At 41.2% G+C, this 144,002-nt stretch overlaps 2 protein-coding genes across 5 annotated transcripts; one reads left to right on the top strand and one right to left on the bottom strand.

Annotated features, from left to right (window-relative positions):
- Window positions 1-873: 873 nt before the first annotated feature.
- Window positions 874-2,864, bottom strand: BBIP1 (BBSome interacting protein 1). Of its 2 annotated transcripts, none has more exons than XM_067537023.1 (2): window positions 2,623-2,864; window positions 874-1,312 (listed from the first exon to the last, which is right to left on the bottom strand). In XM_067537023.1, the coding sequence occupies exons 1-2, from the start codon at window positions 2,672-2,674 to the stop codon at window positions 1,143-1,145; spliced, it is 222 nt and encodes a 73-aa protein (XP_067393124.1). In that variant the 5' UTR covers window positions 2,675-2,864; the 3' UTR covers window positions 874-1,142. The 2 variants fall into 2 exon arrangements, with proteins under 2 accessions (XP_067393124.1, XP_067393123.1); XM_067537022.1 differs by lacking the exon at window positions 2,623-2,864 and adding an exon at window positions 2,302-2,505.
- A 24,896-nt stretch (window positions 2,865-27,760) lies between these two features.
- SHOC2 (SHOC2 leucine rich repeat scaffold protein) lies at window positions 27,761-119,892 on the top strand. 3 transcript variants are annotated; one of them, XM_067537079.1, is made up of 9 exons: window positions 27,761-27,848; window positions 65,465-66,413; window positions 82,270-82,407; window positions 95,253-95,383; window positions 100,804-100,992; window positions 103,136-103,258; window positions 107,215-107,352; window positions 112,476-112,593; window positions 114,686-119,892. In XM_067537079.1, exons 2-9 carry the CDS (start codon window positions 65,711-65,713, stop codon window positions 114,892-114,894), a joined length of 1,749 nt encoding a protein of 582 aa, XP_067393180.1. In that variant the 5' UTR covers window positions 27,761-27,848; window positions 65,465-65,710; the 3' UTR covers window positions 114,895-119,892. The 3 variants fall into 3 exon arrangements, with proteins under 3 accessions (XP_067393180.1, XP_067393182.1, XP_067393181.1); XM_067537080.1 differs by lacking the exon at window positions 27,761-27,848 and adding an exon at window positions 28,710-28,982; XM_067537081.1 differs by lacking the exon at window positions 82,270-82,407.
- Window positions 119,893-144,002: the final 24,110 nt, after the last annotated feature.

The raw sequence follows: 144,002 nt of genomic DNA, 5'->3' as shown, positions 1-144,002 counted from the left end.
ATGGCTCCACTTCCCTTTCTGTTCAAGTGCATCTGAGATGGTTCTGCTCTGTCCATGATGGAGCTACCTGAGAGCAACTTTTCTTTGAAAAGCTCTTAGTTGTTGAGGGATCATAGTAAAACTTAATTTTTGGAAACAGTGTTGTTCAAAGTTGTAGTCCTCAAACTGGGCTTTAAAAACACTAGTTCTTGGATGAGCCCTTATAGTGAGGAGGGTGGCTAGCCCTTCATACAGTAGTTGTACCAGAGCACAGCCCTAAGGTGTAAAGCCCCCCACCCTTGCACCCAACTTGCTCCCATCTATCAAAAAAGCTGTAAGAATGTGAATGTTGAGAGCAGCTCCTGTTCCCGTGTATGTACATTAAGTAGCCATTTGATCAAATGACCCAGCACCTTCGTCCCACCCCATCTTCAGAAAATAGAGTACAAAGCATGATTATATTGCCCTCACCGCTTATTAATCTTTCATCTGCCCCCTATTAACTGACTATTAATATCTTCAACAAGACTTCAAAAGTAAAATGAGAAGCTTTGGTTTTAGGACACAAGTTCTAAAAGGTGCTCTTTACCCCATGAAGGCAAAGCAACATCTGCACAGCCCATTCTCAGAAAGGTGCTGCGGATAGGGCCTGAACTCACTTCAGCAGTTGCAGCATATCAGCTTGTGCTACACAATTACTGTAGAAGACTGCCTCCAAACTCTCAGGCTTGCAACAGAGCAGTAGTCTTACTGCACATGCATGTTTCACTCTATTGCATCAGTTTGTCAACCGAGATTGTAGAAGCAAACGGGGCAGTGAATGAGCTCAAACTCTGCAGTGAGACTTGTCAGAGGGTTAGAAATGTAAATGTAAACCAAAATGTGAGACCCCAGTGACTTTTGCAAATACTTTTTTTTTAAAATGGTGACAGAGCCAAGCTGAAAGCCCTTACATAGAAGGTAATAAGCATACTAACAAAAGACTTATCTTAAGCAAAATGTACAGGCCTTTGTAATATGTACAATATAATAAGACAAACTAAGGAAGTTTAGTATGGACTCCTACCATTCCTGAACTTATTTTTAATAACTGTACAGCAAACCACTAGATTAATATACAAACTATGGTACAACATTTAGGTGGAGGTGAGCCATCATGCATACTACTGTTGGCTTTGTTGCTGCTGCTCCCTTTGTGCAACTTCTTGCTGGCGAATTGTCTCCTGTGCTGCTCGCTGCATTTTTTCTAGTTTTTCTAGGGTAACAGATTTTAAAGGCAACAGTTTTGGCTTACATAAAACCATGGTAGCCACATCCTCCACTGACAACTGCCCTAAAGTGTAAAAGGAGAAAGAGCATGTAAATTTCATATAATTGGCATGAATTTTACAACCCAGTATCAATACTTTTCAAATAAGAACATCAAACATCACTGCAAACCTAGTATGTATATACAAGATAGCATTACAGTTTTCAGCAGGAATATACTATTCTTTTGGGGAAAAGGTTTGCAAAAGCATGAGTCATTAACCTTAACTGATAAAGAACAGGTTTCTTTCTCAGAAGTGGAGTGACAGTCTGACTTTAAACCACAGGAAAAAAAAGTTTTCAGAAACTGAAGTGTTACATAGGTGAGGTTTGGGACTTTTTTTTTTTTTTTTTTTGCACAGTTCTGAATACACATACAGCTTATCATTGCTTCTATGTATCTCCTAAAAATCAAGTTAATGACTAGGATTCTCAGCTTTTCAATGGTAGCCAAGTATATTAGCAGATTGCTTATGTAATATGCCTTGTTTCTTTATATGCCTGCTTTTCAATTGCCACATTTTTACCAGCCCAGGTGCTAGAACTCAGTGCTTTATACCATCTGAAAGCAGCTATGGAACCTTAACTTTCAAATTATATTCTTATAACTATTTAAAGGAGAAGCTGACAAGACCATTTCATGATAGGGATGGAATGAGGTGAAGAGAAGTAAAATAGTAATCATAAAGTGAACTTACTTTCTCCTGTCACTTTTCAGGGCTTATATGGAAAGACCAATAGACATGCTTTCAAATCCCCTGCCCCGTAAGGGGAAGACTGAGCAAAGTAAAAACAGGATTCTTGCTTTTATTGAGAACAGGCCTACTAGACGCACTTTCATTCTCTTGTCTAGATGAGGAAGGGGCAGGAGCAGCTGGCTTGTGGGGTGCTAGTGGGTCTGGTTACTGTGGGGGAGGGTGTAACTACTCCTGACACACGTTTATCGCTGAGTCTACAGCGATGCATGATGCCAAAGAGAAAACCAAAGCCGGGTCCCTGCTTTTAAGATCTTACCAGGCGGGGAGTGCATCCACCGCACCGATGAAGGTATGGCAGCTACAGCGGTAGGCATCCCTCTGCTAACTGCAACGAGCTAGTGCGGGCAACGGGGCTAGCGGCCCCAGCACCAGCCCGCCGGGAAATCGGGGTGCAGACCCCGGAGCCGTCACCCCTGCTGCCAGAGGCACGGAGAGCCCAGAGCGCACCGGCAGCCCAGCTGCGCTGCAGCCGCATCTCCTCGGGCGTGGAGTGGAGGGCGGGGCGGATCGCTGGGATCGCCCCTGCCGGCGGGGGAGGCGGTGCAGGGCCGGCTGGGGACCGGGGTGCGGCACTTACCTTGCTTGGGCAGCACCTCGCGGAAGAGGGGCTTGGCCTCAGGGCCAGGCATGGCGGCGTCGGGCGGCCTCCTGCGCACGGGGCAGACCAAGAGGCCGCGGCCCTGGGAGGTGATGGAGGGGGAAGGCGGGGCCCTGAGACGTTGCCAGCGGAGGATCCGCCCCGCGTTGTTAGGGGCCGGGGCCTGCCCGTAAAGCCCCGTATTCGGCAGCGCGTCGGGAGGCCGGGACGCGTTACGTTACCTTACGTACCGCGTACACAACAGCGTCCTGTCGTCACATCGGGCGTAATTCATGGCACTCCCACCCCATCGCCGTCCTCACATCCCCGCCGCGCGGAGGGGAGGGGCGGGGCGGGGCGTGTGAGCGCAGGCGCACTGCATAGCGACGCCCGCTCTGTGCTGGAGGTCTCAATGCCAGCCCAGTGTCCAAAAATAACTAGAGCTCCCACCATGCATTGCGCTGTTTGGTCCGGGCGGCCCTGTCCTCACGGCATGCTGGGAAGTATGGTGGGGGTAGCCCACTGCATGCTGGGAATTGTAGTCCCGGGAGGAGGGGTAACCCACTGCATGCTGGGAATTGTGGTCTCTAGGGTGGGGTTAGGGTAGGCCACAGCAGCATGCTGGGAACTGTCAACCGTGGTATTTGCATTGGTGGTTCGGTTCTGCCGTGCAGAGGGAAGCCTGAGTCTGCACTGGGCCTGTTGCATGCAGGGGGTCCCTTCCGTGGGATTGCTGGGGGCTGTGAAAGGCAAGCCCAGCATGCCCCCCCTCCATGTGAACACAGCCTCGGTCTGCCCTGGTTTACTTATTGCACAGGAAGCGTTGCCCCCAGGCTCTTGGCATGTGGCCCGGCCTCAACTTGGGAGCGTTGAGCAGCTTGTTGTAGAGGAGCAGCACGCATAGCTGTGGATCTGACCTGCCTTTGGGTTCCGTCTCTACCTGGCTTCCAGCCATTCCAGACTCTGCTGCGAGGGTTTCCTCCCTTGAGAACGGAAAAACCACCCACCCATCCACCTCAGCCGTCCCACCCAGGAGCGCTCCCCTTGCTAGTAAGTCTTGGGTCGGTTGAAGTTACGGCAGGCTGAAGGCCCAGACCACCGAGCGGGATCTAGGTACCTGCCGTGCTCCCAGCCGTGTGATACATATGGCAGTTAAAGGTCGATGCACAGCTGCATGCGTGTGCGTTTTACAGGGAATGTTGGGTCCAAGTGAAAACAAACCCAGCCCATTAAATCTTTTCACCAGGAACCAACAAGGCACCACAAAATCTGCCCAGACAAGTTAAAAACTGGCCTGATGGCAACCTTTCTGCAGGGTTGTGTCCTGTCCCATTCAACGTGGTTGTAGGAAAAACACTAAGGGGGGACTGGAGGGGAATAGACAGCCCTTTGCCTTTAGATCTCTGGTTTAAGACCAGCCGAGGTCGGAGGCTATAAGAAGTTATCACTTGGCAGCTTGATTAATGGCATCTTTGTGAAAGGAGGTTGTGAGTTTCTGCCTGGTTCCTAAGGGGCAGGGCTCTGCAGCACAGAAGCTGACCACCATGCTTATCCCTATTTGTTCCCTTATTGCTAGCCTCAGAAAACTGAATGAGCCAGGGAACTTGAACTTCCCTGACAGCCCATGGTTGGCTTCTCCCTGTCAGCGTTGGTGGTCTTTGGTAGGGCAGTGTGGAGACACCTGTATTACCAGTGTCCAATCCTGAGAGGTGCCGAGCTTCTGTAACTCCCATTGACATCAAGAGGAGGTGAGGGCAGTCAGTACCTTGCAAGATCAGGATTTCTCCAGGGCCATCAAACCAGCATCTTTCACTGACGTCACATTCACGCTAAACTTGTTTGAAAATATCAACAGATATCGCCCATTAGTTGTGGTTTTCCAGGCTTTCAAATTCTGATCAGTTTTAATCTGATGTCCTAGAACCTTATAGCATGAGTGGCGCCACCGTTTAAAATGTAATCAAAGGGCAAGTTGGGGGATTTCTCAATGCTAAAAGCACAAATGCAGCAAAACTAGATTTGTCAGCATTCCTCTCATTGCTCAAATACATGCACGGCCTGTCTGTGTTTTGGAAAATTTCTTTACCATTTAGTATCAATTTTCATTGAAGAGCACTTGGAAGTAATGTGCTAACACAGAAATCAGTAGGTGCAGTTTCAGCTTCCTGGCTCTGCATGTGTATGGTACTCAAGTACTAAATCAATTCCAAGCTGAACTGTAATTTTAGATTTTGCTAATGATATTGTTTGTATGCCCCGTGTACTCTGCTCAGCCTGACCTTTACTTCAATAATTTGTAGAGGGAAAAGCTCACATGTAGAAAGTTAACATTTGTAAACCTGCTAACCACGATCTCATCGAGTATTGGTGACTTCTCTAGATGAAGTAAAATACTGCAGATTCTGGTAACGTTCCTTATGGTGATGTATGTTAGCCACGGGCAAAGGCTTGTGGAAATTATAAAAAATGGCAATGTTCAGTGATCAAGAGAGAATGAGGAAAATAATTTTTTTATATTAAGTTTTCTTTCTAGTTTTGATTTCACTTGGTCATGTTTCCCTCTGCTGACTTGGATGCTGTGCAGTGGGCTCATTAGATGATCCTTGGCCACTGTTTCTAATGCATTTGTGGGGTTACAGTGAAACCTGTAATAAAAATCCAGCTTCCACTAAGCAACACTTTCTCTTCAATGGCTATTTAAGGCATCTGCAACTGCAAGCATCGATCAATGACAATTTTCTTTTTCTTTTAAGCCAACCTATAGTAGGAATCAGATGGTCCCATAGGTAGTCAATTAAGACAGCTTCCACTTTACTAGAAATTTTTGTCTGTTTGTCACATTTGATGCCAGTATTGCAATTTACAGAGAGCAAGATCCAGTCTTTTACTTTTTGCTTTTTGTGGAGCTGACCTAAGGTAATGCTTTCTGTCTTGTTCCAGGACGAAGGAAAAGTGGATCGATCTCTGTTGTGATCCACTTCTTCCAATTTCAAAATCCCCAAGTCATAATCTTGAGACTGATGAGATTATAAAATTGTCACACTCACTTCAGGGCCTGCCTCTTCATCCTTTGAAGTCTATGGGAGTGTTCCCATGATTTTGAGGAAAACAGGATTAGGGCCTTATTTACTTTTGGGGTGATTATTTTAGAAGAGGAAATATAAATTGACAAGTGGCCCAGTTAGCAATGAACTAGAATATCTCTATGGTCAACATTCTTGCTCTACAAAAATATTAAATTGTAAAGTACAGTTCAGGTTTTGCAAGATGCCAATTAGGAATGAAATTTTGCAGTGCTGGAGCTGTGCATATTCCTACGGGAGCAAAAAAGAGCCTTAAAGTGAGAAGATGTTTAATTAAATACATGGCAGCATTAAAGTTGAGTTCTGAGCTAGGTTTTCTCCAGCTGGTTGTCCCTCTCCGATGGCTGTTTGGAGTCCAGGATTATGTAAGTATTGGCATTTACAGCAACTAAACCTCATCTCAGTCATGCAGGGAGTTACTTTCCAAAAATGTTTTTCTTGCCAATGTTTTTCTCAATGATAAGAAACAATGGTTCCCTCGCTTTGTGACTTGAGCATTTTACTGATTGAGATCTGGCATTGTGCTAAATCCATTTTCTCAGCTTGTCAAGTGCCAACTTGGCACTCTTCTAAAAATGCTAACCCTTGGGGTTGTGGTGAGGTACGGGTGGTTAATGGTGATGATTTCCAGAAGTTGCTAGTAGATTTATTTTTAAAACACCTTGTGGCACTTGGAGAAACATTGCATTAAACTGTTAGGAACTGTCTGGAAGGATAGAAAGTGAGCAAGAGGTACAAGTGTGAACTAATATAATGCTAGTTTGCACTTTCTGTCTGAAGATTTCAAAGTGCTTATCGCACATTAGTAGAGTAAGTCTTGAGTTCAGCAAGTATTATTTACCACATTTCATGGATGAGGAACATGAGGCTTGGAGGACCCAATCTTGCTCGTGCTGAAGGCAGTGATTAAATGACAGAAGTTGTGACTGGTCAAATTATACATCAAGGACCTGATTCTTTCGTTCTGCTAAGGAAAAGTGGCTTTATGTTCCCTGCTTCTGGAGCTGGATGAAGGCTGCTTTGACTTATGCTCAGTTGCAGAAGCAGTCAGTCGAGCTGCCAGAAACAGCCAGAGAGCAGAAGTACATTGTCCACATCGCCTATTCCCTGCAAAAGCCCCTTGTGCTGCGAGTGACATAAGCAGAGCTGCTATGTTGTCTCTATTCCACCTTGAGATTACCCGTATGGAAGTGCAACTCCCAGATGCCAGGTTAAATTGGCACAAAGTAGCTGGAACGGAGGCCAGGATCTGGCCCAGGTTTGGGGCAGTCTCAGAAATAGAACTCCAATATCCTGACACCAAATCCTGTGCTCTAACCATATGCTTCTCAAAGGACATGAGATGGACCTTAACATAAAACCTATTATTGTTCCTCTAAGCGTGAGCTACTATCCAAGCATGAGGATAATACACTTTAGATGCCATCCTCATATTTATGTCACAAACAAATTATTCTTGTATTTTGCTCACAACCACAAAACCAGCAACAGCTTTATAAATGATAAGCTTGTTTTCCTTCTCTTCCCAGGGATATTCTCAGAACAACAGACGGCACATAGACATGCATTGCTGGAATCCTGAGAGATTCATAACATTGCAGCCATTTGCTAAACGGCCCACAACACTGCAAATACAAAAAGAATGTTCATTTTAAGTCTCGAATGAAAAACCATGTACCTTCACCAAGTATAAGCGACACGTACCATAGGCGAAGAATGGGTTCAGCAGCAGCAATGTTGCCAGTCTGAAGTGTTCAAAAATCAGGGGACAGGCCCCCAAAATCATGAGGATTTAACAAAGTAATACTTCTTGGGTTCTTTTTATTTCTCTTCCACTTACTGAGCCTTTAGAGTTCATGCTTTCCAGCTTTTCACTGCAACCAGGAGGGCTAGAAACTTGCATCATATTTTAAAATGAGAGGAGATTCTTGCATGATCATATAACCTGGGGCTTTAAGAGAAACAGCCAATATTGCAAGAATTGGCAATGCTCTGGGTGACCATCTGTCCTGGATTTTAAGGGATGTCCCTTGCTTGGTTGATAGTATTCATCCCATATTCAGTAAGGAGCTACTAATAATATCTGGTCAGATTAAAATGTCTGTTTTCCAAATCTTTGTCTTCCGCCTTTATATAACACTTAACTCTGCATGTAAGCACTGATGATAACCATGTGAAGGTGGTATAAATGCATGAATTTGTGCCACATATAGAACATTGTGTGTGTTGTCCCTTACAAGGAAGCTGTGTTTTTACCTGTGTTTTTTCATACATTTATTTGTCCTTTTTTTCTTTGAAACCTTGGCAAGCTCTCTAGGGTACAGAGACTATCCTCACCAAGGAACAGAGCAAGGAGTTTACTAACACAGGTATACAGGGTGAGACAACAAAGTAACTTTGAGGGCAGAAAGTCCAGTTTGGCTTTAGGAAGGAATACAAGGTGCTATAAAAACTGGAAGGTGGTCAGACAGTGAGTGCGGCTGCTGTCTCTGTGAATGAGTTGGTTGGGGAATGGTTTTATTTCTGATTGATTTGATCATTTATATTTGAGATTTTAGGGGGTTGTAACTTGTGTGTGTTGAGGCCAAAAGAAAAGCCCAGAGGAAAACCCCTTGCTTGGTTGAAGGGCTTGTCCTTTGTTGCTGGATGAGCTGATCCACTCCACAGTGAAAGAAACTGTTCCTTCCAGCATCATTTGGTGTGAACTACATTCGTGCTGAACTTCTGAAAACATATTGTACAAGGGACGCAGAAGCAGCTTTCTCACTGGCTGCGCTTTCTAATCTGTCTCAGTCGCTTTTGTACGGTAAATGCTGAGATCTTACTGCCTGCCTTATTGTTATATATAAATTCCATTCTGTGCTATCAAGCCAGATGCTCCAGACGGGAGTTGCTACGTGATTAGTGCATTATCTGTGTGGTTAAAATCACTTAAGCTTTGGCCTGGTGCCTTACAACGCTAGCAAAGTGTGCTATTATTGCCCATAAGGTCACAATATTGTTTAATTATTCCATCTCTACCTTCCCTTGCAAATACTTAGTGTATCTCTTGGAATATTTATTTAATTGGTTGGGAAAAGTCTGAGACTCGTCTTTTACTCACTGTGGAAAAATTAAGTGATGAGTCAGTGGATCCTATACCAAAGGTACAACTTTCATACACATAAATTAGTCATTTACATAACAGAGTAATGTCAATACCTAAAAATGTACTAGAAATTACATTAATGGTTTAACATGCAGGCCATAAAACTCCCAATGCAGTAAAACAGTTGTATTGTCCTTTGAAATATACCACCAGAGAAGTTTAGAAATTATCCTGTCCATTTTCCTGACCATGCAGGATCATTCCTATGGCATATTGCCTAGTGCTCAGTCTATTCTGGTTTTAACATTTCCAAGGAATGGGAGTTCCAACAAGTCTCTCTGAGAGACTATTCTACAGTTCACTTTTGGGATGTTTTCCCAGATACTCAGCCTAAACATCCCTTTTTCAATTTCATCCCATTAGCCCTAGCTATACTTCCATCTACCACCCTAACTAAGCCATCTTCCTCCTTGGCATTTACTTCCTGCTTCTCTGAAGTGAACTCTTACATACTCGCTCAAACATCTACTGATGGTTCTGTTCCTCCACCCTTCTGTTCCCTGCAAGTCGGAGCAATTCATAGGATATCTTCACTATGGAATTGTTTTCAGGCATGAATGATATTTGCTGCCACTTGGGAAGTCCATTTCTGGGTATAGAAGTAAATTCAGTTTAGGTTGATGGTCTGGAGGAGGTATAAGTCAGAGTGAATAGCAGAGGTGAGGTCACTGTGACCAATGTGTTAACACATTATTCCCTTCCCAATTACCTCTCCTCCCAAAAGTCTTATTTTTAGGACAAATTTCTATTGTCATGTTCTCTCTGAAAATAAATTTAAGTGAGGTCTCTTTTGGGCAATAAGTGCAAGTGATTTTCCTGGAAGATTCTCCCATGCTGTATTAAGTGTATGAATGGTCTATGTATCACTGAGAGGCAGGGATTGTATGCAACTCCAGGGGAGGAAGGGTTGCCGCATCTCCAACAGGATGTAAGAAAGTAGGGGGTAATTAAGGTGATTCACTCCATTGTAGACACCTGCAGAGAAGTATACCCTTGCATGTACTGGTTCAAACTGGGTTTTCCAGAGAAAGGGCTTTTGATATAAAAAGGCTGTGTTTAAACTGACTCAGGACCTTCTTTTTGATCCAGCAAATAGACAGGGCCTTCTGTCCAAGGGGTCCCCAACCCGCATGGAAGGGTTGGAAAGACTTTGGCCTACTAGGGCCCCATAAGAATAATGCGTGAGTCCAGGTATGTTTAGTGTGGATTAAAATCTGTTTAGGGTTTTATATATTTTCTGTCTAATAGTTTTACTTAAGAATAAATGTGCTTGGTTAGAGAGAGAGCTGCGTGGTAATTTGTAACTGCTGGTGCTATGCCGTTCATAGCCCTGGAGGGAAAGCAAAGCACAGGCACTAGCTTTAGGCAGACTGGCTGGGGGGGTGGGGGGGTGGTGGTGATGTTTCATGGTGTACTCTACTCACTGCTGGGTGGTGCCGCCTTCTGGCAATTCTGGGGATTAGCTCCAACCAGTTCAGCACCCCCTTTTTTGGGTCTCTCAGTGCTCAACTCTTCTCCCGCTCCTGGAGTTGTGAATCAGCCCTCCAGCCAGCTCACAGTATAATTTCAAGGGGAATCTTTCAAAGTCCTGCTGCACCAGCAGCAACAGGAAGTCCTCATGCCTGCTGCCCTGACTAGGTCACTCCTGCCCCTAGCAATACTACTCTGCAGTGGATGGTAGGAAAACCCAGGTCTTTCCTCCACTCTGGAAGTGTGTTCAAATACATCTACCTTGCTACTCTCTTCCGTGGACTACTTCTTACTATGTTTCCCCAAGATTTTCATTCTCTAGCCTTCCTAGTCAGACCCCTCTCTCTTACACCTGCCAGGTAAACTCTTTCTCAGAGCTTGCTTGCTAGAGACTGCAAGCTTCCTCCCTGTAGCCTCCCCTACACTGCTGGCAGCCTCCTGTTCCCTCACAGGTGAGCTTCCTTCTTATTAGTGCCCTCCACACAACCTAAATCTCCCCCATTTGCAGCTTAATTGGCTGATTGGGCCCGCCTGACCTAATTCAACTCTCTCAGGGCCAGTGTGGGGAGCACACCCTATCACAGGGGGACATCACAATGTAAGGCTGGGAGTTGTGAAGCCTTACATCCCCCAAGTCAGAAGGGAGTGGGACAATGGTCCCTGCGGGGAGATAGGTGATGGCTGGAGACCTGACTGGGCATTCCTGGAGTGGCTCCTGGAGGTGCAGCTACCCTGAAATGGTGACACTGCCAAACATGCTTCGTTCCAAGTCCATCCATATACCACAGTTCAGCTGGTGGACCTTCCAAAAGTGGTGATTTCTAAGCCTGGTTCTTGACACTATTTCCATCTGTGACCTTGAGTAAATAATTTCATCCTCTCCATTCTGACTGCAGAGCTGCTCTGAATTCTCTGTGCCTGCTTGAAGATTGGAGGATCAGTCAAATCAGTACAAAGTCCTGCTTTGTGGGAGTATGAGGCCCACACACCGCTTACTCCTACATACAGCAGGGGACAGGATTTAACCTTTTATGAATCCGGTTTTTGAAGAAAAACATATGCTACTTTTATACCAGTGTGCCTGAGACTAATAAATCTTCAAAGACAAAGAACAACACCAAGCAGAAGCGAATCTGAGCCAGATCAGAAGAATTCAGTAGTTAGTCCTTAATTTTGGGCCTATCAGATACTTTGGATGAGAAAAATGGGCAGTGCAGTAACAGATAACGAATACTCCTTGTGCGTGAACAAAGCAAAATAGAAAATGCTCATGCAGTGTCAGAAAAGTTGGCAGTAATTTGTGACCTGTAATAGACATGTGTTTGATGTTTGAAACACGGTTGACCCGTTGTTTGGTTGTGGCCCATTGCATTGTAGTGTAGAAATGAAAGAGCTTGATCATGGTAAAGCAGGAAGGTTAGAATATTAGGATTGGAAGGGACCTCAGGAGGTCATCCAGCCCAACCCCCTGCTCAAATCAGGACCAACCCCAACTAAATCATCCCAGCCAAGGCTTTGTCAAGGTGCACCTTAAAAACCTCTAAGGATGGAGATTCCACCACCTCCCTAGGTAACCCATTCCAGTGCTTCACCACCCTCCTAGTGAAAAAGCTTTTCCTAATAGCCAACCTAGACCTCCCCCACTGCAACTTGAGACCATTGCTCCTTGTTCTGTCATCTGCCACCACTGAGAACAGCCTAGCTCCATCCTCCCTGGAACCCCCTTCAGGTAGTTGAAGGCTGCTATCAAATCTCCCCTCACTCTTCTCTTCTGCAGACCAAACAAGCTTAGTTCCATCAGCCTCTCCTTATAAGTCATGTGCTCCAGCCCCCTAATCATTTTTGTTGCTCTCTGCTGAACTCTCTCCAATTTGTCCACATCCTTTCTGTAGTGGGGGGGCCCAAAACTGGACACTACTCCAAATGTGGCCTCACCAATGCCAAATAGAGGGGAATAATCACTTCCCTCAATCTGCTGGCAATGTTCCTACTAATGCAGCCCCATATGCCATTAACCTTCTTGGCAATAAGGGCACACGGTTGACTCATATCCAGCATAATGTTGACATAATACAGCTTGACACATGCCAGTAATGCAGTCCATACCGCTTTCTTTCGGTACCCATCATCAATAAACATGACTTGCAGTAGAATTTAACAGTGGAGTTACATAACCTTTGATATATGTGTGAAACTGTGTTTTGTATTGCTGGAAAATGTTGCTCTAGATTCACACATTTTAAGGTTAGAAGGGACCTTATGATCATCTAGTCTAACCAGCATAACACAGGCCATAGCGCCTCTCCTGGTAACTTCACACCAAGCCCATAACTTCTGTTTGAATTATATTATATCTTGCAGAAAGACATACAGTATGGGATGGTCTTTCAGATTATTCAGTGGCTCTTTTCCTTGACAGCAGAAACATGAATGTACTTTAGAAAACTTGCCTCCAAGCTTGGAAGATGATCATCATTATCTCATCTTCTAAAATATCTAGGGAGTCCATACTGCATTTGAAAGAGAGAAAGAGGCACTCTGAACAAACAAGATGCTCTTAAGACAATAGAAATGGGCATGAATGCCTAATTTGTATATTGAAAGTGGACTGATGCCAGCAGTTGAACAGGACACAAGCAGCTGTGCAATTCCTTTCATACCCACCCTAGCACATACACCCACACATTCTGGCTCCCACAATTTCTGATTTTCAACACTTTTGCTCCTGCACTTTTTCTTTTGACATCTCATAGCCATGATCTGGATGCCTGCATTTCCTGCCTTCACTGCACCTTGCAGGCACTTAGAGTCTGGCACTTGGGAACATTTAGCCCAGAAATTTTCCTGCCTCTCTCCCATGCATTCAGATGCTGAGCAGAATTTCCTATGTCTTAAGCATCATTTTCCAATGTCATTCAGATTCAAGATGGCAGCCCGTTCTTTAGATTAATTATTTTCTGTATGTTAATTTTATATATACATTTTATATAAAGTTTTGTTTACAGTGATTTACTGTTCTTTGTAATAAAAGTAGTGATCAGAATACATCTTGTTATGTTGCAATCTCCCTTTCTGGGAATAATGTATTTCTCTTTTGTAAATAATGCACTAACTTTATTGAGCATTTCTTGCATTGGTCTAAACAAATTAGATATATAGGGCATGAATGTGTACAGTGTTTCAAGATACATTTGCTCAGGTCTACTGTTAAACAGCTTGAAGCAAATTCTGAGTTTCTAATCCTACATCAGGCATAATTATCTAGTCTTATTTCAGGCACCTAGAACTCCTAAGTCCTGCAAAAGATCAAAGCAGCAGTTGTGTGCTCCTAAGTTTTTTGTGGCTCCATAATATAGCCTCAGTCCATCTTTGATTTAGAGCAAGAGAAAGTTGCAAATCCAATAGGCTGTTAAACAAGTTAAACTTCTATCATGCAAGATGAGAGTCAGCCAGTTCAAACAGTTTATCTTTCCAAGTCAACATTACAGACAATGTAAATGAGCAAGTGATTACCTCACCTCACAGACTATACACCTTTCGTGGAACACACTTTATTGATATATTACTGAGAAAAATAGAAAGGAATATAAACTCTGACAAGTCAAATGTAAAAGTATAATTAAGCAGGCCAAAAACTAACAGCAAATATTTTTTTTAAGACATGAGAAGCCAGAAGCCTGCTAAAACAATCAGTGGGGCTACTGGACAATTGAGGTGCTAAAAGAGCACTCAAGGAAGACAAGCTGTTAGGAAGAAGTCAAATGAATGATCTTCACTGTAAAGGATGTGAGGGAGATTCCCACATCCGAGCCTTTCCTTTTAGGTGACAAATATGAGGAACTGTCCCAGACTGAGATGTCAGTAGAAGAGGTTTTGGAATAAATTCATAAATTAACCAGTAACAAGTCATCAGGACCAGATGGCATTCACCCAAGAGTTTTGAAGAAACTCAAATATGAAATTGCAGAACTACTAACTGTGGTATATAACCTATTGCTTAAATCAGCCACTGTACCAGATGACTGGAAGCTAGCTCATGTAATGCTCATTTTTTAAAAAAAGAGTCCAGGGGTGATCCTGGCAAATTACAGGCTGGTGGGCTGAACTTCAGTACTAGCAAATTATTTGAAACTATAGTAAAGAATAGAATTATCAGACACATAGATGAACACGATTTGGTGGGGGAAGAGTCAACAGGGCTTTTGTAAAAGGAAATCATGCCTCACCAGTCTATTAGAATTATTTGCGGGTGTCAACACACGTGGAGAAGGGTGATCCAATGGATATAGTACACTTGGACTTTCAGAAAGACTTTGACAGCATCATTCATCAAGAATTCTTCATCAGAATAAACAGTCATGGGATAAGAAGAAAGGTCCTCTCATGGATCAGTAAATGATTAAAAGACAGGAAACGAAGGATAGGAATGAGTGGTTAGTTTTCACAGTGTAGAGAGGTAAATAGTGGGATCCCTCAAAGCTTTTTTCTGGGATCAGTGCTGCTTAACAGAGTCATAAATGATCTGGAAAAAGGGGTAGAGAGTGAGGTGGCAAAGTTTGCAGGCTGTATTAAGTTAATCAAGATTGCTAAGACCAAAGCAGACTGCAAAGAGTTACAAAAGGATCTCATAAAACTGGGTGACTGGGCAACAAAATGTCAGACGAAATTCACTGTTAATAAATGCAACGTAATACACATTAGAAAACAATCCCAGCTATACGTACAAAATGATGAGCTCTAAATTAGTAGGATGATTTTCTGAAAACATCCATTCAATGTGCAGTGGCCGTTGAAAAAGTTAACAGAATGTTAAGAATCGTTAGGAAAAGGCTAACACAGAAAATATCATTGTCACAATATAAATCCATGGTTTGCCCACACCTTGAATACTGTATACAGTTCTGGTCACTCCATGTCAGAAAAGAGCAACAAAAATTAATTAAATGGTAATAAAAATAATAACAAAAGTAATAACAAAACTGATTAGGGGTATGGAACAGCTGCCATATGAGGAGAGATTAAAAAGACTGGGACTGTTCAATTTATAAAAGAGATGACTAAGTGGTGAAATGATAGAAGTCTATAAAATCATGAATGATGTGGAGAAAGTGAAAAAGGAAGTGTTATTTACCCCTTCACATAACACAAGAACCACCCAATGAAATTAATAGGCAGCACTTTTAAAACAAAAGTTTTCTTCACACAATGCACTGTCAATCTGTGGAACCAGCAGATATTATGAAGACCAAAATTATATAACTGGGTTTAAAAAATAATTAGATACGTTCATGAAAGATAGGTCCATCAATGGTTATTAGCCAAGCTGGAGAGGAATGCAAACCGATTCTCTAGATATTCCTCTCTGACTGCCAGAAGATGGGAGTGAACGAAAGGGATGGATCACTTACTAATTGTCCTGGTCTGTTCATTCCCTCTGAAGCATGTGGCCGCAGCCACTGTTGGAAGAGAAGATCCTCGGCTATCATTAGTTTGATCCAGTACAGCCATTCGCATATTCTTGTATCAGTGTTATACAAACTGCTACTTTTCTGTACAGTGAAGATATATAGAATTAAATGGTTGAATTTGCTGTCTTTTTAAAGGGGAGAGGCTGCATTAAAATAAAAACTGGGTTAATTTAAACAGGTGCTGATTGTCTCCAATAAAAGAAGCTTATCAGCACAGAAATGAGGTTTAACTTTTCTGATGTTCATTTTGTCTCTCTATGAAATCCTGATACATCCAAGTTCATTAACGACCTCCCAGAGTATGCCACAGGAGAAGAATGTGGTCTAACAGACCAGGCACAGAACTGAAATTCAGCCATGGACCTATCTGGGGGTGTTACAAAATGAGGCATTCAGGAATGTCTTTGATGAACCATTAAGTGCCATAATATTTTGCAGGAGGAGAGTTATAGTGCTGGAGGTCAATTGTAACATACAATTCACACCTTTTTCCGGTGGCCCCCTCTCAACATGCATATTAGTGAATTAAGCTTTCTAACATGGGATTAATAGTATCGTTCCCTTACAGGTAGGGAAACTGAAGCACATAATGGCCTTTTTACATTGTTTTTTGCTAAACATTTTCCACCATAGCTCCTAGTTCAGGAGCTAACGGTAGCTCTTGGCTAAAGATAGCAATGGGAGCTGCGTTAGTACAGACAGGACTCCAGGCAATTGCTGGTGTTATAAACATCGTAACCCTCCTCAAAGCAGGTCTACACAACACTCTTCATAAAAAGGCAACAAGCTACCAGTACTTTGGGTACTGTGACAGGGCCAGACCGCATGGCTATGAAAGAGTGCTCCTATTTGCGAACTAGGAGGGTGGGCGGGCGTCAGACTGCCCACCGTTCAAGGCCCCTCCCCCAGCCTAAGTGGAGGAGCCACCAGACCTAGAGGGCAACTAATTCCGGGGGACAACAAATGTAAAAACAGGAAGGGGCGTGAGGGTCAAAGGAATAAAAGAAGGGAACCGGAAGGGGACACCAAGCAGAGAACCCCGGACAGCGCCCACCGCTCCCGGAAGGTATCCAGGGAGCCAGCGGACGCCGCCCAGGAGAACTCTGCCCGGAGACGTGAACGGAGAAGGGAACGGAAATAGGCCCCACAGTCGCAGGACGCCTCCCCAGCCAACCTCCCCTCCCTGGTGTTGAAGATGGCGACTTTGGCCAGGGCCAGGAGGAGGTTGACGAGGAGGTCCCGCGACTTTGTGGGGCTATGGACGGAAGGCATGTATATTAGCCCCAGGCTCCATAAAGCCCTCTTCCCTGGGTAACCCAGCTGGGGCTAATTCAAGACAGTTGGGCCAATCAGGCCACCTGGAACCTATCAAAGAAGCTGCCCCAGCAGTTAAAAGCCTCCACTTCAGGCAGGCCAAAGAGGCTGAGAGGGAGTTAACAGCCAGAGGAGAGAAAGCAAAGCAAAGCAACGCAACGCAACAAGGCAAAGAGAAGCCAAGCAAAGCCAAGCAAAGCGGAGAGGAGAGGAGCTGCCCTGCCCTGCCCTGCCCTGCCCTGCTACAGCTACAGCCGCAGGGCTTGGGACTATCACCCGCTGCTGCTACCACACCGAGACGGAGAGGCTCCAGCCGGGGAAGGCTGAACAATCCTTCACGCTGGTACCAGGGAGCAGGCTATAAGCCGGGGGGGCCATGGACAGGTGACCCAGGGAAGGTAGTCGGTCTCCGGGACTAAACAGGGTGAGACCACTCCGCAGAGGGTCGGGGGCCCGGGGCAGAGGGCGGGACCGGGTCCCCCCCTCCTCCTCCACTTCCCTCCCAGCCGCACCACTGGCGTAGCCGGTGAAGCGCAGGATCCACAGGGCGGAACAGGCGCACCCCGCCACAGTACATAAGCACTGACATCAGTGGGTCTGAACCAATGGTGAAAGAAGTGAAAGAAATTTTAGCAAAATAAGACTAGTGCAGACCAGGTTAGGTGACTTGGCCAAGGGCACACAGCGAGCATGTGAGAGAGGCCAGAAGCAGAACTTATATCTCCCAGTTCCAAGCATTAACCACAATACACCTGAACTATGTCACCTAAATCAGGTCTCTCCCTCAATGGGCTCCTGGGACTCCCTCTTGCCATTGAACAAAAGTGTAGGAGCAAAAGTGTTGAAAATCAAAAATTGTGGGAGCCGAACTGGGTGGTTGTACATGCCTGGGGTGGGTGTGAAATGAATTGCACAGCTGCTTGTGTCCTGCGCAACTGCTGGCGTCAGTGGTACTTTCGCAAATGTGCGGTCAATGGGAAATGTTGCAAGCCAGGTGGAATTAGAAGCTTCCCAGTGTAGAGCAGCAATGGCATGTCACAGGAGCCTCCTCAACAGTCCTGGTGAGCTCCTGGCCACACTGGGTCATGTCTGAGGACGCACCTAGCTCCATTCCCCCCCGCACACACCTTAAGTTAACCAGTTCCTCAGTTTGGACTGAAGAGGATGCAGTGGGAGGGGGACCCCCACTATAGACTTAAGAGGGGGAGGCTGACACTGGTGACTCTCAGTTTGCGGTCCACATCAACATCACAGTGGCCAGTTGCAGAGAGCTGTAACTGAGGTAGCTTCAGTGCCAACAGTAAAGTGCTGGCGAGGGAGAACAGAAGATTCTTTTTGGTCTACTGTGCCAGTTTTGTTTTGTTTAATATTTGAGGCCATCCTTGGCTGCCCCAAAACTTTGATTCAATTGAATATGATTAGAGCTTTTTTTTTTATATTTCTAGTTGGATTTATAACAGCGTTCATAGCTAGCACCCGTGTCTCTGAAAGATTTGTGCTTGAGGAAAATAAAGGAAGCTAACTGTTGGCCTGTAAAGCCAATTCTAGGGATCAGGCTCTGAAATGTCAACAGAGCTTCTTTCCCCCACCTCCTGGACCCTGTCCTTTGTGCCTGATACTGGCTCAACTGTGCCACTGCTGAACAAACCTGCTCCAAAGTAAGATTCTGTTTTCTGATGCTTGTGCTGTGTAAAACGCCTCAAAATCTACCTCTGCCGTGATGCCTACAAAGCATCCTCACATTGGGAGTTGCAGGGGAAACATGGAGGTGTCTGCTAAAGTCTGTTAGTGTTATGGTTATCTCATCCTCCCAGTATGCCCCACACCCTGTTTGCCTCTTTTATCCCCCTCTTGCATCCTGGCTGACAGGTAGATTGTGAGCTCTCTGGTTCAGGGGCTGACTTTTTGGGGGTTGCTGATCTCTACAATGCCTGGCATATCGGGACCCTGACTATCAATCAGAGTTCCTATGTGCGACCATAAATATAAATAATAATAAATTACATGACTCCACGGAGGGCAGCTGATGTGGGTCTTTCTTGGTCCAGGCGCTTGCAAATAGATTTTTCTGGCACAAAATATTTTCACCCAGGAGCCACTTCACCCAGCTGCAATCCCCTGAAAATTCCATGGTGGGTGCACTTTCCTGGTCATGCCCTTTCCCTATATGCCCCTTTCACTAGGCACAGCTTTTTGTGCCGACATTCCCCTTTCACCTTCCTTAGCAAATGAGCAACAGAGAGAAACAGGCTGCAATTATAGTCAGTTCTCCCAGAAGTTCAGCTCAGCGTCCCAGACCCGTTAGAAATGTCACCCTGAGAATTGTAAGGTAAGTTTAACTATTTTTGTTTAGAATTTTATTTTGGCTATTGTAATAGTAATTTAAGCACTTTTGTAATAGTAAACATTTTACCTAAAAACAAAACAAAAACAAGACTTAGGCTTTCAAGCGGGTAAGGTCTTCGCCTATGTTTAAATGCTGATCACCACTGCTTGTGTTTCCAATCAAACATCATCAGACTAAACTGACTGAAAGCATCAGTAAAATGGCTGCTACCACTGAGAGACACCAGCGTCTTTCACACAGGTGAGAAGATATTGAAACATTTCTATTAATTGTTTAGGAAATTAATTTACATATTACAAATGAGGCTGGCAGTGATGCCTATTTTTAAGGTTGTCTGACACTTTCCATTATAAGACCCTGTTTTCAGCTGTTTTTAACTTTGTTAAACTTTAACCACTGGGGCTGAAATTTTCCATGCCAGGTGTCTGCCTCAGGCAGAATTTGTTTGGAAAGAATTCAGCCATTTTTTTTAGACTGAGGCTAGAGAAATGTATATTTTTGTCCATATTAAAAAATTCTGGTGATATTTTTTTTTGGAGAAGTTCTTGCACCTCCATGCTGTGAACCAGGGGCTTGAAAGTTAGCATGGGGGTGGCCTTTGGGGACATGCTTTTTGTTGGTCTTGTGAAATCTACCCAAATATGTATAAGTTATAAGTCTTTGAAAAATCTCAGTTTGCACATGCTTAGTGGAGACCTCTTAGTATTTAGCAACTACAGTCTCTGAAGATTCCATCCCAACTGAGCATACTCTGTTTCACTTTTCACACTACCTAGTACTGAGCAGACTCTACATGTATCTTCCCAACAGAGCACTTGAGCGTGGTCAGGACTACAGAGGTGAAGCGAACTTTCCCTGCAACTGCTGCTCTGGGCCAAGTTGGGGCCAGGCCCTGGAACTGAAAGCAAGGATCCTGTCTTTCCTGTGGTTTCAATAACCACCCTTGTTGGCACCCAGGCAGCATGGGGGAGGAAACCATCTGAGTTTTAATGAAGTGGGGACAAGAGCCAGACTGGGGGGAAGAGAAAAGAGGGGATGAGTAGATTGGGACAGGGAGTATGAGACTGGGACTGGAGAGAGAAACTGGAAATAGGAGTTGTGTGGAGACTGAGACTCCTTGGGCCTGGAAACTGGGAGGTGGAGGGAAGGCTGGGACTGGTTGTGCGAGGAGACTGGGATTGAGGAGCCTGTGAGAGAAATGGGGGAAGACACTGCGATTGGCCAAGGAGCTAGGAGTGAGGCTAGACAAGCAGACTAGGATTGGGAACAGCAAGGAGGGAATGGTGGTGGGGAGAGAGAGGAGGTGGATCAGACAAGCTGCAGTGTGGGGTGGAAGCACTGGGACTGGTTGGACAAAAGACAGTGGGACAAAAAGCCAGAGGGAGGGGGTGTGGGAGGAGAGATTGAGATTGGATAAGGAGCCTGGAGAGGGAGATTAGGACTGAGAGCTAGTGGTGTTGGGGAAACGGAGGTAGGGGATACGGTGGGAGGCTGGTGGGGAAAGGAGAGACAGATTGGACAAGGAGCTGGGAGGATAAAACAGTGTTGGCTGGGCGAGGAGACTGAGGAAAAAGGTGGGGAAGTGTGTTGTGGGGGCAGGGGTGAACTGGAGCTGGCTGAGCAAGGAGAGTGGGAATGCAGGAAGACTGGGATAGGATGGGGAACCTAGAGGAGGAGAATAGGGCTGGCCGAATAAAGAGATGAGAATTGGGATGAGAAGCATAAGGAGTGGAGACTAGGACTGGGTAGGCAAGGAGAATGGAACTGAAAGAAGCTTGGGAAGAGAGGAGAGACAGGATTGGTACAGGACCAGATTGGAGGGAATGGGGCAGAAGGGTGCTTGGGTGGAATGTGGAGAAGAATCTGTGCCCACTAGAATATATACCCCTTTGGAGCCTGGAATGAAACCCTAGATTCTGGGTTCTCACCATTCTTTAGCAATTACCGAATATCTGAAACCCACTTGCAAAGTCTGTCTCATGGCTTCTAATGCTGGTCGCCTAGTGGATAACAACTTACTGTTGTATCAGTAATTCTGTTAGCTCAAATGGCAGAGGTTTCTCTGGTGGAAGTAAAATTTTGAACTCTGCTGATGATCCATGTAGGTGTCAATATGATGCCACATGATGGAATTTCTGTTTTTTCCGTTTTTAAAAAGCAAAGAAATTACATTCAGGAAATGTACATTAAAACAACATTAGTAAGGTTGCAAAGTTAAGTGCTCAAAAGTTAGGAAACTCCAGAATTAAGGTTGCCTGTGAAACCTTAATTTACCATTCCTGTGCGTCTCTATTATGGCAGTCTTTAATTACATGATCACATACTAATTTTTTCACAGGATCCCTTTTGTGGATGAATTATGGATAGTAACTAAGGACCCTCTCGCATTTACCCAAGTGTCAGCTCTCAGCTTTCCAATCGTGGGAGATACAGGAACATGCAAAGTATTGTCTGTGGAAGTTTCTTTAGGGAAAAGGATTTGGTTGCACAAGCAGTAGTATAGGAGTTGCAGTATCACATGGTTCAAATATTGGGCCATCAAGCTAACATCTTGCCTTTCACAGTGGCCAAAAACTGATGCTTCAGAGGAAAGTAGATATTGCTCACACAAATATATTACAGTTGGCCAATTGTGCAATGCTCAACATTGGTGAAAAATTTTCTTTCTGATAGTTGCAACGATTAGTTGATAACCCCCTTTTAGCATGCAGTATGATATCATAAAAATAGCCAGACCCATTTTAAATATATAAAATACATTTGTAAAACCTTGCCAATGTGAATTGTGCCCTAGCTGAAGTGTCTTGGTACAAGTCTTGTATTGGTCCCAGTTTAACCTCATGTGATTTATATTTAAGAAACTAAAGCACAGTGGTGCAACCATCAATGTGAAATTTGCACATGGTATCTGGTTCATTCTAGATCACTCCATTCTAGATCAGTCATTGTATCTTTGTTTCTGAGCACAAAGAGCAAAACATGTACTTCAACTCTAAAATGACTCATTTTAGACTAAAGGAAAAGTAGCAAGAAGGTAAAGTCAAGTTTCTATATCACAGACAGAGCATACAGCGTATGCGTGTGTCTTTGTATATACTGCAACAATTTGGAGAACAAAAGGGCTGCTGAACTCTGCACACAAGAAGACTTAGAAATGTAATGGTGTAGTACACAGACAACAAAAAAGTTAGCTTCATAGCTATATACAGCACCTACACAATATGATCACTGTAACAGAGGATGCAGTTAGGGACAGAAAATCTACAATTCAATAAAAGCTGCACAAAGAGCAAATATTTTAAATTGTAAGCTCTTCAGGGCAGGCACTGTCTTCACATTTGGCTAGAATGGGGCTGGGTATGTTGCTGGAACCTCACAAAGAATTAACAATAATAGAAACAATGGTTAATCACTATCAGGAATATTGCCTCCAGGACATTAATTCTTGTATGTTGTAGTTTACCTAGCATATGCCCTGTGACCCAGGCTGCTAAAAATTTAATTCTGCCTGTGTCACCCTCTAGCAGAAAAGCACATAAACAAGTCACTTTGGCTAATTTGTCAAACATTGTATAAAGGAAACTGGCAGGACGCAGCTAGTCAAATGTCAATGGCCTTGCTGGATTGTAGCTGTCCTTATTTGAAGTCCCAACAATGTTGTGAGGACCTGACAGGGTTATAATATTTAAGCTGTCTTATTTGTTTCCTTTTTAATTGCCAGAACATTAACAGTAATTTGGTTTTGGAGTTTTGTTGACAGAGAGTTCGTTTTTCTTGTCCATAATCAAATCAGATTCTTTTAAACAGTGTTTAACGCATAAGTAAATCTTCATTTTAATATGAACCGTTGTAGCCAACTTCTTTATTCTTTCTCTTTCTATTTGTAGAGTCTGTTAGAGAGAAAAACCATTGCTTGAAAATTTAAAAAATACTGTGTTCTTGGGAGGGGGTTTGTTTTGATTTTTTGTGAGGGGTGAGATAGGAAAAGTCATCTGTAGACTTTGTTCTTAAAATTTTATATTTTACTCTATTATAAGAGGAAAGACAAATGCACACCAGCAGGGAGAAAGAAAAGAATGGCAAAAAGTGGGAAAATGTAGCTTCTGTTTCTAATGCTTGCCATTTAGATGCTGGATAGGTAGATTGTCACAGCTCCATTGACTTCAGTTCACATCAGCTGAGTCTCTGCCCCCGGAACACCTAGAGTACAACACTACAGCACCCAACGCAATTAGTCACACCTGGCAAATAAGAATGACTTGTACCTTGCCAAACTAGTCACAAAGTGTTGCAAGGTTAGATTTGTTCTGGCTGGTTAAGCCAGACTTGTTAGACAGAAGGTAAAAATGGGAGAGAGGAAAGATGTTGACGATTAATGTCAGGGAGGAAACTAACACAGAAAGGGAGGAGAGCAGGAGCCTTAGATTCATAACTAAGAAGTCACTCAGGACACAGCTAAGGAGATAGTGATGTCATCTGATTCATTCCTCCTTTTTTCCAAATGGACTGTTTTTCAAGATCAGGAAAAAGAGGGGCAAAGAGCATGATATTATCACTGGCACTCAGGAGATGGTGGTGAGAATAAAGGTGACATTGAGACAGTATTGCTGCTCAAAGTCCCCCGCCATCCTTTCTGCCACGCTGAGTAAGTTGTCAAATTCTCCTCCGAGCAGAAATGTTCAAAAGGGATGGCAACCTCATTCCATTAAATTGCCCCATGAAAACAAATTTCCAGTAGTCCATGTATGAACACTACTTTTATTTGGTTTACTCCTATATCTGTGTAACCTTACCAGGAGCCCTGAAAAATCCTAATTAGCAATTACTTTGTCAAAACAAATTTGTGGCCTGATTCAGGATACACTAACACATGTGCTTAACTTACACACGAGTAGTTCATGGCTTTGTTCCTGCAAAAATTTCTGCATGTACTTAATTTGACACACTTAAGTAGTCCCATTGAATTCAATGGGGCTGTTCATAGGCCTGATCAAAGCTCCCTGAAGTCAATGAAAAGACTCCGATGGGCTTTGGATGCGGTACCTTGGGAGTAAAGGTATGCACATGCATAAGTCTTTGTATGATCAGGACCAGGTCCTTGGTTTACACCATTTCTTTGACTCCATTCTGTGCTTTTTAACAACAGTTTTACATAACATGTTTATAGGTTAAACTGACATCCTGGGATCTTTCCTCTACTTTGGAAAATGTAAGAGTCAGCACAGTTTAACACAGCAATAGGTCTAGAAGTAAAGAATCCAGTTGAACTTGAAAAGGGAATCTGATTGTAACTGCCCAAGTTATAATTTAGCTATTCGCTGAGGCTAAAGCCCTGTTCTTGGCAAAAATGCCATGGGGTGTATAATAATGAGCATCAGGAGCTTGCTTTTACATGTCATCTGAAAGAAGACAGCTCCAACAGCAGAGAGTGCTCAGCACAAGGCTGTAGAATATATGTTCATTATTGACTCGGAAGGTGGTTACCCTGCTGAATAGCCAAAACTATTTCCTGCAGTACCCATATATTCCTTTCAGTGGTAGCCTGCCCCTGCATAGCTTGTAAGATCTTATGTAAACATAATACAAAGTACCTTGCAGTAAGGTTATAATAAACAGTTCCCATTCTGTAGCAAAACATTTAGAATTTTCCAGTCTGTCCCTCCAATATGTTTAAACAATAGTTAAACCTCACCATCAATGGGGAAAATTTGACTTGAGTCTTTTAATATTATTTATGATTTATGTATAATGATTGAACGGTTTGTTTGTTTGTTTGTTTGTTAATTATATTAGTATTTCAGGACTGGTGTAGTAGATAAATTATTACAGCTGGTGAGAAAATGGGGGAAATTTCTCCCTTTTTCATAGTATTGTGATAGGTTGCCAATGGCAGTCATTGATGCAATCATTAGATCCAGAGACTAATTATGGATTCTCCTAAACATGCAGGGAAACCTTAATTAAGTTCTTTTTGTGTTGCAAAACAGTTGATCAAAAGGTAGGTTGACACCCAGATGCATGGCCTTCGGACTTTGTAGCCTCTGTGGTAAGGCTAGAGCAAGGAGTGTGTGTTAAAATCATATGGGTTAAACTATGTGTTGAGCTACCAGTTGTTGCAGAAAGCCTGTGTGTTTAACTGCGTTCAGTTTTGGCTGTGAGTCTGTATGTGTCTGTGGAGCAAGGCAGAGGAAGAAAGCTGCTTTTTTGGGACAGGGCAGTGGTGACTGTGTCCCTGCATGGAGTTTGTTACCACTCCGACTTCAGAAAACAAGACCTGTGTACATCTTGTAAATAAACAAATTGCTGTAAGCAAATACATCCTTCTACATCACTGATTTCGGCTCCAAACAGGAAACTGGTCCGCAAAGACCTGTAAAGCTGATACCACTTGGAGAGGCAACATTAACATTATTTTGACGGCAATTTTCTGAACAGGTCCAGAAATTGTGACATCATAACTAAGAGACTGAAGTCTTAGCAACTGAAGTGGGAGGGGATTTGAGTCAGCCTGTTTAAAATGTTGCTAGTTCAAAAATCAAGAGTCAGGCCCAAAGAAATCATGAGGGGCTTAAAAATCATATTTTACCTGTGGAACTCATTGCCAGGGGATGTTGGGAAGGCCAAAAGTATAACTGGATTAAAAAAAAAGAATTAGATAAATTCATGGAGGATAGGTCCATCAATGGCTATTAACCAAGAAAGCCAGGTATGCAACCCCATGCTCTGCGTATCCCTAAACCCAGAGCTGGGACTGGATGACAGGGGATGGATCACTCGATAATTGCCCTGTTCTGTTCATTCCATTTAAAGCAGCTGGCACAAGCCACTGTCGGAAGACAGCATACTGAGCTAGACAGAGCCTTGGTCTGACCCAGTATGGCCATTCCTATGTCATTAAAAATAACAAATTTTTGGTTCTTTTTAAGTGCTTTCCAGTTTCTGAGCCTTGAGGGTGCACTTGGGTCACATTTTCCATCTTTTCTATGCAACCACTTGCTATTTTTTTTAAAATGAAAGCTGAGAAACTCACTCAGTCTCCTGATTCCAGTAGCTGGGGCTTCCAGATAAACAGCCAGCAACATGAGGCGTGGGATACAGCCATGAGAGTTGGCATTAATGTCTATTTAATGAGGAAGCCCTTGCATGGAGGGATGGGTTTGCATGGGATTAACCCCCAACACCACCGCATGCTCAAGGAAGGACAGAAGACTCTGAATCTGTGTATTGGAGAACTCCTGCTACCCAGGTCATGTGGTCGCATCCCCGGCCTTCTTGGCTAATGGGTGGTATGGGGTAAAAAGTTTGGGGACCACTGACTTCAGTATCTAGAGAGATAACACATATGAGATTGATAACATCATTGATAATATTTGAGCATTTATCAGCACATTTTGCCAGACAGTCTTTGTAGTCTGTGTTGTTTAGTCAGTTGTCACTGAATGTGCAGTTTCTGATGTGAGCTTTTTTTCCAAGGGTGTAGTAGGATCATGCGCACCATCGCCCGGATCTTCCATTATTTAATATACTTTGCACATTTCCTCACTCGTGTGTGACTCAAAACCTCTCTCATACACATGCGTGGTGCGCTGGCACCTGGGTGGGCAGACAGCTGTGTATTTTCAACAGTTTTGATGTGTTATCACTTAAACTGCAGAAGTGGAAACACTGCAGCATCTTTTGCTGGACAGAACCTTTTAACATTTGCCACCCCAGTGTACTGTGATAATAATGCAAATGTTTAGACCCACGTATATAAACACCACCACATGACATTATTTTTCTGGCAACTGGCAAATCCATAAAAAAACCGGCGGGGCCCGTCAAATACTGACCAGGGGGTAACCCTACGCCAAGGTGAAAGACCAAGTACTGTCAGAGCACTAGTAATAAAAGGGGCTGCTTGCAATAGGGAGCTGGGGTGGGTGCCGGGCTGTGGGGCCCTTGGTGGTGTTGGGACGGGAGCAGGGGCCAGTGGGTGTCATGGCATGAGGCTCCTCACTAGGCCAGGCTGGGGCATATGAGAGTCTGTGGTGGGGCTCCTCATGGTGGGGGAAGGGGGAACATGGCTGTTTTGTCCTATTGTTCATTCATTTTAATGCCCTGTCGTGTAGAATTCACCAGTTTCCTTAAAAAAAAACAACCAAACCCCTGTGTCAGTGCCCAAATGTTGCCCATGGCAACAAGGGCACTTCCGCCCTCATCCAAGATGGCGGCGCCGCGCGGCGCTCTACCTACCGCTGTGCCGCTCTCTATGGTGCGGAGGAGGAGGAGGCCTGTGGGCGGGGAGTCCCGTGACGGGTCGGTGCGCGGTGACGACGGCCGGCAGGAGGGGAGGGGGGAAGAGCGGTGGGGCCGGGCCTGTGAGAGCGGCTGAGGAGGATGGCGGCGCCTGCACGGTAAGGGGAGCTGGGTGAGCCGAGGGGCTGGGGGAGGACGGGCGGCAGCGCTCGCGGGGGGGGGGGCGAGAAGCTGGGCTGGGGAGCGGGAGCGGGCTGCGCGGTTGGCACGGCGAGGAGGCTTGGGTGTGAGAGGGGGGCTAGGGGTGAGGAGATGAGCTCGATGGGGCTGAGCTGGGGGTGGAGCGGTTCGGATATGAGGGGCTGGGGAAGGGTCTGAGGAATGGAAGGGATCGGACATGGGGGTGGGAGATGGGGAGTGGGGGTGGAGGAAAGGTGGGGGCTGGGGAGTGGGGGAGATGGGGAGTGGGGGTGGAGGAAAGGTGGGGGCTGGGGAGTGGGGGAGATGGGGAGTGGGGGTGGAGGAAAGGTGGGGGCTGGGGAGTGGGGGAGATGGGGAGTGGGGGTGGAGGAAAGGTGGGGGCTGGGGAGTGGGGGAGATGGGGAGTGGGGGTGGGGGAAAGGTGGGGGCTGGGGAGTGGGGGAGATGGGGAGTGGGGGTGGAGGAAAGGTGGGGGCTGGGGAGTGGGGGAGATGGGGAGTGGGGGTGGAGGAAAGGTGGGGGCTGGGGAGTGGGGGAGATGGGGAGTGGGGGTGGGGGAAAGGTGGGGGCTGGGGAGTGGGGGAGATGGGGAGTGGGGGTGGGGGAAAGGTGGGGGCTGGGGAGTGGGGGAGATGGGGAGTGGGGGTGGAGGAAAGGTGGGGGCTGGGGAGTGGGGGAGATGGGGAGTGGGGGTGGAGGATGGGGGCTGGGGGAGATGGGGGTGGAGGAAAGGTGGGGGCTGGGGGAGATGGGGGAGGTGGAGGAAGCCAATGGCAGTGGCTTAAGTCAAAGGACAGGGTGGAGAGAGACGGGACTGGAGAGGCTGTGGTGGTGGTGAACGTGAAAGGGTTGTTGTGTGTATTCTGTAGCACTAGCCACAGACACACTCACATCACTTGCTGCTGCCAGGGAGAGCCTGTAGGTGGAGGAGTCTCGGCTCCAGGCTGGGCTGAGGTTGGCGTTGCTGACAGCAGGCAGGGGCTGGGCCTAAAAGGCAGCAAGACAGAAGAAGCAGGAACAACAGCCGAGATGGTAGAGAGCAGAAGCAGGAAGCCCCAAACACAAAGGCACTAAGGTCCCTTTATGAGCAGGTAAAATAGGCTTATTGGGGGAGGACAGGCGGGCGTGGAGATGGTGGCTGCTGGTTTTGAAATAAAATGCCATGGTGTCATGCTTTAAAAATATATCTTTTATGTGCTCCCTCCCCACCCCCGCTATAAACAAAGTGAGGGGTGTTGTCAGCTTTATAATTATGAGAAGAAACCCTTTCCAGACACTGGTTATGGACAGGTTCAAGCACTTGCAGGAGACAAATGTAACAGTCATCATTTAAAAATATATTGTGTGTTGCCCCTGTTCCCCAGGGAATAATGTTAATAAATCTTTGCCTGGCATTTGTTTGCTAGCTATAGTAGGGATCAGCTGTACCGCCTCTAGGTTTATGAGCAGGTGGGATGAACTCAGATTACTGCATATTGTGTGCCTGTGTGCAAATTTCTTTAATGTATAGTTACAATTTAATCAGTGGTGTCTTGCCTCTCTGCAGTTGGGATACTACTTTATAATACGATTGCTTCTTCATATTGTAAAATGGTGATATTAAAAAAAAAACAAAAAAAAATCAGGCACAGTATTTACAACCCTGTCTTCCTTCCGACCAAAATATTGTGAAGAGAAATTAAAGATGATTTGTCTGTGTGTGTGTGTGTGTGTGTGTGTGTGTGTGTGTGTAGTAGCAACTAACATACAGAGTAATGATTTCCTGACATTCAGGGTAATCATTACATCTACTATGTGGCTATGCTAGCTACACCTTATCCCCCACTTTTTCATATAGGTGTGAAATTCTTTTCCTGTTTCACTACATGTATTTATTGTGGCAATTCTGTTGGAACCACAGAAGAAGCCGCTCTTTAAAAACACCACAGTATTTTGTAATCAAATATTTTTTGTATGTAAACTGTAGACGTGTTGTGGAGAACATTTAATGACAGCTTTTAATACACATGTGATTGTAGAAAATGTGTTATTGACTATATAAATTACACAAATATATCATTAAATCACTAGAGAGCTATAGTAATCATCATCATTGTATTGGATTGTTGCATATACTTGGCTAGGGTTGTGTTTGTGTGTGAATTACATAGCAGTTCAGCATGACTGAAGTTTAATGGAGAAATTGTATTTTGACTGTACAGGGATCTGTAAGAGTAGATATGGAAATTTTAATACATGACATTTTTTTAAACTTAAAAAGTAGTAAAAGATTATGCTAACTGTCATTTTTAGTTAATGTGTTTGAAATTGATCTGGACTGTGAAAGTCTGCATTTTGTATAATTATGCACGTATGTGCACATTTTAATGGAAGAATATTAATGATTGAGTTTTAATTGTATGTCTTGTAATTGTTGCAGTAGTGACAGTCTCAGCCTTTTGGAACCAAAAATTATTGAACCAAAAATTAACCAACATTTTTTAACAAATGACTTTGGTTATTTATTAATTTTACTATTTACTGGTTTTTAAAAGGAAAAATTTCACACACTTTTCATGGAACTGTTATACATATAAATAAAAATCTTTAGGTATTATTGGATGCATCTATTTATAAAAATCAAGGGCCTAAAGAAGGTGGTGGTCATAGTAAGTAATACAACATGTACAGCCATATTTTAGGCATAGCTTGTATAATGGTCTCAGTATAACCCTCGGCTGATTTCTGAATAGGGTTTCTGCATCCTGAAAGTTTGTTAATACTGTATTGTAGATACATTCCAATTTTTAAAAATACCCTAAGCTTGTCAATTCTTGTTAAAGAAAGATTTGGGCTTGAATATTTTGATTTCCTGTGCGGTTTATCTTGAGCTCAAGGCAAGTAAAATGAATGATTTAGTAGATTGCAGCTGGATCCTTTCAGTTCATGTTAAACATCATATGTATATGTGTTTTGTCAAGGTGCTGGATTTCTGTAGATGTAACAAATGAAATGATCAGGCAGAATCATATACGTACAATCTGATAATAAAGTAAGATGATTTTGAACAAAAAACATGATTGATGTATCTAGGATTCCTCATTTGAAAAGAGAAAGCTTTTCCCATGTTTTGTCAGAATCAGAGGAATACAATATTCACTATTCTATTTTTAATTAAATGTAAAGCAAATCCCTTACATCACATAACAGCAGAGGTAAGATTGCTAAATAGTACTGGTTGTGTGACTAGCTGTTGCTCTTGGTATAGTTCTGCCTTCCCAACATAACATATCTGTAAGGCTAGGGACACGGGGAGGGGCATTCCTTTGTTATCTTGTCAATTAAATCACGCTAATGGCAGTACTCTAATTTAAGAACACTAGACTGTGGAAAGGCTTCCATCTGACCAATGAATAATTTTTGTAGGTTTCTGCACCTGCTGTTAGTTTACAAAAACTGATTTTCTTTTAAGATTTTCGTTGCCTGTACTCCCATTAGGAAATCCTTGGATTTATTGTTACACGATTATGGCTTTCTAGAAATTAGTATTTCTACTGAAACAATGTGTGATGATCCTTATTTCAGTATTGTCATCGTGAAGGAGCTGTTCAGTAGTATGTGTATAATATATACACACACTGTCTAGGGCTGTGTAGTAAAGAATGTTATGTATGTACAGTGTGTGCATACTTTAACTGGATTAAAAATGTAAAACTGTCTTCTGACAGACAGGGATCAAATTTTATATTGGTGTCAGCCTTGTCTAGTAGATATCTAAAGATTGTTGGGGGAAGATGTGCTCAGGGTCCAAGGATAGTAATTTTTGGAGAATTGCATTTTACAATAAGGGAATAAAATTCTTGCTTGGGGAGTATTTGAAAATTTCAGAAGTGGCTAAAATATCAGCTTTTAGAATTTAAATTTGAGTGATAATTAAATACAGAAAATTCTCCCTCGCTACTTACTGGCTTCTCCAAATTTCTGAAGAATGATGAAGAATTGCCCTCTACGCTAATTGTTCTTGGTGTGTGTGTGTGTGTGTGTGTGTGTGTGGGGGGGGGGGGGGGGGGGGGGGGGGGGGGGAATGTTGGGAATTGCCTCTTTCTTCTTCTCCCCCACCTAGTTGCAGCTGGGATGGTTCACTCAACTATCTCCCTCTCCCTTCCCCCATCAGATCCAGATGGCTGTTTCTCTTTTCCCCTCCTCAGTTAAGTAGGTGTTAGTTTTTACAGTGTCTTTCAGAGGAGCTTGACACTCCCTTGCTGTGTCTGGCATAGGTTACCTTAGTAGTGTGGGAGCAGTGTGAACCTTCTGGCTACATTCTTGGGCAAGGAGGGGATCAGGTAAATGTTGATACGTTGCACTAGCCCACTCTAGTCTGTGCAGTACTTAGCAGAAGTTAATTTGGCCCACTGTTGGGAAGTTCTCTTAACACCCTGCCGATCAATGATCAGGATTTATCTGAATTATTTGAAGTGCATCATGTGTAGTTGTTTCCTGTTGATTGGGTGATTGATCATATATGCTTTTTGGATTGAACCAATTATTGTATTTTTCCCTTTCTCTTTTTTATATCTATATATTTTTAATTTTGATTACACATTGGGTTGTGCTTCATCTTGGGGGAGACAACTGCATTTCTTTATGGAGATTTTTTTTGGTGGGGTATGATAGGGACTGATGATATGGAGGATTTAACAGCCTCCCCAGCAAGCTTGTAAAGACTAAAATAATCCGTGTTTACATTACAATTGCCATATCTGACAATACTGCATATTTTCTGTCTGTCTGAAATACAGTTTGGTATGTTACAAAATATACTGAGATACAACTTGTATCATTTGATGATAAAATATTAGTACCTCAAACATTAATTTTTATGCTCATTGTGTCTGCACTACCAAGGTCCTATGTCATTTAGATAACATAGTGTTAAACCTCTGCTTAAATAGGGGCATGTTCTGAATCAAACTCTGTTCAGCATAGTATCTTCAATCCAGCAAAGCAATGCTTTTTTATAAAGAGATGGTTCTGATTACAAAGAGGTGTACAGTTGTTTACCTCTAAGTAATATATGTACTTCTCTTTTAAAAAAAAAAAAAAAAAAAAAAAACACCAGGTGGGGGGGGAGAGGGAGCTCTTTGTAATTCTTTTTAAAAACCTCAGACTTCACATCAAATATTTAATTTCAACCCCCGTAAAGATCAGTACAAAGTAAGAAGAATCTGTGGTAGTCTGTAAGGAAAATATTACAGTATATGATCTCGTAAAGTGATACATGCTGCTCAGAGCTAAAATATGCTAGGATACCCTGAAGTAGTGTAAATTGGTCCCACTGTGGATGCTCAAAGAGCTTTTTAAATGATTTTGGTGTGCCTATATCCTTAGTTCTTTTAGCATTTTATTGGTTTACTGTTACATCACAGTCCTTTGAAATGTAAGAAATAGGAAAAGATTGAACAATTTTAACCTTTCTTTCTGAGTTCTCTTCCCATGTGTGCCAAAGGATAGCTTGTAGTTTGTGTGCTGGTGCTGGTGCTGTTAAAGCGTATCTTTTTTTCTAAATATATATTGTATCTTAAGTTGCTTGAATTATGTACCGCTTTTGTTGTGAATGTTCTTGTGCTGAAGAGTACACTTCATCATATGAAAAACATGTAAATATATTCTGAAAACAGTTTATATTTCGTATTTGACACTTGGCTGCTGGTGACAATTGTCTTGCTCAAAGGGATATTATTTTGACACAGGGTGTATGGGAGCCTACATGTGCATCATGGGAAACATTGTTCAGAGCAAATTGGATGTAGTTTACTCTTACTGATCTCATACCATTCCTTTGTGTGCCTATGGCAGCATCTTAAAGTGGCACATACCTGTATGTGAAATCGTAATGATTCCATAGACATTGTGTGGTTCAATGGACCTGTGTAACTCAATACTCAGAGACTTATCATTGTGTATGGATTCTGGTGGTTCTTTCTTTTGGCATTGTATATAGACCTCAGAAGTTGTGCAACTTATACAATGCAAATAGACTTTTTAGTACGTACACATTTACATTATAATGGCTGCCTATATATTGCAGCACATCTCAGTTCATGTTCTCACCGCCTAGACTGTTGGTGTTTTAAAATACTCTGTATGTGAACAGAGATCTTGTTCATGGCTGGCAGTGTTTTAGAAGGGAGTTCTGAAGCATGTCGTTAAGTGGTGAAGCCTGTTTGTGATGATGTTCAATTTTCATCTTTCCATGTTCCAGTCTACCACCCTTTCTGCCCACATGTTGATTCAAACACTTGGAGATAAAACAACTTTATTTAAGCATAAGTGATTCTTTTCAGAAACTATTTCCAAACTACTTTATATATAAGGTTGCAAAACTGTTATTTACTTGAAACCTGCCCCCGCATTTCTTGTGTACCCAAAACTCTTGTAGATAGGGAATGTTGAGTGTGCACAGAATCCAGAATTGGACTCCCCTGTTGTTTAGGTAGCATGGTAATAAAGTATTGCTATGACTGAATCCAAGCACAATTTGTGAGAACTGAAAAGGGCGAATGCTTTTACAAGTAGCGGTTTTGTCATCACTTGTGTTTGTTATGAGGTTCCTTTTCAAAGCTGTTAAGTGGTGTTAACCAGTGTGCCATTTGCCTGACTGTGTTGGTCAGCAGATGTTCTGGGATGTTTTACTGTCATAAAATGCCAAGGTATTCATTTAGTTGTTGTCGTTGACATTGTCATCATCGTGGCTAATCCCAAAGAGATGTGGCCCCCTTGCAGATCAGGCACCGCCTAGCTTGATCTCTAGAGACGTTCTTATAGTGGTCTGGCTGTATATTCAGTTTGTTCGTCAGTGGCAATCTTACCGCATCACTGAAGTTTTTGGTGCTCTCATGATTGCTGCCCGTGTATGGATCTAGAATTCAGTTAATTTAAAATTCATTTTCCTTAGATACTGCCTTGTCTTGTGATATAGCAACAGTATATATGGGGAGACAGAATGACATAGCTACTAGTTACTTATATTGTTTTGCTTAATCAACTATAATTTTATGGTTCACTCTTTTTACACCGTCTTCATGACCTGATGTAAACAACACCCAAAAATGATAGGCATGTCTGAACTGATGAGCTTTTCTGGTTTCTAACTGTGTAATGTTAGTAAATTGGCATGTTTAAATATGTAAAAGCACCATGAATAATGTGACAAGGTGATAATAGCTAATATATTTCATGAAATAAGGATTGGTCCTGTTGTTGGGGTCTCAACTTGCAAATGACAAATATTGCAAAGCCATAAATTCTCAGTTCCATCTAGTCATGGACCTCTTGATAGTGTCCTGCAAAGTGCTGCCAACAAAGCGCAATAGATATTACTTGAACATTTCATTTTTAACCGTATTCACGGTAGTGAAATCTTGCAATGTGAATACCAGGAGTTTAGCTGAAGTAACTATGGTGACAATCATTTCCATGAAGTGTAAGATTAAAGAGTGAAGGAATAAAAATAATCTAACCAAGAGACTCAGAAACTTTAGCAGGTACTTCAGAATTTTCATGTGCATTTGGATTTTAATTATCTCTAGAGTGTAACAAATGTAACCTTGCTGTGTGTGGTGTCTTGAGAAACATTGCACAACCTGTTCCCAGTTCTGCCACTGGATTTTCAAATCTTTAGATCTAGACCAGCGGTTCTTAAACTGGAGTGGGCCTCTGAAAGAAAGCTCGGGAATGTGTCAAAAGAGCTGTGAACTGTGTGCCTTTTCTTTTTTAAAGAGCTCTAGCATCAGCCCCAGGTTGCTGGGGCTCGTGCAAAAGGGCCCTGCCACCCAGGCTTGGGCTCTCCTCTCACTTCTCCCCACTTCCCCCCCGGCAATCCCTCATCAAGAGGTGGCCCGGGTTCTCCTCCTCCCTGTCCCCTCATTTCCTCACTGGGACGCAGCCTGGGCTCAGGCTCTTCTCTCCCCCTATCACCCAGTCCCTCACCTGGAGGCAGCAGGGCTCCGGCTGTCAGCCGGGCAGGCGGCGTGGGGGGGAAGGAGAGGGGACCAGCAGCATAGAAATAAGGGTAGCAATAGGGCGCTAAGCCTGCTGTGAAAGGTGTTATTGGTGAATATCACTTTTCATATTTCACCCTTACTTCTGTGCTGCTGCTGGTGTGGCGTTGCCTTCAGAGCTGGGCACCCGGCAACCAGCCACTGCTCTCCACTGTGCCTTCAGAGGTGGGTCGCGGTATATGTATTTGGGGGAGGGGAGTGGAGGCACGTAAACGACTACAGATGCAAAGGAGGGGGGCCCAATCAAGTAAGTTTGAGAACCACTAATCTAGACTATCTGAATTCAAAATCTAAAGAAAATCTTAATTGTCACTACTATACATTGACCATCTGTTTGAATGAAAGCTTGAATTCTTAGAAGAACCACCAGCCTCTACAGTCTGTGTGTAGATTAGAAATTTTCTTAAAGTGAATTTTGTGCAGATGAAAAGCTACCTGACTGCAGACATGGAGACTGAAGCCCACTGTTTATCCTCAAACTGTGTTCAGCATGGATCATGGTGTTGCAAACTTCTAACCTCCTCTCTCCCACACGCTCCCAAATTACCCTAATCTTGATTAAAAAGGGATTTCAGTCTCCATGTTCTAGTCAGTCTATGGCTTCTCTGCTGGCACTACCAAAAATGACTACTATAACAGTGATATCTGAACTACTGGTCTTTTTATGTTCTCTAAATTATATTGCTTAGTGTTATAACCCATGAAATTAACAGTGTTTACTAATAACAGTATGGAAGGAATAATTTACATTATTTCCAAATGTAACACAGAATAAGAATGTTTTGATTTATTTTAACTTCCTTGAAAAAAGAGCTTGCACAGGATAGTCTATTTTTTTAACAAGAAAGCAATTCAGTGTCACTGTAATTTAAAGCTTTGTATGACACCTTAAATCTAAGTTAATAGAATATTTCTGAATAATAGCATTAGACAATCTGTACAAAGGCAACTGTAGATATTGTAGTGTGTAGAATGATAGACTAATTCAAACCTTAACCAAGCAAAAGACCTATTTCTTTCTCCTGTGTTATATGCAGTCAGGTAAAATATTGATATCGACTTTTTTTCCCTTTAAAAGGTCCTGTAATCGATAGGAAATCTTGCTTAATTGTCCAAGATAAAGAGAGTACAGTAGTTGCTTGACCTTTGCTGCTCTTATTTATGAATTCTAGTATTTTTGAAGTTGTAACTTTGTGGATTTTTTGCTGCCAGACAATTCCATGGTATTTTTTTCTCATGACTTCAATCAGCTGCAATTGAAAAGTAGAACCATGCATTAAAAATGTTTGGGTTTTTTTAATCCTAAAAGATAAATAGGCAGAGGGGATTCCCCTTTGTATGTCCATAAATGTTAAGTTCTGTTTGGAAGCCTTTAGTTATTGGGAGCTCACTGAATGTAACAGAGAACATGGCTTCACTAGCAAATTATATGGCTCCTGTAAAAGCTATAGGTATCAGATGGTTTAATATGTAAACAAAAGCCCATAGCAGCCTAAAATAGGTCTTCATAAAAATAAACAGTGCAAAAAATGACCTTCTAAACAAGGAAGTAAAGGGCTACCAGAAGAGCTGTGTATTTAATAGTATGTGTTGTATAAAATGCTGATCACAGATGAATATGAGGGATTTACCTTGAAAACCCGCACAGTCTGGTATTGCCTCTGATAGTAGAGTATTTATTTACTTTTGTTGTTTATATCTGTATATTGTTGACAGATTATGTAATCAAAGGGATTAAAAAATAAAACATCTTGTAAAAAATATGCAAAAATAGCATGCTTTGCACAGTTCACTTATTCTGGGAATGGGTGAAACCAAATGACGGACATAAAAAGTGGCTTGAATGATATTAAACCTGTAACATTTTTTCCGAATATATTCTAAAATTTAATAGCTGTCTGTGTATAACATACAAGATTGGCAGAATTTGATTTTTATTTTTTTTATAATTTCAGTGGATAATATTTGGTGGATATTAAGAATTGTTTTTATTTTTAATCTATTTTCAATTTTCACAGTTGCAGGAGACTATGGGGAATCAAACAATTTTTTAATGAGAGTAGATGTTCAGATTCAAAAGTTAAAGCTTTATAATTTAAAACACAAATTGTCAACATCACATATCAAAATATACAAAGTGAATAATATTAAATCTAACTCTAGTTCTCCAGCTGCATTTTTCTTTTTTTGCCTATCTATAAACTTAGATTATCAACAATGGAAACATTTTTCATCAGTTTGTGTGTGTACAATGAAATGGATGTTTACTGACATTTACCGATTAAAAAAAATCAGATCCTTTCAAGTTTAGTAATATATAACGTATATAAAACTTGAAAGGTAACTAACTGAAAGGTTGCTTTCAAGCAAAACAGAATTTTACAGATTTAAAAATTTTATTGAAGATAATGTTACTACTGGCAAACTGTTCCAACTGTATTTAATTTAACAAAACCCTGATAAAATCAAAAATCATCCAAAATTAATCTAAATTTCTGCTCAGTCATAAGAGAAGAGAGATTTGAATTACAATAATGCTTACAAATAATTTGAATTACAATAGTGGAAATTTGTACTGGAGGGAGCAAATTTTATGCTGACTTGCACCGTGTGTAACTTCATTAAAATGTATGGTATTGTACAAGGTGCAAAGTAGGGCAGATTGTACAGCCTGTTGTATTTGTTTTTTACTGATGGTTACGTATTTGCTGGCTGGTGTATTGGGACAATTGATTAGTAGCTTGTTTGATGACATGTAATGTGTTGTGTGGTTGGAAGTGGCAGGTCTGGTACTGGGGGAAGTAAAACTTCAATTAGTGCTGAGTTGCAATTCATGTAACAAGTAGATCAAACTGGATGATTTCATTGCTTTGCCCATAGCTTTATTTTCTTTGTCTTGGGCAAATCATTTAGTCACACTTACGTAAAAAAAGTGTTTGTTGACTAGTCTTCCTCTCACATAAAATGTACAGAATAATGATTCTAAAATGGCTTTATGAAAACCTTTGTTCAAAAATACTTTAGTTATACCCTAACAATCATTGATAAGGTTTGTTACAAATTTGTGTGTTGTTTTGTTCTTCCAAAGCAGGATTTTATTTATTGAACCAATTAGCTGTTGAGTGGAAACCAGAACTTTTCTGAAATGCAGAATTTATGTATATAAACAAATTGTAGTATTGGCAACAGGAAGATCTTCATTCTCAAAGGGCAGTGACAGTTAACATGTAACGAGGCTGTGGGTTCTGATCCTACAATCCTGATGTGTGTGTAATCCCATTGAAATCAGTGGGTCTGTTTTTTAGAGGAAGGATTGAATGACTGGACCATATATTCAGTGGCATGTGTATTCTGAAATGTTATTGAAATTGTTCCAGCCTTTCTGCAACAAACAAATGGGATGCATGCTCCTCCTTTTAACAAGCAGTTAACTTCACTGGTATGACTGAATTTCCATCCCTCTGTGGGTCTCTGACTTTCCTCTCTTTCTGTTCTAGCCCCCACTGTTTTCTCTTCTCTTTTCAGTGAGATCAGTAGCAGCTTTATATACTCATGCCCTCCTGTGGTAGTGAAAAACAAAACATTTTTCTCAAATATCAAATTGTGTAAAGTTGAGAAGGAAAAGGATGAAAGGCTAAGCAAGGAATTAGTTCTGTCTTTCAGTCAGCCCCTCCCAATATATAGCACTGCTCTTGGCTGAGTGTGCTGCTTCAAAAGCAGTTTAAAAAAAGTTTGTGAAAGTTTTGAACTGATGTGATATAATAAACAGTACAATTTGCATTTATAGCTCCTATCATCCAAAGATCTCAAAGTACTTTGAAGAATTGATAGATTTTAGCCTTCCAAAATTTTTGTCAGTTAGGCACTATCTTTCTTGTGTTTCAGATGGAAAAGCTGGATCAGATAGACTACAGGGAAGATTTTAAAAGAAGAAATGGGAGTTAGGTGATCAGCTCCATTTGACTGTATGTCAGTGTCAGGTGAATGTCAAATTCCCATTTCTACCTTTGAAAATCTGCCTCAGTGTGACAGGGACTAAGGTCACAATGACTAAGTAGTGGAGTTGGATTATAACGTAGGACAGCTGACTGCTAATTGTGCATTCTGACCCCTAGCCAAGGTTCCCATTTCCAACAAGTAAATGCATAGCAAAGCAGCAGATATAAAACTGTTCTGTTTCTGAAATCTTTAAGTGGCATTATTTATTAATTCCAGCATGTAACCATAAAAATGTTAGATACATAGGATTCTATAAATCAGCAAATTGCCCTGGAATATCCTGAGGTAGGGAAAAGTCATAGAAGACTTCTGGTGTTCAAACTTTAGGAAAAATGTATTTTGCAGTTTCTTCCCTCTGTTTTGCACCAGTAAGAAAGGGTCTGTCAAGGTTCATAGGCCTCAAATATGGTCCCTGATTTTTTTAAAAAACAAACCTTTTGCTGACATGTATTGAACATTAGAATGATTATTGACCTCTGAAATAATAAAAATAATGAAGGAGGGCAGCAGTGATCTTAAAGTCAAAGTTAATGGTCTGTGTACACAACTTACATACAACACTTTTTTTTTGGTGGCATAGGAGTCATGTAGGTTTGTGTAATGTGTATACTCATGAGTAATGAGTAATTTTTACTAAAAATTCTTTTTCATTCCAGTCTACCTGATTTTTGAGTAAGAGTCTCTCAAGAATTTGCACACAATTGATTCTTTGTGAAGTGGTATATTATGCTTTTGAAGATAGACAATGTTCACTTGTAATCTACACAGCTCAAGAAATGAGTTTAAAAATTATTTCAGGTATTTGTTACATCTGCTCCCAATCCCCCATCAAGTTTTGTAGCTTTACAGTCTCATTTTTTGTCTCCTCTGCAACTCTATGAAAGACACACTGAAACTGAGACTGCACAAAGTGCTGTAAAATATTAGGAGCCCCTACTCCTGAAAAAATAAATACTCCTGTAATCTATTTATATCTTGGATCTTGTAACAATGGTAGAAATAAAGTTTTCAGGCAGATGTGATTCCACCCCCACCCCCCAAACACTGTTTTTTAAACTATGGATGACATTGATTTAAGTTTTTTAATAGAAAATTACTTTTTTTTTTTTTTTTTTTTTTTTTTTTTTTGCCATGACAACCATGACTTTCACCATGTTTAGAAATGATGTTCAAGGGTTAATGAACAAAAGAGGTGGAGTCTTGTATGTGTGATGTGTGGGTCATGAAAGCAAACTGAAATTAAAATAAATCTTTCTCTCCCTATTCATGTTAAAAAACAGTGACAACACAGTGAACAATGTTCACGTTAAGGCATTTAGGTGTAATCTTCAATCTCACAACTACGTATATTCCATGACAGAATTAGCTTTCCTCCCCCCTCTAATATGCCTTTTTAAATGGTATTGTTTTGAGGATTTTTTCCTTTTGATTTTAGGATAATATTTTTAATGTGAGACAGCAAGTTACAAGGGAAGGTGTCAGGTTTGGCACAGTTTTTTGTCTTGGCTATGTTTTAAGATTTTTCTGTAACTTATGCACTGTGTGTGTGTATATATATGATATTACGGGTGTGTGTGTATACAATGATGAAATAATTGTTTTAACAAGTTTACTTTTTACAGGTAGTACGTTAGTTAACTGCTCTTCATTGTATACTGCAGTGTACGCTACACACACGTGTGAAGAAGTTGTTCAGTGACTATAAAATGAACTAATTTTGAACACTCTGAAGGTGACTGTGTTCAGATGTGAGATTTGGTTTGGTCCTCTGTAGAGGTAGGAACCAGCTGCAAAATTCAGAATTGGGGTTGGATTTTGATCTGCCTGCTTCCAAAACTCTGATTATTGTCCAGTGGTTGCTAATTAATGTCTGGGGGATTTGTGTGCATATACACCTTCCCCTCCAGAAATGGACCCTCGGCCCCTTCAATGTTAAAGTACACTTTGCTTTTAACTGCTGTTGATGCAAGACCTACAGCACTTCATTATACCTGTGGCCTAATATGAACTTAATAGTGTAAAATGGCTGAACTTAAAAAATGCTGACATGTAGGAATGAGTTTTATATCAAAGCATGAAAAACATGATTGTTTTCCAGAGAATAGACAATGGTCCAACAGCGTGATTCAGCTGCTTCTTACAAATCAAGCTACTTAATTTACTGAAAAGTCCAGTCTTCGGTATCTGGAAATATTTATGTAATGTACCAATATTCATGTAAATATGCCATTCAGTGATTAAATGTAGTCTTTTTAAATAGCTTAAGTCAAACTAGACTTGCAAAGGACTATATTTTTCTCAGCTTTCTTTTGATATTTGTATTTGTCATTCAGTAGTTCTTGGAGAAATATGTACATTTTACTCAAATTAATCCATTAGCATTTGATACAATATAGAAAAATCATAACTAACAAATTGAGAGTTGTTTGATTGCAAAATTGGGGAGGAAGAAGCTTTCATTGTAACAGATGGTATTTTTCAACCCACATCAGCATCACAGATTTGCTGGTTCTGTATCAATTTTTCTGAGGTCTTAATAGCATTTTTTTTAAAACATAAATTCCAAAGTGTCTGACTCACTGGGATAATTTCTCATCTCTTGAAACACCTAAGATCTGTTGCTTGAAGTCAGACACCTTGTGCTGTGGGCTTGTTAAATTTCCCAAGCTAAGCGAGGTTGACTGGTTCAGTATGTGGAAGGAAGTCTTAAATGGAAAATTAAGATAGTGCTGGAAGTATTGACCTGGGAACTCAAAATACTGGCTACTTCTGGTCATTGAAGATCTTGACAGTATCCTTAATTGGGTATTCATCATTGTGTCTTTAATAGTTAAATTCCAGTTTAGGCCATTAAAATCTGTGTACCAAAAAAATCCCTGTGTCGCTTCAATTGCATACAGTATTCTTCACTTTTTGTTCTACATTTTTCTCTGATAACTGTGCAAGACAGCTACTGTGTTCTTCCACACAGGTTGCGTAAAAGTAGTGAGTAGAGAGTCACATGTCCTCTACCTACCATATCTGCCTCAAAGAGAGGCCATGAAGCTTAATGTTTGTGAAGTCTTCTTGAAATCCTCTCATGGAAGTGTTAGTAATGTCAAGAGTCATTTAAGGAATAGTGAAATGAAGTTTCATTTTAAAAGTTTACATTAGTGCTGCACTAAATACACAGTGATCAAACAGTTTAGTTAATAATAAATCTGTTCCACTGGTGTCTTGTTTATGCTTAGCATTAGCCTCCTCCTCACCCCACCCCAATTGAGTAGACTGTGGCCATCAGCAGATGTATCTGCACCATTGCATATCCGAAGCACATACAGTAGAACCGCAGAGTTACCAACGTAAGAGTTATAAACTGATCGGTCAACCACACGCCTCATTTGGAACCAAAAGTACGCGATCAGGCAGCAGCAGACCCCCGAACCTCCCCCCAAAAAGCAAATAGAGTACAGTAGTATGTTAAATGTAAACTACTAAAAAAATAAAGGGAAAATTAAAAAAAAAATTTGACAAGGTAAGGAAACGGTTTCCATGCTTGTTTCATTTAAATTAAGTTGGTTAAAAGCAGCATTTTGTTTCTGCACAGTGAAGTTTCAAGCTGTATTAACTCAATGTTCAATTGCAAACTTCTGAAAGACCAACCATAACGTTTTGTTCAGAGTTACAAACATTTCAGGGTTACGAATCTTCATTCCTGAGGTGTTCAGAACTTTGAGATTCTACTGCAGCGTTTCTCAATTAAATTTTCCCGTGGAACCCTTTATGCTCCGCGGGGAAATTACACTCGTACTTGATACCCTCCGCCAAAAAATCCGGGACATCTTCCCTTTTTCGGTGGCGCGGAGAACAGCTGCTCTCGGCGGCGCGGTGTCACTTTCTCGCAGAACCCTAACAGTGTCCCGCGGAACCCCGATTGAGAAACACTGTCCTACTGTACAAGGAACACCGAACTTGAAATGGTTGAGTTTACTCCTGGTTCAAGTGAGGAAAGCTCAGTGGGGTGAAAATTGTGGTTTTTCCTTGCTTGCACTTGGAGTTTGTACTAGTGCAGCCCTACTAGTTACTGGCTATTGATTGCTGAATTTCAAGTGTAGACAAAAGTATACGTCTAATTAATCAGTGCTTTCCTCTCCTTTTCAGTGTTCTGTGGCCATCTTTTTCTGCTATGCTAATGTATGGGAGAAAATGAAACTGAAATGCACATTTCCCTCTTATTTTTTTCACACTCTCCTAGCTAAAGTATTACATCATAACAATATCTTTAAGCATCAACTCAGCATTAGGGTCCTCCAAACTGTCAGATTTCTGAAAGTGAGGATAGAATGTAGTCTTTTAAGCTTGATTTTTAGAACTGATAATTTTTCAGTCTCATTTCTGTTTAAGTTGCCTATGGATGTCTTGTGTGTCTCCCACTCACGCTCATTCACTTTTGAAAATGTCAGCAAAGATATGGTAATCTTAGTAAGGTTTGCTTAATTTTATGGTGTTTGTGTTGTTTCATTTAATGCTCAAGTCTTTGCTTCCCAAGAGTTTCAGAAACCTAGGGGTTGTATATATGTACATGTATAACATGGTCCAGTGTCACTGGACTGGGAATCTGTTTCTGGTTTTGCCACTGACCTGCTGGATGACCTTGGGGCAAGTGGCTTCTTTACTTGTGCCTCTTTCCCTTTTGAGTGTTGCCCATGTTCAGAAAATGGGAAACTAATGGCAGAGTTGGGAGTAGAATGTGGGACTGCTGTGCTGCAGTCCTATGCTTTGTTCACTGTGCTTTGTTCACTTTGTTCTCAAATCCACTTTGACTATTCCACAATCTTACAAACTCGGAACAAAAATCATGTCTCTTACAGTCAGTCACACAGCAAAAATCTGCTGAGTATGTTCTCACACCTGCAAAGACTTCTTGTTTTTTGGGGCTTGTTTAAAAATAAGGCACAATAATAAACAGTTATACTGATGATGTAGGATAGGATAGAGAATTCTATATTTTTACATTAGAAAGCCTTTTTAGAAAAGGAAACTGGCAGTATTATAATATAGATTTTCTGATTGGCTCTGTTTTCATAATGGAAGAGTGTGGTCCTTTTTTAATTCCTTATTTTTGTAGCTGTAGTCTTCAGTTTGGGTTCAGGTGTTAGAGTTTTTCCATTTAATAGCAAGGTGTGTCTTAAAAACTTGCACTATTTTTGGAACTAGTCCTTGAACTGGATAACAATAACACTTCTTACTGCATTTAAGCTACCATTAAATGCGTAATGTGTAGCACTGTTGTGATATCAAGAGATTGAGTTTGGCAATCTTTTGCTGGGACAGAATTGCTGAATTTAGAATGTGGGATGTCTTTGTGTATTGCATCAGACACCCGCTTGCAGAGAGCTGTGGCGCAATAAACAACTAACCTTTAAAAGAGTGAAATACATTGCTTAGAGATTCCAAGCTCATTCCTCTCAGCAAGAGATTCCACCATTACATAGAACTCAGGAAGCAAACATGATGTGGAATTTTTCCTAAACTAAAAATAATCATTTTGTATGCTCTTACTCTATAAATTGGACCACTGAAATATTTAAGATGATTTTTTTTGGTTATTTATAGCTTATATTATTCTGGAGCATTTGCAGTCAGGCAAAGTTTTTGTAATCCAGTGGTTTCATGATTTGCGCATTTATATGGTTCTTAATGTTGCACACACATAAACTGTGTAATGTAAGTGGTAAACAATATTCCAATGACAGTAAACCATGTGGAACAGTAATTAAAAAGTCTTGGGTGGGGGTATATCCAGTAAAACATTGGAATTATTTTTTTTTCCTCTGAGGAAAGCCACCTGACTTATATCACTAAAGATAAAATCTTCATAGTTTGCCACTCAATTTCCAGTTGAATTACTACATTCCAGTTAGATCTATAACTCTTAAAAGACATTCTTGTGTTTAAATTTGGCCCCAAATTCAGTTTCTTTTAAAAAACAACTTTAACCAAACCAAAGACAAATAGAAATATTTCCATTACTTAACCCTTACCCCTCCCTTCACTCCCCCCATAACAAAAAGTCCTTTAAGACAATGTCTGCACTACAAACTTTGGTGAACACAAGTTATATCAGCATAAAGCCACCGCAGTTAGTACATTGCTTGTGTGCATGCATACTTGGCTTCTTGCGTCGGCACTGTGCATGCTCACCAGGAGTACTTGTGTTGATGCACAGTGCAGTGCTCTGTAGGTAGGTATCCCAGTGTGCAACCCACCACCATACAGCATGCACTTTTTTTGGAAGTTTTGGCAATGCATGATGGAGCAGAAACAAATCACATGGGTAATTGGGATCAATGGGTCAACTTCGCAGCATGCAATTGTTTCCATCCCATGTCATCTATATCCCATAATTTTTATGCCTTTTTAAAAATCCAGTGAACCCTGCTCGTCCCTCTTCACTGTCCCCTATCTCTGACAAAAGCATGGAGCCTGCAAAGTTTTGAACTCTTGTTATAAGCATTGCAAGACAGGATGCACAGTCCTCTGGTATTTGCAGGGTCATAAGAAGAGCTGAATCAGTGGGGGGCATAATGATTTCATAGAGGACTGATTGCGAGAATCAATTCAAAGTTGGTGGTGGTGTTCATAGAGCAGCTGCAGGTGGTGGAGTGCTGCTTTCTGGGCCCGAGCAACAAGCACTTGCTCATGGGATCACAGCATAATGCAAGCTTGGGATGATGAGCAGTGGCTCCAGAACTTTTGGATGCATAAGGCCATATTCCTGGATCTCTGTGCCAACGTCCCCAAAATAAGAACTGTACTGACCGTGGAGAAGTGAGTGGCGATCGCACTGTGGAAACTTGCAATGCCAGATTGCTACTTATCATTGGGAAATCATTTTTTAGTTGGAAAATCCACTCTGGGGGCTGTTGTCGTGCAAGCATCGGGGATGTTGTTTCACAGGACTGAGACTCTTGGCAATGTGCGGGACATAGTAGAGTTACCTGAACTGCGGTGTAGCAATAGACAGTGCACACATCCCTATTTTGGCACCAGCCCACCTTGCCACATAGTACATCAACAGAAAGAGCTATATTTCTATAGTTATGCATGTATTGGTAAATCACTGGGGACACTTCATTAACATCAATGTTGGTTGGTCAGGGAAGGTGCATATCTTTAAATACACAGGACTTTGCAGAAAGCTACGGACAGGGACTTTCTTTCCCAACTGGCAGGTTACCATTAGCTATATTAAGATGCCAGTAACGATCTTGGGGGACCCAGCCTACCCCTTGCTCCCATGGCTCATAAAGCCACATGCTGGCCACCTCAACAGCACCAAGGAAAGATTCAACTTCCAGCTCAGCAGGTGCACAATGACAGTTGAATGTACTGTCAGTAGATTGAAGGGAAGCTGGCATTGTTTTACTTACAAGACTGGATCTCAGTGAAAAGAAATCCCAGTAGTTATAGCTGCCTGCCATGTCTTGCATAATATCTGGGAAGCAGAGACAGAAAAGTTGCCACTTAGGTGAGGCGGCTGTCTGCTGAGTTTGAACAGCTAGAAACAAGTTGTATAAGAAGAGCTCAATGTGATGCTATATGGCTCGGGGAAGCTTTGAAAGAACCATATAGTGAGCCACAGTAATGCATTGTGGTTCACTGTGCTCTACTTGGCCCTTCTGTTTGGGGGCCTGTTAAGAATTGTGTGGTGGTTGATGTACATCTATTAATATAATATTATCAATGCACCTATTAATTTTGTGGCGCTTGCTGTACATTTATGATTATTCCGGATCTGTGATTATCACTGATCTTATGAGTTGTGTTACGCTATACAGTAACAAGTAATGTGGGTGCTTTCAGAGCTGCTAGGTGCTCTGCAGCATATGTTGTGAACTAATAAAGATACATTTTCTAAATAATAGAACTATATTCAGTAACATTCAGTGCAATGAAAAATCTGTGCAATTTAAAAGCAAATACATTAAAACATTATAAATTAATAGAACAGAACTTAACATGGGAAAAAACATTCATGTCCATTTTGGCTACACATATAGCAACCCTAGCTTTTCACAGGTCAGTGTACATGGAGCTATGATTGTCCTTACTGTCCCCCAGGATGGAGTGGTAGGGGTAAGGATATGGCCCCTGATGCCTTGTGGAGTGTTGAGAGGGGGTATAGGGAGCTGCTATAATAGAATTCTCCATGGACTGCAAATGGGAAGTGAGCCCATGATTGTTGAACCTAAGGGTTTATAAGAGTCTGCAGCATCTGTGTCTGTTGCTGGAGAAGCCCCATTTATGTCTTGATACATTTCCCTCTCCTTTTCCTGCTGGGACCCCTGGGCCTTTCTCCTGTCTGCTCTTCCTTCTCTACGTGGTCTGCAGTATTCACTCTCCAGACCCTTTGCCCACAGTCTGATGCAGAATGGGCTTGCAGGGTCTCATTGATCATGTTCTATGTCCTCTTCTTTCTCCTCCTCATCTGGCTTTGGCATTCCACAGATGTGGAGGAGGAACCCTTCCAGGCTGCAATGGCAGCAGCTGCGAATAAAACAGGTGCCATTGTCAACCTAATCACAAACCGTGAAAGTGAAGATTCAAAACTCTCTTCCCTTGCTATCCTAAAGTTTTAAACAAGACATGTATTAACACTTCTGCTTCAGAGTGCTTGTGCAGAGAGCAACTGTAAGCACCAGCCATGGTGAGTATGACTTGCCAGAAATGAGGAGGGAACTGCTTGTTTGCTTCAAACTGAGTATAGGGCAATGGAACTGAATACTGGTGCCATTTCCCACAGGAAGTGGTGATTTTAGCTGTTTTATTCCTGAGGGTAACAGACACAGAGAGCTCAGCTGCTTCTGGCATCCTGAAGCCACATAGGCCTGTGTACTACTAGCCTGTGTACTGCAATAGTATTTGCTGAAGTTATTGCCAACTGGTGTGCAAAAGTCTCCCACAGTAGAGGAAGTCCTAAGGCTGCCATTCCTAGAGAGCTTTGGGAGAAGATTGCAGAGTACCGCCATGAAAGTTTCATTCAGATCTCTCAGGAGGATTCAAGGGATATGCATAGACAAACTGCTCTTCCTGGCTCCCATTGCCTAACTCTGCAGGACAATGAAAAGCTGATGATGATGCTACCTCTTTTTGTTGTATCACTACTACTTTTAGTCTGAGTAAATTAATGAAAAGTCCAATAGCTGTGCTCTTTTAAGTTAGGGACACCATCAGTACATCCTTGTAATTGGAATTACAATTACACACTTAGCCAAGGTTCCTTCTCCTGCATTGGGCTCTCCCATCCTTGACTCTTGGGACTGACTGGACTTGTGGTTGAGTTTCAAATTGGTCCTGGCTTGTAACATAGCTGGACCCCCTGGTTTTATGTCTCCCATCCTCCATCTTGTCCTCACTGTTTACGCGAAGGGCCTGTGGTTCTGGATCCTCTGAGGTATCGACAGTGGTGGTGGGATCTCTGCCAAGTATGGCATGAGGATTTTTGTAAAAGCAGCAGGTCAGCTCGGCACTGGATTGACTGTTGGCCTCACTGAACTTCTGATATGCCTGATGCAGTTCCTTTGCTTTCATGTGGCACTGCTGCTGGTCCCTGTCATACTCCTCCTCTTACAATCACTGTATAATCTGCTCATAGATGTCATTGTTTTTACAGCTGGTTTGTAGTTGTGCTTGCCAAACCTCTCCTCCCCATGACCCAGGAGATCCAATATCTCCTGTCTACTCCAAGCCAGAGCGCATGTAGCCAGCATGGTCAGCTGGGCAGTTGCACACAACAGTGGAGAGCTGTGAAGTGTGCTTGTCAAGCTGGACAATTAGGAAAAAGCATTTAAAAACCGTTGTGCAGCTTTAAAGGGGAGGAGGGTCTTCCGATCTCCATGACTCCTGGGTAGTGGAGTTCACTATTGTGACTAGAGCAGTCCGTGTTGGGTATTGTGGGATAGTTGCTGGAGGACTGCTAGGGTTGACATAAGTAATATAACGTCTATGCTTGTGCTGCGTTGACCTCTGTACATCAACCATGGCTCAACGCTGCTCGTGGAGGTGGTGTTACTCTGTCCCTGTGATGGGGCACTTACATCGGTGGGAGACAAATTTATGTGTAGACGTGTGCACAACTAGGTTGATGCAAAAGTGACTTATGTGGAACACACTTTGTAGTGTAGAGCAGGCCTAATAAAGCTTTTAAACAAACTTCCCCTGCAGTATTTGCCACTCATGCTAGCAGAATCCTGTAATGTTTGAGCACCTGAAAGAAACTATCTGATTTTTTTTGCCCAAGCTTAGAGACATGTAAGAAGTAGATCAGCATAAAAAGTGAAAAGTAATTGTTTAAAACAGTTGCTTGCTTAGTGGTTTGTAGAGTGCAGGTTTGTGTATTTAGTTAAGACATCTAAAAACTCATTTTAAATACCTTCCTATTACTTTTTTTATGCAGGCAATTAATGTAGTTGCCACAGGTATGTTACATGATTGTGATGGGAGCGGGAAGTGCATTCACAAGACTATCTCTAAGAGGTGGTGACCCCTTTCAAAGAAGAAATTTGGTTCAAAAACTAACTTTTAATTTTATAAATCTAAAATATTAGCAAGATAGGAAAAATTTTTCTAAAACATATGTGAGGCTTAGCCAAATGCAGTCTGGAGTAAATGGCTCCAACTAATGTAATTGTTGTACTCTGGGCTTAATTTTTGATAGGATAAATGGTTGTGTAAATTGGTCATATGCTAGTTTACAATTACATCTGTTGTAACTTGCACAGATTTGATATGCAAAACAAATGTCGATTACATCTATGGCGGTAAAAGGGGGAGTACAGGAAAAGCAGCTAACTAGGGTATATGGTAAAGGCCCTCATCTCTACCACATACATTTCAGTTTACATCATCCCCAACTGTCACAAAGCCAAATTCATCCCTGACATAAGCAGGACCCCAGTTGATTTCAGTGGGAATTGCCCTATTTATGCCAGGGTTGAATTTCGTCCCCACAGAACACCATTCTGTAAGTTTATCTCATTTTCCACATCTTCAAATTTTCCTCTTTCAGTAAGCATAAGATTACAGCATTTAACACTTTTAAATACTAAACAATAACCAAGGATGCTCCTGGCAGATACATTAAGCAGTGCCCATTTGAGAATTATATTAATATTTTTTGGCTAGGAATTTGTATGTGTAATGAAGACAAGGACCAACTTGATAGGAAGTGTTTGTGCTTAATAAATATAATGTCAACACATCCACCTCTAGAATGTTTCTTTCTTTTTTTTGAGGTTTAGTTTTATCTCCTGTGCTTTCTCCTCCTCTTCTGGTCTCAGTTCTTTTTTTGCTTCCCCAGGCATTCTTTTCCTTAGTTATCCCATGCACACCACAGTATTCTTGTAGAATTAGATATTAGCTCCAATTCTAGTGTCTTACTCTGGAAGTGCTACCGGCATTAGACATCTAAGGCCTTGTCTACTATAGAGAAAGTTACCTTGCTAAAAATTAAGAATTATTAGGACTCTATGGCAGGCTTGTAAATCCACACACAAGTGATGTTAATGGTTTGTATGTGTGTTATGTACTGTTTTGGATTGGACTTGCTTTGAATGGGGCCAAATCTTATCTTTGTCTGAACAGTTTAAGGCTTCACTGTTTTACTTCTATTATGGATATCATGTATACAGTTTAGAATCAGAGTAATTAAAGCTAGTGTGGAAGCATTGAACCATTTGTTCTCAAACTGGTGTAGTCTCATTGGTTCATTTCTGTAATGCAGACACTGTCGAATGCAAGTCCCTATATTAGCAATTTTCTGATGAGGCAGCATGCCACGTTGTCCTGAACAGAAAAGTGTGTTGTGTTGGAATGGATTTTGTACCAATGGTGCAATCCCACAGACCAAAATACATCTGCTGTTTGAATGGATAATATCAGTCAATCTTACCTCCATCTCTTTTCCAGTTAACTACTGTTGAAAACATGTGCTGAATAGTAGAAGGGTTGCATTTTTTTTGTCAGCAATTTCTTTGATAATGTTTAAATGTTCACGAATAGATTGTATAAATATGAACAGATGAGATGATTTCTTGCCAAATTACTTAGAACATTTACAAACAAAACACTTGGTTTTTTCTAACGTGAAGGACAAAAAGAGGTAAGAATAAGTGAATTAATTAAAAATCAAAATACAGTAAAATTGTCGTCTTGATTTTTGTATGTCAGCAATACCAATAATATGAATTCCCAAGTAGCTATGAACTGCACTAAGGCTTGAATCATTTGATCCAAACTGTTCAGTATAGTTTTGTTCACTTTTGATTTTTTTTTTCTCGATTAGGTTACAGGATATTTTTGTATCTTAAGGGTGCTCCTGGTAGACTTTTTTTTAATAGTACAAAAATTATTAAAACATTTAAAAAGAGGTTTTTATGATCCAACTGGTTTATGGCAAGAAGAAATCATCTATTTTTCTTTTCTAATAACAGTAAAAATGTCACTGAAGACATTTGTTTTTTTAAAATATGATGCCTCATGCTAGCAGACTTTGAAGAATCTGCTTAGAAAGGATCATATTTTTTCTTCTGAAGGAAGGTATCTTGTTCCTGTGAAGTTACTCAATTTATTGTGACAGCATTTTCCAAAATTGTAAGCGTGCACAACTAATCTTATCAGGATAATAGTTCAGTAAACAGCAGTGCTCATTACTTTGTTAATCTAAGCCTTCTATGGTCATTTTTGATTCAGAGTTCTTTGATTTGTGTTGCTAAAATTCAGATTAAAAGTGCTGCATTGTGTTTAAACTTTTTTTTGTGGTGGTGAACATGAAATCTAGCACAATCATGAGTGCTAAAATAACTCAAGGCAGTACAATTTTCTGTTCTTCTTCGAGTGCTTGCTCATGTCAATTCCATTCTAGATGTGTGCACACCTCCGTGCATGGTTGCTGGAATTTTTTTCCTTCGAGTAGTATCCGTAGGGCTGGCTCTGGTGCCCCCTGCAGCTCCGTGCACATGCTGTGGTATGAGGCGCCGCCAGCCCTGCGTCCCCTCAGTTCCTTCTTTCCGCCACTAACGGTTGCTGGAACTTTGCCTTCTTGCTTGCTACCGCAAGTACTATTGTTTCCCCGTTTCTTATAGTTAGCAATTAGGTTAATTAGGTTAGAATAGTTCTTTGTTAGTTAAGTACTGGTCCGGTTAGGGACTTCTGCACGGGAGCAGGGTATGCCCTGGTTTCCAGGTTTCAAGCCCTACACGGTTTGCAACAAGCCCTTCCTGCTCAGCGACCCCCATGACAGTTGCTTAAAGTGTCCGGAGGAATTGCTCAGGAAGGATAAGTGCAGGATTTGTAAGGACTTCAGGCTGAGAACTCAGAAAGAGAGGGAGATCCGCCTGAAGGCCCTTCTCATGAAAGCTGCCCTGAGACTGGCCTCAGAACTGCCACGTTCCACCTCAGTGCCGAGCAGATCATAAGTGCAGAGTGTCCTGCCAGCACCAGAGACATTGTGACACTGTCCTTCTCCATCGAGAAAGAGGCAGAAGAAGCAGCGCCTGGACAAGGACTGCTCCCCTGTACCGAAGAAAACCAGGGATGCAGGGTCGAGCGAGGGCCCTACATTAGTCCGATTGGCTGTACTGGGATGCGTGGAGCAGGACTTGTCCTTCAGGGCTCCAAACCCTCTGAGGGAGCCACCCCCGACTCCTGGGAGCGGAAGGGGGTCCATCCTGCTCATGGTGCTGTCAACACCGGAGGTATTTCAGGCAGTGAGAGACTTGATGGCTCTCCCCTTGCCACCCAGCCTACCCTGGTGCCAGGAAGGGATAAGGCTCCAATTTCAAAGGGGAAGCCCATGATGGGACCCCCTTATTGGCTGCACCGGTTGCCTGAGCCTCGAGATGTGTCGCTTTGGACCCAGTCTCCGCAGAGAAGGTCCCTGCCATCGAGAGGCAGATCCCAGGGTCACGCTCACTGTCACTGGCACTGGGTTGATTGCCGATGGCCGAGCAGTACCATCCAAGGTCTCCAGGTCGAAGACGGTCTCCAGTGAGGGAACGGGGCTGATCCCGGTCTCTGGTGCGGAAGAGCTCTGTGCGGTACTGAACCCGCTCTCTGGCACCGAGGTCCCCAGCGGCAAAGCAGTGCCATTCCCGGTCCCCAGTACCGAGGGACTCCATCGCGATAGTCAGGTGTCATGAGTCCCCATGGTACCGAGCTGGGCAGTGCCTCTGATCCTCGATGTCCCATTCCCCAACGCCCCATGCCCGTCATCGTGCCATGGACCATCAAGAGTCTAAAGGGTCGAGGCACCGATCACCGTCACCCAGACGCCAGCATCAGTCGCCACAGGGCAGCCGGAGGGAGTCAGTGGGAGCCCTCCTGTGGTCATCAGCAAGCGACTCTTATTCCTCAGAAGAGGACAGGCCCGCCACCCGCCCCAGCCATTGTCGTGACTAAAAACTAGCCGTTAAAACAAATCTTCTAAGCAAACATGTTCTAAATACTTTTCTTCCATATTTGAAGCCTACTTATCCTTAATTCTTCATATTAAAAGTTATCTGTTTGAAAGTAATTTCATATTCATCTCTCAAAATTAAGCTTGCTGTCCCAAAATGTTTTTGTTGTGGGATACTCTTCCGTAGAATGAATAAGCATGGGGGGATAGATGATTATATTCAGTAACTGTTTATCTTAGATTAGAACGGAATACTTCTCTGGGAACAAGCCAGTAAAACAGTGGTGGTTTTTTTTTGCCTCATAGTCTAAAACTGGGGTCCTGGTTCGATTCTGTGATGCTTGCTTTTTATAGTAATGTGAATGAACTCCTACCAAGGGTCAAAATGTTGTACAGTGTTCATTGTTTTTTTAATATTAAAACATTAAGAAAATATAGATTTGGAAAAACTCATTTGTAATTGTGTACTGCAGCTAAAAAAAAAAATCTGTTAGAAGAATGTTGTGGTTGTGAAGTCAAACACTCAAAAGTAAGAAAAGGCTTGAATTAAGGTAGCCCTGGCCACCTTAATTTGGTCCCTCTGTGTCAAAAGGCATATGTACATTCTTTAATTACATGATTATAGTCTACTTTTTTCATCAGAATGCTGCCTCATTCAGGGCAACTTCTAGTGGTTAAGTGGTGGTGACATTTTTTTTCCCACAGAGAGAAGGAAGAAAGCCTTTCTCAGCAGTGTAGCCTTCGTTGACATAGATGTCGTCTTGAAAGGTGTGAGTTTGTACCTTTTGCAGTGGCGAAAGGGGACATAGCGCTTTGAATGATTGTCTTGTATTCACAAAATAGGTACAGTACGGGCAGTGACAGTATGCTGTTTTGTTCTCCATGCTCCTATATGTGCCTCAACCATAACCTGCACAGATGTAACTCATACCTGTTTAGTTCTTGGTCTCTGCTGAGACTGTCACCACCAGTGCATATTTTTATGCAAGCACTGTCATTCCACATGACAATTCGTATTTTTCAGATTTCATAGTTTATGCAAGATTATACTGCCTGGTGGCACTACAGATTACCATGGCAACAGTGATACTGCACACAAAATGTACATGCTGAGGAACCACATGTGCAGAAGCTACCAGTCTACATGTTAACACAAGCTGCTTTCATGAGTCAGCTGCTAAATACACAGAAAAAGAGTTCTGGTATATTTTTGCAGACTGATGAAAGAAGTATTGTAAGACTAGAACATTATATGTTAGTCAAGCAAGATATTATTCCATAAAGGACAGAAGTGAAAATAGGGAAACAAGTATTTAGTAGAAATAATTAGTAGAAAGATGTAAATGTATAGCATATGTTAATACGTAATACATTGGTGCTTTTCTACTAGCATTTTTTGTTTTCATTATAACATTTTCTTCATTTTGGCAGTATTGGACTTCACTTACTAGGTTTTTAATATGCAGTTGATACATAAAGGATCCTGTAGTGGATTGAAGTGTTTTGAAATTTAAAGCATTTCAATATACTTTTTGTCTCTTCTCGCTCACACAGACCCAGTGGCACGCCCCCTGTGGCTGGACGCTCCTCAGCCTGTTGTGTTTAGGTCTCTTGGGGCTTTGTCTCAGGAGTGTGAACAGAGTCCAGGTATTGTTTCCGGCTTGGGGTCTCTAGGCATACACTGGGTCCAGATCCTCTGTATTGCACCCCCTCCTAAGAGCTGGGGCCCCACTGTCCAACTGCCTAGCCCCTGGGACTAGAACTGACCCCTCAGGCTTCCCAATAGCTTAAACACATTCTTTCCCCGGATCTCCAGCCATGTGGGCACTCGGAGTTTACAATTTAGCTCTTCAGGGACACACAAAAATGAATGCTAACAGATACACTTTGCACAGGATTCTAAAACACCACTTACTCTTTACCTAGCAGCATGAGAAATACACATATTGAGACAAAATAATACACACCTATACACATTTTCCCTGCCTCAGTTTCCTCACCGCTCTAGAAAATTTTTGGGTTTGGGGTATCTGGAATCCTTCTCCTGTATCTCAAGATTTCTCTTCAAGGAGCCTTTCTAGGTCAGCCAGCTTTCTCTGAACTTGGCCAGTGCTGCACTTAAACCATACTTTCATGGGGAAGAAGAGGGTATGCCCGTCACTTCCTCTGTCCTTGACCAAAGCTTCCTGTTCTTGTGTTAGTAAGTTCTAAAATTGGTATGTCCCATCAGCAACACTTGATTCCTTTGTTCTGCTTTTGGGAATTTTCCACTCCCCACTTCTTGAGCCCCCTGCAGAGAAACTTGGTTGAACTGGTTTTCCTAGCGAATCTGTTCAGCCAACACATTGTCCTATGGTATACCCACCTGAACAGGCAACCATTAAAGGTCTTAACGACCTACCATGGTATCTAATCTAGGAGAGATGTATTATAGCGTCTGTCAGAAAATGGTGGATTCCACATCTACGCAGAGGTATTCATGTACAACAGTTTCATACTTTAGAACATTAACTAGAGTTAATAAATTGTACATAGACAGGCTCCCCAAATCATCAAACTCATCAGTATTGTTTAATGGAATTGTTCCTCCAGAAGTGGAGAGTCTACTGGCTGGCTATGTGCGAAGAGGCAAGTTTTAGAGCTTTGTTACTTAACAGCAGTAACATACCTCTGTACAGGTTCATAGGTTCCTAAAAACATGTAACTTAAGTGGATGTAGGAGACATAAATAGGATGTGGCGGATATTATGACTAAATAGTCCAATACAGAAGATCCACCTAGGAAGAGAGATACTTTTTGATTTTGAATTTGATTTGCTCACCCAAGTGTACAGTATTTTAATTGTACATTAAATTTGTAAACTCTAAATTTACATACATCTTTAAAAAAATAACTATCAATCATGTGCTAGTCTCCAAAAGACAGTATAATCATTGTCTTTGCCCTGGTCCTACTGCTTCCCCAGTCATTCCTCTATTGTCTCCTCTGGTTCTTGTCTTAATAGAAGGCCAAACTATGCCTGTTTGTTCCACAGCTATGGAGCTGAGTGAAGGGAGGAGAGCAGAGCAAGGAGTGTGGCAGCAATCAGGCACAGATGCAGTCTGAGCGCTCCCTAGAGCACAGGCTGTGTCCATTTGCCCCTTGGGGTGCAAGACACCCTGAAGGCTCTGTGGAGAGTGAAAATCATAGCCTGCATCCCCAGACATGAGTCCACAGAACTGGATGTGTGCTGACATAAGCTGCTGATTCTGTGTGCCCGGGAGTTTGTAGGTTTACATACTGAATTCAAACCAGTTTGATATAGTCTGAAAGGTATCATCTCACTGTTCATTGGCTTGAGTGAAATGGGTTCAGAGGTTTCAGTGATCCATATCACATAAACATACACCACAGCTGGCACTCAATTTACCCCCCTCCTGAACTGTGAAATAAAGGATTTTGCTGTCCCAGGTTAACTGTCTGGCACCTTTCATGAGCACAAAATTTGCTAACTTAGATCCAATTAATGTTTTTTATTTAGCTTTTATGCATATCCTCCTCATCAAATGTGCCTAATCTACTGAGGACTGTCATGCCAGCCAGAGTGACCACGGTAGATAAACTTGTCAGTGATCGTCACAGTGTTTGACCCTACCTGCACTAGGCCTTGGTCTTCTGCCGTGAAACGTTCAACCCCATAGTGCAGATGGCATCTTGGAAACCTTGAAGGGCAGGGCTGAAATACTCTGACTTCTCCACAAGCAAAGCACGTAGTTGTAGTTTTGATTGGTGAACAATTCTTAACCAACCTTGATTCTGATGTATGGAGTGGCAAGTCCTAATGTCCAGTCAGTAGCTCGACAGGATAGTGCCAAAGTGAAAATTCATCCCTGCTGCATGCATGAGGTTGTGTACAAATGCGGTGAAAGTCGTGAAGCAAGAGTAGCCCTCTATTTTCTCCTAAGTCCATCATCATATAATAATTTTGAAAAATATTGTGTTAATATATTAGGACCTGAAGAGAATCTCTACTTAAGATTGAAAGCTTGTCTCATTCACCAACAGAAGTTGGTTCAATGAAAGATATTACTTCACCCACTTTGTCTCAGTATATCAGGAGCATAGTCTGAACAACATTGGAAAATGGGAGTAGCTGGTAGAACTGGCCAGTTCTGTTTAGCTTTGTTTTGCTAAAAAAATAACTCAGGTTTAAAATTTATAAAATATCCTTTCCTTGAAATGTTATATGAATGCTTGTTTATGTGCAGTTTAGAATTGGTGGTAATTTTGGTTCTTTAACTACAGGGATCTGGAAAATGTGAATGAGACATGAAAAGAATCGTTGCCTCTGTAAAATTAGTAGTTATGCCTCCCATTCTGCAAGCACTTAGATAAACTCCTAAGTTTATGCACATGAGTATTCTCTTTGACTTGAAAGATGCTCTGTTGATGTCAATATTCTGTAGAACTACGCATGAACATAAACTTGAAAACACTTCATTTGAATGAGTGTTTGAAAGATTGGGGCCATATTTACAAAAAAAAAAAAAAAAAAGTCTGAAGTTACTGTATTAATTTTCATAGCTAAATTCAGTTCTTAAAGTGTGAAATAGCAGGACTAAAATCCCTCTAAATGCAAATTTTGTCGTAACCTTAAATATAGATTGTCCTCTATTTGTATACACACAAACTACTTTGCAACCTTAATAATGTTCTTTAAACTCAAACTCTCAAAAGTTAAGAAATTCCAGAATCAAGTTGCCTGTTTTGGCTACCTCGTGTAAGTGCATTATGATAGTTTTTAATTATGATCACATTCTACTTTTTCCAAAGGACACCTGTGTCATTCAGGGCACAGGATGGAGTTGATCTAAGGATGACTCGGGGTTATGCAATAGAGGGAATCTGTCTGTAGGGCTCTTGCCTCTTATTTTGAAGAAGTTGGAAAGTGTGTAGTAAATGAGAAGAAGGGTTGCAGGAAGAGTAAGAACAATCTTATGGTTAAGGCAGTTGAATGCTAGAAAGCAAACTGGAAAAAAAAATCCATTGTGTGGCATCATATTAATACCCACTTGGTTCATCACCACAGTTGGTACCTTTAGATCAACCACATAGACCTCTATCACTTGAGCAGGTGAAATAAATGATAGCAACAGTAGGTAATCATCCTATACAGACCAACGCTAGAAGAGCTGAAACACATTTTGCCAATGAATTTCACAAATATTTGCTGACAACATAAGTATAGTGAAACTTGGGAATCTTGGGTTCCTTTCCAGGCTCTGGAGGGGAGTGTGTTTTGGAGGGTGCAAGCTCTTCTGCCCATTTGCCCTTAAGCTTGACCCCTTCCAACCTTTCCCAGTTCTGTATTCCCCATCCCATTCTTCTTGCCCAACCAGTCCAGCCATCTTTATGCCTCCTAGCCTCACCAGACTCCTTGTCCCAGTGTACTCCTTCCCCTCACTCCTAGTCCGGTTCTTCCTCTTCCCCTCCCACATTTAAATCAGACGGCTTCCTTCTCCACCCTGTCTTTGAGTGTCAGCAGGGGGTGATTAGAGAGAGCATGCTCCGTTGCTCGGTGGGGATTGTGCATGCACAGACTTAAAATCTCAAATGTCTATTTGAACATGTGTGAATTGCAATTATTCAGAGGTTTATAACTTAGCAAGAATTTGGGTGGATTTTCCCAGGGATGGCAAAAGGCACATGCCTGATACAAAGGCTACTCCCTGCCAAATTTCAAGTCCCTGATCCAAAGCATGAAGGCACTAGAGCTGTCCAAAGAAAATGTCGCCAGAATTTTGTAACATGGCAAAACATACTTTTCCCTAGTCTTGTGTTTAGAAACAGTTGAACTGTTTTGGCAGAAATTTTCCAAAAATTCAACCTTAAATGTAAAATTTTAGCCTGACTGGTAAAAGTTTAGCAAAGTTATAACCAACTGAAAACAGGGTCTTATAATCGGAAGTGTCAAGCAACCTTAACAATAGGGGGTGCTACCAGCTCCAGCTAAACTAACAGTACTAGAGCTCGGTGGACTCATCAGGATCCATGACTCCATTACATTGGGTTCTCTACCAATATATAAGATACTAGTGTAATCAGACTTGGCAAAAGTGGCTGTGTATTCAGCTTCAATTCCTTATTCTTATCTTCTACAGAACTTTGTTTCCAGGCATAACGTTGTATCTATGTTCTCTAGTCTGGTTTCAGAGGCATGTTCTGTGCAAAGAACTTCTCATTAACTGCTTCCTCTCTCTTAATTTTTAGCATGTAGAAAATGCTATCTTGCAAATCTCTTTAACAGAGCAGTGCTATCTCTAGGAGTGCTATCTCTTTCCTGAAGCAGGAGAAACATTTAATTTGAAGGATTTGAAAAGGAACAGTTTATTTCCAATACAGCCTCTAGTCTCAAACTTAACATTAAATAAAATATAATCCTTAAGATAAATATGTGCAATATATTTAACATTTGGCTTTTACCTATTCTCTGCTTTTAATTTACTGTTTTGACAAGGTATTACAGTTTGAATGTGTTTTGTGCTGTGAATCTGACTCTTAGTCTTATTCTGGATTTCACTTGGTTGAGGAGTTGACTGCCTGGGGACAGCATCAGCTTTAAAGAGCGCTATCAAAGGCTGAATTCTCTGGTAGTGACCCTTTATCTTGTTCCAGGAATACTTTTTTTAAAAAACCAAAAATGTCAGATGCGACAGAGTTTAAATGGGTAAAAATAGAGGGATGGGCGGAAGACTTTGTAATAGTGAAAGTGTGTATGTCTTCATTATAGTTTGCAATTAAAACCTTAATCTGCAGCTGAGCAAATACAAAAGCTGATTTTATGTTACACTTGTGAATAGTTATTAATAGGTAATTGAAATGTATAAAAAAATAATTTGGATCCTTCAGGTCAGGCCATCCTTTACACACAGAATGTTCTCCCTGAACAATCTCCTTTTTCAGACACCTTCAAGATCCACTTCTGCCTTGCTGCCTATAACGTATAAGCCAAATCACACTTGCTATGTCTTAAATTTGATTATATTGAAAGCTTCTTTGGAAGTAGAGACGGTATGGCTTTTACTGCACCTTGCATAATGGGACTTGGATCCTGCGTGGACCTTTTGGACACTGCTGTGATATTAAATATAAATTGAAATATTTTCCTATATTTATCAAAACTTTGAAATAGTATTTGACAGTATCATGACTTATGCCTCAAAATGTTCGTGTTCTATTCTAATTGTACTGAAAATGAGCTAACTGGCATTTGAGACTTTACTCTTTTAGTCAGCTGATAGTGAGGCAACTGAGCTCCACCTGGATTTGTGCATATTAAGGATTCTGTCTATCTTTCCTGTGCTACAGACATAAAAGCATACAGATCATACAATGCTGAAAAAATGTTTAAAATGTAACATAGTAGGGTTTGCTATGCTAAAACAAAATGCAGATTATTGGATACTTTAAAAGTCAGATAGGAATCTTAAATATATAATTGAAAAGTTGTCTAATTGACCCCATTTGGCCCACATTCGGAGGAATCTACATTGGAGACCCATTCTATTTGAAAAGTGTTCAAACTGGATTCTTCTTGTCGTCTTTTAAAAAAAAAAAAAAAAAAAAAAAAAAAAAGGCAAAAAAACAAAAGGGATTAAAAGAAAACAGGATCTACTGAGTACATTAAAATGGGACCAACATAGTATATAGGCTACGGCAAATTTAATCCAATTTACAGAGTAAAAGTATTATTATTAGTGTGTTTCAGTCAAGTTCTCCAAAGCATTGTAAACTGAGGCACAGACGTTACTTGACAGCATGATGCACATGCATGATACTATAAAAGTAACAAGTCAGAGCAGAAGACTGAAAGTTAAATCTCCTTCTGGTCCCATATCTGCCATTAGGAAACACTGTCTGCAGATTAGTAGGGAAAAGCTATGGTAACCTTTCCTCCCCCCAACTTCCAATCTCAAATATATAATTTTATATCTGTTTTTTGTCTTTGATACTACTTTGATGTGACTGAAAATGGTCAATAGCAAGTGCTCATACTTTGATATCAGAAGCTTTCTGGTCACAAAAATGTGCGTGCGCACATATACACCTATTCATAGTAAGTATGTGAATGGGTTATTTTAAAAATTAATAGAAGTTTGAATTTAGGTATAAGATTTCAGTGTCATCAACTCTTACTGATGATTTACTTAAGGATATCAAATTTAATTTTGCTATGACTATGACTGTGAGCCATAAGAACTAGTACAGAAGATAAGTGTCAGAAATTACCAGACAGAATTCAGATCAGATGTCAGTCTAATCTAGCAGCCAATAGCCCAGATGCTTTAGAGGAAGACACAAAATATCCTGAAATGGGCAGTTGTGGAATAAACTGTCTATAGGAGAAGTTTCTTCCTTACCAATTTAATTCCAGGTTTGTCTGTACTGAAGTATCAGGGTTTATATCCCTTAAAAACTTTTTTGGTTGGTTTATTTATTTTGGTAAGATTGTTTGAAATGGAACTTCAAGCCTAATTTCAACTGCCTGTGTTTGCATCTCAAAGTCCACAAACCCGTTATAGGTGCCAAGGTTTTGTTTAATTTATAGCAGACATAGAGAAGATTGTGATTCAGAATAGGTTAGAAGAGATTTCTTGGTAATGAAATGATAACTTGACGGTTAACGCCAGAGCTTGGACTAGGAGCCTCCAGAGTTGAAAACAAGAGTCTCTACAGCTTGAGCAAAAGAACCACATGTGACCTGCCCGTGCCTAGGGTAGCCACTGAAAATGCCACGGTCAGAATATGCTGTAAAAGGAGAGCAGATTCTCCCAACATTGGGAAGTCTGACTTCAGTGTCACCCACCAACCAGCCACAAACAGCGCTTCTGATTCTCAACACTGGTTATCAAGAAGCCAAAATAAAATATACACAGCCCCCCATACTGCATTTCAGTCTCTGACTCCCAATCACCCACTAGGTCCAGTAAAGAGATCAGTTATTTAAACTCTATGCTCTTTACCAAAAAGGTTTCTCCTGACCCCAAAGGGTCAGCCACAGTACCAGATCAATATAAGTTTAGATCTTACCCAAAACACCACACTGCCAGCCAATCCTTTAGTAACTTAATCTAAAGGTTTATTATAAAAAGAAAGAAACAAACTATAAGAGAAGTGTTAAAGGATTAAAGCAATCAGACACAATTGATTTGAAAGTCCATATATATCAGGTTTCTAGTAGAATTGTGGAGTTTGCAGGCTTGTATAGTCCCTCTGGTGTACATCCAGTACCTAGATGGGTCTCAGTCCTTTGTTTCACAGCTTCAGTTCAGATGTAGATGAGTTGATCCAGAGGTAGGCTGAAGACCGAAGACAAAATGGATGTGGTGCAGCTGCCTTTTATGTCCTTTTGCCTTTGCCATGCTGCTTTTGGAATTTTACAGGAATAAAATGGAGTCCTGAGTTACATGAGTAATTCCTGGTGACTCATCAGGTATATCCCTGGCTTCTCCCCCTGGGCCCCCTGTACCTGAATTTCTTAATGGGCCATTAGGCAGGCTAGTGCTGCAGTCATCCTGTCTGGGGTGTCGCCCAGACACAGCACAATTTGAAATACAGATATATCAAACATACCCATCACTTCCATTACACACACAACACATGAACATAAGCATTATCATCTAACTTAGCACATTATAGCCTTTCTAACAATACCTGACACAGCATATCTCGTATGAATTATGATTTTGACATACTGATGTTCATCGCATGCATCCAATGAAGTGGGTTTCTGCCCACAAAAGCTTGTGCCCAAATAGATTTGTTAGTCTTTAAGGTGCCGCAGGACTCTCGCGGGTTTGCTAAAAACAGACTAACATGGCTGCCCCTCTGGAATTCAGTCTTTTTAATCTTTTCTCACATAGATGCTGTTCATACCTCTAATTTTTGTTGCCCTTCTCTGTATTTTTCCATTTCTAATCTATCTTTTTTGAGATAAGTCAACCAGAAGTGCACTCAGTATTCAAGATGTCAGCATACCATGGATTTATATAGTGGCATTATGAAATTTTCTCTTTTCTAATGGTTCCTGACATTCTGTTAGCTTTTTTGGTTGCCGCTGTGCAGATGTTTTCAGAGAACTGTCCACAATGCCTCCAAGATCTTTCTTGAGTGGGAACAGCTAATTTAGACCATCGTTTTGTATGTATACTTGGCATATTTTCCAATGTGCATTACTTTGCATTTATCAACATTGCATTTAATCTGCCATTTTGTTGCCAGTCATCCAGTTTTGTGAAATCTCTTTGTAACTCTTCGTAGTCTGCTTTGGAATTAGCTATCTTGAGTAATTTTGTATCCTCTGCAAACTTTGTCACCTAACTGTTTACCACTTTTTCCAGATCATTTATGAATATGGTGAACAACACTGGTCCTGGTACTGATCCTACTATTTATCTCTCTCCACTATGAAAACTAATAATTTATTTTTACTTTCTCTCCCCCCCTCCATCTTTTTTAACCAGTTGCTAATCCATGAGAGGGCCTTCTCTCTTATATCATGACTGCTTGCTTTGCCTAAGAACCTTTGGTGAGGAACCTTGTCAAAAGTTTTCTTAAATTCCAAGTAGACTATATCCATTGGATCAACCTTTCTCCACATGCTTATTGACTTTAAGAGATGACTGTTGATTCTAAGAGATTGGTGAGGCAAGATTTCCCTTTACAAAAGCGGTGTGGTCTCCTCCTCAACATATTGTGTTTGTCTGTGTGACTGATAATTCTGTTCTTTACTATAGTTTCAACCAGTTTCCCTGGTGCTGAAGTCAGGCTTGTAATTGCCAGGATTGCCTATGAAGCCTTTTTAAAAAATCAGTGTTACATTAGCTATACTCCAGTCATCTGGTACGGAGGCTGATTTAAGTGATAGGTTACATACCAATCATTAAGCAGTGTTTTTAGGATTTGAATGTTAGGATTGGGTTCTTCATTATAAATTATGAGCAGAAGTTATAGACCTGATTAAGTATCCACATACTTGCTGTAGAAATACTCAATATTTAACCTAAAAGTAAATTATATTTACATTAATATTGGTTTATTTTTTCTCTTGTGTTGCAGAAATTCTAATAAGGAGCATTTGACCATCTAATCTCTTGAAGTTGAACCTTTCAATATCAGGACTAGGAGCAAGTGTCTTCAGAATCAATATGTAGCAAATGGGTGGTATCACTCGACTGAAGTTGCTCCCTCAAGCCAACATATTTTGTGTTTGAAGGATCCTTATATTTTCAGCAGTGAATTAATTGTTTTTTGTTAACCTAAAAAAGTGGATTTCATGTGGTGCTTGCTAAACATTGGATCGCCATGAGTAGTAATCTAGGAAAAGAAAAAGACTGTAAAGAGAAGGATCCAAAAGTTCCATTGGCAAAGGAGCGGGAGAAGGAGGCTAAGGCCTCTGGAGGATTTGGGAAAGAAAGCAAAGAAAAGGAGCCTAAGACCAAAGGGAAAGATGCCAAAGATGGAAAGAAGGATGCCAGTAGTGCACAGCCTGGGGTAGCTTTTTCAGTAGACAACACAATAAAACGACCTAATCCAGCCCCAAACACTCGCAAAAAATCCAGCAATGCTGAGGTGATCAAAGAGCTAAATAAATGCCGAGAAGAGAATTCAATGCGCCTGGACTTGTCCAAGAGGTCTATACACATGCTTCCATCATCTATCAAAGAGTCAACACAGCTAACGGAACTTTATTTATACAGTAACAAATTGCAGTCTCTTCCTGCAGAGGTGGGCTGTCTTGTGAATCTGATGACACTGGCTTTGAGTGAGAACTCGCTTACCAGTTTGCCTGACTCTCTTGATAACTTGAAGAAACTGCGCATGCTTGATCTACGGCATAACAAACTAAGAGAAATTCCTTCAGTGGTGTACAGGCTAAATTCTCTTGCCACTCTTTATCTACGCTTTAATCGTATAACTACTGTGGAAAAGGATATCAAAAGCTTGTCAAAACTCACCATGCTTAGCATACGAGAGAACAAAATCAAGCAACTACCTGCTGAAATTGGTAAGCATTTACACTTTGATTTAAAGTTGATGCAATTTTAAAAAATTGAAACATGAAACATTCACAAGAGATTTAAAATAAATTTTACATTTCTTCCAATAATTTAGTCCCAATTTTTAGGCCCAGATTTTTAAAGATATTGAGGTGTTTCTCCTATCAGTGTTGCAAGGCGTAAGTTTCATTTCCAAAAGTGATTTAGGTGCTTAGAACTCTTTCCTGTTAATAAACTCCTGGGCTGATTGGATTATGGACCATAGAAAGGGTCCTATCAGTTCTATCAATTTCTGTACAGATCTGCTAATACTATTGTTTAAATCCTTCAGTGATCTCTGTCAAGTTAGACACATTAACCTCTTGCTCCTGCAACACAGTGTATTGAATTGCATACCTCCATAACAGCAGCGCCCACTGTGAACTTCCAGACATCAAATTGCTGGTCAGTTGACCAGTAATATCTGGTATAGACCAGTGGTTCTCAACCTTTCCAGATGACTGTACCCTCTTTCAGGAGTTTGATTTGTCTTGTGTACCCCAAGTTTCACCTCACTTAAAAACTACTAGGTTACAAAATCAGACATAAAAATAAGAAAGTGTCACAGCACGCTGTTACTGAGAAATTGCTTACTTTCTCATTTTTACCATATAATTATAAAATTGATTGGAATATAAATATTGTACTTACATTTCAGTGTGAAACTTAAGCTGATTTCTACTTGTGAACCGTGTCTGAAGCCTGAGCCCCCCAGCAGTGGTGCTGAAGCATGTTACTTAGCTTTGTGGGGCCCCCTGTGGCATGGGGCCCCAGGCAGTTGCCCTGCCTGCCGTGCCCTAATGCTGGCTCTGCACTTGCAACCCCTCTAAATCCGTCCTGTGACCCCACTGGGGGCTGCAACCCCCAGGTTGAGAAACACTGATCTAGATGAGTTGATGTACCGCCTGAAAGACTTCTGAGTACCCCTAGGGGTACATGTACCCCTGGTTGAGAACCACTGGTGTTTCCACAAGATAATTTGTACATTGCAGAAGTATTTCAGAACTGTCAGCAGCTGGTTTCAGTCTCTGGCTCTGTGCAGATTCTACTGAAATACCTTCCACCTTCTTGCTGCAGCTGCCTTAGGTGCTTTGCTGCAACTTTTCAAAAGGTACAGCAGAAACATTTCTGGTCAAGCAAGAGCTAAGGATTCACCTTGGCATCTATTTTGAGCAAATTACTTGGCGATGGCACTAGCTCATAGGCCCTTTTAAGGTTTTTATTTCAGGTAGAATTATTGGAATTTCCTGTGGAATTGTAGAAGTTTTACCTTCTTCCCTACAATTTTGTTGGGATTCCAGAAAGCTTTTTGAAGTCTTCCACAAGCCATTGCTTCAGGGATCTGTGCCTGGAACCATGGAATAAGCATCTGCAACAGTAACCCTGCAGCACAAATGTAGATATGGGGCAGTTTAACTACAACTGAAACAGCAAAGCTAGTGTGGACAAACTGTACTGTTGGTACTTAAACTGGTGCTTTCCTTCTGTTTGTAACTTAAAAACTCAGTGGTCCAGTGAAGAGACAGCGGTAAAATGCAGCTGGGGAAAGTTCCATATAAATATATGGTAATACTAATGTGAAATAAAATGCAGTGAGATGCTGCTTTCCAGTTTACTTTTGGCATAGCTTCTTAAAAACTTTGTGTAGATATTTTTAACTCTACATACACAAAGGAGGGTTTGAATGACTGTTGTTATGGAAGTTGTAACTTTGTTTCCTGACTCTTGTATTTTTTTTTAAATGTTAAGGCTAATGTTGCATTAAAATGTTTTTTTTTGTTTTTTTGTTTTTTTCATTTATACATTGATCTCAAGAATCCTGAAAGATACGGTGTGTAAAATGGCCTCCTGGAGAAACTGTGTACAATATGTATATACTTTGAATTGCTTCCAAGTTCTTGTTATTACAGCCTTTTCTGACTTTATGTCATTATTGTTTACTGTTTGTGTTTAGAATGTATTTGGTACTTTACCGAATAGACTGGCCTAAGGACATAAATATAAGCACCATGTTTTTTGTCCACACATCCAGAAATTGTTTGTATCTTGATTTGTTTTGCTGTAGCGCTTAGCAGACTTAGTTATGGACTTGGACCCTTTTGTGCTAGGCGCTGTACAAACAAAAAGTTGGTTCTTGCCCCGAAGAGTTTACAATTTTTGTTTCTTTAAAAGAACATTGTTGGGCTTAACAAGAGATATTTAAGCTAAAAATACTTATTTATTTTACTTATAACTTGAAAAATTAGAGGTGAAAAATTATTTTCACCATTCAAAGTTAGGCTCACACAAATTTTGCCCATCTGATATATGCAAATCAGCTGTTTGAGAATGCATATAACAGGTCACAGTCAATAAATAATTGATTTGTATGTATAAATTAGGGGTATGCAGATATTTTGTGCACCTAATTTAGAGAATCTGGCACTTAAAAAAAAGTCTTATTCACTTATGTTCAGTTGTAGCATTTCTCTCAGCCTAAACAATGAGAAGACTAGTCAATTTCACTTAGGTATATTCTAGCACAAAGCTATACTGTTGGATTGTATATAGTGTGCATGGATATCTTTGAGTTGCAGAGAAATGTATTAGTTAGTTTCTGCTGGAAAGTTTTCAGAAATATCATTGAAGCATTTCTTATTGGTTTTAAGGTTTTACAAATGTACTTACTTTTACAAAATCTATATTTTTTGGCGAAATTTGACGTAAGTCCCTTTACATTCTTTTAAGTCTTTCCTTTCACATATAAAGATCTAGTACATGTATAAAAATGTAATATGTAAAAAAAAATCAAATGCAATATATAAATTATATCAGTTTATAAATCATCCAAGATTTATTGCTCCAAAGCAGGAGACGAATGAACCATTATTTTTTATGAAACAGTATCACACGGAGAAAATCAGATTTTTTTTTCTCTTTTTAAGTATAGCATTATTCCAAAGTTCAAGACTCCCATATCTGGTGGTAAAAAATATTAACAAGCAGAGTGGTTTAAAAATTCAGGCCTTGCTTAACATGCTGGTTAAGTGTGTTGTGCCCTTTGCTAGTGGCTGGGCCATGGAGGATAAGACCCTATTGCAGCTGTCAGTTAAGGGAGTTACTCATTTAGCTAAATTGGTAGAATCCTGAGCCAAAGGTACTGAGTTCCATGCCTGCTGCCAAAATGTGGTAATGAGTGTGTTTTACAAAGTGTTTTCCAGGACAGGGAATAGAAACCTAATCTTCTTCATGAAAGGCTGGGACAGTGCTACTATGCTACACCAAAAGGCGCTATTAAAAAGCTGGGTAGAATTATGTCATGAAACTGAAATTTCATTATCTACAGCCCTGGTGTGAGGGGGATTGTGATGGCCTTCTCTTCATAGGTACATACCCTTAAAGTACATAACTATTATGGTTTCATGATGGAGACTTCAAGAGTTTGTAGGTCTGTAAAACAGGCTTCTAATAAATAAAATAAAATACTTAATTAAAAGTAAATATAGATTTGAAAAAAGTGTGTGAAAAAATGCATGTGTGATGGGATTGTTATTGAAAGCCTTCTTCAAATTGTCTTGATTTGCCACCATGTGGATTATCTTGAAAACTAAACCTTCTGATAGAGGTGTACTACCTGGAATTAAACTTAAAGAGCAAAGATTTTAGCTGCATTGGTGAGGTTTGTTTTAAGAGTAATTGGAATTTAGAAAAGGAAAAATAAGGCAGGACATCTGACATCTTTGTAGAAAAAATACTAAATAGTAATCATATTACAACATCCTAATACTTAGTCAGAAAATAAAGAATGTAAAAGCATTGATTGCATATTTATCAAACCATGTACTTCAAATGTGCCCAAGTTAGAAATCAGATTATTTTTTCCAATTGTTAGTTCTGCAAACTCAATCTGAAAATCAAACTGTTTGCTATACCCCTTTTAAGTAACACCAGTAACAAAGGTTCTTCCATCAGTACCCTGAATGATTATTTAGTTCATAGTTTCTATTTCTGCCTTGCTCACAGTCTTGCTCTTCTAGAGTTTTATAGGCTCTGTGCTCATAGGAGTGAAAATTTTGTTAGTAAAGTAACCCAAACTGATTCAACCTAGTGTGCAGAAATGTTAGGTGTGTGTGCCATTTTTGCTGAGCTGCATCTACTGTCATCCCACTTTAAAGTCCTCTCTATTAAGTAACAGCAAAACTTGTCTATTTAATTGATTTTTTATTAGAATATGTACCAAAGGATGCTAAATGGGTTTTCCTGCTCTCTGTTCTCTAAAAGCACTGTGTGATTCTATTTATATGTAGATTTCAATACAATTTATGACTTTGTGGGTGTACTTCATAGCACATAAATGTCTAACTACCTGATTAAACCCTCAAGTCAAGTATCTAGCTGTCGACAATGCTATGAATTGTCAAAACCAGGAGCCACTTCTTAGAATCAGGTGCTATGTCTCATAATTTGATCAACTCTTTTCTTTGTTACCATTGTTCCCTTCCCTCCACTTTTTACTTACACAATACCACACAAGTTCATAGCACCAAAGAAATACAATTTCTGGAATATTCTAAAATCACATAATCAGAGGTAAAAGGTCTTTGTAAAATTAATTGAATTAGTATTTACACAGAAGCGAGAAGTAAGCTAGGTGCCTCTTAGACAGAGTGAGACAGGTCTTTGTAAGCCTGTCTACAGTAGGACATTGAAAATGCACTATTTACATTTTCACTTGCATATTCATCACTAACTACTTCACTCTTTTTCTACCCCACCCTCATCTCTCTCCTTCCCTGATGATGGTGATGATTTATTTGTATTGTAGTAGTGCCTTTCTCCCCATGCTCTGAAGCAGATCTTTGTTATGCTCCCTGTAGGGGGAGAGAATTTATTAATGAGGTTTTTCCAATGCAAAATCATTTCCTGTCTACAACTCTCTTGCTCTCCCAAATCCTCCCCACAATCCCACCCTGAATGCAAATGCACAATTTTCTTATTCCAAAAGAATCAGTTTTCCCAAACCAATTCTTGCGACCCTTCCTTATCTCCTCTCCCCCAAAGAAATCTTGTTAGGGTATTTGTCAAAGGCTTTTTAAAAGTCTAAATAAATCATGACACAGCACAGCTACACTGCTTACAAATAAATCATGTCAACCTGTTTGACACACTCGAAGAACTGTGGTAGATTAAAGACAAAATTTTCTTTAACAGAAACAATGCTGATTTGTCCCTATCATATCACATGTATGTAGCAGTTTAATAGTTCTATTGTAATGGTCATTTCATTTGATTGGTTGATTTAACTGTTGCTGCGGTAATGTTTTGCTCATTTGTGCTTCCCAGTATCATCCAGTACCTTTTTAAAACTTAAGTATGTTTGCTGCCCTGTAGTTCCTTCAGAAGTGTTGGGTGTATACCGTCTGGTACTGGTGACCTGTTACCTTTAAAACTTGTTCCAGAACTATCTCCTCTTGACACTTTAGTTACTGACAATACTTTTTATTTATTACCTGAAAAGTCTATTCTGAATAGATATTTCCCCAACATCTTGTGTTTGAGGACTGATGTAAAGAAATAACTTAGCTTTTCTGCAATATCCTTGTCTTTCTTAATTGTTTCCTGTACTCCAGCAGATTCAGGAATTGTCATCTTCTAAAAGGATTAAAGAATGCCATGTTTATTTTTATGAAAATATGGAGGGTTTTGGTTACTTGCTCTTCAAAATTACTCTTAACTCCACATTTCCAGCTTACATTTTACTTACTATAATTTATATTCCTTTCTATTGCCTTCACTAGGGTTGCATTTCCATTTTTTGAAGAATACTGGGGTAGGTCCACATTGCAATAAAAGATCCACAGTACAGCTGCCATAGGCCTGGTCAGCTGACTCAGGGTCATGGGGCTCAGGCTGCAGGCCTAAAAATTGCAGTGTAGATATTCCAGCTCAGGCTGGAGTCCAGGCTCTGGAACCCCACAATGGGGGTGGGTCTCAGACTCCATGCCCCATCTGAGCCCAGACATCTGCACTGCTATTTTTAGTCACGCAGCCTTACCTGCCTAAGTCAGTTGATCCAAGCTCTGAGGCTCAGTGCAGCAGGTTTTTTATTGCAATATAGACATATCCAAATTTAGTTCAGATCTTGAAATCTTGCTCTTAGTTATCTTCTGCTCTGGCCTCAGAAACTAAAGAAATGAAGGTCAAAAAATTGCCCTGGAGGATGACACCAAGGAAGGCGTATTTTTTTCACTTAGCTGTTGAATTGTTAGTTTTTCCCCATGGTAATGATACCAACTGAAAATTTTTCACCGATAGCTAATGCTGAGCTCTGTAAACTCCCTAATGATAATTGTGGAAATCTGCCTCCAGGGTGGACTCCAGCTTAGTCTCCATATCTAGCAAATCTCCATTCCATTGAGGTCACAATGATGACGATTGGGATAGAAGAATGCAAAAGCGATAGTGAGTCAGACTGTGTGCATGAGAAGTATGAAGAACCAGAGGAAGAGTCTTGGGGTGAAGCCAAGGAAGCATTTCAGTTTGCAATTCTGTTACTTGTGCTAACCTTGTTCATTCTTTTGATCTCATTTTTTATTACAGTTTTCCATGGTGCTGGTATAGAACTATTTTGCATAAAAATGTTGATATTAATCTTTACAGAGATAAAATGTTACATTTTATAAAATGTTTACTTTTCGTTTTAACACACTGATCACTAGTAAATTTTCAACACAATGGAAATTGCTGTTACATAGCTTCTGGCCTTTAGGGCACCAAATATTGTTCTCTTTGTGAATTCAGTCTTTATGCTAAGCTGAAACTGGTCTGTACTGTGCTGCAAGGGAAATATTGTTGGATTGCAGTTCTGGGAATCATAGGGTCTGCCTACTCTAGACCTGGAATGCCTCTTCTGTCCATACGCACAATTCACCAAGATATTGGGATCACCTGTGGTTTTTACATCAGTTTGCATTTAGTTTTCACATCATCTTTGCTTGCACCTATTCAGTCTCTACCAGTGTAGACAGTGGGTGTAGTAGCAGCAGTAGTGTAGCCAGTCCTCTTAGCTCCATCTCCTAATATTGTGCCCCACTATTCAACGACACCTAAGTTCAAGGGTCGCCCAGTACTGTCTTAAATTTCATTCCCCCCCTTTTCAGCAAATCTGACAATACAGAGGAATTAGTTTGTATTAACTGTGTACAGGAACTCCCTCTTCCATTCCTAAAGGCCTGACTGCAACCAAGGTGTGGTGTTCCCTGGCCTGGCCCTTACCCTGATGTAATATTGTCTTCAAACACTCAAAATAGATAGAATGCAATATAAATATATACTTCACAGGATCAAAAAAGCCAAGCCCATTGCCAGCCCAGAATAGAGCCTAGGGATGCAATGAATGAAGAGCAGCACTGAAGTGCTTGGGCAGCTGAGACAACTGCAGCTGCCTGGAAACAACAGAAGACTACTCTGTGCTGGATCTAAATCTGGCCACTATCTTGAAACACACTTGTAGGGAAGGCAAGGCAGTTTTTCCCTTCAAGAACTTTACCACCACAGCTACCATTTTCTCCTTCAGTTGGTTGCTTTCCCTATCCAAGCTTAACATGGACTAGGCTTGATTGATAATTCTTGCAACGTGGTCCCTCCTTTCATCTGATTACTCCAGGAGAGCTTCTGTGGTGAGTGTGATGGTGTCTTGCCTCCCTGGTCTGCTGGCTGGAACCAGTTCAGGGAGGTTGAGATGATGTCACTCCAGTGCATGCATGCTAACAAGGGTGAGATGTTTGAGCCTAAAGAGGTGCTAAAAGCCTGAATAAAAGGATGTGATAATTTCTCCCATCTTCTGGGCAAACTCCTGACATACCTTTTTAGAAAAGCAGGTAAAGCTGCATTAGGAGTCCCTATCCTCTTGGAAAGAGGACAATGAGGAGGTGGTGTTCTTTCATCCTAATAGCAATTTATCAGATACTACTCATGACTTTTAGATCAATCCCATAATGAGAAATAGTTGTGGTGCGGTGAATATCCCAAAGTGGGTCCTTCGGTTGCCTTATGCTCAACAAATGTAAGAGATGCTTCAAGAAGGATTCAGCAAAGGTGGCCAGGCTGCATAAACTTACAAACTCCTTACCCAGACACCGGTGTCAAGACCACTGACCTCTTCTACTACTACTTCTACTAAATCCTGTCATCAGCCTGTGGTAAGAATGTTTTCTGTTTAAATATTTCATAGACTTTTAAACACACAAGCTTAGATTTTAAAATGTGTTTTTGTCAAACATTTTGATAAATACATATTGAATGAATTTGAACTCAGATTTCAGTATCCAAATTAAATAACCATACACCAAAGGTCTCCTTATTTCATATATAATGTTACGTTGGCTTTTAGATTTTCTTAAAAGGAAATCCCTAAAGCAAAACCTGTCTTATTCACTTGTTTCCTTCCACTTTCCTCAGACTAGTAGGTGACTTCTGTCACTATACACCTCCTTTATCTGCCTTTCCACTATGAGCAGGAACTGGGTCAGTGCCTAAATATGTCATATGAATTGGAATATCTCCTTGTCTAGTTTCCCATTGGGATTGAAAATTCCCTTTCCCACTTCCTGTTACAGGCTGGGAGTGTGTGTGTGATGTGTTTAAAGAACATATTATTTTGTGCAAGGTTGGTTTGACTAGGCGGAGATGGAAGATTGCTTTGAGGACATTAACTGAGAATTTCCTGACTTTCCTTAATTTTTCAACTTTTGTACTTGAAAATAATCTATTTATTTTGTTCCATGCTGCACTCGTACAAGCTCCCTTTTTAGGTCAGGTTTCCGATGGGGAAACAATTTTGGGGTTTTAGTGTATCGTCCTTCCTCCCTGTTGAGTGCTGTAATAAATTCATGTTGTAAGTTAGGAAGATCTTAAACTCAAAGAAAATATTATTCAAGTTCTCTTAAAATATGCATGAAATCCATTTATACAAATGCTATAATCATTGTATAGAAAAATTATAAAACAATTATAACTGTGACCATTCACCTAAAAGGCTAAATTCTTTGTACTCAGTACGTTTTCCACATAAACGACATTTATTAATCAAAACCATTAGCTTGTAGTTCTTATGTGTTCCTTAGGGCAGTCAGCAATAAACAGTAAAAGGCTCATTTTATCCACTATAATGATGCACTCAAATCCAACAGAGGGAAAAAGTATGTTGTGCTGAAGTTATAAGATTACTCTAATACTTTCTAAGGTCAGGACTTTTTTTTTTATTTTTAATGTATCTCAAAGAGCTATCTGGGCAGAGTAAATTATTTTCCTTTATTCTGCAGTCAGAGAACCTAGTGAGGGATTAATAAATACCACAGCTATGGAAAATATTTGTAATCTATTGCTGGTGCTAGTGAATGTAGATAATGTATTTTTTAAAAATAAACTTGAAAGCAATACAACTGGATACACCACTTAACATAACATTAATTGATGCTAAAATGAAAAGACATCACTAATATTTGCACTTTCTCCTTCCTTGTGCAGTCCAACAAAAGCTATTTATTCTGTTTCTATGTCATCTGGTTCAGGATTTATCATATAATAAAGGATTTCAGAATTTCAATCTGTTTAAGTATGGGAAGAGATAGAATGGACAGCCATGAGATTTAATCCAGTGGAAACGGGGCTATATTACAAATGGTGTTTACAGCCCAAAGTTATTTTCCCCTGAGTGAATTTTGGCAGGAGATACTGAACCCTGTTTGATAATGACATACATGCTCTCCCCAATTTAATATTAGTGTGTGTGTGTGTGTGTGTGTGTGTGTGTGTGTGTGTGTGTACACTATATGTGTGTACATACTTACATAAAAATAAAATATATGTAATAAAGCTGCATTCTGTTTTTTTAAGTAACTCAAGCATTTTAAAAATTCTGTATATGGACATGTCAGTTGGTCTCATGGTTGACAGGTGTTCAAAATCAGCCTTACGTGGGACCTAGTTTTCAGCGTTAATTATGAAGGCACTATTAGTCTTTTCATAACAACAATATGATTGTAAATCAACATTTGTGTGATTTTGTCATGCTGCTTGTATAACACATACTCTCTGTGTGAGAAGATGATGCTGAGGCAGTTGCTGCTCTTCATCCTTTACAAACATATTTAAAAAGAAAGCATTTTGGTGTTTTCTCAAAGTAACTACTTAGTTTACATAAATGTTCAGAGAAATAATCTACTATAACTTCACCTTCTAAAAATTTGCAGAAAGTGGGCATTTTTAAAATTTTTGAAGCTACTGGGGTTTTGAAAATTAACCCTATAATGGGGATTATTTTAATTACGGAGAAACTATAGTCTTCTGCATGATACATTTTATGTGAAAATTGCTCCCCCTTAGTGGCTTTCTCTGTAAAGAGGGCTGATGTATTCAATTTTATCTGCTTTGGTAACAAATATTTTTGTGCTTCATTGCTTTTTTCTGTCAGCCACAATGAGGGAGAGTGATTTATTTCCCAAATAATGGCACTTTCTCAATTATTTTACTAATCCTTCCCTTGTTTTTGAGAAGCCCTTTCTGTGAGACCAGCCAGAAACTTGTCTAGCAGGTCACTCTATACCATATTTAGTATGTAGTTTGTGTTTTATCTTCGCTGCTAGTTGTGGCTGACAGAGAACTTTCACTTCAATTTGGATGATTTGTGTATAAGTAGGTTTTCTTACTCAAACAATCGTTTGCATCTCTTCCTCAACAAGTAATGGGAACTGTGACAGGGTGCTGAGCAAAGACAGGACTGCCGAGTCAGCCCCTGGTCATGCCAGTTCCCATTTAGGGAGGTAAATTGGAGCTGGCTGGAGAAAACCAGCACCTAATTAGACAATTAGAGGCAGCTGCCAGCCAGTTAGCCTGGGGCTATATAAAGGGCTGAAAGAAAGGAGGGAACTTGGAAGTGGAAGCAGAGTGGTGGCTTTTCTCTCCTGGGTCTAGCTGTTGAGAGGGCAAGCTGTGTATGAGAATAGGTGGTAGGAGCACAACTTACTTTCACCAGTGGTTACAGAATAGAGGGTCTCTGACTGGCTTTGTGAGAGAGAAGCAGAAACGGCAGGCTCACTGACGCCTTGCTACACCTGGGGGCTTGTCCAGGATTATGAGCCAGAGTAAGAGTTTGGCATCCCGGAGACAGAGGAGACCCTGCAATGGCTGGTGAAACAGCAGGAGGAGTTGCAAAAGGCTATGCAAAGCTTCCAGTAATCCCACCAGCTGGAGAGGCAGGCCTGGCTTAGCTGGCAAGCCGAGCAGTAGAAAAGTTTGCAGGACTTTATTTGAGAGCCGGACACCAAACAACAGCAGCTCCTACAGAGGATGGTGATTCCCATGGAGGGAGATGGCTTTGGGTGCTGAGCTTTGGACTGTCTAAGATGGGTCCTGCAGATGGCCCCAATGCATTCCTAGGCACCTTTGAGTGAACCCCTGCCGGAAGCAAAGTGGGAAAAGGAAGGGGGGAACCTACCCGGGGGTCCGAGTGGTGTTAGGACCTGTGGGTGGCGGTGGAGCTATGGGGGCACTCATTCCTCCCCCCCCCCAGTGTAGTTTCTGCGGGTGCGGGATGGATGAACACCACAAGGAAGACCCCATGAGTCACCGGACTGGTGAATGGGGACTTCCCCGTAGAGCCTTGCCCAGTAGAGGGAGAAGAAGACACGGATGGGCGCATGTGGTAGTTAAAGGCCGGGGAGTGGGGGGAGGTATGTGACAGGGTGCTGAGCAAGGACTGCTGAGTCAGCCCCCTGTCACGCAAGCTCCCATTTAGAGAGGTAAATTGGAGTTGGCTGGAGAAACCAGCACCTAATTAGAGGTAGCTGCCAGCCCAATGAGCCTGGGGCTGTATAAAGGGCTGACAAGGAAGGAAGCAGGAAGGAGGGAGCTGGGAAGTGGAAGCATAGCGGTGGCTCTTCCCTCCTGGGTCTAGCTGCTGAGAGGGCAAGCTGTGTATGAGAAAAGGTGGAGGGAGCACAACTTACAAATAAACTTTCACTAGTGGGTACAGAATTGAGAGTCTCTGACTGGCTTTGTGAGAGAGAAGCAGAAACAGGGCAGGCTCACTGACGCCCTGCTACAAGAACATATCAATTTTCCCTGCATTAAAATATTGTCTCCACAAGGCTAATTTAATTGTGTAATCAGAGCTATAGCATTTGTAACTTGAATGCTTGTGTTCGATTGATTCAGGTATCCAATATTTCAATAAAGTAAACCAATTTAGATGCCAGAAATCATGAGAGACAGCAAAAGTTGCTTCTTTTAATCCGAACACCATTGAGTTCTTGGCTAACCGACCTTTCTTCTTAGTGTCTACAAGAATCGTTCTTTGAGAGAATCATCTTCTGCATGGCAGTACTAAATTTTTATGTTCTACTCACAGTTCTCTCCCTGACAAATGAAAGATCCAGGATTTCAGTTATATCCCGTTGAGGTTTATCATCTTCACAACTTTAGACACTGTTTTAGGCTATAAGAGATTCTTTGTGAAGAATGCAATGAGACATTATTGTGATAGGGATTGACATAAATCCCTTTGCATTTCCTGTTGTCAGAGCTACTCTGTGCAGATGGCAACATATTTGGGCCAAAGAAATGTTTGTTCTTACAGGTAGGTATTTGTCATAAAGAAGATTGACTCAGACTTTAAGGTCAGAAGGGACCAACATGATCATCTAGTGGAACATGCCCACTTAATGCTGTTGACTTGTTCAGTTGATCTCTTATAGCATCTATTACTCTGTTGTAGTCACTAGATAATGTGTATTCAATCCAGTCAGTGCATTGTTCTTGAACAGTGGAATTCTACCAATATTTTTGGATATATTAGCTGCCAGAATGACTTCTAATGTTTTTTTTCTTGTTGGTAAGGAAAGCATCTCTGATGTGAGAATTTTTCCCTTTGCAGTGAAGTGCACAAGATGTGAAACTTAGCTTAGATGCTTTATCAAGCTGTTTCTGCAGAGCTGTACATCAAGTTGCACGGTCAAGACTACGAATGAAACAAAGATGAAAATAATTTCATGTCTCTAACTCCCTTACCCTCCAAAGAAGGTTATAAAATGATATTGCTGTTTATTTTGGACCATCACATGGTTTGACATTGTCTCACCACATACTGTATATGCCATGATGAACTGAAGGCCTAATAGTGATCATTGTCGTGTGTTTACTATATTGTCTCTTGAAATTCTTTTCCTCACGTCACTAAACAACTTAATGATGTCATCAATTTTATGTTCTAAAATCTAATTTCTGTAGTGCAGCAGCCTTTACTTAGTTTTAGGGTTTAGTTTACTTACTGCAAACAGATCTTTATTTTGATTAATAGTTTGTCTGAAATAAAACGTATGTCTTTAATCCCATACAAGCAAAAACAACATGGTCCTCATTTATAATCGTCTGGAGTCAAGCCAGAATACTAGATAGGAACTGATACTTAATTTTCTCCCCAGACTCAAAATCCAATATTCCTAATATTCAAGTCAGCCATGTTGAAACACAATGAACCGTCTGTATGTGTTGTTGCAACCATGTGTCTCTGTTGCCAAAATTCTCAGCAGGTTCAAGGAACAGAGTGAAGAGAATGTTGCTCCACAGTCGGTGTTCCTCCAACTTCAGGAGATATACCTGACCTCTCCCTCCCACAGCTGGCCATGGAGAATGAGGATTAGATCTGAAGAAATGGGAATGGTGCTACAGCATGAACTTGACTAGTCATTGGCTATACCTTTACTGTTTTGTCTCTCACAACTTGAATCTTGTTCCAAACCTGAGCTTTGCTGATAGTAAATTGAGAACTAGTACCCTAAAATGCTGCCAAGATTCTCAGATCACCTTCAATCACACGTGCAATATGGTATAAAAATGGGAAGTGTTCCCTTCCTCCCTTTATATTTTGTCATAAAAAGAGGAACCATATGTCCCAATAGTCCAGTAGGGGCACAGACTCCCAAAATTTTGGGGCATGGTAGGACATTATTGTTGCCTTTACTCTTATCATTCTCTTCTGTCTATTGAGCGATTGCTGCTCATTGCTCATGTATTGCTGGGTTCACTCCTCTCTTGCTTGTTTCCATTTCAATGGCCATTGCTTTTTATACATGCATAGGGCAGCACAGATTCGGTGATGTAGGAGCGGCATAAGCAATACTTTCACACTTGATGTGGGATTGTTTTGTGGAAATGTCATGAACATAGCTCATAGTGTGTAGGATTTGGTGACAAAATACTATCTGTACTAGTTCCAGAGGGGTAGCCGTGTTAGTCTGTATACAGCAAAAACAGCGAGAGTTCTGTAGCACTTTAAAGACTAACAAATTTAAGAATATTATTCTGTCATCTGATGAAGTGGGTTTCAGCCCATGAAAGCTTATGCTTGCAGAAATTAAATTTGTTAGTCTTTAAAGTGCTATGGAACTCGTTGTTTTTATCTGTACTAGGTACCTCTGAGCTGTGTAGATTTCTGCAGAGCATAAGAGTGATACAAGTTGAGAAAAACAGACTAATAAATCTGTGAATAAGACAACATGAGTTTAACTTTGCAAGCCTTTTGGTAAATGGGTGTGAATTTTTTTACTTAAAAAATGTACCATATTATAATGTGAAGAGGGTAAGTAAACAACATTCATACATTTTTAGGAAATTTACCATTCATCCTTATAATGTCTTCCGTCTAATGTGTAACATGATTCATGGCATCAGAGCTTCCCCCAATCTAGTCCTCCAGGTCTACAAGAAGACCCACAGGGATGTAGGTGAATACATTAACACTGGAAGATACATTCCTAAAATAGACATTCTTTCTGTAATTCTCTACTGTTCCAAAAGTTGTCACTGATCCAGTGAATAGAAGTTGAAGCTTTTAAAATTAACAGTGTAAATTTCAGCTCCACTGAAATCAAAACATACAAAATATTTTTAACATTTTTTTTTGTATCTTTTGTTGGTGACACTGAAGTCAATGAAACTTTATCCTTGCACAGATTTGTGCATTATTCTTACCTCCCAGACATCAGTGTAAATCAGGCATTAATCAGGCATGACTGGTATGAAACCAATATAAATCAGAAGAGAATGCAGCCCTTTAGCTTTAAGACTTAACAAACAGGATTTTATTTCAACCTTCTTTATGTTTTTAGCTGTGATTGAGTATTTAAAATACATTATTCTGAAGGAATAGGTTTCCTGTTTAACTTTACAAACTGTCATTTTTAATAGTAATCAGCAGTAGTTTTTTTTGGTTTTCCAGCTTGTCAGCAAATTAGTTGGTTCTGTTTCGATGTTTCCCAAGCTGTTTGTTCATTGCAGCCTGAAAATAATTCTAGGTGATGGTTTCTTTATATGTAACTTACTGTAATTATGGTTTAATTAGAATTAGGTCTGGATTTCTCAAAATTCTGTACAAGCGGCCTACCTCCAGGATGTTCCTTATTTCCATTAAGATTAAAAGGATGAAAAATGAGAAGAATAACCAAGCTCTTCTACTGCACATGTCCTTTCTGATCTTACAGTACAAAATAAAAAACATAGGGTTAGCTGTCACGGGCTTTCTTAAGGCACTGAGATGCATTCAGCTATCTGGAATTTATACTCTGTGCTTTCAAAGAATGCTGATGAGGTTTTGAACCTGACTGTACTAGAGTGTGATCTTGGTATGTCAAAAATATTTTGCAGCCATAATTTTAAGGTACACACAATACTTTGTTTAAAAAATATAGCTATGTATTTCTGAGCATTTATCTTTATCTCCATGTCATAGTTTTATTTGGTGGAACTATACGTTAAAAATAAGTCTGTATTTTTTTTATTCATTCACAGGTGAGTTGTGTAACCTCATAACTCTGGATGTAGCGCACAATCAGCTTGAACATCTTCCAAAGGAGATTGGAAGTTGCACACAGATCACCAACCTTGACTTGCAGCACAATGAGCTCTTGGACCTGCCGGAAACTATAGGTATGTGAAAGTGGGGCTGGGGAGAGAAATCACTGGTTTCCAAATGTTCAAGTCACTGAACAATAAGAGTAGTAAATCTAAGACTGAAACGTGTAATAGTAAAGCTAAGACTGACATTTTCAATATCAAGAACTCAAAGGGATATGCGCTTTAAAAATGTATTTAAAGTCTCTCAATCCCGGACACTTTTAATCCTAACTAGTTTCAGGGGTGGTCTACACTAGAAAATTAGGTCAATGCAGCTATGTTGCTTGTGTGTGAAAAATCCAGACCCCCTGAGTGACATAGGTTAGCTTAACTAAGTTCTCTTCTTGACAGCACTAGGTCAACAAAAGAATTGTTGGGAGAACCCCTCCTGTCGGTGTAGGTAATCTCTACCCTGCAGCTGTGCTGCTATAGCATTTTAAGTCGGGACATACCCTGAGAAGTGTGGTCTAACCATGAGGCTGAGAACAAGAAACTCATGGGTCCTAAACCTGACTGTGACACCATTTTTTTCTGGGACCTGGAGCGAGTCATTTAACCTCTGTCTTAGGTTTCATATTTATAAAAGAAGAGTAGTGTTTGCTTATCCACTGGATAATGAAATTGAGTAGTGCATGTTAATAAAACTGTTTGTAGATGAATAGTGCTATATAGGTGTTAAAATTATTAATTTAAGATAACGTGCTGGGATGTATTTCAGTATTTGCTTTGACTAGGGGAAAATAGAGAAGACTTAGAATAATCTACTTTATAATAACATAATTTGCAAACTCACTTCCAATTTACTGCCATCCTCAGTAAAATACAGGTTTTGCTGTTGGGATTGGGAGTAAGAATACTGAAATAAACTAGTTCTTCCCCAATTGGCTTCAGAATCTCAGATAAGACTGTGCAGATGAGGACTTTTCCTATTTAATTAAATCTGTTGAACAGATGGTGGAATAAAACAAATTGTTTAAAAACACAGCCCATCGTGGTTGTAAGATCTTTCAACCTTGTTGGGGGAGGCAAATAAAAGACAAAGCTGTACCAGTTAGGCAATATCTAATAATAATTACTAGAGCATTTCAGTATTATTTTGATATATGTAATGGAGAAATAAATGGCTGAGGGATGGAAGAGTGAAAAACCATTGAGAAAGACACCAACTATTTTTAACAGCAAATGGTTGACCAGGAAGTGGGCCTTTTTACCCAGAGAGCTCCACCTGAATTGAATTTACATGGATGAAATATCCTCTGTTGCTGAGTTTTCTCTTCCCCAGTTAATTTTATATTTAAAAACTAGGAGACATCTTTCGATCTGGAATTTGCATCTGATTGGGCAGTTTGTAAGCATAGCTCTCATTTTAACTCTTATCCAGGTGGGCAGCATCACTACCAAAATAAAATTGTCCTAACAGTTTGCAGGTGTAATGCACTATCTTTGTTCATGTCAGTCAAATTTTGAGGTTAAAATGGTTAAGGGCTGGAGTAAAAAAAAAAAAATGCTGCAAAAGTGATTTATAATTGCAGGGACTTTAGAAAAAGGCAACAAAAATTATTCAGGGGCTGCAAGGATTGATTTATGTCAAAGATTAAAAATAGTTACACAGATAGCTTGGCTAACTTAAGAAACGAAGGTGGGGGGTACACATTTATAAATATCTGAAGGTTATAAACACCAAGAAAATGACAGGAATTTGGATGGTACAAGAAGTAGAACTAGAGAATTGCACACTTTATGGCTTCTGTAGGCTGAGTTCATTTGACAAACCAGGGGGTCCTTGCATTCATCCATTCCCCTCTCCCCCATACGCACACACCAAGCTCCCTGTGTGTCACCCTCCCATTCTCTATTTCAGGGACTCCTTGCAACTTCCCCCACCCTGTCATGCCTGGGATCTCTGTCTTCCCATTCCCATTTGAGGGTCTCCTGTTTTCCCGCATCTTGGTGGGGGCTGCATGTGCAGCCCTTGCCCCATGGCCGGAACTTAGTCTGCCCCCTACCACCCATGCTAAGGGTTCTGTGTGGTTCCTCCCTCCATACCAGCTCCCCCATACTCCAATGCCAGTGACTATGTGCACTCCACAGCGCTATTACTTGTTTTTTTTCTTGCTGGGAAAAAAATCACTTAGGCTGTCAACATGTTAAGCTCTATTGGGAGTGCAGGCAGAGATGAGATGGGGTATTGTTATGCTGGAAGGCACTAATGGGTGCCACCAACCAAATGTTCGATCTGTAGACCATTGCAGAGGTGCTTGAGGCTGTTGCAGTAACAAACAGATGACCGGTCTCTGTGTGTGTCCATTTTTCCTCTCTCGGTTTTCTGATGTTCCCCAAAATCAGTAGGGTTCTGGTCATTGATACCGAGGATGTTCCCTGAAATTTTGGAATTGATTAGATGCAGTATTAAGAAGTTCTTGAGTTACAGACAGACAGAGAAATGCCATTAAATTGAGTATATGGCCTTGCAATCTCAGACAAGAACATCAGATTAAATTGAGGCCTCAGTTCACCAAACACATAGACAGGTGTTTACATTTAAACACATTAGTTATCATGTTTAAATCGGTAGTTAAAGTTAAGCAAATGCCTAAGTGCTTTGGAGGATCAGGGCCTCAGACAGGAAAATGAGGATGAATATTAGGAAAAGCTCCTGACAGTGAGAGTTATAGGCATACTTTCCCAAGTGAAAGGGTGAAAACCTCATTGCCCGGGACATGTGAAACTAGGCTAGATGGAGCACGAGAAAATGTACTGTATGAAACAATTCTGCAGTGACAGAGGATGGTTGAGATGACCTAGGCCTTGTCTACATGAGAGAGGTGCACCAATTTAACTTAAACTGTTTTCTAAAACAGAGAAAATCCCTGTATAAACAATCTTGTTTCAGAATAAGAGTGGTTTATTTCCGTTTCTTACATTAAACCAAAATAACTGTCCATGAAGCCTTTTGAACTAGCTAATCTAAATTGCTTTAAAATCATACCCTAAGTTAAACTGGTTCAGCTTTCTTGTGTAGATAAGCACCTAATATGCTATTTAATTTATAGTTTCTATGAATTCCTAGCATTGTCCCCATAAACCTGGTCTTTTGTAGTTGAAACATGTAGGGGTCAGGAAACCTGGATTCTGTGCCTGGTTCTGCTGCTGACTGATGTGACCTTGGGAAGTTTTCCTAAGTGCCTTGCACGCACAAACAAACAAAAAACCCACAAAAGGAATAAAATGCCTCTGTAAAACACTTTTAAGATAATGAAAAATGTTCTGTAAGCGTAAGTATTATTTCTGCACTACTACACGTTATCTTTTTTTAACAGCAATGTTTTCTGGTATTTCTTAAAGCTGTGATATTTATAATTTTCCTGTTTAGTTGACTTTTTTGTGGACTTTGTCCATTTCTTTTTTAAAAATACATAAATGTTTCAGGCAAAATAGTTCTTTCCTTTCTATTGCTATTTGTAGCTACACCTTTGTTCCTTAGATCTGTGGCCAGTACACAGTTGCTGCTGTGGTTTTAACATTCTTTTATATATTTGTGCCTAACAGACTACCTTTATCTTGTTGTGTTATTTTTGTACTTTCTACCAATAAATGCTCTTCCAATTGACATCAAAGATGTCTCAAAGGTTTCTACACCAAACATAGACATTTTCACTGACATAAATTCCAGAAAATGAACTTGGATATCTTAAAATTCCTTTCTTCACATCACCCTCATAGAAATGTCTCATTTGGTACTTCTGTTTATTTGTGATTCTTTAGCCTCAAGTATGTGGTTCATTCTTCAGAAAAATTAAAAGTAAGAAGATGCTTTCTTTCTTTCTTTCGCCTTTGCTTTTGTCAGTATAAAGAGTGTGTTAGGAAGGTTGCTGAGTGGAGCTATATTTAAGATAAATTTCTTTCTGTCGTTAGCAGCCCGATGGAAACTCTTTGTAAGAGTAGCAGCTTACTGTCTAGAGGACTCTGGAAAGAAATGTCTCCAATTAAACGGGCTAATACCTATATGTTACAGGTGAACATCTTCCCTTTCCAGGTAGCTGTTCTAGGCCATTAGTGTTAATTTTTGTACAAAATATTGAAACATTATATTGAGAGATCTGTTGAAAGGCAATCATTAAATATCTCAAAGCAGTGTGTAAAACTTACTTTAGAATAGGCTACACGGAAAAACCATGCTTACAGAAGATAGTTTTAATACGATAAGAGAATCACACATCTTTTAAATAATCAGTTTATAAACCAATGGGAATAGGAAATTACTGACAATGCAGTTGAAGTAGCTTGGGCCTCTTGTAGGCATGCTGTTTACTGAAAAAGTGATTATAATCTTTTAGTATGTTGCGGTAAATGAATCAACTCCTCATCTGGCCAAAGATGGCTTTTCTGTGCATTTTCTTGATAGTTTGTTTCCCAATGGCATATTTTTGGCTTTTAAAGGCATTTTTGTAGCCTTTTAAAGATACTTATGTTCTTTCTCTAAATATATAGCTGTACCTGCGAGGTGCTTATCTCTGTAGAACATCAGTGCTTTGCAGCTGTACAGTCTGCCAAGTCACGTGCTGACTAATGGAAGATAACATTGCACTGTGCTGACTATGTTTGATTTTAGTCTAATTATATTTTTGCACCAGTGGAAAAAAATCTGATTACTATCAGCCATTATCAGAAAGTCATATATAAGCATTTCTGATAGAGGATGAATCTGTCATTCCGAATACATTATTTGTACTATATAAAATGAAGTTCAGAATTGGTCAGTTAAATACTGAGTTTGGGGTGGGGGAACGAAACTCCTCTGATAACGATCGACCTACATGCATGGTATAAAGAGGCAGTCTTAGCGAGTTCAGCAACATTGGCTTTATTTCTTAGTCATGACGGTTTTGGTACAACATTAAAGCAAGCTGTGGCTTGATTTTTAGGTTATAGCTCGTTTTGTGGTTAGAATCGTTCAGTGAGAGAGGTTTAGCACGCAGACAGAGACATGGTGAACTGCCTATGGCCTTAGAATCCAAATTCTGGCTTGTTTTATTTTCAGACTTGTATGTTCTTCTTTTTTTCTTTCCAACTTTTTAATCTTTCCTCTCTTTTTTTTTTTTAAATCCTTTTTTTCCCCCCACTCTGACACCTACCTGGTGATTGGTATGATGAGTGTTTCTTGCAACATCCACACATTGCCAAGTTCCAGCATGTGTGATGTCTAAGCACTGTTGAAGTTTCACTATTTAAGTCAGTGCAAAAAACTAACCAAAGACATCTGCTAATCATAAATATTTTATTTAGAATCAAGCTATTGTTATAACAATTTATTTTCCCTTACCAGTTTGCTAGGCTTGTCTCTTTTTTTTCCCCCAGAAAACATCTTTTAATGGAATCCTGTTTTGTTTGAGACAGATTTGTCAAGTTTTGTTTTTACTTCCTGAGTGTTTCTTGTGTAAAAAGCATTTACTACTGGGTTAGCTAGCTGAGCCTTGTCTTACTGCAGACAGCTTTCTGGGTGTGCTGTAAGATTGCTAATAAAAATAGCAAACTCTTAAAGAATGTTTCCTCACTAATTAGCAGCACTGTACTGGAATGATGAGGAGTTGCAAGTGAAAGGGCCTCAGTGGCTGGTGAGGAGAGTGGTAGGGAAGGGACTGTGCACCATCCAAGATTAAAAAAGCAGTAAAGCCAATTTATTCACTGTGTAAAAGTGTATAGTTTTTGCTTCAAGTAACTGTCTTTTAAATGCACTTTTGTACTATAACACATGGCAATTTAGATATTAGTTATCAGGAAGTGAGTTAATGTCTTGTTCTACAGATATTGCCTTAATGCATTCATATCAGTATTTCTGTTGATTGAGAATAGTAAATTACTATACATAGTAGATCATTTCCTGTATGAAAAATGGGCTTTGTGCAGCAGCCCATTTTCCAAGTGCCATAAAGCAAACGAGAGAGACATTCTAGAGTCAAAATTAAAGTAATGATACAATGTAATTTTTTTCAGTATGAGCCAATGTTTCTTCTGAGTACATATTTGGAAAATATAAAGTTTATCTACTTTAAATTATGAAGTGTCTTATGTCAACTTACAATACAGCTGACATTAACTTGGGGGAAGCATCCAAAACAGACATAAAATGAGGTAAAGAAGAAACCATGTTATATTAGAGTTCATAATTTATTGGACCTATGAGACAGAAGGAAGTAAACATTTAATTGTTCACTAAATACTATGTTACAACTGTAATCTCTCTTCAGCAAACTTAAATAGTTTCATCCCCTAAATATAAATTTAACCTTTTTTAAAAATAAGAAAACTCTGCTTTTGTACATGTACTTCTAAAATGTGTCTAGCTTGTTCATAGTCAGATGTCTTATAACTATGAATATTTAGCGCAACAGGCATTTTAATAGAAAAGAATAGTGAGTTGTAAGTGGAGTGGAGGTAGATCCAAAATGATGCTTTAAGAGCACCAAGAGGTACGTTGCTGGACACATTTTCCATTTTCTGACACTGGTCTGATTTCTGAAGGATGATCCAGGTGTAAAAAAGAGAAATGCTCTGACATTATACTCTATGCCCCGCTCTACTGCAGATGAGCTGTAAAGCTAAAATGGCAGATCATATGGAACCCCAAATATTTTGGGAAAAGGCACTGTCATGTGAGACAATTGAAATTCTGCTGGAAGCTATTTCAAGTTCTTAACGTTTTAACCTCAGATTTTACCTCTAAGACTCTCTGTTGCACCTTGATTAAATATGAGGGATGAGTACCAAGTAAAAATACCAAGAAACAAAACTGAATTACTTCACTGTAGGGTATGAAATAGTTTTACTAAATTTTAAGGTTATTAATACATTTGAAATTCTAAGAGGAAGAAGTCCTGGTTTATGTTTTACAATTTGCTGCATATCACTGCAGTGTTTATTCTGTAGCATTTTGCAATATGATCTATTATTACCCACAATTTTTAAATGGAAAAATTAAACTTTCCATATTTTATCTAAAAGGAATCCCCAGTGTAAACAAATTAAATACAGTAAAGACTTATGTACTGTTCTTTTGTATAAATTAGATTGACTTCTGGTGTTTTAACTGTGATTTTACTAACTCTGGATTTCATTTGCTTTGTGTGTATGATTTTAATGTTCTTTACTTCCCATATTATCCATTTTGATCACTTATTTGTTGTGGTAGGTTAGGGGGTAGGATTATTTTTTTTAGTCACTGGTAGGTGCCATCAGATGGTATTTACAGATATATAGGAATCTAAGCTGCAACTAAGCATTTTTAAAAGTATTTTTGTACAGTATGAGGAAGCAAAACCAACAATAGCTTATTTTAGTCATGCAAGGAGGTGGCATCAGGTGAAATAAGACATCTGGAAGAACAAGACACAATGAAGAAAAGGTAGTCTGATATGGCTGCATATGTGTTGATGTTTGAACCCCTAGTGATTGAACTACAAATCAAGTCTAGTTTTCATAGCTTAGAAAACATTTCAGAAGTGTGTTTTAATATTTTATGCTTGCCAACATTGTAAAAATATAACACAAAATGCAAAGTCCAGTTTTGGCTTCTTGGGGTGGGGGGATTAATTATTTGTGAGTACCTTATTAATATCCACTGCCTGCGAACACACTTTGGAGATGACAGTCATTAATGAAAGTTATACGCTGTTAACCAGTTCATGGGTTTGTCCTCTTCCTTCCTTATTTCAAAATTAAGACTATTTGATCTGCATTTTTGGTTTAAAAATATGGGGAAGAGTTTCTTTTTGCTGTATTTCTTGTAAGTGATATTTAGTGGATGATGCTTGATCGACATCTGCAAAGACTGAAGTCTGATATCTCCTAAGTACACTTTAGGCAGCTTCTACATTGCAACGTGCCTAACCTTGACTAGGAACATCTTAACCCTGTTAAAACAAAATACCGTAGCCTACATATGTATTAGGCTACCTTTAGGCTATTCATCAGGCAGCTGACTAGACCTTTTATATGTTCACCATGATCCAATGGATTGACAGTTGCCTATAAGACTACCTAACTTCTAGAAGGTGACTAAACACCATATCTCAACTTTTTGGAAGCATTTAGGTCCTGTCTGCTTTAGGTTTTCTGATCAGTTATAGCATCTAAAACCGACTGATTCTGTGTTACTTTTCTTCAATGTTGCAGCCTCACATTTTGTCCCCTGAATTAAGTCTAGATGTCATATTAAGCTTACCACATTTTTTTGTCATCTGAAAAATGCCATACAGTTCGACTTAATCTGTTCCTACAGTTTCCTATTACGTTGAGCATGGCGTCAGTTGTCCTTTCATACATGTGATAGCAATAAACGCTCAGTAGAAAATGATCTGAGTGAACCAGAACAATGTAAGAAAGCGTAATAATGCAAATATACATTCCGACATATGATTACTTACAGAGTGTGGTATCAAAATTAGAGGCAAAATGTCTATCAAAATTGCAGAATTTGACATGTGCCCCCTTAACATTTTTGTTTAATAGATCTTAGTGTTCTCTGACATATTGTTGTAATTATCTATTGCAAATTGCTATTGGATGTGTATCCTTTGATAACCAATAAATCTTAAAAGGGGAGAGAACTATAATGGAAAGACTTTTTTTAATGCACAAGTTTTATAAACATAAAAGCTTTGTGTTTTAATGTAATTTTATGGAAGTAATTTGTTTCAGTGAACATATTTTATTTTATGTTGGTCTGAGTGCTTCCATTGCATTAAAAAAAATTCCAGCTGGATAGCAAACTAACCTATAAGCTGTTAAGCTTCCTAGTGAAGAGTAATCATTATCCATTTTGTTATGATGCTTTGCACTTCTGTAGTACTCTCCATTGAAGAGTCCCAAAGGGCTTAAAATAACTGAAGGTTGGGGAGGAGGAAGTATGGGGAAGCTGGGGTTAAAGATGGACCTGACTCAGTCCGTTACAGAGAGTCAGTAGCAGCGTTGGAAGTAAATTCAGGAGTTCCTAGTTCTGTGTTTAGATTACTAGATCATGTATCTTTAAATTTTGAAATAGTCTGTGTAGAAGTTGCATTGTTCCTCCTCTCTCAAATAAACTGATGATGTAGGAGAAATTGAAGAACTATTTTAAATGGTCTTTCTGCAGATCGGTAATATTTCTATCTGTGTGCATTTCTTCATTTTCTTTGGTCCTTCCCTCATAGAAATTGGCAGACAGCACCAATCAACCTTTTTTGCCCTAGGTGTCTGAAAATGTCCTTAGCAGAGAATTTACTTTATAATAAACTATTTTGATTTCTGTTTATAGTAACATAAGTTGAATTTAAAAGATTTGTGAAATTTTTTCTGCGTTCTCCTAAGCAACTTTTAAATTCACTTTTGTATAAATTAAATGGCCACCTCTTTGTGAGACATGTAGTACCTGGCTTTGTAGCCACTCTAATGACGTGATTGGGAATTCTGTGCTTGAGTTGCTGCAAAGCTGGGACCCCATAAAAAGGTGTGTCATCCTAAAAGAAGTGGAGCCTGATCAGGAGAGCGTAATGCTCTAATATTGACCACATTTGCATTTAGTAAAACAAAACTGAATTAATGGGTACAAAGATGGGTGTGTAAAATCTGATTTTTGCCCCCAAGGCAAACTGGCTCTTGCATGAAGAAAGTTAAGCAAAAATAATTTTGCAAAAGTTTTGTTAGGGTCGGCACCTTGCATTAGGAAAAAAAATAAGTTAAGGCTTAACGTGGCTTGCACGTCATGCTTAAAAAAAATTGTATGAAAGAATCACGAAACTGGGGAGTATAAATATTTTTCTTTACTTGTTTATTGCTGGCTTGCTGCTTTTCCTGTCTAATACTTCTTTTCAGTTTGATGCCAAACTGTCATGCTCATAAATATCTAATGCTGCTCTCCTTTGAGACACTCTGCCTGCATGTCATCAGGGTCATGCCTAGAAGAATTATTGAGGTATGGTTCTAATGATAAAATACAACTGAACATTAACCTGCCATTCTATAGTTGCTGTCCGGTTTACATACTCTTGCCAAATAAATGAAGTGGGCACATGTTGTTTTTGATTTACCTGCTGTTAGTGGTCACATTAGATGTTAGCCTGTCTGTACTTTAACTTCCAATTTTTGTCTTTAGAAAGGATATAAACCTCATACTCCAAGAACATAAGTCAGACACTAACTTATGGGTGTTAGGAAGAAATGTCTCTTGTAGACAAGTTGTTCCATAATTGGGATTTCTTGAACTTTCTTCTGAAGCATGTGGTAGTACTTGCCACTGCTATAGACAGGTACTGGACTAGGTGGACCACTAGTCTGATCCAGTACAGCAATTTCTATGGATCTTAAAATTCATTCTGATGATCATTATGCTTCTCCCTGACAATTCCACTTCTGTTCTAATAGGAGTTTAGTGACTATCTCAGTGAGCACAGTAAAATGCTAAAATAGGCGTGTAAAGCATTAGGATTTCATTTTCAGAGGTTCTGAGCAGTCACAACTTGAGTTGATTTTCAGAGATGTTGAGCATGCACAGCTCCCATTAACTTCAAGCTCCATAACTCCAGCCATTCATTAAATCTGCTCCTAAATTAATTTTTGGAATGGAAATGAAAAGGGGGGGGGGGGAGGGGGATGATTTTGAAGGTCAGTTATGTGCCTGCTAGGATTAAAAAAAGCTTTAGCAGACTGGTGCAAATGCTATCAGAACCACTTAAGGTTTGACACCTATTGCTCCTGGACTAACAATCAGATTGTTAGGCTCAGGATAGCTGTATGTGCATATGCAGTAGGCGTGTTGTGTTTTGCAGGGTCAGAGCTAGTGTGTGATGTATTGCAGCCACTAGTAAGTGTCTTTCATCAGGAGGGGGGAGATTAATGGAAAGGGGTAGAAAAAAAGATGAGGTTTGCAGATGGTTTGCGAGGTAGTATTTATACTTTTGATGATTTAAATATATGATTTTCCGATGTACATTATTTTCTGGAAAATATATAATTCTGACCCTCTGACAACAGCTGCTTTGAAGTTCCATTTTTCAAAATCGCTGGTGTGCATAGACATAGTACACCTTGTGCTTACAATCGTGTCATTGGCATAGCCTACATTTGTATTGCTAAGCCACAGTAGGCAACATATATCCTTTTACTCTGCTACTTCATATTGCGTTTTGCTCCATAGTGCCGAATGACATAACTCAGGATTCAAGATCTCTCTCCAGAAGCATGTTGGAGTGGCAAAGAACAAGTGATGGAGTCTTACATTTGCATGAAATTTGCGTTATTCATTTATAGACTAGATTTATAGATTGTTAAATACTATTTCAGTTCTGAGAAGTGCTGTTAGCATATGTATTTTGACTCATTCCTAGAATGTTGCACCCTGAAGATCTTAGTGCTTTGTGATAGGGGCACAGTGAAATGAGGTGTTTCCTATATTATAAGTGAAGTTAGGACATACTGATTTTGCATGTAGTTATAACAGAGTAAATACATAGATTGAGACATCTCAAGATCAGAAAGAACATTATAATTATTTAGTTTTACCTCCTACATAATACAGGTTTTAGAATTTCACCCAGTAAGGTCTACAGCTTATGCATGAAAGATCTGTATTGGTAGTATAGATCTTTTTTTAAATAAAGAATTAATTCATTGTTTTTGATGAGGAAAACCTTTAATCCACTTCTGCTGTATTTGTGGAAGAATTAGTCTCTTGCTTAGAAATAATTTTTAAATGGAGGAAGATGCCAATAATTAAAACATCTGCCACCAGCTCAGCAGCCACTGTTTTTCATCTAATTTTTTATTTGTCTTCATCAGCAATAAATTAAATGTTTTCCCATGCTCTTGGTCAAAATGTCACAGATATCCATTGCAGACATGTCTTCTGGTTCTTTGGGACTTAAGCCCAATATCTGCAGGGCAGATATTTCTACTGCACTAACTGTCTCCTGCCTTATTAAGAGACTCATCAGAAAGTCTCTGAAGAAACTGTGCTGAATTGGAGGTTACAGATGGGAAAGACCTACAAGTTTATCCAGTCTATCTCGAAAATACAGGAGAGGTCCTTTTAGTGCACTTTGTCCAGTCTGGTTTCAAAAGTTCAAGGCAATGGGGTTTTCATCATGTTCCTTGGGGAAACTGTTACCCAGCATAACAGATCTCACTGTTATGGGTATTTCCCCTGATATTCAGCCTCCCTTTCCTTTTACTAAACTTCATCTCATTATTTCTAATCATATTTTATGTACCATTGTAATAGTTTGTAATGTAGTAAAATGACTTGAGACACAAGGTGGGTGAGATAACATCTTTTACTGGGTCAATTTCTGTTGATGGGGAGAAACAAGCTTTTGAACTTAAGCTCTCACCAATAGAGAAGTTGGTCCACTAAAAGATATTTCCTCACTCACTGTGTCTCTCTCATATCCTTGGAACAACATGGCTACAACAACACTGCATATAGTAAAAATACTGTAAGTTAGGGAATAACTAATAAGTTAGGGAAAAACTGGAAAACTACAGGTAAAAGGCGAGCTTCCTGGTGAAAAGACCAGAATGGAGGAACATCTAAAAAATTGACTTACCGATTGCGCACTCTCTCTCTGTTGTAAAACCTATAGAACACATATGCATATTATACTTCTATTGCATATTTCATCGAAGGATCTGAAAATACTTTGTGAACATCAGCTAATGCCTTCGGTGTCCCTGTGAAGGGAGTGATAATTCCATTTTACGGATGGGAAACTTGAGTTTGAGAGGTTGTTTCTTGGCTGAGCACAAACAGTGGAAGAATCAGAAATAGAACAAGATTCCTTACCCTCAGTCCTGTGCTTTAATTGCTAACTGACATATATTAATAACACTTTGTTTTGTGTTTGTAGGAAATTTGTCCAGTCTGAGTCGTCTTGGCCTACGGTACAATAGACTGTCGGCAATCCCCAAGTCTTTAGCAAAATGTAGTGAACTTGATGAACTGAATTTGGAGAACAACAACATTTCCACTTTGCCAGAGGTGAGAGGCACATGGTGCTCATTTGGGGGGAAATGTAATGAATTTTTCAGTTTTGTGAGCACATCAAAGTATTGCAGATTTCAACTTACATCAAAAGCTTTAAGGAATGAGCCTCACTTCCACCTGTGATGCGTGCGCATGCGCGTGTGTGTATATGTAACACTCCAGATCGGTAGGTCAATGTTGCCAAATTGACATGTATGTCTAACCAGTTAGACAGTCATTCAAATGATGAATCATCAGGTAACAAGATACTAACTCATTTTATCCATTTTCTAGAAGTTCTTATGACGCAATTAAACAAGGAAGCCAGGTGACTATAATTTTAGCTGGATGTGAGGTTCCTGTTGCAGTTACTAAGGGGGGAAAGGAGACAGAAAATTAAAAATGATAAGATGGCATCTCTCTGCCCCCCTTTCAGCTGAAGTAGGACTATCCTGTTTTGCTAAACAGGTGGACAAAAAAAACCCCTATATTTGTCATAGCTGCTTAATGTTAATATTTCCATCATGGTGTAATGTGGGAGGTTGCAGTTTACACCAGTGTTTCTCTACCAGTGCAGTGCATCCTTCACTTGGGTGACACATCACCCACCAGCTACAAAAGGTAGTGGATAATCTGTGGAATCCCATGGTCATTTGGACAGTACAGGGACCAGCTCTCTTGCTCCCTGCCTCTGCTATTGCACCTGTTACGCCTATGCTATTCCTTCCTGCCACAACTGAGTCACAGGATATTCCACCCTCCTCAACCCTCCCAGCACTCAGCTCTGGGACAAGGGACATCACGCTTCTCAGAATTTTGGAGCCAACTTTACAACCTCTAGAATTAGTATTTTTCCTGCGCCGAGTGCTTTGAGTGTTAGGAGGAGGTGAGAGAAGGAAATTTACCTCCATTATCCCAACCCCGTACCATTCTCCCCACTCCACAGTACCAGAAACATCCCATTATTTCTTCCTGTGACATAAATCCCACAATCCTTTGTAGCTCCAGTGGTGGGCTACAGGACAGTCCTTTTTGGTCATTGGGGGATTGCAGACCCCAAAAGATTGAGAACCTCCAGTTTACACTTTTGCTGTTACTGTTTTCCTTGTCACAGTTTCCTCTGACTGCATTACCAGGGCAGCAGTGTGTAAGATTCCACAATGAAAGCTGATTGCACTGGCAAAAGTTTCTTTTTTAAATTAAAGCTTAATGTCTGGGTAGAACTGCACAAATTGTGAAGACTCGACATTGTATTTGTGATTTTTAGCATCCTTGGTGGAGTGCATTTTTTATATTTTTGAAGTATAAAAGGTGCATTATACATATTTATTCACTATGGGAAAACGCTGATTTTTCCCATTAGTTCAGGATTTTCCCCTATTTTTTCCTACAATTACAATCCTCGTGTCTTAAAATTAAACTTTTCTGCAAAGGATGCCCTACCCTACCCTGCAGGGTGAATTTCAGTGAACAATATGGAGTTCGTGTTTAAAAAAATAAATAAAAAAATAGCCCCCTCCCTCTGTAGAACTGATGGGAGTTTTAGGCTTCATGATACAATGCAGAGTTTATTTTGATCTGTTTCAATTAGTGATCCAAACATTAATACTATTTTGTTCAGTCTACCTAACCTGTTCTACAAAGAACTACATGTAAAATTACATTGCAAATATCATATAATTAAAATCTACTTAAAGCAGATGAGAAAAGAGAATGTGTATACAGGGGGGAAAAAAGATCAGAACATAAATTAGAGGACCATTGAAAGCACACAAGTGCAATAATTGATTTTCTGTATATGAATTATTAAATTCAGCAACAACTGACTGGAAACAGAAGATAATTAAATAAATATTGAGGTAGAATTTAAGAAAATGCTGTTGAGAGAGAGTTGCTCAGCTGCTTTTAAGAACAAAGCTGAACCACCCCACCCAGGCATGTTATGAAAGTAACTGCAGTGTGATTACACATACAAAAGCAATTGACTGGAGAACTGATTCCTTATCCTAAAATAAGTTGACTCCTAATCAAAACCTCCCTTAACAAATAGTGCTATTTTATCTAAATGTGTTAGTCTAACAATAAGTTTATACATTGCGACAAAGAAGCAGCTCAAATGTTAATGAGTAGTGTAATACATTTAAAATTAATGGCTGCAATAGAAAGAAAATTCATTTGCAAAGGAATTGCTGAAATGCAAAACGAGCCAGAACTCATGATGCAATGCCTAATAAATATTGTATCTTAAAAGGATAGGTTGGGAAAGGCAGCAGTCCCATAGCTTTCATAAATACTGAGTGCATTGTTTTTCTTTAAACTGAGTGTAACTAAGCTCCACATCTTCCCTTCTAAAACATTTAAATTGATAGTTACTTGTGAGCTGTTAAAAAAATTATATGCACCAGATAATACACATATTATCGTCAATATTTTTGTATAGTCTCCGACTTAAAAAACAACTTTGGAAATTCTAAGGTCACCTTGAAACAATAAGGTTTAAGTGTTAGGCAATCCCAAAGCACTATTACAAAGTGCAAAACAAAAAATTTCAACTAAATAATAAAATCACAACAGGCAGGATTTCCTTTTAAAAGATTGTGCTAAATAATGATTAGATTTTAATGTGACTAATATCTCTGCAACTTAATTCTATTGTTTACAGTTAGGAAAAAATTACTGCATTGATTTTTGCTTGAGATGAGATGTTTTTTCTTGTGTTCAAGTGCCTGCAAGTTTATTGAACTATGACATGCAGCAGTGCAAGTTGCAGTTTGATGGTTTATTATATAATGAATGTGAAGTGACCCTTAATTAAAAAAAACCAACCCCAAAACCAAAAAAACCCCTTTCATTCCTGAAACCCCTCAACAATGCTATAAAAATTGTTTGATAATTGTAATATTAAGACTGGGGACCAGGGAAAAGTAAAGATTAAGTTAAGATTGACATTTTTATGACCTTGCTACCACTATGTCCATGATCCTAGGTATTGTAATATTTCTGGTATGTAACATCATGCATGGATCTTTAATCCCTTCAGTATCTAAACAAATAGGGCTGAATTAAGGTTGGTGTAGTAATGAGCGAAAGATGAAATTTCAGCATTCATTTGGCATTCATTATTTATTTCTATGGTGCCAGTGTGTCTAGGCAAATTACAGACAGGTGAAAACCTGAGATTCCTGCCTAAAAGACCTTACAATTTAATTAAACACATTAAAAATAAATAAATAAAAGGCCAAGAAGCAGGAAGGGATAAGACTAAAAACAGTGGGTTTAAATGACAAAGCTTAGCACCTAGTTGGTTAATTCCAGTGGTTTTATTTTGGGGTCTGATTTTTTTTTTTACTGGTTTGTCACGAAAAGACACATACAAAAGTAACTTTTAGATTATTTTATGGTAGGATTAAGATCAGAAAAAATTGAGTTTCTTTTTCTTTCTTTTTTTTTTTTTTTTTCAAATGTGCCCAAATATGAGGGTATGTTTTGGCCCATTTCTGTTAGTATGCACATTACCTGAATTTCAAGACGCTTCTAAAGTACTCTCCTGCCACACTTCAGTGGCTGAAGCTTTAGTAGTAGTTGTAGGAGTCTGTAAAGGGAATTTATCCTTGGTATCAAGTCAATTCATAGCATAAACTTTTATGAAATTAATAGATTTGTAGTTTTAAAAAAATCATTCAAAAACAGCACTGTTTCATACCTACTTCCACCAATTCCCAACTGGGGTAGACATTAAAGTGGAGATGTGTTTGGTCTTCGGCTCTCTCAAGGATAATTGCTGTATTCATAGATTCCACGGCCAGAAGGGGCCATTTGGATGATCTAGTCCAGTGGTTCCCAACCTTTTTGGCTCGAGGGCCACAAATATCATTTTTACAACCTTGAAGGGCTGCCAGTCTATCAACGGATAAAAAATGTATTGACATACACACCATTAAAGCCTACAAATCCCTGCATATTTACTTTAAATATTTTGATGCTACTGTGCTCATTTTTACATTCACTATTTTACACCTGCAAATTACTCTCAGTATGTCTCACACACTCTCAGACAAAGCACTAGTGTAGATGAGTGACTGTCACTATACACTGAAGCACATGGCATAACAGCAAAGTTATGGTGCACTTAACAGGCCAAACAGGAAGGCACTGATTTTTAGAGTCTTGTCCCTCTCCTCAAGCATGGTGAGTCCTGGCTGCTCCGCCAGCAGCTCCCTTCCCCATTTCCCCACCCTCCCACTGCAGCCAGACGGAAGAAGTTCAGCAAGGAAGTTGCCTCCTTGCTGATCTCCCATCCCCCTGGCTGCAGCAGGGAAACTGCACGTGTCCTGTAGCCCGGTACATTCCACCTGGGTCCCTAGGCAGTGGCTTCCTTCTGCAGCCAGGGGGACAGGAGATCAGTGCTCCCCTCCCTCTGGCACCAGCAGGGACCCTAGAGCCTAGAGACCCAGGTAGAGCGCTTTGCCGTGCTCCCTGCTGGAACCAGTGGACGGGAGCACTGATCTCCTGTCCCCTTGGCTACAGCAAGGAACCTGCACTGGTCTTGTAGTCCCGCTGCAACGTGCTCCGCCTGTGTCCTTAGGCAGCAGCTCCCTTCTGCACCCAGTGGGAGCGGAGTGACGGGCCACTTTCAAAGACCCCGCAGGCCACTTTTGGTCCCTGGGCCACAGGTTGGGAACCACTGATCTAGTCTGACCACTGGTATAACACAGGCCATAGAACTTCCCCAAAATCACGCCTAGAACATAACTTGGAGAAAAAGTCCAATCTTGATTTTAAAATTGCCAGTATTGTAGACTCCACCACAGTGCTTACTGAGTTGTTCCAATGGTTAATTATGCTCACTGTTAAAAAAACAAATTACATCTTATTTCCAGTTTGAATGTGACTTGCAACAATTCAGCACCATTAACTGCATCTCCTCCTCTGCTCAATTGCTGTGTTACTTCTGACATCAGCACTTGTTGCATTTTCTCCAGTACTGGAAATGCTAGTCAAGCCTCGTGTGATTTTTGGCTGAGCTTTCCAGACAACCTCTGTCTAATAGCACTGCCTAGAGCCACCCAGAGTGCAGTTTTGCTCAAAACCATTAATTTTTTACTAGTAGAAGGTTACAAAAAAAGCAGTAGCTGTGATTTCAAATGTTGGTACTTTTTATATACCGGTACCATGTGTGTGGGAGGAGAGGAGTATAGTTCTGTTCTAGTGATTGTGGAAGAGTGTATGGATGGGAGAGCTTTTACAGACGTTTATGCTGGTTTTAAATTGTAACACTTACCTTGTTGGGTGGCCTGGGGGAAACATATTTTTAATGAGACCCAATACAGCAGAAAAAAATAAATGTTCAAATAAATTTAAATGCAAAGCTCAAGTGAAACTATATCCTGAATATTTGTGTGTGTGGTTCCTCCCTACCCTCTCTCCCTTTCCAGGGTCTTTTGTCGAGCCTTGCGAATCTGACTAGTTTAACGTTGGCCAGGAACTGCTTTCAGTCATATCCGGTGGGTGGCCCATCACAGTTCTCCACAATCTACTCTCTCAACATGGAACACAACCGCATCAGTAAAATCCCGTTTGGAATTTTCTCTAGAGCTAAAGTGTTAAGTAAGCTGAATATGAAGGTGAGCCACAGCAACGCTTCACTGTTTGTAACATCCATAGCAGATTCTGTGAACTGTAACCAATTTAGTGATACAAAGAATAAACATATAGCATATGAAAGGGGCACTTTGTCACCTTAATCAGCTATCATAGATGCACATCCTTTACCTGTTACTGATCCATTTCATTTTTCACTATTTATTCTGTTAGCTTTTTAACATTGCCTTCACATTTGGACAATGAAAATCAGTGAAGCTGGTTGTACTTTACATATTCAGGAACCTGAATGGTTGAATTGCAAATTCTACAGGGGAGTATTTTGTTTTAAAACAGTTTCATTTCAATTAAAAACAGAATCATGGAAAAAAAAATCTGTTGGCTTTTTTAAAAGCTTATTTTTACAAAATCTGAAATTAGGACCTTGTTGTTACTATTATTTTTGCTTTGATGTAGCCTATAGACCGCAGTAAAAGCTCATGTCCCGTTGTGTTAGATACCGTATATTCTTAAAATAAAGAGAGTTTGTCCCTAAAGATCGCAATATAAGCATATGATGATAGATTACAGGTGGAGAAAATAGCCATGGTGGATGATAGTATAACAGTGAAGTGACTGAGTTTAGTTTAATATGTAACAGAATACACATTCAGTAACTCTTGAAACTTGACAAATAGCTCCTCCAATGTCTTGATATAATTAAATTTTAGAAAATGTATTTATCAATAAATGACACCAATTATTATTTATTACTAATTGTGATAGCACCTACATTGTACAAGACACTTTCAAAGTCTGTAAGATAGTTTATTTCCTGAAGAACTTGCATTCTCAAATAAAAAATAGATTAATAGATTCCCAGGCTAGAGGTACCATTGTGATTATCTAGTTTGACCTCGTGTTTAACACAGGCCATAGAATGTCCCAAAATAATTTCTAGAGCAGATATTTTAGAAATACATCCAGTTTTGATTTAAAAATTGTCACTGATGGAGAATTCACCACAACCCATGGTAAATTATTTTAATGGTTAATTACTTACACTGTTAAAAATTTATGCTTTATTTCCAGTCTGAACCAGATGAAGAGGGCGCAACATAAAAGTAAAGTGGCTGGTGCATGTTTTAGTCATTTCAAGGGGATGAAAATTTTTATTTTATTGCAAAACCTTATATTTAACTATCCTCCAAAACATCTGTTCTGAGATGGCTGAATTTTTGTTGACCTCACGACAGAAATTAGCCTTGGGGAGGGATTTAAATGATGAGAGGGTAGTGTCTGGCACATTAGATTGACAAGAGTTTTTCAGGTGTATGGGGATGTGGAAAAATCTGACAGCGGCAACATCTTCCTTTTTGTAATCTAGATGGGTCCTTAAATTAGAAAAGTTTTCTAAAGGTACCAGTCAGTCTTTAACTTCACACGTGTACCAGTAGTTTGAACAGCCTGATTTGTTAGAATAGACAATGTGCACTCTAGACCAAATTATAACTCGGCACTCGAAATAGTAAGAATGTCCGACTTCATTCCCTTTTTCTTTTTTTATTACTACATGAGCAGTTTGGATGCATTTGCTATTTTAAAAACTTGTACTATTGGTGTCTGTAAACATGGAGTCTGTCAGCACTGCTTGCAGCTGCCTGCCCTAGGCTAGATCTTGAAATAATGTCTGACACTTACATTGTTTTGTAATTGTACTTGACCTTTTATTGTTAGGAGTTTTTTTACCTATACCCTCCATATTCTGAGGATTATGGAATTGTTGCTAGATTCTTAACATGATGTGGTGTTGTGGTTTTTTTATTCATGCCTTAAGTGTTTACATCCTATACAACAGTACATAATGTTGAAAAGAGTAGCAAGTCATAATTAACTATTGAGACCTTTGGAATCTCAAAAGTTATTGCCTTTGTAGTATGTTGTTTCCATTTCAGTCCATCACATTGGTAATACAAATCCAGCTCCACATGTCTAGATTGGATAGTGTTCATTACATCTTGGGAATGCATTTTAAAGATGCAACCATTTATGAAGGTTTTTTCTATTGATTTTTATAAGAACCAATCAGATTTTTGATCTATCTAAATGCTTCATCCTATTTAATATCCAAGCTACCTTGCTGTTTTTTCATAACAAAACCTACATATTTTATTTGTTAAATTACAGGACAATCAGCTAACCTCTCTCCCTTTGGACTTTGGGACTTGGACCAGCATGGTGGAACTGAATTTAGCCACCAATCAGCTCACAAAAATTCCCGAGGATGTGTCTGGGCTAGTTTCCCTTGAGGTGAGAGGGAATACAGTGAATATCTGACTAAACAAATCCTCACAAGTGAACTTTTCCTGTTTCAAATTTAAGTAATGCTATTTTGGATGATCAGTGTAAAAAAGAAAAAAAAAGTTTATGTCCAGATAATAAGTGTGCTAACCAAACATATGAGCGTTTCATACGTTTATGGCTTTCATGAGTAGCCTTTCAGGTGTTTCGTTCCTTACACCTATGTGCATATTTCATTTATTAGCCTATACACAGCCCCTCTCAACAAATGTACAGTGCAGAAAACAAAATGAAATCAAACTGGGCTGAATGCCAAGAGGGACCAGCATACAAACAAAGTGGGCCAAAATATTCCGATAAAAGGATGACGAAGTGGACAGAGCTCAGTTGGAAAGCATTGGACTGAGCCTTGAAGCCAGCCACCAAGAGATTCTTATGGATCCATTTTAAAGAGAAAATTCTGTAGATGGAATCCATGAACTAATTTGGCTCTGCCTTCCGATCTGATTCAGGTGGAACCTCAGGACAGAGAGCAAAAGTGCCAAACTTAATAGCATTGCCAGGGGCATAAAGAAAGGCAGTTGCTCAGACCGTACTGACATATTATTAAGGGCCTCTAAACCATTGACAAACCATTGAACAGAATTTGTTATTAGAGAGAGTACCAATAGCAAATGACATATTTATGTTGTAAACTAGGTAATTTTACAACTAAGTAAAAATACTAAGGAATTAAATACAAAGAACTGCTTATGCAATGTTTATGCAAAAGTTAAGGTTCCAATAGCAATTTTAACTCAGCCATATTGCGCACAGGTAATATTTTCTGTTCTGTTTTTCTTTTATATACATAGCTTAAGTTACTATTTATATTCTTTAGTATGTACCTTAAAATACATAGGATATGCAATAAGACTCTATTAATATTGATGTGCTAACCTTAACTTTGTCATTTCCTGATTTTAACTGTGCAACCCAACTTGATTAAGTTCCCAGACTTGAAGAGCTCTGTGTAAGCTTGAGAGCTTGTCTCTCTCCAGCAGAAGTTGGTCCAATAAAAGACATTACCTCCCCTACCTTGTCTCTCTAATATCTGGGGACTGATAAGGCTACAGCACTAATGATGCATTGTTGTAGAATTTTGCCTTAAGTATTAAACTGCCCAATTGCTTTTTGTGCTTTAATATCATAAAACTATTAATAGCATGGTAGGGTACAGGTATCAAGTTCCAGACTCAATTCTGTCTGACCTTGGTGATGTCACTAAGGGTATGTCTCTAAGGCAACGGTCTCAAGTTGCAGCGGGGGAGGTCTAGGTTGGATATCAGGAAAAAGTTTTTCACTAGGAGGGTGGTAAAGCACTGGAATGGGTTACCTAGGGAGGTGGTGCAATCTCCATCTTCAGAGGTTTTTAAGTTGGTGGCTTGACAAAGCCCTGGCTGGGATGATTTAGCTGAGGTTAGTCTTGCTTTGAGCAGGGGGTTGGGCTAGAGGACCTCCTGAGGTCCCTTCCAACTCTAATATTCTATGATTCTACATCTACACTGCAGCAGGGAGTGAGCCTCCCAGTCTAGCTAGGAAAGACTTGTGCTAGCAGTGCTTACACTAGCGTGTTAAAAGTAGCAGTGTGGAAGTTGTAGCTTGGGTGGCAGCTTGACTCTCAAGTCTGCTCAGCCCCTTGGGTCTGAGCTTGGGTGGTTAGCCCAAGTCTCCACCCGAGCCGCAACATGCACACTGCTCTTTTTAGTCTGCTAGCGGGAGCCCCACTAGCACCAATGCGTCAGTCTGTGTTCCTGGGCTGGGAGACTTGCTCCCAGCTGTAGTGTAGACATAGCCTTTAAGGCATGGGTTTTCAAGATCGGAGGACTTGCAGCTCTATTGATTTAACAGGGATTTAGAATCATAGGGTTAGAAGGGACTGCAAGGGTCATCTAGTCTAAGCCCCTGTGATGGGGTTCCTGGGTTGTAACCTGGACTGTGGGACTGCTGAGCCCTCCAAACCATCATCTTATGCTCTCTCTCACACTGTGATGCTTAATGTCAAGCTGCAAGCCTCTGACAGGCACTGCACTTACACAGACATGCACAGGCAGGGACACAGCCAACCGAGTTACATGAATGATCTCCGCTCATGAATCATCAGTAGAGAAGCTTGAGCCAGTTCCCCCCCCAGTTCCAGCCTGGACCCCCTTGCAATCTGGGACCAATCTCCTTTAGTCAAAGTCTTTGTCTTCCAGATGATCTTCCAGATGTTGAAATAGAGGGGAGAGAGTCTAAGTGATGAGGTCACTGTCCCTTTTATACTTTCTTTCAGTTGCTAGAAAGATCCTTGTTGTGAGGTGGGGTCAGGCAGCCCCGATTGCCTTTGTGCCTTCTCTGAAAAGCCTCTGGGATAGTGGATTCTTCTTGATGAGCTATTATTTCCTGTCTGGCCAGTGATGGGTGCTCTTTCGTTGCAACTGAAAGTCTGGCTGTGGGTGTTTCCCAACCCCACAACATATTTCAGTGACACTTTTATAGCAATACTTTATAACTTCACATACAATGATAGTACGTACAATCCAAAAGGATATTAAGGTTCAACAGATCAAGACTTTTTAATTGATACCTCACAAGGCATACTTTGTACAAAACATATTATAATCATATGACAGGGCTGAATATGAGGTTCCAGGTGCTACTTTGAGATACAAAGTCATACCCCCTGCCAAGATGCAGGATTTGTTGTGTCTAAATCATCCAAGACAGATGGCTGTCCAGCCTCTTTTTGAAAATGTCCAGTGAAGAAGCTGCACACTCAGATTTGTGGATACTCAGCATCAGTAAAAATACAGCCCTTTGCTTCTTGTGTTTCAACTTGCTCATTAGTAAAATATAATAATTACCTACCTCACTGGAGTGTTGTTAGGCTTAATTAATTGCTTGTAAGCAACTTTGAGCTGCGCTGGAGAAAGGTGCTATATTAGTGCAAACTATTATTGAATGAATTACTTACTTGGCATCATCGATGAGCATGATACTTCTCATAGATAAGACAGATGTTCTACCCAGAGACATTTACAATATGAAGTCTTGTCTACACTGGGATACTCAAGAAAATTAATTCAAATTAATTTTTCAAGTGGATTAATTCAAGTTGAGTAAACACCTGTGTGGACACTTATTCAAAATTAAAATGAACTTAATTTGATTTATTTTGGAAGTGAACTAAGCTAAATTGAATGAATGTCACTTTAATTCTGAATGAGAGTTGTCCACACGGGGGTTTAATGCAGTTTAACTAATCCACCTTAAATTCATACCTTCAGTTAATTTGGATTAATTTTTCTGCATGTCCCCTTGTAGGCAAGCCCTAAATTAAAATGAGATCAAACAGTATCTTTCAGCACCAGGAAGATCAGAAAAGGGGACTGAGGAGAGAGGTCATAATAGGAGACCAATGCATGTGTGTAGAGTAGCCAAGTAATTTGTTGTTAACCCCTTCCCCAAACCCACGTTTTGAAAGTGCCATATAAAGGAGGAGGTGGGGAGATTCGTCAGATAGTCAGGAATGAAGTGACGAGCATAAGGGATAGCAAGGAAAATGGTTCTGAGGCAGGCATGTAAACGATACAAATGATATAGGAATTATGTAGTGGTCTGGTTTTCTTGAGTCATTTGGTTGAAATAGGCTTCTTTGCTCTGTGTTTCTCCACTGTTTATTTTCAATTAATGTATATTTTTAATCTAAAATCTATTGTTCTGAATTTAAACTTCAGTTCTGTTAAGCTTCATTCTGTAACTTGTTAGTTTTGATTATTGATTTAAGTTTAACTTTATCCTTTACTTCACTTCCACAGGAATTTTACAAAACTTGTTAAACAGTATGTTAATTTTGCATGTATTAGATGCTACTTAATGGTAAAGTGATTCTATTTTAGTTGGCGCTTGCTGCATTACTTACAATTTTTCCTATTTTTCTTCAGGTTCTTATCTTGTCAAATAATCTTCTGAAGAAACTTCCCCATGGCATTGGAAACCTACGGAAATTAAGAGAGTTGGATCTAGAGGAAAACAAACTGGAATCCTTGCCAAATGAAATAGCTTACCTTAAGGATCTGCAGGTGAAACAGTAATGAGACGAGATAAACATGCTAAGCCTTTTACTTTCAATGGACAAATTTGTACCTTTTACACTCGAATTGATTGTATCCAGCTCTTTAAGGAAAGTTAACGGAAGGAGTTTACTGTTAGAGAAGGATATAAAGATTCAGGACTCTTGGATTTTAGGTTCTGCCATTGACTCTCTGATTGACCTTGGGAAAACAGTATTTAATTCTTCAAGTGCTGGTCCTTATGTGTATTCCACAGGTGGGTATACATACGTGCCATGCCCCTTAGTCCAAAAGTTTTTCCAAGCCGTGTCCATTGACCCACACATGCACAGCATCTCCTCGTCATGCTCCTGACCTAGGGTATAAGGAGCAGTGTGGGTAGATGCCACTCCAGTTCCCTCTTACTGCTGGGTGACTGTTTTGGAATCCTTGTCCTGCGTCTCTCTTCTAGTCTATAAAAGAGTTTTTGTATAAGTTTACTATAAATAGTTATCCTGCAGTTCAGAAATCTTAGTTATATATAGTATAGTCTAGTATAGTGTCAGAAAACCACCACCCCCAGTTGGGGAGGGGAAACCCGCTTTATTCCAGGGTCCTGGGCTTCAAGAACTGTCTCCTGCCCTCGCTCCTTTTCCATCAGCAGTGAGGGTCAGTGGTGCCTCTACTGTCTGAGTGAGGCGCATATCTCTGCAAAGTGCAGCATCTGTAAATCGTTCCTGCCCAGAACCAAAGAAGCCTAAGAACTCAGGCTGACGAAGCATCTGATGGAAGAGGCTGAGTCCTTGATCTGATCCCAGGAGACCCCCCTATACATTGGTCTCACTGGCCAGCAGTACACCTTCGAGCATGAGTCTGGAGACCGAAGCCAAAGGATTCAGGACTGAGGGCTCCCCATGAAAGTAACAAACACTCTCCTGGGCATTAAGACAGATTTCCGCAGTGGACTGCCCACATGTAGTGCGTTCCATCCCCAAGCCATGCAGGTCAGGTGAGACGTCATGTACAGATCCCATGGAACTGATGCTGAAGGCCCCCTGGCTGGAGGGTAAGATGAAGAATAAGAGGGATCTGACGGTGACCATGGTATCGGGGCACACAGATAGGCCAGTCCCATCCACGAGCACCAGTCCGGAAGTACCATTGGTACTGCCTCAGCAATACAGAGACTGACCAGTTCCAGCAGTCAAACCAGGTCCCTCCAGTGTCTCAGTGAGAACCTCGTGGACTCCATGCTGTATGGACACTTTTCCAACACCGGAGGAGGTCTTCCTTCCCTATCTGCAGTCTCCACTTCTGTCAGACCAGTGGTTCTCAGGGAGGTTCCTATCCCAGAGGATGAACCTCTGCTACTGCTGCAGGACAGATCAATCTCCTATCTACCATACAGGGACCTCCTGGTACCAACAGTACCACTTTTTTGCAACGGCACCATTCTCAGATTAGTCCCATGGATGACTCCAATATAGCATAGACTAGTCCTATCGATGTCTCCAACACAGCATAGGAGCCCAGACAGGCAGCTGCGGCAACCCTGTACTTCCGGCTATGACACCCCTCTCCCTCTCCCCTGGGACACTTGATATAGTTTCCCATAGGGCCCACTGCAACCAATAGATCCCTCCTTTTGGCCATACTGGGGACCCTTATAGCAAACACTGGCACTGTTGCACGAGTCCTACTGCTCTTCCCACTTCTCATCAGCTGGTTCCATCGGTATACAAGGAGAAAAACGCTGAGCAAGTACCACCAATTCCGACTGGTGCTGCCTCATCACTGAATGATGCAGTCATCCCTCTGCCACCCTCTCTGCCAGATGACCACCAGCAATATCAAGATCTTCTCCAAGGGGTGTCTACAGACTTGTAAATCCTGTTGGAGGAGGTCCAGGAGTCCCAGCACCATTTCCTGGACATCTTACAGCCACAGGGACCATACAAGATGGCCATTCCCATAAACAAAACCATACTGCAACCAGCTAGAACAGTTTGGCACACCCTCCCACTGTATGCCCCCACCCGAAAGCAAGTCAAGAGACACTATTTTGTGCCAGCCACAGGGGCCGATTTCCTCTTTACACACCCCGCCCCTAATTCACTAGTCGTGCAAGTGGCTGTGGAAAGGGCTCGGCATCACCCACAAAAATCCACCCTGCCAGATAAAGGGTGAAAGAGGCTAGTTCTCCAGGGCAGGAAGGTCTTCTCCTCCGCAGGCCTTTGGTTTCATATAACCAACTACCAGGTATGGTTGGCTAAATATGACATTAATACCTACACTAGGTGGGGTTCAAAGACAAGCTCCCTCTGGAAGACCAGGCCCAGTTCTAGTCCTTGGTGGATTAGGGGAGACTGGTAGCAAAGGTGGTTCTCCAGGCCACAGTGGACACGGCTGATGCTGCATCCTGGTTCTTGGCCACCAGGCTGGTCATGCATAGAGACTCTTAGCTCCAATCATCAGGCTTCCCAAGGGAGGTCCAAAATACTATACAGGACCTCCCTTTCAGAGAGGCCCATCTTTTCTGTGGAAAGATGGATAAGTCTTTGCAGTCCCTCAATGACTCAAGATCCACGCTCCAGCTCGCAGGAGAAAACATCAGAAACAGCCATGGCCACTTTCTTCCTATTTCTCCAACCTACCTTCATCCACTTGAACCCCCTTGCAAGAAACCGAGATCCCAGAGAGCCCTTTTCCCGACTCCAGCCACTACCACATCGTCCTCATACCCCAACTGCAGGCCAAAGGCCACTTTTGACATCCAGGTCAAGACCCATGCACCACCACCGATGCTGCCTACTTCGCTACCCATCATCTTTGGAGGCTCCCTCCATGTGCAAATCCTATCTGACAATATCACCATAGTGATATATATAAACAAACGGAGGAGTGAGTTTGTGCCTCCTTTGCTTGGAAGCAGTCAGACTGTGAAACTGATTTGTCAGAGATCAGATTTCCTTACAGGCTGCATACCTCCTGGACGCTCAGAATTCCTTAGTGGACAGACTAAGCAGAAGTCTCTACATAGATGGGAAATACACAACACAGTTTTGACCAACATCTTTGCACAGTGGGGTACTCCCCTATGGGACCTCTTTGTGTCCCAGATGAACAGAAAGCTTCCCGTGTACTGCTCCAGGGGGCCATAGGCAGCAATTCACAGGGTAATGCTCTCCTGCTCCCCTAGATGGGCAATCTCTGATATGCTTTTCCAGCTATTTCCCTCATACCACAAGTTCTCCAGAAGATTTGCCAAGACGCAGCCACCATCATCCTTCTAGCACCCTGTTGACCCAGACAGTTATGGTTCATGGATCTCATAAGATCACACACCCACCCATCAGGATCGATCCATTCCCAGATCTCCTGACACAAGGCCACAGGAGGCTCAGGAACCCCAGTCTGAGCTCACTCCACCTCATGGCCTGGTGTTTAGATGGGTGTCGGACCTCAAATGCTGATGCTCTGCCTCGGTCCAGGAGGTCCTTAACCAAAGCAGGAAAGAAGCAACCAGAACATGCTACCAGGCTAAATGGTGCCACTTCTGAGCTTGGGCATGCCACCACACCATTCCCTCACCACAGTGGCATTTGGGTTATCCTCGACTATCTCCTCACCCTGAAAACATCAGGGTTAGCCCTTAGATCGTTACTTATATATCTAGGAGTGATTGGCTCTTTTCTTCCCTTGGTAGAGGGATGCTTCTTATCTTCATGCACCCAATGACAGTACACTTCATAAAAGGCTTGATGAGAACCTTCCTACCAGTCGTCAAACCCATGCCCCACTGGGACCTTGACCTCATCCTGTCAACTTTCACAGGCCACCCTTCAAACCTATGGCAACCTGTGCTATGAACCACCTTTCCAGGAAAGTAGCCATCACTTTGGTCAGAAGGGTCGGTGAGTTAGCAGGCCACGATGGCAGACCCTTCCTATGCAGTATTCCGCAAGCGGAAGGCCTCCCTCCGGCTACACCCCAAATTCCTACCCAAGATTCCATATCAACCAATTAATTCACTTACCTGTATTTTTTCCAAAACCTCATTCCTCTTCTGAAGAAACTATACTCCCTTGATGTCAGATGTCCCTGATGTTCTACCTGCAAAATACCAAGTCCATTAGAAAGTTTCAGAGACTCTTTGTTGCCATAACAGAAAGATCAAGGGGCCAAGCCATAGCCTCACAGAAGATTTTCCAAGTGATGTGAATACTAGAGTGCTATCAGATAGCAAACTCCCCGTCTCCCCCCTTGGGAATGTTACAGCTTCTTCCACACAAGTGCAAGAAGCTTCCATGGCATTGTCATCTGATGTTCTGTTGCAGGACATTTACAAAGCTGCAACTTGGGCAATCTGTCTGTACGTTTACAGCACACTACCCCCTGACTCAAGTGACAGCCATGGATGCGGCAGTAGGATGGGCCGTATGACGGTTGCAGAGCTGTTTGTAGTCTTGCACCCTCCTCTATGCTGATCACTACTTACAAATCGCCCATGTGTGGAATATGCATCGGGACCTGCACTTGAAGAAGAGTAGGTTATTTACTGTAACTGGAGGTTCTTCAAGATGTGTTGCCTCATCTGTATTCCACCTCCGTCCTCCTTCTCCTCTGCTTCAGACTTAATTACATTGCAGTAAAAGGAGGAATTGGAGTGGCGTTGACCCACACCGACTCTTATATTCTTGGTCAGGCGCATGAGGGGAGATTCTGTGCATGTGCAGGTCAACGGACACTGCTCAGAAAAACTTCTGGTGTCAGGTGCATGGTGCACATGAGCATCCACGTGTGGAATACAGATAGGGACCACACATCCCAAAGAATCTCCAGGTACAATAAGTAGCATCCTTTTCTCTGTCCCAGTTTGACCATGTTTAAAATGATCAAGTAATAAAGACTTCACAGGATTGTCCTCAGGTTTCAGTAAAGCTTATATAGTGCCTTTATATCCTTGGTTAAAAGTGCATGTTGTTTATTGATAAGTTTAATAATAGTTAACAGAGAACTTGAATGCCATTGAGAATTAGAGTTTCCCCCTTTGTGCTAGAGATACAATCTGTCAATTCAATAGCTACATTTTCTGATGTTACTCTGCTCTTTTGAAGGCAGGTAGTAATTTTAAGAATTTATTTCTCCCCCAGAAATTGGTCTTGACTAATAATCAGTTGACCACCCTTCCAAGAGGAATTGGTCACCTCACCAATCTGACACATCTTGGGCTAGGAGAGAATCTTCTCACACACCTTCCTGAAGAAATTGGTAAGGTGCTGTTTCTGATAAATATAAATATGCAATATGGTTAAGCGATAACTTCCAAAACTTTGTCTGGGATACACAAAGTGATAGGGATCTACTGAGCTCATAAAGAGGCCACAAAATTCAAGGAGAAACTTTTATTGCGAGGAGGTATGCACCCCTACTTGAAATTTCTGCCAGCACTACAATATTACATGCTTTCTCTATTCTCATGAGCTTAGCTTTCTCTGATTAATTACCCAGTGTGTCAAGAACTTGTAGAGGGAAACTGATTTGGATTACATAGTTAAGCTTCTCTATGAAGCTCTTCGCTCACTGTGCTAATGAGAAATTTATAGGATTGTGCAATACCAGTCTGGTTTAGTCAACTTGCCTTTCCAGCCATTTCCTTGTGAAGAGCTCAGTAGGAAAGGAATCAGACTAATCCTATCACTTCTTTCTGGCCACCCTGCAGAAATAAAATCTTGTGTGAGGAAAGGGGCTGCAGAGGGACTCTCTAGAAAGATAGTCACTTTCCTTCTGAAAATCTTTCCATTTACATAGCATCACACTGCTGCTTGCCTTGCTAAGACAAGAGAACAGGGGAAGGAAATAAAGGGAAAGGAGAGGAAAGACCATTTTAAAAAAAGACCAAAACAAGACGAAAAAGAGTGAGAAATACAGTGCCATACAGCTAGGAAAGAGGGAGACAGAGATGCTTCAGCTGTCCCAGCACCATCACAGCCAGTGCAAATCTTGCACATGTGTTGGAGTGAGAAGGGTCAGATCCCATCATAAATTAGTTCAGTGAGCTCAGGTGCCTTAGAGTTGACTCTGTAGAGTTAAAATAAATTACTACATTTAAAGTACTCTACTTAGGTGTAGGCACTGATTATTGAAGTTTATATTTTAAAAAGACCAGAGGAGTAGCCATTTATTTTCAAATTTGATTGCCCCATGTAGAATTATCAGATAGATCTGTGTTCTGCTCAACTCTTCGCTTTCTGCTTTGCTGCTTTTCAATCTCTCACCATGGCTCCCCGATCCTTCTCAGATTCTACATGTGCTTCCGCTGCTTGTAATCTGAACATGTCACACGCTCTTCCAGCCCACCAGTGGTCCTTCAACCTTTCCTTCCTCAACATGCCCTTTAACCCTCTAATACTCCTGTCACCCTCTCTGCTTCTCCTCTAGGTCTTTGATGTTTCACCAAGAGGTGAGTGTTGTGAGGCAATAGGAGTATTCAGTAGAGATTTACATATTCTCAGTACTGACTCTTTGACTGAACTGTTACGTGATAGGAGAAAAAATTCTGCTAATCATAACTGCAATAATACAAATAATTAATAGTAATAGCCCAAAGAATTCTAACAATACTCACCTCCAATTAGCATTGAAACTCCTATTGGTATTTTGCAGTATGTGTTCGAGCACATCATTTTCCACATGCCTCTCACTCCCTTAGAATTTCTCTTTGTGTAAACCTGCCTTTGTCCGCCTGCCTCTGTGCTCCTGCCAATGTCCCCAATGCAATATCACTGGGCAGCTCTGACAAACCAATGGTACAATGCTATCCAGCCTTCATAAAGAACTTTTTTTTAAATCATTTTTAGTCATATAAAGCGGAGCAAGCTCTCAGAATAGGAGCAGTGCTTAAGGTATACATGATCTGTAGGGAATGCAATGAAAGGACCTATATATAGGGAGTCGTTTTCAAATACACTTATCTAGTTTGGATGTTTGGCCTCAAAGATAGGTTGGCATTGGCAAGAAAGAGAACGTTACTCTGCTCTTCAGCACGTAATATTGGTTGATTTATATAGTCACCTTGATTGACGCAAGCTGCCATATATGCTATGGTTTGTCTTCTAGTGGAAACCTTGCAGTGACCATCACTACAGAAAATTGAGCTGAATGTGGCTCTTACTTAGATACCTGTGGGTAGGGAGGTTGCTATACTTGAAAATAGAAGTGGACATGGGTTGTTTCCATGGTAGAGAATTTCCGATTAAATTTCCCTTGTGAATTTGAAAGCTTCTACTCAAATGTTATAAGCTATGTGAAACAAAAGGGATATTTACTTTTATTTTAAACATGAATGTTTCGTTTTAACCAGGTACACTGGAGAATCTGGAAGAACTGTATTTGAACGACAACCCCCATCTGCACAGCCTTCCTTTTGAGCTGGCGCTCTGCAGCAAATTGTCAATAATGAGTATTGAGAACTGCCCACTCAGCCACCTTCCACCTCAGATCGTTGCTGGGGGACCCTCCTTCATCATTCAGTTCCTAAAAATGCAGGGACCATATCGTGCCATGGTCTGATTTGAATTGGATTGTCCCATACACTGTACAAAATACAAACTGCATTAATGTTGTCATTATATATAATATAATATACATATATGTATATGTATATTATATATAGAATATATAAATAATATAAAAAGGCAAATTTAAGATTGCATTATGTGTTTCTGCTAATAGAGGAATCATAGCCATTTAGATTTTTTTTTATTCTGTAAAAATGCTTGTCTGAGTTTTTTTTTTGCTGCTGTTTGTCTAAATAATCTGGAAATGCCAGTTCATTTAAAGCAATTGCCAATGAATTCCAAAATTGTTAAATTTAAGGGACGAGTCGTTTTACTTAGATCTACTTCCAGTTAGGAAAAATGCGCAATCTTATATGATGAACTTTTCTTTTCCGTTTTCCTCCCTCTCCTGTGTGTCAAAACCTGGTAAGGTGTCACATCCTGAAGTTGATGGGATTTTCTTTAACTTATTTTGAGATTTGAAACAAGCGGTGTTTTTATATTGTTTACAGTCAGAGTAAATCACTGGATTTTGTTTTGTTTTGATTTGCTCTGTTTTAATCAATCTAGAATTTATATGCTTCTGTTGAAGAACTTTTATCAGCTGGTTTGTATACAAAAATATTTACTCATCGAAACAACTGGTAGGTGGAAAAGATGCAGTCAGAAAAGCTTGAATTCTTTTAAGTCTTGCTTCCCTGAGTTATCAGTTGTGGGCATAACATATCTGAACTGAGCCTTTTGTGGTTGGTCTTTTCTAGCACAAGTAACCTTTTCAGATTGGTAAAAAATATTAAATAGTCTCAGTGGAGAGCAGTTTTTGTTTTGTGAAATTACAAATTCATAAGGTCTAACAGTATAGTTGAATGGCAAGGAAATAATATATATATATATTATCTTTTTGTTATAATGTCAAGTCATAAACTACAATGGGCAATTTTAAAGATTCCTCATAGTCCTTGTACAATAAATGAATGTCCTACTTTTAAACACTGCAATATATGTAAGTTTTAAGGTTGGTTAACAACGTACTATGATTTTATATCTTGACTTGCCTCGTACCTCCTTCCAAGCACAATATCTTCACACTGTGCTGTTTTGCTGCTGAACTAAATGCACTTTTCCCCATAGCTGGGGCACTTGCTTCAAAATATTCAGTTCAGTCCCAGATTTATTCTTTTTAACCTCACCCTATCAATTTCAGTATTAAAGAACTTCCTGTTAAAAAGAGGCACCTTTCCATTTGTGCACAGATGTTGATAGCTCAGTAGAAATACTGTAAGTGGTTCACATGCGGTTTTATTTTAATTTGCTTGGCTGCTTAGAAAGCTAAAGATGCTGCAGTGAAATATATACTATCCCTCCACTTGCAGTGCTGTTTAAGATGACCTTTTTTTAAAGAAGATGGAAACTCTAAGGACAGTTGCCTTCCAGATGTTGACTAAACTGCCCAGTTTATACTCATTATAATGGGATTGCTGCTGGGTTATTGAGATTTAGAGATGACTCTCTTTTGAACAAAATTAAATCAATCAATGCCAGGAGAAATCTATTTCACATGCAGAAGTTTGGGGAGTATAATTTTTGGCTGTTAGGCATGCTTAGTTTTATGTACTGCGTTGGTCTAATTTTTCCAACATTTACTGTAACTTGCATTCTGTTTTGTCTGATGTTTTTTTCATTAACAATGAGCAACTTGTAAATGGAAGGTAGGTGGAGATATAAAACCATAAAGGGCTCAAACATGCTGCAAAACTACTGTAGATGTCACTGGATTTTACCAAGTAATGTCCGTTCCCTTCCCTCATGTTTTACATCTACTGTAGCTTTTCAGTTTAGATTTTAGTTTTTAAAAGAAATCAGTTTATTAACTCTAGGCAGAGCTGTAATCTTTCTCAGCAGTAAAGTGTTAAAATATGAAGCTGCTGCAAGGTGTAGCTTTGAAGACTGTAATCTAACTTCTGAATTTACTGCTAAAACTACTTCTTGCTCCCTCCGTTCACTTGGGAAAACCGTTTTTGGTTAATGAGATTCCTTAAAACAAAGGTGGCTGCCCCTGTGTCTCAAAGCATATCAGTTGTGTTCTCCAGTTGCACCCCCAATCACATTTTTGATGAGAGGATTTACCCTTTAATTTATAAAACATCTTGTGTCTCAATCTGTTACAATAGGGCAAGATTTTAGGTGTATAATACAGTAGGAAACTAGCTCAAGAGGAGTCATTTTAGATGCTTCTTAAAAGCTTCAAGTAATAGTGCCTCTAATAGCAGGCTGCCCACTCCTGAAGAGTTCCATTGCCACTGCTAGACAGTCAGGTATGGATGCTGTTGGGCTGCATGTATGGAATTAAGATTGTTTAGTATGTAAATATTTTGATCTGATTTATTCATCTTAAGGTACATGATTAATGACTGTACAATTGGAGCTGACCCTCTCTTCCAGAAACTCAGCTGGATGAGATGTTGGCTTACCAAAAATACTTTTCACACTCTAAACAAAAAATGTCTCCATTACACTGGTAGGAATAAAGTAATGAATTAAAACATAGCTTTGTTAAAAACAGGATATTTTTCACAGTATCCGTGTAATAAAATAGTAACTTCAATGCCAAATGTTCCTGAGTCCTGTTTAGGAGTTTAATTTTGTACTTCTTGCAGTGTCTCGAGGGAGATGTGAATAAAACAGTGTGAGGTATTCAGTTCTGGTGCAAAGAAGTAACCCGAAGAAGAATTCAACAAGTTTCCTTATAAAATGAGTTCTTTAATTTTGATGTTAAATGGGTATCATTGCTTGAAATAAGCTTTAACCTATACATTTTACCAATCTGTCAGCAGTTTATCAGATACCTGGTCATTCAAAACAATTGTACAAACCTAATTTTTTAATTTTCCAGGATGTTGCATTGTGCATCTGTCAACTAAGTACAATTTTTAGGTTGTCTTTAATGCCAAATACCATTCAGTGGGATTTGTGTTCATTTGTATATATGTTTAAGAATTTGAGATCATGCTGATTAAGTTAAAAATGAGAAGAAAGAATTCTCTCCTGACAAATATATGGTATCGAAGGATGAGCAAGATGGAGGAATAAGGTTCTGAGGGATACTTTTTAAGATTAAGATGGTGAAAGGAGTGAACCAGATTTCTGTTAAAACTTTTGTCCCTTACTATACTGTTCTGGGTAGTACTATCTCTGAAAAAATTAGAAGAGATTATAAAAAGTGTGACAATCTAGAAATCTGGGTTGCAAAGCAAATCATGACCTCTATTGCTTGCCTGTGGCAGTATCAGCACTTGTTTTTATAGGACACTATCATGAACCATGCCTTGACTAACACAAGCAAAATACCGTGCTACAGAGTATAGAGTTATGGCAATCTGATAAGTATAAAACTGATTATAAGAGTTGTCTTTTTAAACACTGATTAGATGTAAAGGAAGAATAACTGGCAATATGACTTTTAGTTTGAAACAAGTTATATTGTGTTTAAATTGGCTAAATCAATACTTCTCAACCCACGGGCTGCTTGCGGCCCAATTAGTGCACAACTGCGGCCCATGTGACATCCTCAGGGCCATACAGGTAGTGTGTGTGTATATATATATATTGTGTTGATGTGACCCACCTAACATATAGAGAGCTGCATATACGGCCCACAATGGTAAATAGGTTGAGAACCATTCAGCTAAATAGAAATTTGGCTGCTAATTCTTGGCTTTGAAAATGCTTGGTTTTCATAAACACTATAAAAATAATAGTGTCCCTCGTATTTAATTTCCTAAACAAAAACATCTAGCTGAACACAACCTGTCAGTTTGATCATATGGTGGCATACCTTGTATTTTTTTTCACTTGCCAGATACTATCGGAAACTCTTAAATTCATGTTACTTTATTTTAAAACAATTTAGTGTTGTAGAATATTTGATGCTTCAGTGCCTCTTTTGGATTTAGAGTTTTTGTGTGGTTTTGTCCATCTTTTGTTAATGCTGTGTAAGAAATTGTATGTTCAGACTTCTTGAAAGTAGTGTTTGTTCACTTAAATGGTTTTAAAAAGCAGTACTTAGAAAAATTGTCAAGCTGGTTAGCACTTGCACCCATTGCAGCACCTAAAAAGCAGGAACTTCAGGTACCATCTTTAATTTTGGAAGTCTGCAAAATACCTTTTTTAATTGAAAAACTTTATCAGATGTTGTTTCTTCCTTTCCTTGTTTCTCTCTTAAGGATCAATACAAAATCATAACATATCAAGGGAGGACATGTCTTTTATATTATTAAGGAATCTGAATGCAGCAGAGTATTTTTGTATAGTTAATATTGCACCTCAATTGTTGTATCTTTAATCGGCATGACAGAACTTGCTTTTAATTAGACGTACAGTTGGCAGTAATTTGCACAACACACAAACTTAAAAGGCACAGTTAGGACAATTACAAACAAAGGATAGCGTCTACAAACAGTATCTAACGGGTTTTGTTTTTATTCTAGTGAAGATCAGAAGATTGTTTATTATTCTCATGTTTAGGTCTTAAACAGGTCTGCACAGGATTTTTGCTGTGGAAAATTACCAAACCACACTAATATGTGGTCAAAGCTAAACAAAAGAGTGTAAACAGTCTACAAAAAATGTACTTTTAATCTGAATTATTGTAATGTTGATTGTTATGTCTATATAAAAGATTGCCTTGCTTTTTTATAAAAGTCATTCTGTATCAATGCATTCATTATAAATAGTATATTTGTAAATGAGCTGCCACTGAGTCTTTTGAAAGTTTTCTAGTGTTAAAGTCTAACTTAACTTGGATGTAAATCATACTTTTTCAGTGTCACAAATGATCGAGAACTGCATTTTCATTATATACCTCTTCACTCTTTTGAAGATGTTTTTCCAAGTAAAATATGAAGTTTAATGTATACTGATTTCAGGAAACTTATACTTCAAAAATTGCATGACAGTAACTGCTCTAAACATAAAAATGTAAATTGCACACCTTTATAAAGCAGATGTTGGTAAAAACCTTTTACTTTCATTTTATTTTAGTCTTCTATAGTAAGGCATAAAGAAAACAATATAGATCCTTCTCTTTAGAAGGAAAAAGAAACAATGACTATGGATGTTAGTGCAAAATGAGTTCCAAAAAACCACATACATGAAAATAGGTGTGGAATTACAGTCCTTAAGAGATAAGAAAACACCTGGATTTAATATTTGGTTTAATAAAAGAAAACATTTCCAAAGTGACAGTATGTAGCTTTGAAAAGGTATCTTGCATGTGTAGCTCACATGATACATATTCAGTGTTTCAAGTAGTAAATATCACATGGTGTTCTGCAAACTAAAAAGAGAGTGGTTAATACTTATTTGAAATGAGGACTTCTCAAGGGTTCAACTTTGATACAACCCTCTTACGCCCCCAAAAATCCCTCAAAATGCTTATCATGGTTGAGTATCTTTAAAATAGTGAGCCAGAGTCTCAGCTAGCATAAAGCTATTATCACTGCAACTCAGCACTGTAGTATTTGAGCCTAAAAGCCCTGCTGCACTGAATTCAATGGAGTTATGCTGATTTACACCAGCTGAGGAGTTGGGCAGAGTGTCTAATAATTATAGTATTACATCTTTGACTTGAATGCCAGTCTACTTACTATGAGTGATCTAGCAACCTGAGCAGAGGACTAGGAGCCAGGGACTCCTGTATTCTAATCGCAGCTCTGATCCTCTTTCTTGTGGTGGCCTTTGGCATGTCCATTCACCTCATAGTGTATCAATTCCCCCATCTGTAAAATAGGGATAATACAGGCTTGTGGTGAAAATTATTTAGTTAAAGCTCATAATAGGATCTGAAGAGAAATGCTAAGAATTATATTAATGGAAAATGGTCCCATTACAAAATGATCAATTTGGGGTTAAATCTGTTATATAGAAACTACTGCAGCAGTAACTGTGGCTTATTGAATTAACCCTAATAGTAACCCTCACACTATCCTCCTGCAGTTAATTTTGAGACAAATATTGAGACACATTGCCTTCATTTTAAAATTCAACTTATAAAATTAGTTTGATTAATGTGTATAGTGAGAGGAAGTGTCTACACTACAGTACTAGTAAAAGCGCTTCTTCATGCTATTGATGGAGAGTCCCTGGTGTTGGAAGATACAGCTGTAACGCTTCTTGAAAGACGAGCTCTTAATATTTTAATAGGCCTTTCTTGAGCTTTTAACGTTCAGCATTTTCTGAAACCATTTCTAAATCTCCAGTGTTGCTGTGTTCTTTTCCTTCAATTGTTCTTACTTTCCTTTTCTGGGGTGGTGATTTCTCACAGTGTATTACTTAGTTTTCCATTTACCTTATTTACTGAATCTGTCACAGAAAAATTCTGTATTTAAGACATGCCCACTTTAAAACAACCACCACCAGAATTAGTAACAGACTGCTGGTAATTGGCATTAGCTAGACAATCCCCAGTAACCATGGAGACTTAAATGGAACTGAGAAACAATATCCCAACCAATCATGATCTGCTTCTTATCCAAATGACTTTTTTGTGTAAAGGTTAACTGATGTGCGTTGTACGGGCCCTGAATGTCAAGAAACTGCCTCTGGTGGAGTGAAAAATGAACAAGTTTCAGTTTCTGGCATTCTCCATTATAAACACTATCATTGGCCTGCAAGAGTCTGAAGTTTGGATCTCTTAAATAAGTTCCTTCCTTTTGCTAGGAAGGAGTTTAGGGTGAGAGGACCTGGATTCACACAGGGTTCATTACCCAATCGGGGCCTTAAGTGACCCACAGCCAGATATTTAAATGTAGTTAGGCACCTAAACAGGTCAATAGGTGCCTAGTGGGATTTTGAAAAAAATTGTCTTGTACTAGACAAGGCATAGGTTGGTGCATAGCCATTAAAAAGAGTAACAGAATGGAAAATTGCACTCCAACACCTGAAGAGAGCTTGGTGAGCATGCTACTCTTTGGAACACATCAAGAAGGAAAGAGCAGAACCACTGAAGAGTAGTCTCTCCCATTGTGCCATAGTGGGGCAGGACATGACTGCTATAGACTGGGGACCGACGAGCTGGGCAGCAGCTCTGCAGAAAAGGACCTGGGGGTAACGGTGGATAAAAAGCTGGATATGAGTCAGCAGTGTGCCCTGGTTGTCAAGAAGGCTAATGGAATATTGGGCTGCATTAGGAGGGGCATTGCCAGCAGGTCACGGGAAGTGATTATTCCCCTCTATTCGGCATTGGTGAGGCCGCATTTAGAATACTGTGTCCAGTTTGGGCCCCCCACTACAAAAAAGATGTGGACAATTTGGAGAGAGTGCAGCGGAGGGCAACCAAAATGATTAGGGGGCTGGAGCACAGGACTTATGAGGAGAGGCTGAGGGAACTGGGCTTGTTTAGTCTGCAAAAGAGAAGAGTGAGGGGGGATTTGATAGCGGCTTTTAACTACCTGAAAGGGGGTTCTAGGGAGGATGGGGCTAGGCTGTTCTCGGTGGTGGCAGATGACAGAACAAGGAGCAACGGTCTCAAGTTGCAGGGGGAGGTCTAGGTTGGACATTAGGAAAAAGTTTTTTACTAGGAGGGTGGTGAAGCATTGGAATGGGTTACCTAGGGAGGTGGTGGAATCTCCATCCTTACAGGTTTTTAAGCTGAGGCTTGACAAAGCCCTGGTTGGGATGATATAGCTGAGGTTAGTCCTGCTTTGAGCAGGGGTTGGACTAGATGACCTCCTGAGGTCCCTTCCAACTCTAATATTCTATGATTCTATGATTCTATGATCACCAGTATCAAAGATTGCGGTTCTTCGGTCAGCTGTCCATGGTTTTGTCACCAGTAGAGAAATCGACCAAAGAAACCAGTCTTACCGTAGCTGAATTTAAACCCATGAGTCAAGCAAATCAGAAGGCAACTAAAACTAATTTGCCTATCATCTTAGTCAACTTCTGCAGAAAGGGAAGATCTTGAGAGCAGGAGGTAATTAGATTGCCAATGTAAAGTGACGATGGTTTTTTAGAGTATCATGACAGTTTGTGAGACCAGCTGGCATCCTGCACTGTGATGTTAATTATCCTACTGCATGGCTCGCAACTGCTTTTCAAGTGTCTGACCTTGAACAGTTTTAAAAATAAGCCCAACCAACACATGAGTAAAATACTACTTGCAATATTACATCGAAGCTTTTCTTTTAAAAGCCCTTTTTACAATACTTTTCCCTAAACTCTCCCTTGCCAGAAGAATTAAACATTTAACAGCAAAGTTAATCTCCATCCTGCTCATATTTTGCTCAGTTCAGCCAATGGAAATAACCAGGGCAGAAGAGCAAGGAAAGGGAAACTTAACTAACGCAGTGGTGACTAATGGGAATGTATTCATCCAAATAAAAACTGACTTCATCGAAACCTTATATTAAAATATTGCATGAAACAGCTATAGTCATGATAACTTGATGAAACTTTCTGTATCCCCTCCTGCTGGCCAAAGCCTCCATTTTGGACATAATCTTCCCACATGATGCTGTGCAGGTGTAGCGCCCACTGCTGAATGTTTCCTTTAACTAATCCTGCAGTTGAGATACCATTAGAAATGTCAGCCAGAATAGGCTTGAGTCATCTTGGTTTTGTCTATAGAATTCCTTGCCTATCTAAGCATGTTCTGCTTTGTTATGGCAGTCGTGGTCTCAAGTTGTCCTCCTTTTAAAGAGCTGCTCATTCTTTACTTTCATCAAGAAGTTACACCTTCGAGCTCAAGATGAAAGAGGAAAGGATGCTGGGCAGAGATAGGGATGGAGTCGTTTGCTAAGTGGAGGGTGAAAGAGAGGCTGAAAGTAGAGCTGATCCGAAATTCTCCAGTGGAACCATTTTCTACTGGCGAATGCTGTTTCATTGAAATTGAAACATTTCACGGAGACAGTTTGCTTTTGATGAAGTTGTGTCTGAAGTGGGTACGGTACTGCTGGGAACCCGCCCCGTTTGCGTCCAGCTCCTCGCTAACTTGTCTGACAGTGGACTGGGGAGCTCAGACTTCCAGGCCCTTTGACAGCCAAGAACCTTGGAGCCCTGGTTCACAAACTCCTAAGTGCCTCTGCAGCTCACCTGGCAGGCTGCTGTAATAATTGGGCCTACGAATTTACCCTAATCGTGAGCTCAACTATGAAAGGTGAGTGAAAGTTCATAAAATGTCCCAATAACCTATAACAAAAAAACATTGAAGGGAAAAGATGCAAAAAACTAACAAACAGATTGAATTAGTCCAAACAAAAAGGCTTACTGATCTAATGCAAGGTCACTGCCACCTCTACCAGCTCCAGCTAAATTCTGACAACAATCTGAGATATGAAACTATGTCATCACTCACCGCTCCTTTCCCCTCCCACACTGTATTTATCTTTTTTCTTCCTACCTTATTTCTCCTCTATCCTATCCTATCCTGTCTAATTAGAGTCTGGCTCAGACAGCCAAGACTACATTTTGCAATGCTGTGATCAAAAGATGCAGTTAAAAGCAGTACCTTATCAGCCTGCCTCTGGTAACTTTGGCAGGTTTCAGAGTGGCTGATGAGACTGGGTGCTGTGCCTTTGGTTTTTTTCAGTGGTGAGATTGCAAGTGAGAGTCAACACCAGAGATAGAAAATGCAGTTTCTGTCTTTGCTTTCACCTTTTGTGTGTATTTGTTTGTTTCGTCTTCTGGGAAATGGGATGAGACTTCAATTAACCTTCCCCTCCTCCCCCCCTTTTGGGTGCAAAAGAACAACTATTACCATTGTTAATAGCATCCAAGAGAAATGGTAATGGAAGGTTTCCGTCTAAAAGCTTGCTTCAGGAAAAGGGAACAAGGGACGATGTTAAAATGAAAGCCTTACTTAATACTTTGCATTTCAAATGCTTTAATCCTTTCCCTCTTCTTTTCTCTGTTTTTAATGTTTTATTAAAGGTGTGTTTTCCATGGTACTAAGCAGTCTGAGATCTCTGAATACCAAACCCTGAACCTTCTTTAAAACTGTTAGACACTTTCAGGGTCATGTTAATGCTTTTGACTCTTTGGGCTCATGTAATCCATTAAAATTAATAAGAGTTCTCCGGAAGCTGTAGCTCCCAAGTTCTGAGACTTCCTGGCTCTTTGACAGCTTGGGCTTCTTGCAGCTGGACCTGTGGGGCAGCCCTCCAGGTGGAGACTGCCTTGGACACAGGACCACATGGTTTTCTGGGTCTGTGGCTCTGTTTCCTTCTAGGGAGAATTCCGAAATTTTGGGGTTTCTTTCCAAAGTGGAATGGAAACGAATGTCAAAATATCAAAATCTGTCCCAAACTGGAATGACTTTCTCCGCACAGCTCTAGTGGAATGCTCTTTCCATATGTAGATTGCCTGCTGGGATCAGCTGGGCATATCTCACTTAAGCAGGGGCCCCAGAGGTGGTGGCTCCTCAATCTCTTCTGTTCTCTGCCTGTGGCAAATAATGTTTGACTCTCCTGAGGATTGAGATGCTTTAGTTTAATATGGAGTCAATATAGGAGTATCTGAATGAAATGTAATGGCCGCTGAAATACAGGAGATCAGAGTAGATGATCTAATGGTACCTGTTGGCCTTTTACTCTCTGAAATCCAGCTGGATGTGGTTTGCTGGCCCAACCTGTAAGTGAGAGGAGGCAGGCAGGACTCGGGGCCTGGTCCTCTTTGTTCTTGGAGCTGTCCATCACTGTTTCCAGTAGTCAGGACATACCTACCAGAGTGCAATATGGATGCATGTATTTTATACCAATTGAACATCTAGTCCAAAGCCACTATGCTTTTTAAATGAACTGTAGTAAACAACCAAGAAGAGGGGCTGATGTTCTATGAGTTTCCCATGGCTTCATGCTATTCACATGCCATAAACCAGCCTATTCTCTAGAAACCTGTGACCCAGCAGTCCTCACAAACAGCCAGGTGTCCAGCCCCCTACACTTGAGCAAAATAATTGAGAAACCAGCTCAGAGTCTCCTCTAGCACATCTATATGATGGCTGGCCAATGATGGACCTCATGACAAAAGCCTGGCTGGACAGATGCATAGAAGATTCGCATATGACTTCATACCTTTGCTGTTAATTCATTGGATACCGGATTGTCATCATGCCTTTAAAAGTAGCGTGCAACCATGTTTATCTAGGCTGTCAGGGATGTCACAGACAGTTAGCTAAACAGGAGGGTTGGATTATCAAGGGGCTTCCTGAATCAATGATTCAGTGTGGGGTAGATAACTAAGATTTGGAGAAGGAGTTTTTGGTTAAATAGCAATTATTTCTACAGCCAGTCTTTGCATCCTACCATTTAGTAATCAGAACAAAGATGAGTTTTAGAACCTGAAATGATACAGAACATTTTCCATTCCTTAAGGAGCTCTCAAAGGGTTTGATGTTGTTAATTTTATTCAAGGACAATCCCCATAATCCCACTAAAGGGTTGTAATTTGTTAGAAAAACTTTAACAAAGACTATGACCTAGTCCATTGCTGCATACGTTTCACTCTCACCTCCAATCCCTGAAGAAAGTTAGAGATTGAGACATTCAGCTTTTCCTCAAGCAGGACGTTATTAAATTTGCCACAATTACTTGTTGCTGTGGGCTCATACCTAGCCGACTGAAAAACCAGAATACATTTTGGTGAGGGATTGACTACAATTTTCAGCAGCAAATTCAATTCAATCAGATTAAATTTGCCTGAGAAGCTATATTATTGGTAGGAAGCGTAGGGTATCCGTCAGCAGTGTTTAAAACCTGCCTAGGATAGAGTTACATACTTGGGTGGGGTCGTTCCTTGTGTCATTTCGTCATTACTGTCCACTCCTGGTCGGGTGGCATCTCTCGCTGTAGTACAGTAAGTAGTACCTAATTAAAATAGGCTTGTATTGAATAAATTAAAACAAATGGAAATCTGACCACAACTGCCGGAGCTTTTGATCTGGATATACAGTCAGGCCACTGTGTCTGATTCAGGGTGTTCTTTTTTTCAATGCAGTCAGTTGCATTCACTACCTTCCCTTGGTTTTCAGTAACACTGGGACACCATATGGCAATTACCACTTCATTACTGTTGTAACCCAGCAAATCATTCAGGCTCCATATGTGGAAAGCCGAGTTCAGGAAAAGTTCAGCTGTAACCAGCTGTAGGAGGTTTTAAGCTTTTCTCCTGAAGTTTGTTTATTTTCCCTTTTAATCCTCCTGCCATTAGATTTAAATCGCACACATGTACAGTAAATAGCCCAATAAAAAGCGAAGTAATCATTTGTCTCTTCAGCCCTCAATGGCATTGCTCCCAGAATGATTGGGGGAGAACAGGCAGCAGGATTTGTAGGGTTGACACCTTTCTAATTGCTGGTAACTGGACCCTCCAAGGCCCTGCCCCTTCTCCATCTCTTCCTCCAAGGCCCTGCCCCCCGTTGCACACTCCTCTCCCCTCCTCCCTCCATTGCTCGCTGGATCGTCCCCTCCTCTCTCCGCTTCCTAGCTGGGCTCCCTCTGTACCAGGGCTGGGACAGGAGCTGCTGCAGCCTGACCAGGAGCCTGCCTGTAAGTAGGAGCAGCCCCAGCTGAGCAGGGACTGGCACGGGTTAATGGCCTGGTGCCTCCCCCTGCCCTGCGGTAAATGCACCTTTGGTGTCCGGTCATTATGTCTGATGGGAAACTGCCAGGCCTGTTTTTTGCCAGACTTTCCTGTCGAAAACCAGACGCCTGGCAACCCGAAATGAAAGGCACCCAGCCACAGAAGCCAGAAACTGGCCTGTCCGGGTAATGCTCGGCTGGTGGCAACAATGCTTTGTGATGTTGGCAGAGAGAGAATTTGTTGATGAGGATATCAACTCCAAGTGTTGGCCACCAAGTGCTAAGGCTGAGGTGCAGCAGGAGGGTTTTTGCATAGTTCTGTGTTGGGGTGGAAGTGCGCACCCCAGAAATAAGAGACGAGATTGCTCGAGGGCAGCAGAGACATGCAGGTGCTGGATGTACGTGCTACTTCTGGGTGAAGTGTTTTGCACTAAACTCTCTCTATTTTTTAGAGGTGAGAAATGGAGATTTGGCAACACACAAACATTTGGCGAATCTGTGTTGATTTTGCCAAATAGTTTCAATTAAAAAAAAAATTGAATTTTTTTTGACACTTTGGATTTCAGATTTCTTGGGGGAGCAGAAAATCAGAACCAATGCGAGGCCGTGCTTTTCCTTCGGTGTAACCCTTCCCCCGGCCCTCTCCCTGTCTGCTTTCATAGGCTGTATTACGTCTTGATCTTTACGCGTATTTTAAAAGCACCCATTGCTGCAGAGTCTCAGCCTAGCAATTCCTTGGGGGCAGGGAGCTGTTTTATAGCGTTGGAAAGCAAAGGGTAATGCTGAATAAGTAATAAAGCTGACATTAAACTTCACCACAGCATCTTGTAAAAAGAAATACCCCTCAGCCCTGTGGAGTAATAACGTCGTGGTCTCTGCACACGGGGCCAGGGTAGGGCAATGAGAAGGGCCCCAAGGTAGAGAGAGGAGAGGGTGTGGTAGTTACTGGACGCGCTTAGTCGCTGTCTGAAGCTGTGCAGAGGGTTCCCATCAGCAGACTCCCTGTGCCCATGAGCGGAGAGCTGAGCCAGTCGGAGCTCGGTGGGGAAAGGTTAGAAATAGGGGAATTGCAGCCAGCCCTGTGAATTCAGAGGCTGAACAAAGTATATGAGGGCTGTGTCCCAAAACCTGGGCCACTTGCATCCACACCACAGCCTCCCTGTTTTGCTGGAAGCTGAGGGACACTGCTGGCTCCAGGCCTGGAATTGTTAGGGGCCATGAGGCTCTTCCGGCACCTTTTGCTGAGGAGATGCTGAGGTGTTTGGAGAAAGTCACGGGGCTGCCGTCCTCCTCTGAGTCATCCAGGTGACGCTCTGCAAACTACACTGAGAAGTCACCTGGGTGTTTGTGTATGGGTGCGGGAGGGGAGGTGCCTCCTGTGATGATTTTGGGGCTGTGACTCTCCAGCTTATGAATTCTGGCTAATGCGGTGGAGCCGCTCTCCTGACGACTGCTGTATCGTGAATGCCCCTCTAAACGTGTGTCCCCACCATGCCCTACCACCCCAAAAGAACGTCCTCCCTAGATGGAGGACAATGGACAGTTCCTAACAGCTGCTGGCAGAGCTGTGAAGGGAATGTGCTTTGCAAAGATGCTGCCTCCTCTTATCTGAACAATGGGGATGGACAAAGAACAAAGGAAAGCCGGGTGTGGGCAGCACCGTGTGTAAACAGACTCACACAGCCACAAAGGGGATTTGGGTTGCAATACAGCTGTGAGCTCTGGGGGCAGAGTTCTCACGGGTTCCCAGGTAAATAGGGTCTCCCCCTCACATTGTCAGCGATGGCCACAGTTAAACACTGTAAAGTGCTTAAGGAGGGGGGAGGGGGACGGACGGACTTATTTTCGCAAAGCCAGGGGTAGCGCATGTGAAAAGTCATCAGGTCCTCTTTCCCTGTTGTGCGATGCTTGTAAAAACCCAGCACTGGAGGCAAGTGCAGGACGTGAGACCAGCAGGTGCCAAACCTTGCTCATTTCAAGCAGGACTGAACCTTAAACAGTGCCACGCCCTGTGCTCACTCACCGCTTCCATGCTACAGGTGAAATCCTGGCCCCTTTAAAATCAAGGGAGTTTTGCACTGAATTCAGCAGGGCTAGGATTTCCCCCAGAGTTCCTAAACTATAATTGCTGTTCAAAGTAGAGCACAAATCATAGCAACTCTATACAAGGACAAAAGTATCCCAGTTCCCCTTCACAGTGTCTATGCTTTTAGGTTTGAGCTCTGCTCTGACGCTGGCGGCTAGGCGTTCCTATTCATTTTAAGAGCGCAGAGCAATTTTTAGTAGCAAGGTGTTTTTACTCCTCCCATTAAAGTGAATGGGTAGGACCTGTAATAAATACACGTTCCTCTTTGTTTGGTGTTTGAATCGCTGTAGAAATCAAACCAAACCCACCTGGAGAAAAGCCTCCTTTCAACCTTTCCCACTCAGTCCTCAAAGATTTACTCCTAGGACGTTATTAATACTCTGTTCATCCTAGCACCTTCCACTTGTGGCTCTCAAAATGTTCCACAAACCATAAGGAATCCAGACGCCCAACACCAGCCCTGTGAAGTAAGGGGGAGTCTTTTCCTCATCTCCGTTTCACAGGGCAGGGTAGGGGAACTGAGATGCAGACATCGAATGACTTGCTTGACGGCCCATGGAAAGTCGGGGAACAGAGCAGCGAAGAGGAGCCTGATTTCCTGCTCTGTGCTTTAGCCGCTAGGCTCTTATCAACTCCATGAAATGCAGAAAACGAGATTTAACCCCGGTCCCCAGCTATGAGCAGGGAATTGATGTGCAACTCAGGCGAGGGCTGGTGCAGAGCTGATCATCTGCTAGGACTGAATGCCTCCAACTGCCATTGCTGTCAGTAGAAGTTCAGGGCACTCATCACAGAATCGGGCCCATCTGCATTAGCGTGTGTCCAGCATAATGATGCCACAGGCAAAGGTATGCAGCGCCAGGGAAATACATGCCTGGTATCGGTGCACTGAGCCTTTCTTCCTCACCGGCCCCTCAGTCTCTTTGACCTCTCTGATTTGCTGGTAACCATTGCTGTGGTGTTTGAGTGCCCGCCTGGGCAGCTTGTACGTGCTGGGCACGAATGGCTAGGCTGTCTGCACTGCTGGTCAGGCTCATGTCACAGCTGGCAGCCTCTCGCCTTTTACTTCCCAGTGCAAACCACAGTTAACTTGCCTCCACGTGGTGCATTTAAAATACCTTCGGAGGCCCATTTCTTCAAAGCGCCCTCATCCCCTCAGAGAGGATCGCCAGGAAGGCGGTGCACTGAGGGACGTTTTACAAGCAGGGCTTGACGGCTGGATGATCCCTCAGCATTATTTGCTTTTGCCACTAGATGGTGAAATAAGTAATACACGAATGCACCCAAGCCTCATAACATTCTGCTGCGGAGCCTCCTGGCTTGTGAAACAGCTCCAGCGGGCTCGCTGGGAACCTGCAATTTCAGCCAATTATCCTTTGATGCTTCCTATGTCTCAGCGGCTGCTGCATCAGCACACACACTTGGCTCTTTGATCTTTTTAACCCCAAAGCTGCCAGGCTTGATTTAGTGAAATGGCTAAGGCTGTGTGAAATGGGGATCGAAAACCAATGTGAAATGAATGCTTATTTCAAGCCATCTCCTCAAGCCTGTTTAAAATAGTTGATAGCAGCATGTGTCCTCCTGCTTTTCGTGGTTCTGTGGTCATTTACACAAGGCATAATAAGTATGTTGCCCCCCCTTTCAGTGGGGACCCGTTCTTGGGGCATAATCCTGCAATTAAAGTCACGTGGGTGGATCCAAGGGGCATGCACAGAGGTTCCAGGATCCCATTGCAGGATGGGAATCCCAAGTGTTTTCAATTGCTAACCCTTAACCTGATCATGTTTCAGTCTTTGCCACCCTATCTATTTAGCTTAACAAAGAAAATGTTATGGGATGATTTACAGCTTACAGTCTATTAGTACCTACAAAGGGAACAAATATTTAATAATGAGCTCCTCAATCGAGCAGAGAAAGGTAAAACATGAGCCAATGGCTGGAAGATGAAGCTAGACAAATTCAGACTGGAAATAAGGTGTCACTTTTTCACAGTGAGAATAATTAACCTTTGGAACAATTTACCCAGGATGATGGTGGATTTTTTCATCACTGGCAAGTTTTAAATCAAGATTGGAAGTTTTTCTAAGATCTGCTCTAGGAAATAGTTGGGGGAAGATCTCTGGCCTGTCTTATACAGGACCTCAGAGAAGAGGATCACGATGGACCCCTCTGGTCTTGGAATCTATTAAACTCTTATCAGGCTTTTACTGCAAAGATATTTGCACCTGATACTTTCCTTTTGAAATTCTGCACATTTACAGTGAAGAAACCCTTTACAGCATGGGCTGGACAGAAGTGGTTGGGGGAAAAAATGAGAAAATACCCTGGAAACTTACTCAGTTTGAAATGTTTTGGCTCTTTCCAGTAATTGAATGAATAGTCACAACCTCGGTCCCTAAGCAATAGGTAGATGTTATCCCCATTTCACAGATGGAGAAACTGAGGCCTGGTCTACACTAAAAAGTTAGCTTGACCTAACTATGTTGCTCGGGGTATGAAAAAATCCACACTCCTGAGCGAAGCAGTTAAGGCAACGCCCCGATGTAGAAAGTATTAGGTAGATGAAAGAATTCATTCTAACTACCGCCTCTCAGGGAGGTGCATTACTTACACCAACTGTCCAGGTAGCAGGGGTGGCCAACCCGCAGCTCGAGAGCTGCATTGCGGCTCTTCGGTCATACAAATGCGGCTCATGGCTCTTTGCATGCGGCTCTTTTCTGTTTGTTCTTTGCCTCTTTGCGCTTTGAAATTGACAAGCGTTTGGGTGGAGGGTAAGAGACAGGGGAAACTGACAAGTGAAACTGACAAGCTGCTTCGGAGGAGGGAAAACTGAAAAGGCAAATGTGGCTCTTTGAGGCTCTTCGTCTCTGACTGGTTGGCCACACCTGAGGTAGATAGTGTGTACATTGAAGTGCTACGATGGCCCCGCCGCTGTGCTGCTGTAGCATTTCAAGTGTAGACAAACCCTGAGCAGTAATGATAATAAAGGGCTTAGAGAAGGTCACAAGCAAAGCTTGTTGCAGAATGTGGCATAGAGCTCAGGTCTCATAGTCCTGTTCTTTCCTGGAATACCGGCTATTCTGATACTTCCAGGAACAGTGTGGGCCTGCAGCGTGCATGAGAGGTCATGCCGCATAGGATGTATGCTCCATTTTGCAGAGCTTGCTGCCCCGCTCCAGCCGGCATGATCTTACAGGGGCGGTGTGGTCACGCCGGCTGGGGCAGTGTGGTTCTATGTTCTATCTGCTAGTTTAATTTTTATTGGGTTGTTGGCTAAGCAGTTACCACGGATTAATTCCAGCAGGAGCTGTCTTGCAGGCCGGGAGAGCACGAGCTTCAGATAGCACCCGTCACTGCTACTTAAAAGGGGCAATATGGGTGATGAGCTTTTTGAAGCTTACCTCGGCCCCCTGCTGGATTCAATGTCCCTGCCTTAGAACAGGGAGGAGGGCATCCAAGTGGGAAGACGGGAGTGGATTAAAAACCTGAGCCCTAGATCATAGAAGAGAGACCAACAGAGACTGGGAGGGGTGCAGCAGATTGTCTCCCCCTGTCCCAGAAATGGGGTGCCTGGGATAAGCTAGGCCTATCTAATCCTTAAGTAAGACCGATGGGTGTAAACAGTTGCTTGTGTGGGGAAAAAAAACCCTGTTCTTGTTATATTTGGTGCCTACTGTTGCGTTTAAAAAACACTTTGTTTTTGGAAAGGCTGTTTTGTGACACTGCTCAGGCACTGGCCACCACCTCCAATGGACGAATGACATCGAAGCTGAATCCAGCCCAGCCCATTGAGCAACCCTGATTGATATGTTGGGTGCTGAACTCTAGGGTCCCCATAGGAAAAGTGGGAGAATGGCAGGATTCCTCCCCAGAGAGGTGAAGGCTCAGGTCCTGGTGTGTGTGTGTGTGTGTGTGTGTGTGTGTGTGTGTGTGTGTGTGTGTGTGTGTGTGTGTGTGTGAGGTGCAGGCACTCAGAGAGACTGAGGCCTGGTCTACACTTAAAATTTAGATTGACACAGCTGTGGCCCTCAGAGGTAAATGCACATCCCTGAGTGCTGGAGCTATGCTGACGCAACCCCCAGCGTAGACATGGCTCGCTTGCTGGAAGAAAAGGTCTGTCCATTTAGCTACTGCCACATGGAGAGACGGATTCCCTACAGTGATGGGACAACCCCTTCCATTGCTGTCGGAAGCAGCTACGCTCCAGCGCTACAGCTGTGTCAATGTAGCACCTGTCGCGTAGAGAAGCCCTGACAGTGGTCCAAGTGTAGCGAGCCCTGACCCGTGATGCTATTCATGTCAAAGTTCTGACACAATAGTGTCTAAAACAAACAAACAAACAAAAAAAGACGAGAAATGAACACACGAGGTTTTGGATAGAAATAAATACTGTACCCTGCATCTGTATCACTTCTCCCTCCATTGAGCTGTAATCTCTGCCATGGAGTTATTTCTGTTGGCTAGGCAGCTGCTAGTGTCTTTTATTAGGAAAATCTGCTATGCTGCCTGTAAGCCCTGCAAATCCTGCCAGGAGGGATGACCAAAGACCAAAGAAACAGGAAACTTGACCAGAACAACAGAAAAGCAATTTACTGCAATTTAGAAACATTCAAAGGGAGAGTGACAAGTGGCAAAATAGTAACTGATGTAAATCTCTCAGCCTGTGTGTTCCGGGCAAGCGACTAGATTCAGCTTTTTTCAAACCTGGGCAATGGGAAACATACTGAAAGGTGTAGGTAATGGCAGCATGGCATCCCTGCAACCTGCTCTAGATTCCTGATATATGCGTGTCAGAGACAGTTTCCGGGCTTGCACGTCAAAACAAAAGGATTAGGCCTCAGCACAGAACACTGTATTCAAAACTCTATTTTTGTGCTGCTTTATTCAAACAACATATAAAGCACAGCCAGCAGCTGAAGAGCCAAGTGCGGTGGAAATATACAGCTACAAACAGGGCTTAGCAGCAAGCCATGAATAAGCAAATAGTGTAAGATCGATAGGAAAGAGCCAAATCCGAATCTACTGGTCTAACAAGAAACCGTCAGAAGAGAAAAACCATCTCGTTTACCATGTAGCTGAGTTCAGTGTCGCTTGTTTCTAACTGTACTGAGATCACCTGATGACATGAGCTGGACATGTGCAGAGTCTGATGGTTCCTGATCACATAAAGATTTTTTAAATTAACATCATTTCCAACCACAGCCTCATGCACCCCATGTGCTCTGAACACAGACACTGAACTGGATGGAACAACCTACATCAGTTTTCGATGACTCTCCATCATGTGATCATGCTCGCTACATTTATCTCAGCCCTACTTCTGCAGGGTATCTTGCAGCTGTGTCCTAGGTGAAGCTCCCATCAAAGTCAGTGGGCGATTTGCCTGCCTATGGGCTGCAAGATCAGGCTCCAGGAGCCTCAGGCCCTGTTTGCAAAAAGGAGCCCCTGGCCCTTCTCCCATTGACTGCCACAGGAGAAAGAGCAGGGCCAAAAATGCGATTTCCTCAGTGTACGTCACCCCACTTCTCCTATGGCTGAAGGACTGAATGGAACATTCAGCCTATTCCTGGATTTAAGGGCAAAAGGGACCATTATGATCATCTAGCCCTGTTGTTTACGAGCTTTTTTTCATTTGCGGACCCCTAAAAAATTCAAATGGAGGTGCAGACCCCTTTGGAAATCTTAGACGTAGTCATAGAATCATAGAAGATGAGGGTTGGAAGGGACCTCAGGAGGTCATCTAGTCCAAGGCCCTGCTCAATGCAGGAACAACCCCAACTAAACCATCCCAGCCAGGTCTTTGTCAAGCTGCACTATAAAAACCTCTAAGGATGGAGATTCCACCACCTCCCTAGTAACCCATTCCAGTGCTTCACCAGCCTCCTAGGGAAAAAACTTTTCCTAATGTCCAACCTAGACCTCCCCCCCTGCAACTTGAGACCATTGTGCCTAGTTCTGTCATTTACTGCCACTGAGAACGCCTAGCTCCATCCTCCCTGGAACCCCTTTCAGACGGTTAAAGGCTGCTATCAAATCCCCCCTCATTCTTCTCTTCTGCAGACTAAACAAGCCTAGTTCCCTCCATCTCTGTTCATAAGTCAAGTACTCCAGCCCCCTAATCATTTGTGTTGCCTTCCTTTGTATGCGCTCCAATTTGTTCACATCTTTTATATAGTGGGGGGCCCAAAACTGGACACAATGTGGCCTCACCAGTGCCGAATAGAGGGGAATAATCACTTCCCTCAATCTGCTGGCAATGCTCCTACTAATGCAGCCCAGTATGCCATTAGCCTTTTTGGCAATAAGAGCACATTGTTGACTGGTATCCAGCTTCTTGTTCACTGTAACCCTCAGGTCCTTTTCTGCAGAACTGCTGCCGAGCCAGTTGGTTCCCAGTCCATAGCTGTGCATGGGATTCTTCCATTCTAAGTGCAGGACTCTGCACTTGTCCTTGTTAAACCTCATCAGATTTCTTTTGATCTAATCCTCTAATTTGTCTAGGTCACTTTGTATCCTATCCCTGCTCTTCAGTGTATCTACCACTCCCCGCCCCCCTTCCCCCAGTTTAACGTCATCTGCAAATTTGCTGAGGGTGCAATCCACCGCATCCTCCAAATCATTAATCAAGATGTTGAACAAAACTAGCCCAACTCCTGGGGCACTCCGCTTGTTACCGGCTGCCAACTAGTCATCGAGCCATTGATCACTACCTGTTGAGTCTGATGACGTAACCAGCTTTCTATCCACCTTATAGTCTATTCTTCCTACCCATACGTCTTTAACTTGCTGATAAGAATACTGTGGGAGACCATATCAAAAGCTTTGCTAAAGTCAAAGTGTATCACATCCACTACTTTCCCCACATCCACAGAGTCAGTCATCTCATCATAGAAGTAGTCTGCAGACCCCCCCAGTGGTCCATGGACCATAGGTTGAAAACCACCGTTCTATGGGAATGACAACCTTTTGCAGACCTGTTAGACATAGACATAGTCTGCTAACCCCCAGGTGTCTGCGGACCACAGGCTGAAAACCATTGATCTAGCCTGATTTCTTGTATAACACAGGCCAGAGAATTCCACCCAGTTACTCCTTTATTGAGCCTAAGAACTTGTGTTTGACTAAAGCATAACTTCCATAAAGGCAGCCAGTCTGGAAATGACAATTTCATGCAATGCGGAATCTATCACTTCCCTTCCTAGTTTGTTCCATGGAACATTTCTTTGCGATCTTGGAAGTTTTTTAAATGCTTGTCTAATGTCTATTCTCTTCAGGTAAGTTCTAACTCCCCATCAAAAGTCTTTAGCTGGCCTGAAGGCCATCCCAAAGAAGGTGTCCTTGGATTCTCCCATCTGTAATAACACTGTTTCCCTTGACTAAAACCTGATTGGTAATTAATTTATGGAAAACAGAATAGATTTGAACCCATAACTATTGATTGTCGTGTTCCCTTATTCCACAATCTCGTTACAGTTTTGGAAACAAGTATTTCCTGGGCCTGTTCGTACAAACGACGTATATTTTTCGTACATGTTATCATAATTATTATCATGTCCATGGACTATTGTACCATTTATGAGTTGTTTGATGGCATTAATAGATGGAAGATCAGTGGAGTGTTTTCATTTATTATAATCCTGTTTTAAATATCAAAAGCAGGACCGTGGCCCTAATTCACCTGTCTTCTTTAGAAACAACCTCCTGACCTGGTTCATGGAGGAGACGTATGCACGCAGAAGCTGCTTGCTAATTAATCAACCGGAACCAGTAGTTCATTTTCACCTTGTTTGTGAGGATTGTACTGAAAGTGTGTGTTCTGCAGGAGGATGCAGGCAGAGACGCTGGTCTTATGTTTAAAAGACTCACCTTTCGCTAGCACTCTGGTAAGGGGCATGCTTTATAGATATATAAACACACAAAACAAATGCCATTGGGTTCATCTGTTGGGACATGGCTTTCTGCTGCCAATAATCTTTGCTTTCACTCATTAGCATAGAACAAGAACATGTTCAGAAAACTAATAGCCACAGGTTTGCTCGGTGGATATCTTTTTTTGGGAGGGATCTGCTTACTATACTGATAAAATCAAGTTCTTCTGCCTGTTACCTATGTGGCACCACTACAGCTACGGGAGAGCACGCTGACTTCTGGTCTGCCTGATCATCAGCTGCAAGCTGTCTGCTAAATCCCAGCTGCATACGCTTTGCTATAAATATCAATATTGCCAACTCCAAACCTGCAGGTAGAATGAGTCTGGTTCCAAAATACTATGCCACTGCTATAAAAATCACATTTTCTAAAGCAATAATACATTTATGGTTCTTTAATTTCCCTTCAGGTTTTTGATCCTTAGAACACACTTCAAGCTTTTCTCCCTGAAGGTTGGAAACTTATTTTTTTTAAAAGCGAAGCTGAGATGCTCACCTAATCCCACGAGTCCTTAGAGGTGGGGCTTTAAGAAAAACACCAGAGAGTGTGAGACTTGAGATAGTGTCCTCAACACTCAGGAGTCTATCGTATTTTGCTAGATGACTCAGAATGAACCCAGATTGCCTTTCACAGCCTAAGGTTTATTTACAGCACTGGCAGTGTGCTACTACTGTACCTTTTGTCTTGTAAAATGAGCAAATCTGAGATGTCATTGAGAGAAAGAAAGAGAATAAAAAGGGGATTCCATATGATAGAGTCCCTTTACAGACTTGGAGCTAAATTCTGCTCTCCGTTCTAATGATAAAATAACAAAGCAACCTCACAAAAACAAAGGAGAAAAAAATGGGACTAGGATGGAGTCTTTGAGGTGGTAAATCTTGTCTCGCTAGCTTTTCCTCTCAAATATAAGAATCCAATGCCAGGCATCCCTAGCTTGCAGAAGAGTGCAAATTCCAGCTGCTCACCTGAAACAAACCATTTTCCAGCTGCTGGCCACTCCATGCTTATCTCCGTCAAGGACTTTTATCTGAATGAAAAACTCCAAGTCTCTGATTACATGAAGTTATGGCAGGGTTGGGAGTGGCGTTGTTTTGTTGGCTGGTGTTTGTTCAGGGCATATCAGAGGCAATCGGGTACCTGCCAAAGGGAACAAATAAGCAATTAACTCTTTTAAATGTAGTCTTCCACCATGAAACTAGCTTTGCTTTACAGAGAGCAGCCACACCTGGGTGTGTTTGGGTGTTTCCATCAGCACAGTAGCATTAAACCAACGCCAGAGCAAATAGACTTAAATATATGATTTTTCAATAGCTAAATGATTGTGTCCTCGCTCATCCCTGGCCATGGAAGGGTGAAACTTATTTCAAGCATCCACGAGGCGCTCTCTCTCCACTGCACCACTCTCCATGCACTGAGGCCTTCCATGAGAGGAGTGAGCCTGAACTTTGTAAGCTGTAGATCTTGGGGAAACTCAGCTCCAGGCCCTTGGTTTTAAATCCATCGATGTCGCTTTGAGGCCTAGGCCACACTAGGTTGACATTAGCTGTGTTGCTCGGGGTGTGTGTGAAAAATGGACTTTCCTGACTGAGGCACTATGTTGACTTAAATCCCAGTGCAGATGCAGTTATGTTGATGGACGAATGCTTCCATTGACTTAGCCACCATTGCTTGGGGAGGTAGTGTTCCCATGGCGACAGAAAAACCCTCCTTTGTTGCCGTAGGCTGGCTCTTCACTATGGAGTTACAGAGGCACAGCTACAGCACCTCAGCTATGCCGCTATAGGCCATGTTGGATAGCCGTGGCCTTGGAATTTCCCTTTTCCCAGCCACACCAACGTGGCCAGCTCACCTGCTTCGCTACCATTAGGTTGACCCTGGCTACACACACCTGGCCTCCTTGCAGAGGGCTAGTGTCAGAGTTGGGGCAATAATGCCGGGAAGAGAAAGAAAGGATGGCTATGTGACTAAAGTTCAGTTCTCCTGGCTCTGTGGCTGGCTTTGCCACCGATTTGGGCAAGTCCCTTCATCTTTGTGTGGCTCAATTTCCACCTATGTTAACCAGGGCTTGTAACACGTCCTTGGCGAGAGGAAAGTTTTAATTGCCTTATATCTTCAGCCGGCTAAAGTGCAACGTTTCGTGGTTACCAACCATCATGCCATTTGGATACTGACTGGTGTCCCTTTCTCATAGGAACATGCTGGATATAGCTACTGCTCCCCACTGCCCTTTCTGGCAGGCCCCACACATTGTGCGTACCTATGACGACCCCACCACACGCTGTTTCCCACCTGTGTATTGCCAGATAGCGTTCATAAGTCAAATTGGAGCTCTGACTTCAAGTTGAGGGTACATGACTGCTTCAGGGGCATACGACTACCTAAACCTTCGCCTCCTTTAGGAGAAAGACCAACTGGGGGTGGATCCACAGCAGCCAGACTGTATTCATGCGCCTTACCAGCTCTTGATGTCGCAGGCCTAAGTCCTGTGCTCACCCACTGACTTTGTTGTCAGGCCAATCTCTGGTTTTGATGGGAAGTGAAGGAGCTCAGCATCTCATGAGACCAGGCCCCGGGCATACAGTATTGAAAAAAACTGGGTCAGATAAGAGAAATTAATAGAAAAAAGTAGGCTGGGCATTTCAAAGGCACAAGAGGGTATGTTTATAGTGCCTTAGCGCACATCTGTGGGACCCGGGCTCATAGATTCGATGTTTCCAGCCTGTGTTCGAGCATCCACACTGCAATGTAAACCTGGTCTTACAGTCGCTGGACCTGGGGGTCTCTCAATCATGCTAACGCATCCACACTGCACTACGCAGACCTTCTGACTCAGGTCTGGGGCTTGAGCTGTGTCCACACTGCAAAATGACCCGAGTTGCAGTGGGACTCAGATGCTGACCCGAGTCAGACTGAATTGTGTGTGAACAGAAGGGGGGCTTGGGCTGAAACCTGAGTCTGAGCCTGGGCTTAGTGTGCTGTGTAGCTATAACCTAAGAGACTTAGGTACCCAACACCCCTTGACATTCAAAGGGAATTGGGAGGCAGGGTCTTAACTATCTCATGCCCCTTTGAAAATCTCAGCATTGACCGATCAATTTTCAGGCCTGAAAAGACACTGAAAATTAGGCTTCCGACTTGCCAGGGAAGCTAGTGCTTGTCCTACTGCGTGACGCCTGCTTAGCGTCATTAGTAGCAGTAATAGTCACGTCCCGTTGAATCTCAGCTGTGTGCAGGTGACCTAGGCCATCTCCCTGCAAGTGCAGGACTATTTCCAATCGTACACGCTGGCCCAGATTCCCCAAGACACTCAGGCTGTGTGCAGGTGCCGGGCGGTGTGGGTGGCCTGTGACATACAGGAGGTCAGACTCGACAATCTGATGGGCCCTTCTGGTCTTAAACTGTACAGCCATGAGCCTGTCACCCAACTCATTGATTTCAATGGGAGTTCGGTTCCTAGGCTCCACTGCGAATGCGGGGCTTAGTTCCCGCCCCTCTGTACACTTTCTAGTGTTTGCATCCTTTCAAGAGCTGGAATTTCCTTTCCCTTTTTTGGCAGCTCTCGCTGTCCCTTTCTTAATGTCAGCCCCTAACCACCAGTTCCCAGGTGGCAGGTATGGGTGTAATTTATTGCGCTTGTGCAGGGCCTAGGGAAAAGTCTACAGTGTTTCCTATGCATCACAAAGGAAATGGATTCACTGTCCCACGCATTCAGCGCGTCAATTAAATTAAAGCTGCATTACGCAGTCATGCTAGCAGAGCGGCACTAAATCAATCTGAACCGGGATGAAATGAACGAGCAGAAAGGGCAGGGACGGAGGCCCGGTGCCTTGCTCTGAATCACTGGCGTGCACTTGGATGAGGGGACCAACAGCTCTGTGCAACATAGCTGGGCCGGACATGCTGGGAGGTCGTGTTTGCTCTTTCCAGGGAAAACAGAAAAACGATGCACTGAGTTAATAGCACAGCTCTAACGCCAGAGGGGCCCCACTAGATCCTAGATGAGCTGCACGGGGCCAGGAGAAAGTTTGCCAGGGCAGTGTAGGGCCAACATAGACATCCCGATGCTGCTTTCCCTCCCCACCCACTGGCAAACCTTACTATGCATATTGTGCCAGGAAGACGCATGTCAGGGAAGGCAGGAGAGCAACCATAGGGCTGGGCCCTCTGGAGATTCTGGGGTGCACGACAGCCCCTAGGCGACGGTGAGAGGCTGTCTAAGTTAGAGCAGTTTCTAGCCTTGCTCTAATTTACATTCTGGGAGATTTTTGCCTCTGCCGCAGCCCAGAATTGGGACATCCTAAAGCCACCGTCGCACCCACCTCGCCAGGCTGTGCCTTCTGTGTTGTGGCTCACAGGAAACGCTTCACAGCATCTCAGCCAGCCTTCCTGTGTGACCTCGGCCAAGTCACCTGGGGGGGGAAAAACTCCAAACGCTGTGTGCTCAGTTTCCCCATCTGTAAAATGGACTAACCCTTACCCTCCCTTTCGCTCAACTCTTGCCTGTCATAGCTAAAGATATTGTAAGATCCTGGCGTAGGGACTGTCTTTTACTATGTAGTTATACATTGCCTAGTACAATGCAGCTATGTACTCATCTGGGCCCCTAAGTGCTACAGTGTTATAAATATATAATAAAGGTGCGGAAAGGTTTCAGTACCAGCCTCCCCCTTCCTCTATCTGGCAAGCATGATGTGAATGCATAGATAACTACCTTTTAATATATTAATTTAAAAAATAACACAGGGCTTAGCAAGGAATATGTATAACATATACTTCTAGGCTCTTTCCTTCGCCCTTTAGTTGTTGTCAGCCTGTCCTGGGTTATGGCTGTGTTTAAGCTTCTTCTGGCAGGCATTTTATTTGTCTGTAACACATCAAACACCTGTGCAACCATGAATGGGACCAGCAATAGCATCCCTGGAATTGTATGGCATTATGTGAACTGTACGTTCCTGTGGCTAAGGGACTAGATTGGGGTTCCGGATCCAACACCCTGTTCTGGCACAAATTTCCCATGTGACTGTGAGCAAATCACGTAACCTTTCTGGGTTTCAGTGCCCCATCAGTTAGAAAGCGGCTAATCTGGTGTCCCATTGGAGTGAAAACTAAACCTTTCAGCTGTTGTTGTGAAAGGGAATTGTGTCAAAACACGCTGTTATCAGATGGCAAAAGTTTGGCACCGAAGAGTCCACTGTCGACTTCAGAAACCTGCTGTTGAAAATTTTGTTGCAATTGACATGGATCCATGAAGCTGAGCTGTTTCAGCTTCAGTAAAACACTCTTTTTTGATGAAACATTTTGTCATTAACAATGTTCGGACCAGCTTTACTTTCTCGCTCCTTACTGATTGAGATGATAAGCTCTTTGAGGCAGAAGCTGCCTCGGTATGTGTGTGTGTGTTCATGTTCATACATCTAGTACAAAAGGGCCTTGAGCTGAGATGATTAAGCTCTTTAAATTAGTGTAACTAATGATAATCAGATGGTGCTTTTTTTTTTTTTTTTGGTGGCTGAGAAAGTCATAACATTGCTCTGGTTAATCACCAAAATGAGAAAGACAAACGCAGCCTAAGTTCTCATCGTTATTGCTTCCCTCTTGAATATTAACCATGCATACGAACGAGAAACGTTAGACTCTAGGCCCGGATCCACAAAGGCGTATTGGCTCCTACCGTTCACTGAAATTCTTAGTGCTGGAAGTTTTCTCAGTTTTCCGCACCTGCTCTCCAAAAACACAAAGCAGACAGCTGTTACGTCCCCATTGCACCAAAAAAAAAAAAAAATCAGAAATCGGAGTTTCCTCTGTTTGCCGCTAGCCGGGATTTAGCCTTAAAAAGAAATAAACGCAGAAATTTTACCTGCAATAAGCCACTGTGACCAGTAGGTGCCACTGCACCCTCACGCTGCCTGGTACAATATCCGGTGTCTGTAACACACACCAATTCGGTCCTCTCAAAGCCCAGCTGAACTGCCCTGGTCTGTTCACACCTGCTGAAGCACCTGCCAGCGGCCACCGTCGGAAGACAGGCTCCTGGGCCAGCTGGGCCAGCGGGCTGACCCAGTACGGCCATTCTGGTGTGCTGCGCTCACTGGGCCATCTGCACGGTCTGGATGAGTGTTGCTCTCGCCCAGGATTCCCCGGGCCTTCTTGACTCTTTAAACTGGTTTTGGTCCCATCTCACCTCTGACATCCCCCCGCACAAGCAAACGTTGCTGGGCTAAGCAGCTGACAGGAGCCTAAAACGAATCGCCATCGCTTGGTTCCACCTGCCTTGTTAATTAAACCTGTCCAGAAGAAGCCACTGAAACAATGACTATTGGTCGTATTCCCGTAGCACCCAAAAGCCCCCCGAGTCCAAGCCAAGTTGTGCTGGGTGCTGCAGAAAGGCACAGCAAGGGTATGGCCACATTACAGCGGGGGGGGGGGGGGGGGGGGGGTGTGTGTGTGTGTGTGTGTGTGTGTGTGTGTGTGTGTGTGTGTGTGTGTGTGTGTGTGTGTGTGTGTGTGTGTGTGTGTGTGTGTGTGTGTGTG

Source organism: Emydura macquarii, unplaced genomic scaffold (assembly GCF_026122565.2).
Source record: "Emydura macquarii macquarii isolate MOO-44397 ecotype Brisbane River unplaced genomic scaffold, CSIRO-AGI_Emac_v2 contig_3692, whole genome shotgun sequence".
NCBI lineage: Eukaryota > Metazoa > Chordata > Testudines > Chelidae > Emydura > Emydura macquarii.
The sequence above is the reverse complement of the archived record's forward strand: the minus strand, read 5'-3'. Positions and strand labels throughout refer to the sequence as shown.

Bases quoted from the DNA above. Each gene is read 5' to 3' on its own strand.
- BBIP1 (XM_067537022.1), bottom strand. From the start codon at position 2,359: ATGCCTACCGCTGTAGCTGCCATACCTTCATCGGTGCGGTGGATGCAC. The intron at 1,313-2,301 runs GTAAGATCTTAA...TTTACACTTTAG, and splicing joins GTGGATGCACTCCCCGCCTG to GGCAGTTGTCAGTGGAGGAT.
- SHOC2 (XM_067537079.1), top strand. From the start codon at position 65,711: ATGAGTAGTAATCTAGGAAAAGAAAAAGACTGTAAAGAGAAGGATCCA. The intron at 66,414-82,269 runs GTAAGCATTTAC...ATTCATTCACAG, and splicing joins GCAACTACCTGCTGAAATTG to GTGAGTTGTGTAACCTCATA. The intron at 82,408-95,252 runs GTATGTGAAAGT...TTGTGTTTGTAG, and splicing joins GGACCTGCCGGAAACTATAG to GAAATTTGTCCAGTCTGAGT.